Here is a 144,179-nt window from a genome sequence, read left to right as displayed (position 1 = left end):
CAAGGACCTACAACCAGGGCTACCTTACCCAGCAAGGCTATCATTTAAAATTGAAGAAGAAATAAGGAGCTTCCCAGACAAGATAAAGCTAAAGGAGTTTGTCAACACCAAAACAGTACTGCATCAAATGTTAAAGGACTTGCTTTAAGAAGAAGAAAAAGAAAAGGAGAAACAACAACAACAACAAAAAAAAACCCAGAAGAAAACAGTCTAACAATAAAATGGCACTGAATATGTATCTATCAATAATCACATTAAATGTAAATGGTTTAAATGGTCCAGCCAGAAGATATAGGGTAGCTGAATGGATAAGAAAACAAGACCCATACATATGCTGCCTCCAAGAGACCCATCTCAGATTGAAAGATACACACAGACTAAAAGTAAAGGGGTGGGAAAAGCTATATCATACAAAGAAAAAGAGGAAAAGCTGAGGTAGCAGTGTTTATATCTGATAAAATAGACTTTAAAACAAAGCATTAGTAAGAGACAAAGAAGGACACTTTGTAATGATAAAAAGGAGCAATCCAAAAAGAGGATATAACCCCAGTAAACATTTATGTACTCAACAAGGAGAACCTAAATATGTGAAGTAAATCTTGATGGACATAAAGGGAGAGATCAACAGAAATAGTCATAGTTGGGGACTTTAGCACACCATTGACTTCAATGGATAGATCTTTCAGACTGAAAAGCAACAAGGAGACAGCAGCCTTAAATGACCACTAGATCAAATGGATTTAATTGATATATTCAGAGCATTTCATCCCAAAACAACAGAATATACATACTTTTCAAGTGCACATGGAACATATTCTAAGATAGACCATATGGTAGGACACAAAACAAGTCTCAATAAATTTAAGAAGATTGAAATCATATCAAGAATCTTCTCTACCATAATATTATGAAACTAGAAATCAAAGAACACTGAAAAATACACAAAGACATGGAAGTCAAATAACATGATATTAAACTATGAATGGGTCAACAATGAGATTGAGGAAGAAATCAAAAGACACCTTGAAACACATGAAAGTGAGGACAGAACAACCCAAAATCTGTGGAACACTGGGAGAGCAATCCTAAGAGGGAAATTTATAGCATTTATAGCAAAACAAGAAAAAGCTCAAATAAACAGTCTAACTCTACACTTGAAGATACTTGTAAAAGAACAACAAGAAAGCCAAAAGCAAGTAGGAGGAAGGAAATAATAAAGGTCAGAGCAGAAATAAGTGAAATAGAGTATAATAAACGATACAAAAGATCAATGAATCCAAGAGCTGGTTCTTTGAAAAGATAAACAAGATTGACAAACCTTTAACCAGATTCATCAAGGAAAAAAAAAGAGAAAGGATCCAAATAAATAAAATCAGAAGTGAGAGGGGAGAAATAACAACTAACTGACACCAAGGAAATACAAAGGATTGTAAAAAAAATATTATGAACTATATGCCAACAAACTGGACAACCTGGATGAAAGGAATACATTTCTAGAGTCATAAAATCTTCCAAACTAAATCAGGAAGAATCAGAGAATCTGAATAGACAAATTATACCTAGTGAAATTGAAGCAGTAATAATAAAAAGACACTCCCAAGAACAAAAGCCCTGGACCAGATGGCTTCACAGGTGAATTTTACCAAACTTTCTGAGGAGAACTAAAACTTCTTTTTAATCTATTTAACAAAACTGAAAAGGAAGAAGGGCCCCTAAACTCATTCTACAAGGCCAGCATTATCCTCGTTCCCAAACCAGATAAATACATTACAAAGAAAGAAAATTATGTCAATATCCCTGATGAACATAGACACTAAAATCCTCAACAAAATATTAGCAAACTGAATACAACAATGCATGAAAAAGATCACACACCATGATCAAAGTAGGATTTATTCTGGGAATGCAAGATTGGTACAACATTTGCAAATCAATAAATGTGATTCACCACATAAACAAAATGAAGGATAAAAACCACATGATCATACCAACAGTTGCAGAAAAAGCATCTGATAAAGTCCAGTACCAACTGATGATAAAAACTGAGCAAAGTGGGAATAGAAGAAACATACTTAAATACAATAAAGGCCATATATGACAAATCCATTTTGTGTTATATCCATGCGCAAAACCTACAAGCATTCCCTTTAAGATTGGGAATATGACAGGAAGGTCCACTTTCACCTCTCTTATTCAACATAGTACTGGAAGTTCTAGCCACAGCAATCAGACAAGAACAAAAAATAAAAGACATTCAAATTGGAAAGGAAGAAGTCAAACTGTCTTTGATTGCAGATGACATGATACTAACATAGAAAACCCCAAAGATTCCATCAAGAATCAGCTAGAACTTATAAATGAATTCAGTAAAGTAGCAGGACATAAAATTAAATTAAAAAATCAGTTGCATTTTTTATGCCAAAAATGAACTAACAGAAAGGAAAAAAAAAAAACAACAACAAAGAACAAAAAGTGGTTTCACTCACAATTGCTTCAAAAAGAATACAATGTTTAGGAGTAAACCTAATGCAGGATGTAAAAGACCTGTACTCTGAAAATTATCACATGCTGAATAAAGAAATGAAGAAGATACAAATAAGTGGAAGCACATATGTGTTCATGGATAGGAAGAATTAGCATCATTAAAATGCTCATACTACCCAAAGCAATCTATAGATTCAGTGCGATTCCTTTCAAGATTTCAGTTATGTATTTCACAGAACTAGAACAAATATTTCAAAAATTTGTGTGGAACCCCAAATGGCTCCATATAGCAACAACAATCCTGAGAAAGAAGAACAAAGTGGGAGGAATGAGACTACCTAATATCAACCTATACTATAAGTTCATGGTAATCAAAATAGCATGGTACTGGCATGAAAACAGACACATAGATCAAGGGAACAGAATAGAAAGCCCAGAAATAAACCCACACATTTATAGTCAATTAATAGTCAACCGAGGAAGCAAGCACATACAATGGGTTAAAGATAGTCTATTCAACAAATGGTGTTGGGAAAATTGGACAGATAGCATGCAGAAAAATGAAACCTTCTTATACCACATACAAGAATAAATTCAAAATGCATCAAAGACTTAAATGTTGACCCAAATCATAAAAATCATAGAAGAAAATGTAGCAAAATCTTGGACATTGCTCGTAGCATTATTTTATTGGACATAACTCCCCAAGCATGGGAAATAAAAGAAAAAATAAACAAATAGGACTACATCAGACTTAAAAGTTTTTGCACAACAAAGGAATTAATCAATAAAATTAAAAGATACCCACAGGATGGGAGAACATATTGGCTGATACATCTGATAAGGGTTTAATTACCAAAATTTATGAAGAACTTATAAAACTCAACACCAAGAAAGCAAACAACCCAATTAAAGAATGAGCAAAGGACCTGAACAGACACTTCTCCAAAGAGGTCAAACAGATGGCCAATAGACATATGAAAAGATGCTCACTGTCACTAATCAGAGAAATGCAAATTAAAACCACAATGAGATACCATCTCACACCTGTCAGAATAGTGATAATCAATAAATCAACAAACAAGTGCTGGTGAGGATGAGGAGAAAGGGGAAGCCTTTTGCACTGTTGGTGGGAATGCAGATTGCTTCAGTCACTATGGAAAGCAGAATGGAGATATCTCAAAAAATTAAAAATGGATCTGACTTTTGACCCAGTGATCCCACTTCTGGGATATATCCAAAGGAACCCACAACACTAATTTGAAAGAATATAAGCACCCCTGTGTTCATTGCAGCATTATTTACAATTGCCAAGATATGGAAGCAGCCCAAGGATTTATCAATAGATGAATGGATAAAACAACTACGAGACAGTTACACTTGAAATAGAATACTACTTGGCAGTAAAAAGGAAGAAATTTTACTTTTTGCAACAGTATGGATGGACCTGGAGAACATTACACTAAGTGAAACAAGCCAGTCAGAGAAAGACAAATATCTTAAGAGTTCACTCATATGTGGAATCTAATAAACAAACTGAACTAACAAGCAAAACAGAGACAGTGTCATAAATGGAGAGCAAGATACAGCTAGTGGGGTAGGGGAATATGAGGGGGTGGAGATACTGAGCAAAAAAGAAAAAGGACTCACAAGCATGAACAATAGAGTGGTGGTTGCTAGGGGGAGGTGGGTACAAAGGGACTAAATGATGATGGAAAAAAATACAATAACAATTAAATATAAATAAATAAACAAACATAAATATTGACAACATGATTATATTGTAATTTTGCTCTACCTCTTTAATCATTACCATTGTCTGGACCCACTGCCAACAGCAATTAGAGTGGAGACTGATCAGCCTTCGGGTGCCCTGTCTGTCACATGATGTTTTATGTTCCTCAGGAGTTTGATCTTGATCAGGTTTGATGATCAAGATGTTCATGGTCCATCTGTTCTGATAGTGACTGGGATGGTGAGCCTGATCCAAGTGGAGGTCATGTGCTTACTCATCCAAGGGAAGAAAATGAACCCTCACAGGATATGTGGTCTGTGTCTCTTTTAATCACTATAGTAACCCTGTGGTGTGGGTAGTAATTGGGACTGTTTTTCAGTTGAAGACACTAGGTCTTAAAGAGAGTAAGTAATTTCTCCAAGATCCCACAGTGAGTGTAGAAACCAAGATCATTCCATGCCAATCTGACACCAAAGGCCTGTCTGCTGTGCCTCCTGACTGCATAGCAGGAACCACCAGACACTGTGCTTTTGCAAAATCCCAGTTCCAACCTTCTGAAGAGAAAAGGAGGGTCAAAGTGATTCTGTTTTGTGCTACACCTGTGATGAAATTTTGGAACCAGATCTATGGCTGCAAGGGTAAAAAGTGGTCCCAACAATTGGGCTGGGCACCAATCAGAGACATCCTACCTTCTGCAGCTGGCACATAAACAGAGGAGGGTTTTCTTGCCTCTGAGGACAGTTGATCCAGAGGGAGAGCCTTGTCTATGAGAACACTTATGGAGGCTTTCCTCGAGTTCAAATTCCTATAGACACCAACAATCCTATAAATTTTAATTGCAGATGTCTCATTTTTGAAGTTGGATAACAAGTACTCCTGCTATTACTGTTGATAGTACCACTATTTTACTGCTTTGGTTAGAGGTTTCAAAGACCAGCTCCACTGACTTAAAGAGCAGGTTTGTTACTGATTTGACATCTCTGGAGTACCTGGTGGAGCTTCAGAGGCAGGTGTGGGAATGTTGATGACAAACTTAAAATAGAAGCTTCCATTGCTTTTTGTGTTTAAAACGACAGAGTTAACAATTTAATTGGTACTGTAAATACATGGGGGGACAAAGATCTTTACATATCACTGTATTTAGTCAAAGTTGTGTATTGTACCCGCAACCTAATATATACTTAATATCAGCTTGCATTAGGACGTTCTGCTCAGTATTTGCCTCAAATTGATTTTTAAATAAAATTCATAAATTTAAAAAAATTAGCAAACATTCTTTCAGTTTATTGTGTTTGCTTTTGCTTTAGACTACAAATAAAAGCTATTTGCTGCTAAATTGAATGGTAACATGTACAAGTAATAATTGACAAAACATCCATGATTACAGTTGAGGTAAATATTCTTTGGAAATAAGATAAAACAACAGTAGGCACCAAAATAAATTGTGAAACACAGTTAAAGCTCTCAAAGGTAATGAATTGTAAGGGCTGTCACATCTAGTGTGTTATTCAATGCCTAAAATAAATGCCATCAGCTTTTTGTGGCTTAGGGATTGGTTTTAACTGAAAACAATCAGATCCATACCAAGTCATAGTAAGATGCAAATGGTACCAGACTAGGTACCTTCCCAGGATTGTAGCTAAGGCCAAAGAAGCACAGTTCCACCACTTCTTAGGGAATTATGCAATAACAAATCACTTAAGTTTAGGTGTAAGTTGTATTGGAAAAGTAAATTGTTCTGTTGGAGGTTCTTTATTTTTCATTGAAATCATAAAAGTAAGAAATATGGCTTTGCTGAATCCTTAAGAAAATGAGGAATTTGGTTATTTTGGCAATACTCAGAGGTGTGACAGTTTGTTTAAGTTGACAGAACCATTCCTATTCCTTACACAGGTTTAAAGAAGCTGTACTTTTTAAATTGCAAACTAGACCTAAAGAGTTTTTTATTTTAAGTAAAGATATTACTAGCAAACACTGGAAATAATTTAAAAGTATATCAATAAGGAAAGTGTCAAAATACAGCAATATCTCAGAGCCATATAATTAAGTAAAATAAATAAGTTGTCAAATAATATGGACAATAAATACCATAACATTTATAAAAAGAATCCTCTAGGCATGTATATTCATACACTGCACACTGTAATGAGGGCTATGTGGGAGAGGAAATGAGGTTTGAGTAGGGAGGAGATGTATACATGTGTTATTTTAAATTAAACATTAAGAAACAAACAAAACCAAATATAAATAGGCAAACATCAAACAAACAGAAACTCTGAGGACTGTATATAAATAACAGTACATATTGATTGGCTCTGGCTGCCACAAGAGAGCACCACAGACTGGGCAGCTAAAACAACAGAGATCTAGTGTTTCACAGTCTGGAGGCTGGAAGTCCAAGATCATGGTGTTAGCAGGTTCTGTTTCTCCTGAGGCCTCTCTGCTTGGCTTGCAGGTGCCACCTTCTTCCTGTGTTCTCACATGGCCTTTTCTGTGTGTGTGCACATGCCAGAGGTCTCTCTCCGTATGTTCTAACCTCTTCTTCTTATAAGGACTTCAATCATATTGTATTAGGGCCTACACCAACGATTATTTTAGTTTTCATCACCTCTTTGGAGACACTATCTCCTAATATAGTCACATTCCAGGATACTAGGGGTTCGTTCAGGCTTCTTCAACATAGGTATTGGGAGGGGGGTGTCACAATTCAACCCATAATTCAGTATTTTCATTTCATTTCATTATTTATTTTGTAGGAATTAATGCTTCTTTTATTAAACATAATACAATATTAATAAACCACATTAGGAGAACAATTTTTCATGAACATTTGTACACTGATTATAGACTTTATTCAGTAAATTTCCTAAATAATTTAAATTAGAATTATAGTCTTATCATAACTTAATATTGGAAACTTCAAGTATTTTCATTTAAAATTCTAGACCAGACTGCTTACACTCCATAGTATATTGGTTTTAACAACTATAGAGTTTTACACTGTACATAGGCTGAAGATACACTGAAGAGAACTTTGAAAATGTCAAACAAATGTCAGACTTTGAAAATGGTAAACAAAGTCTCTTATCTTTCTCAGCTTCACTGGGATGCAATTTAAAGGTTGTGCCTCTCAATTCAATACTCAAGTGTCATTTCTCTAAGGTTCCTCCCTCCAAGATTCCATGGAACTTGATTTTTATTTCCATGTCCCACTCACCAACTGTATCTCAGATTGTAGAATGCTGGATTGGGTGAGCCCACTCTGGATTGTGGTTAAATCAAGCACAGAGTGCGTATCCATGTGTGTTTCCATCTCTCAACAGCTAGCAAAGGTGTGCCACATAGTAGGTGCTATGGGTTGAATTGTGTCTCTCATAAATTCATATGTTGAAGTCCTCTCTCCCAGGACTTCAGAATGTGACCCATTTGGAAATGGGTCATTACAGATGCAATTAGAAGATGAAGTTATACTAGAGTAGGGTAGGCCCCCTAACCCAATATGCCTGGTATCCTTATAAAAAGGAAAGATTTGGACTCAGACATGCAGACATGGAGAATACCATGTGAACATGAAGACAGATATTAGGGTGATGCTTCTACAAGCCAAGGAACATTAAGGATTTCTGGAGCCGACCAGAAGTTGTTAGAGGCCTGGACCAGATTCTCCCTCACAGCCCTCAGAAGAACCAATTCTGCTGGCACCTTGATGTTGGACTTTCAGCCTCCATAACCATGAGGCAACACATTTTTGTGTTTAAGCAACCAGGATTGTGCTAATTTACTATTGCAGCTCTAGAAAATCTTTAGAGTGGGTATCAATAAATAGGAAGGAAATGTGCTCTATTAAAACTATACCCTGACAACAAGCACCACTGGAACATGTGCTTCCTCTGTTCATAAATACTTATTGAATTTTATTCTCTTTGATTTCTTGTTCCCTTCTCACTGTCTTCTCCTGACAGGCCTGCATAGGTTTGTAAGTGACAGGAATAAGACCTGTTGCTTGCTCTGTGCAGAGTGCCTTCGTCTACTTCTGATGAATCCGTTCTTTTTTTAGTGCTGCTGAGGTTGTAATTTGCTTAAAGGAATGGACACTCAAAATAAAGGTTCAGAGGAGAAGCAAGCTTAACAAGTTTGACAACTATGCACCTCAAACCTACAAGCACTAACTTATTTGCAGGTGCATATTTTTAAGCACTCAACACCCGTCGCTGGCCGGGCACAAGTGGTACAGTGACATTCGTTTCTGGCTGTCACACTTGTCATGATCTTGGGTTATTCTCAACTATTTACAACCACAGCTACATTTCTTACTGGGGAGCTGGTCTTGGGGATCCCCAGAGCAATTTCGAGAACTGAAACCAGAGAACAAATCTGCATTTGTGGCTCATGTTCCGACCCCACCCTGTCAAGCACTAGGTTCTGATCGTCCTGTTTGTTTAAATCTAGGGATACTAGCAGCTATGGGTTGGGCACCACAGAGCCCCAGTTTTAATGTTCATTTCTTCAGTGTGACTACCTGGCCTCTCATGTATCCACAAGCAAAAAGCATCCAGGGTCCATTAAAAAAAGAAAAAGGGAAGGGAATTCACATCTTTGAAGGATTACCCTGTCTAGGGTTCTGTGCAGATGCGAGCTCATTGAACCTCAGTTATTGTCTCCAAGCATATTTTATATCTCTATTTTCGCTTGGAGAAGTTCACTTACATGTCCACATTCATTTGACTAGTTTATGGGAGGCCTGGGTCTCAGAACCACATCCGTCTTGTGCTGTTTCACGTTACCAACAGTGGTAGCTGGGTAGACAATACACAGAAAAGTAGGCTAAGGACATCTGCTGCAAGTGGGTATAAAGCACAGCTGAGAGTTTCCAGGCAACGAAGGAACAGACTGCTGAGTTTTTATCTGATAAATAGGTCAAAGCAATTCATCAAGAAAAAGAAACTTTCTGAGAAATTTGCTACAAAGACCTTTTGTAATTATGGGATAGATATAATGATGTCCATAGTGTTCCACCATTCAGGAGCTGCCTTATTTCCCTGTCTTAGAAAGTGAGGGTCGAGATAGTATGGGTTCAGCTGTGGGGTGTGTCTAGGGGTGTGGGCAGTGTGGGGATGTGAGTGACAATTACTAGAAGCAGGGCACCAAGGAAATGCCAGAGTCAAAATCAACAGGTCAGCATCAGGTCTCTAAGCCATGAGTGTGTGTGTGTGTGTGTGTTTGACTGAGTGTGTATGTGTGAGTGTGTGTGTGTGTGAGTGGTATATGTCTATGAGTGTATGTGTGTATGTGTGTGTGAGAAGTGCTTGAAGAGATCAAAGTCAGATGGCAATAAGGTAAATCTGGAGCCATCTCTGACTCAAAAGCAAACTGCTTGTGTACTTTGTTTTTTAAGGCAGCACCTACAGCTTCTGGGGTCATGTGTGAGGTCATATACATTTTCCTATCAACCCTTGATTAAAGGTGAGGCCACAGTCTGGATGTAGGAAGGCCTTTCTGTGGGTGGTTCAAGCAATGGGCTTAGCTGTTAGAGGAAGAGTGGGCTAAACAGAGCAGGGGCAGACGGGTACAGAGCAGCTGTGCATCTCCCAGCACCCCTGGGCCCTGAGACTGACTCTGAGCCTGTTTCCTTCTCCGGGAGCCTGGTCTGCCTGATGCCACAGCTGCTGCAGTGTGGGAATCCGCGTGGCGGTGGCCGGTTTCTCTAAAGCAGAAGGACTGTCACACTGGCCGAGGGTATCTGCCAAGGGGTCAGTCACCCCCAGGCTCCAGGGCCAGGATTGCTTTGTCCCCTGGGCCTGGTATCGGCTTCCTTTGGGACTTGTGCTGAGAGCTGGCGTTGGCCCCTCACCCATCAGGACTTTGTTACGGCTGGGAGGTCTTGGCAGACAAGCTGGGTCATTGAACATATGCAACCTGTTTACTTTGCCCATAAAGCAGTGACCATACTGTGTTAAGGAGGACCAGTGCCTCTCGTCCCTCAGAGCCAGCTCTGCCAGCTGCACCACCTGCTTTCCAGCAATGAAAATGAACTGTCCACATGTGCTTGGTCAATTTTGGGAAGAAGGTGTCAGGAGATAAGGAGGTCCCATAGTTCAAAGTCAAATGTGTTTAAGAGCAGCTGGGCTATCTTGAATTGGGAAGTAGCTTTTCTTAGAGTCTGAACAACTTGACAATTGAAAAAGATGACAGTGCTCACGTGGTTCAATCTCCACATTTTATTGCAAAGGAGACCAAGAACTAGTTTTTCAATGATCACAGTTGGAGTGGAAGAGCTGAGACCACAAGCCACTCTGACTCAGAGCTGTGCTGCGCTCTCTGCTGAGGAGGACTAGTGAGGACTGCAGGTGTGGAAGAAACTCCAGGGGGGACACTGTGGAAGTTCCTCTGGAATTAGAGGACCCCGGGCATAGTTACATGCCAGGGGAAAGTGGGGAGGGGAGTAAGGTACAAGACGGGGATGAATAGGGTATATACTTCTGGGGTCCAAGGAGACCAGCCTGATAGGTTTGGGGGAAAGTGAGAATTAAAGCTGGGTCGTACCTTGGTCAGAGTTAATGACTGCAGAATCCAGAGGCCATGCTAACTAGTTAAAGCAGAAAGGACTTAGCAGTATGATACTCAGAAAACAGAAAAGATAGAGTCTCTAAGCTGAGCCTCTGAGAATGGCTCCTTTAACCACTCTGCAAAACTGAGCTTCCAGGACAGCTAGGCCTCTGTCATGATCAGGAAGGTGCCAGCTTAAGATGTTGCCTACAAACCAGGCAGTCACTGTTTCCAAACCAGAACCCCCTGCCCCTGCCACAATCCAGACCAGCGGCGCGCATGCTTTGTGCCCAGTCTCCCTTTTCCATACCTCAGTGTGAATCAAAATCACACCTGAGTGCAGCCTACAGGAGACACTGAAATTACAGCTGGAACTCCAGCTGCACGGGAGTCAAAAAACATGTTTTTTGTTTTTTGTTTTTGTTTTTGTCTCACTTGTGCAGCATATGAAGGAATGCTAGAAAGGATTTAGAAGAGATGTGGAACAAGCCAGTCCTCAATATTCACTACAGAGAGCTGAGGCCACAGGCTGGAGACCTAGACATGGAAGCTTGGATTTGTGGGGTCAGAAGAAACAAGTCATTGATAAGTTCTTGGCCAGAGGAGCACCTTGAAAAAAGTGATTTTTATTATTTTTTTTATTTTTATTTATTTTTATTTTTTTGTTTTTCAATTACAGTTGTCTCATTTCCCCCCCATTGCTCTCCCCCACCCAGCCCACCCCTTCTCCCACAATCATATCCCTCCCCGTTGTCCATGTCCATGAGTCATTTATACATGTTCCTTGACAAACCCTTCCCTTACTTATCCCCCTTCTTTCCCTCTGCCCTCCCCCCTGATAACTGTTATTCTGCTCTTTGTCCTATTTAGTCCATTTGTTTATGTTGTTCTTCAGTTTCCTGTATTAGGTGATATCATATGGTATTTTTCTTTCTTTGCCTGGCTTATTTCACTAAGCACAATTTTCTCTAGTTCCATTCATGTTGTCGCAAAGGGCAGGAGTTCCTTCTTTCTTTCTGCTACATGGTATTCCATTGTGTAAATGTACCACCATTTTTTGATCCACTCATCTACAGATGGGCACTTAGGCTGTTTCCAGCACTTAGCTACTGTAAACAGTGCTGCTATGAACACAGGGGTGCATAAGTTCTTTTGAATTAGTGTTTTAGGATTTTTCAGGTATAATCCTAGCAGTGGAATCACTGGTTCAATAAGCAGTTCCATTTTTAGTTTTTTGAGGTAATTCCATACTGTTTTCCATAGTGACTGCACCAGTCTGCATTCCCACCAACAGTGCAGTAGGGTTCCCGTTTCTCCGCATCCTCGCCAGCACTTGTTTGTTAATTCGTTGATGATGGCCATTCTGACTGGTGTAAACTGGTATCTCATTGTGATTTTAATTTGCATCTCCCTGATGGCTAATGATGTTGAACATTTTTTCATGTATCTATGGACCTTCTGTATGTCCTCTTCGGAGAAGTGTTTGTTCAGGTCATTTGCTCATTTTTTAATTGGGTTGTTTATTTTCTTGATGTTGAATCGTATAAGCTCTTTATATATTTTGGAGATCAGTCCCCTGCCTGTGATGTCATTGGCAAATATGTTTTTCCATATGGTTGGTTTCCTTTTCATCTTGCTGATGTTTTCTTTTGCTGAGCAGAAACTCTTTAGTTTGATGTAATCCCATTTATTTTTTTCCTTTATTTATCTTGCCTTAGCAGATGTATCCATGAAGATATTGTTATGTGGGATATATGAAATTTTCCTGCCTATTTTCCTCTAAAACTTTTATAGTGTCATGTCTTACATTTAAGTTTTTGATCCATCTTGAGTTTATTCTCGTGTGTGGTGTAAATTGGTGGTCTAGTTTCATTTTTTTGCAAGTCCCTGTCCAGTTCTCCCAGCACCATTTGTTTTTTTTTTTTTTTTAATGTTTTTTATTGATTATATTGTTACAACAGTTCCAATTTTCTCCCCCTTGCTCCCCTCCACCCAGCACCCCCCTCCCCCAGCAATCCCCCCCAAGTCCATACCCCTGGTTCGTAAAAATTAACTATCCCCCCCCCTCTCAAATATTAGGACCCTTTGTAATCTTGTAAAGGACAATGGGCGAAGGTCTCAAGCTCCTCTAGCTGCTTCAAGCTGGACATGGTCGTCGTCCTACCTACCCTTGGGTCCAGAAAACCCTAATAAGAGTGGGGGTGTGGAGGGGAGGGTGGCCTTCCCACATGGGGAAGGATCGTGCAGACTCCAGGTCAGTTGGCTGTCTCCGGTCAACGGCGTGCTTGGTTTAACAGGCTGGTGTCCTTGTTGTGTTCTGGGGGCAACAGATTTGGCGAAAAGCACCATTTGTTAAAGAGGCTCTTCTCACTCCATTTTATGTTCCTTCCTCCTTTATCAAAGATTAGTTGACCATAGAGGCCTGGGTTTATTTCTGGACTCTCTATTCTGTTCACTGATCTATATGTCTGTTCTTATGCCAGTACCAGACTGTTTTTATCACAGTGGCTTTGTAGTATTGTTTGATATCTGGTATTGTGATTCCTCCTGCTGTGTTCTTCTGTCTCAAGATTGCTTTGGCTATTCGGGGTTTTTTTGGTTCCATATGAATTTTTGGAGTATTTGTTCTAGGTCTGTGAAATATGTCATTGGTATTTTAATAGGGATTGCATTGAATCTGTAAATTGCTTTGGGTAGTATGGCCATTTTGATGATGTTGATTCTTCCCATCCAAGAACATGGTATTTGCTTCCATTTATTTGTATCTTCCTTAATTTCTTTCTTCAATGTTACGTAATTTTCAGAGTACAAGTCTTTCATCTCTTTGGTTAAGTTTACTCCTAGGTACTTTTTCTTGTTGCTATAGTAAATGGTTTTTTTTTTTTTTTGTCTCTGTCTCTGATATTTTATTGTTTGTGTACAGAAATGCCTTAGATTTCCGTATATTTATTTTGTACCCTGCTATTTTGTCAAATTCACTTATTATATTGAGTATTCTTTTAGTGGAGTTTATAGAGTTTTCTAGGTATACTATCATGTCATCTGCATATAATGATAGTTTTACTTCTTCTTTCCCAATTTGGATGCCTTTTATTTCTTTTTCTTGTCTGATTGCTGTGGCTAGGACTTCCAACACTATGTTGAATAGGAGTGGAGAGAGTGGACAGCCTTGTCTAATTCCTGATTTCACGGGGAATGCTTTAAGTTTTTGTCCATTGAGTATAATGTTGGCTTCAGGCTTCTCATATATAGCCTTAATTATGTTAAGGTATGCTCCACCTATTCCCATTTTGCTAAGTGTTTTCATCATAAATGGGTGTTCTACTTTATCAAATGCTTTTTCTGCATCTATTAATATGATCATGTGATATTTGTCTTTTATTCTGTTTAGGTGATGTATTATATTTATTGATTTGTGAATATTAAACCATCCTTGCATCCCTAGGATGAATCCCACTTGATTGTGGTGTATGATCTTTTTGATGTATTGCTGGATTTTGTTTGCCAATATTTTGTTGAGGATTTTAGCATCTATGTTCATCAGTGATATTGGCCTATAGTTTTCTTTCTTTGTTGTGTCTAGACCTGGTTTTGGGATTAGGGTAATACTGGCTTCATAGAAAGAGTTTGGGATTTTTCCCCCTTCTTGGATTTTTTGGAATAGTTTGAGGAGGGTAGGAGTTAGTTCTTCCCTAAATGTTTTGTAAAATTCATCTGTGAAGCCATCCGGTCCAGGGCTTGTGTGTGCTGGGAGATTTTTGATTACAGTTTCAATTTCCTTCTTTGTTATTGGTCTGTTGAGACTTTCTACTTCTTCTTGATTCAGTTTTGGAAGGTTATATGTTTCTAGAAGTTTGTCCATTTCTTCTAGGTTGTCAAGTTTCTTGCCATACAGTTGTTTGTAGTAATTTCTTACAATCGTTTGTTTTTCTGTGGTATCAGTCGTGATTTCTCCTCTTTCATTTCTGACTCTGTTTATTTGGGTCTTCTCTCTTTTTTTCTTGATGAGTCTGACTAGAGGCTTGTCGATTTTTAAATTTTTTTCTAAGAATCAGCTCCTAGTTTTGTTGATCTTTTGAATTGTTTATTTGGTCTCTATGTCATTTAATTCTGCTCTGATCTTGATGATTTCCTTCCTTCTTCTTGCCCTAGGCTTTGTTTGTTGTTTTTGTTCTATTTCTTGTAGCTTTAGGGTTAGGTTTTTTATTTGAGATTCTTCTATTCTTTTCAGATATGCCTGTATTGCTATGACCTTCCCTTTGCTGTGTCCCATAGGTTTGGGGCTCTTGTGTGTTCATTATCATTAGTTTCTAGAAATTTTTTGATTTCTTCTTTGATGTCATTTTTAACTCATTCATTATTTAATAACATGTTATTCATTCTCCATGAATTTGGGTGTCTTTGATTTTTTTTTTTTTTCTGACGTTGATTTTTAGTTTCAAGGCATTGTGGTCTGAAAAGATGCTTGATATGATTTAAATTTTCTTGAATTTGATGAGGCTTGTTTTGTGTCCTACCATGTGGTCTATCTTTGAAAATGTCCCATGTGCATTTGAAAAGAATGTATATTTTGCTTCTCTGGAGTGAAAAGTTATATATATCATAAGTTCATGTGGTTTAGTGTGTTGTTCAATGCCTATATATCCTTGGTGTTTGTTTGCTTCAAAGATCTGTCTATTGTTGATAATGGAGTGTTAAAGTCCCCTACTATGAGTGTGCTGTTGTTAATATCCTTCTTGTGGTCTTCTAGTATTTATGTATTTAAGTGCTCCTATGTTGGGTGCATATATGTTTATCAGTGTTATATCTTCTTGATGGATTGTTCCTTTAAGTATTATGAAATGTTCTTCTTTGTCTCTTTTTATTGCCCTTGCTTTGAAATCCATTTTGTCTGATATGAGGACTGCTACCCCAGCTTTTTTTTCAGGTCTGTTTGCTTGGAATATTTTTTTATCTCCCTTTACTTTCAGTCTATGTAAATCTTCTGTTTTGAGGTGTGTTGCCTATATATAGACAGCAAATATGTGGGTCCTGTTTTCTTATCCATTCCATTACCCTATGTCTTTTAATTGGAGCATTTAATACATTTACATTTAAGGTTATTATTGACATGTGTTTATTCATTTCCCTTTGTACCTGTGTTCCTCTCTTCTTTTTTATTAAAACATTCCCTTTAGCATCTCTTGCAATGCTCATTTGGTGGAGATGTATTCCTTTAGTCTTCCTTTGTCTGGGAAACTCTTTATTTCACCTTCCATTTTGAATGAGAGCCTTGCTGGGTAGAGTGTTCTTGGTTGTAGGCCTTTGTTTTTCATTGCTTGAAATATTTTTGACCATTCCCTTCTGGCTTGTAGTGTTTCTGTTGAGAAATCGGTTGATAGCCTTACTGGAGCTTCCTTTTATGTTATTTGCTGTTTTTCTCTTGCTGCTTTCAGGATTCTCTCTTTGTCTTTCAATGTTGCCATTTTAATTATGATGTGCCTTGGAGTGAGTTTTTTTGGGTTCCTCTTCATTGGAACTCTCTGTGCTTCCTGAACTTGCATAACTTTTTCTCTCACCAGGTTGGGAAATTTTTCTGTTACTATTTCTCCTATCAGCTTTTCTATTCCTTGTTTCTCTTCTCGTTCTTTAATTCCAATGATAGTATGTTTATATTTGCTTATTTTCATTACTTCATTATTGCACTGCATACTATACACATACTGCGCTGCATAGGCCCCACGCAGCTGCGCTACAGCTCATGGGAGCAATAGAATCGTATTTGCTACTTTGTACTTACAAAGGTTCTCCTGCAGTGCAGACTTACGATATATACAAATATGCAGGGATGTAAATTAGTTTGTGGATATGTACTTGTTTCATTTACAATTTTAAAAAGTTTTCTGTGCATATAAAGTATTCAGGTAAGTTGAATTATAATAAAATAACATTAATTCCTATTATTGAAATTATATTAAGATAAAATTAATTGCTGTTGTTATATCACACCTGGATTTTCATAGTTTATGAATAATTAATATATAAAGTAATAGTACATAATATTTTTTATTTATTTAAAAATACGGTTAACATGTATTTTTATTTTCCCTCTCTCTCTTTTTTAAGGGGCCCAATATTTTCTTCTGTGGCTGGGGTCTCAACCAACCTTAATCCACCTCTGCCTGCTGCCCACTCTTGTCACATTGAGTTACTTGTATCTCATGTCCAGTTCACCAGCTCTCATTTCTAGCCTTTTGCATTTCTGTTTGCTCTGCCTGCACCACCCTTTGCCCTCTCTTTCTGACCCTCCACCACCCATGCTCCTGTTCCTGGATAATGCCTACTCAGGTTTTTTAAATTATTATTATTATTGAGGTAAAATACATAGTAAAACATGACATTTACCATGTTAACCATTTTTTCAGTGTACAGTTCAGGGCATGAAGTACATTCTCAGTGTTGGACAACCAGCATCAGCATCCATCTGCAGCAGCGTTTTCATCTTCCCAGATTGGAACTGTCCCCATTAAAATTTAACTCCCATTTCTCCCTCTCCCCTAGCCCCAGTAGCCTCTATTTTATTCTTTGCCTGTGAATTTGCCTATTCTTTGTACTACACAGAAGTAGAATTATACAGTATCTGTCCTTTTGTGTCTGCTTATTTCACTTACAATAGTATCTTCAAGGCTCATCCTTGTAGTATGTGCCAGGAAATTCTCTCACTCCAGGAGGGTCACCCTTTTTGTTCTATTCAGGTCTTCAACAATTGGATAAGGCCCTTCACATCAGGAAGGACAATCTGCTCAATTCAGTCTACAAATTTAATATTAATCTCATCCAAAGCCACCCTTACAGAAATACCTGGAAAAATATCTGGTAACCCTGTGGTCTATTCATGTTGACATGTAATATTAACCATCATATGTAACTCATCAAGTCATATTTGTGCACAGTGTTCTGATCCAACAGTTTAAAAGGCATTATTGGGGCAATTGTGGACATTTCAATGTTAGCTGTATTTTAGCTGATGTATTTTGAATCAATGTGAAATTTCTTGAATATAAAGTGAATTTCCTGAGTATTTCTTTAAAAATATAAGAGGTGTGTCCAGAAAGTATCCAGCCACATACTATGAAAAATAGAGATATTTACTGAAGAAGATACAAGATACAAGAAACATTGTACATAGGACAATGATGCCTTGGTCCCCTTCAAAGTTCTCCCATTCGCCGTCACCTACTTCATTGTATTTTCCTCAGTCTCATTGATGGTCTAAAAATCTCTTCCTTTTCAAAGGTGATTTTAGTTTTGGGAAAAGCCAGAAGTTACAGTGCACTGTATCTAGGCTGTAGGGGGCTGAGTCATCTGGGTGATTTGATCTTTTGCCAAAAAATTGCATGAGACATGATGCATGATTAGGCGCATTTGTCATGATGAAGCTGCCAATCACTGGTTTCCTATAGCTGTGGCCATTTTAGTTGTATTATATCTCTCAATCCATGAAGAACATCAAGGTAGTACTCCTTATTAATTGTTGGCCTGGAGGGGCATACTCATGATGGACAACACCTTACCAATAAAAAAATACAGTTGACATGGTCTTGATCTTCCTGCAACTTTGCCTCATGTTCTTTGGGTGTGGAGAGCCAGACGACTTCCGTTGGACAACTGGACCTTTGTTTCTGGATCATAGCTGTAGACCCACCATTCGTCTCCTGTTATGACCTTCTTGAGGAAATCCAGTTCATTAGTAGCAGTTTGAATCAAGTCATTAGTAACTGCAGCATGATGTTGCTTCTGCTCTGGTAACAGAAGCTGAGGAATGAATTTTGCCATGACACATTTCATGCCAAGATCCTGTTACAGAACCCCTGGGCTGCTCCAATTGAAAACAAACCCACGGGCTCTTTAGTTAGGGGTCCGATTGCCCGCCGCCAGAATTACAACTCTTAATACTTCAGTTGAGTGAAAAGAAAATTGTTTATTTAGCAGTTACACATATCCTTGCCTCCCCCCTACCAAACCTAGACAGTTTTAGGAAGGTCAGAAACACCGTTTCCCTACTTCCCAAACAGTTCAGCTTTACCAGCGGCTGCCAATCATTCAATCTGATTGGGGAGGTCCTTTCTGTGCTGTGGTGCCCTTCAGCTCTCAATACAAAACCGCCGGGATTCTCAGCCTCCTTGCAAACTGTTTTCTTTCTGTAAACTGCGTGGATCTCCTCTCCTTCTCCAGAGCACCCCTGTCAACACCCGCCAGCGAGGGAGACAGCCCCAAAGCGTGTCGTCCCCCAAAGTGTTCGCAGCTGCCTATATATCCCCGACTGCGTCCTCTGACGCAGTGGGTGTTGCCAACAGTTCTGACCATTCACAGAACCCCACGTAGGCTCTGCGTGCTTTCCATACCGTCCCCTGGTTCAAAACTCCTCCCATCCACCTGAGGCCTTGGAAGCATCCAAGAAATTTTGCATAATGAAAGACACCAGTCACCAGCCTCAGGTGTGTGGAGGCATTCTGAAAGCGGCTTCCTTCTCCCCATCCCCCAGACGCAAACTCCAGGGATTTTTGGACTCCCCTGTTTCTGTAACAATCCTACATCAAAATCTCAAACACAGTAGTTTTTGGTATCCCCAAATCAGCTTCTAGTTCTCACACTGTGAGTCACCAATCTTTGTTGATTGCATCTGTATGAGTTCAACATTGTCATGTTCTGCTTGTTGCAGGCCTTCCGGAATGTGGATCACTTTCAACAGATTATCAACCACATTTGAAGCATTTGTGCCACAATTTTATTTGCACTGAGCTCATTGCATTATCCCTGAAAGACTTCTAAATCATCTGAATAGTTTCTGCAGAGAAATGCCAAATTCGATGCAGATTTGTTGCTCTACTTGTTCAGTCATTTTGAAAGCGACGGCCACACAGTACACATGCTTACTCAATGGTGTCTACCGCCCACACTGACTAGTACAGTGAAGTCATCATTGTTCACACATGCATGTTCAAGTCCACTCTCCTTGACTGCCAGGTTACATTGATGTTGCGCAAACCGTTCTTGTTTTACTAACAATGGCTGGACTTTTTCCAGACAGACTTCATTTAGAGTAAAGAGACATGAGATCTGCACTTTCAAAGGATTCAGGTCTCACCCTGAAAATCTCTATCTCTTTATATTACTTATATCTATTTCTTTCTGCATGTAGAGAACAAATGTAACAGAATGTTTACAAATGGTGAATATACGGATGAAGGACATATGAATTTTCATTAAACTACTTTTGCAACTTTTTTGTAGGCTTGGAATTTTTCAAATACAAATTTATAATTTTTATGTAGTTAAGCATTTGACATTTTTTAGGTATTTCTTTTACTGATTTATGTGTACAAATATTTAAAATAGACTAAATGTCCAAAATTATGTGAATGAGTGAAATACAGTGACTCAGAAGTGGCCTGGGCTACTGCCATTATAATACTAACAGGTAACATATTTCCTGGCACATTAAATATTTGTTTTTTTCCTTTGTTTTTCTTGAGACTAAGTTATATCCAGTAATTGCATACAATAAAATACACAAACCTGAAGTGTACAGCTTGATTTTTACATGCATATGTATACTCTCATGCAAAGTGTAACCCCCATGCAATTAAACACATAGAACATTTTCAGCACCCGAGAAGGCCCCTCTACTCAATAGCACCTCTAGTCAATAGTACCCCTCCCCACAAAAGGTGACCATTATTCTGATCCTATCCCAATAGACTAGTTTTGTCTGTTTGTGAACTTGATTTAAATGAGCTCCTAAGGTGTGTATTCTTTTATGTCTGGCCTCTTCCCGTAATATCTTTGTTGGACAATTAAAAAAAAATGTTTTATTGATTATGCTGTTACTGTTGTCCCAATTTCTTTTCCCTCTGCTCTCCTCCACCCAGTGATGACCCCTCCCTCCAGTTGTCCCCCCCTTTTAGTCCATGCCCATTGGTTGTGCATATAGTTCTTCTCAACCTCTTCCTATCTACTCCATTCCCTCCTACTATGCTTCTTAATTCCTGCACCATCTCCCTCCCTTTCCCCCTCCCCCCAGCTGACCTCCCCCCAATATGTTCCCCATACCTATAATTCTTTTCCCACTCTCGCTGCCTAGTCTTTGTTTTGATTCCCTAGCTTCTGTTGTTGGTTGTTGTGATACAGTTTTCGTTTTAATGTTCATAGTTTTGATCCTCCTTCTTCTAAACAAGTCTCTTTAACATCTCATATAACAGTGGTTTGGATCTAATGAACTCCTTCAGTTTTACTTTGTCCTGGAAGCACTTTCTCTGCCCTTCTATTCTGAATGACAGCTTCACTGGATAAAGTATTGGTGGCTGTAGGTTTTTAATTTTCCTTACTTTGAGTATTTCTTGCCAGTCGCTTCTTGACTGCAGAGTGTCCTTTGAGAAATCAGCTGATAGTCTAATTGGGACCCCTTTGTATATAATTCTTTTCTTCTCTCTTGCTGCTTTTAAGATTCTCTCTTTACCTTTAATTTTTGACATTTTGATTATAATGTGTCTTGGAGTGTTTCTCCCTGGGTCCAGTTTTTCTGGAACTCTCTGTGCTTCCTGGACCTGTAAGTCTATTTCCTTTCCCAAGTTAGGGAAGTTCTGCTTCATTATTTTTTCACATGATTTTTCAATTTCTAGTTGTTCTTCTTCACCTTCTGGCAACCCTATAATTCTAATGGTTTTTCGCTTATAGCTATTCCATAGGTTTCTGAGCCTCTCCTCATGTTCCTCCCTTTTTATTTCCTCCTTCTGCACTGGTTGACTGTTTGTTCCTTCCCTACGTTCTGATTTGTTGATTTGATCTCTGGTTTTTGTTTCCTCACCACTTGTCTCGAATGTGCTTTTGTTCATTTCAGCAGGACTAGCCTTCATTCCTTCCCCATCTTGTTCAATATCTTCTGTTAATTCTGTAAGCTGCCTTATGACTATAGCTCTGAACTGAACCTCAGAAAGATTTTCTATTTGTTCATCCGTTAATTCCTGTATTTGCTTTTTGGTTACCAGCATGATTGGTATTTCAATCATTATTGCTGCCATCCTGACCATTGTCGTTTATCTTTCCTTCTTGGGCAGGGCTGTCACACCTCCTGTGCTATCGGGTGCAGAGCCCTGAACATTCATCACAACCTGGCAACTCTTCTCACCACACTGTGGCGCTTTGTGTTGGGGTGGGGGTCCAAGATGGATTCCTGCCGTTACTCTCTGCTGAGAGACCGGGAGCCTCTTCCTCCATCCCTGCACCCTCTAGGCCTCACAGTCCGAGGCAATGGCGGTCTGCCTTCCCCAGATTAGAATCGCAAGCTGATGGGTCTTGACTGCAGCCGGGATTGCTCTCCTGGCATTTCTTGCAGTCACGCTGCTGTCGCCACTGCTGCCACCAACAGCACAGCTTGACCTTTCTGCCCCGGTTTCACCCCTCCTACCCACCCGGATGAGCACAACTGGTTTATAACTTCATACTTTGGACTTCCAAGTAGTTTTATTTTCTGGAACTTCTGGTTACTTCTGTTTTGCGGTAGTTGTGGAGGGAGACAGATTGTGTCAGTCTAAGCCTCCATCTTGGCTGGAAGTCCCATTGTTGCACAATTTTAAAGTCCATTTTACCGTTAGATGGATATTGGGTTTGCTTGTTGTTCATGAATAAAGTCACCATGAAGATTCTTACACATGTCTCTTATGAACAGACGGTTTTCTCTGTTGGACATTTATCCAGGAGAAGAATGTCTGGGTCACACGATATACATATATTTGGTTGATACTACAAAATAGTTTTATAAAACAGTTGTTCTCAGTTACATTATAACTAGGAATATATGAGTTTTTGTTGCTTTGCGTCCTTGCTAACTCTTTAAGTTGTCAATCCTTTTCACCTCAGCCATTCTAGTGAGGAGGTAGCACTGTTTCATTGAAGCTTTAACATTAAACTTCTATTCAATGCATAAATGGAAACAATATGCCTGTGAAATGAAGTATTATATAGCTATAAACAAATGTGTTGTTGTAGAAGACATTATTAGAGATATGCTTATGATATGTTAAAGATGAAAAACAACATGTACACTCTTTATGTAGTGCACTTTTTTATTTCAATGTATACATGTTAATACAGAGGACTAGAAAAACATTCACCAAGATATTAAGACCTAATTCTGAAGGAGGGATTAGTTTCTTTTTCTTCATACTTTTACATAATCATGAGATGTTCTACAATGAGCAAATATCAATTCTAAAAGCAGAAGAAAAAGAACATTTTCAAAAACAGTCTCTGCCTGAGAAAACAAACTCTATGTTCAAAAATAGGATGTACTTCTCTGGTCCTGTTTTGTCACCTAAAACAGTGCTTCTCACCATCTAAACATTCCGTAGATGATAGACTTTGAGAACATGACACCCCCATAATAGCAGGGGTAGTAGTGCCGTTGGGGAGAGTTGAGGTCAGAACAAGAGAATGAAAGAGACTCTCAGAGAAGAGGCCAAGGCCAAATGGCAGGTTTCTTTTGCTGGGCCCTGAGTTTCTGGCATGGGGGGCAGGTGAGTGGTAGGATATGGGACAGAAAGGGGATGTCCTGGGGCCACATGGGGGTCATGGTGAGGACACTGAGCAGGGACCTGGTTGTGTGGGCCTTCTGTGGTCTCAGAGCAGACAGTGATGGTGAGCCTGTGTGGACCACAGGAAGGTGAGGGTCTGGTCTCCCCCTTCACTCCTAACAATGGCACTGGGAGGCAGAAAGAAGGACGATAATTCTCGGAGAGTGCACGAGTTCTCTTAGAATCTTGAAGTGTAAGTTATCTGGGTCTGGAGATTGACCCCGCAATAGATGGCATCTTGTTCCTGTTTCCATCATCTCGCTTGATTTCCAATGCCATTTTTTTTTTAGGTGTTTATATTTTTATTATTTTTATTTTTTGGTTTTTCAATTACAGTTGTCCCATTTTTCCTCCACTTCTCTCCCCCATCCAGCCCATCCCTTCTCCCACAATCATATCCCTCCCCATTGTCCATGTCCATGAGTCATTTATACACGTTCCTTGACTAAACCCTTCCCTTACTTATCCCCCTTCTCTCCCTCCCCCCTATTGACTGCTATTCTGCTCTTTGTTCTATTTAGTTTTTTTGTTTGTGTTGTTCTTTAGTTTCCTGTATTAGGTGATATCATATGGTATTTTTCTTTCTTCGCCTTATTTCACTAAGCATAATTCTCTCTAGTTCCATCCATGTGCCATTTCCAATGCCATTTTAACTGCACGTATCCCCATCTTTCCACTGTATTCCTGATACTTGGTATTTATGTGGTTCTGTTTTTGGTCATCTGCAAAAATTAAGGCAACTGCTCCAGGCCACAGGTGATCCGCTTTAATCCAATTGATGGAAGAAGCCCAATACTAAGAAGTAAAACGTTAAAGGGGCCTGGTGGTTCCCATGCACAGCAAGATGGACCACCAGCAGTGTAGCTCCACACTGCACTTCTGTTTTGAACACAGCAAATAAGTACTTTTTACTTTCTGTCAACTCCAGCTTATTACAGACCTTTCTAACATTATTTTCATAAGTGTTTTGACATTTTCTATTTCTCCTGACTTGTAGCCATAATGATCTCTTTAGATGCCATTTTCCTTCATCATCAGGATAATTTGTGATTATACAGATTTATTTTTGGGAGATCTGAATACAGAATCACCTTCCTATCCTTCCCCATCTTTTTGAAAGCTAATTTCATAAGGTTTGAAGTATGTGTTGAAGTGTAACCCTCCCTTCTGTGAATCACTAGGAAGGCTTTTGAGTGAAGTAGAAAAAACTTTAATGTATTAGATTGCCTATCAAGAAGTCTGGAGCAGCGGGGATCATGCTGGGCAGCCCCAGCAGCCCCATGAGTCCTCAGGGTCCAGGTATTCTCTATCTTTCTATGCTGCACCTTCAGTGTGCTCTCTCTGCCCTTATACTAGCTCCTGGCAGGGTCCCATGGTGGGTGTTGCAGCTTCAATCACCATTTAGCAGTTTCCTAGTACTACTGACATTTTGGGCAAATTATTATTTGCTGTGGGGCTGTCTCATGCACTGGAAGATGTTTAGCAGCGCCCCTAGCCTCTACCCACTAGAAGCCAATAGAGGGAGATAGCCAACATACTCAAAATATTCAAATCAAGAGTTATTGATGAAATTGAAAAATATGCCTTTTATTTTATGGAAAAATGTAATTGACTTTTTGGCTAAGCCAACATATTTGTCAAGTATGGAGTACATGTTGATGCCTACTACTTTTTCCAACAGAAAGCCAGTTTGTCAAATGTGGTCTTGGGCAAATCAGCGCTCTACATATTTGTTTTAAACCAATCCTTTTTACAAAATAGGTATTATACTTATTCTATGTAAAAAAAAGAAACTTCAAAGATTAAGTAACTTGTTTAAAGTCACCCAGCTTGAAACTAGGTCTAACTTCAAAGCCCAGCTATTCTCCTGGGATTCTGAAATCTGAGGACCAAAAGAGTGTCGGTCAAAACAGACTGTTCAAACTGTCAAGATTAAAAAAAAAAAAAAAAAAAAGCTTCTGAGAAACACTGGGTGGAAAGAAAAGCGCACACAAATTAATGGAATTCAGGAAAGCAATGCCCCCTAGCAGGGTGGAGAGGGAAGCCACAGACTAGTGAGCTAAGGGGAATATGAGGGAAGCCAGGCTCCAGAGTGCTGTAGAAACTGTTGTGAAGGCAGACCACTGGGAATTGAATCAATCCCCACACTTGACCATATAAAGTATAGACTGTCTGGGTAAATGCAGCACCAACTCTAACCTGGAGGCTCTGGCCCCGCTAATGGTCAGTCACTACTTCCTTCTGGAGTGTGTTCCCTCCTCTGTTACTGAAATAGAGCAAAGTTTCTTTCACTACATTGTATACATCTCTTGCACCAAAATAAGGATCCAGAAAAGTCTGTGGAAAATAAAAACCAGATACAAAATGATGTTTGAATGTGGAACAACTACACTCTGAAACCACTGAGTCTCTGCATGAGACTGTTAAAAGCAAATCCCTTCCACAGCCATTTTAAGAAATGTGTGTGTGCTTCCCCAACTCCTTTGTATTGGTTGAACTGTAAGAGACTGACATTCTCCCCCCCTACTCCCAAGTGTTGATTTACAATATCTACTCTGTATTTCTTGAAAGTTGTCATTTTGAAAAAGAGGCAGAATATAAAAAATGGTATGAAAGGACAAATGTGATATAATTGTCAAAGACCATAAAATAGTAGGTAAAATCTGGTTTAAACTTTACTATCTTAGAATTAGATGTTTTTCCCTTAATTAACAAGCGCCTGTGTTATGGAAATGTTAGTGGAAAAACTGAAGACATGCCTGTGACAGTTACCAATAAGGATGGAATGGAGACACACTAAGTTTTGGTTGATCCATTCTCTTTCTTGAAGAATAAAGGCTGGCATACACAGTACTGAGTTGACTGCAGAATGTAAAAAAACAGAAAAAAGAGAAACAGTGAAGAGGTAAAAAGTAGGAAAATACACCAAAACTATGAATAGAAATCATTTAAAAGAAGGAAACTATTCTACAACAGATGAAGAAAGTTTTAATTTTTTTACATTAAACATTGTTTACCACAATCAGCTAATAGAAATTATTGTAACAAAGGTCAAGATGACATAAAACTAAGAATAAATGTTTGTTATGAGAAAACCTCATTTAATGTGAATGACGATGTGAGGTACTGTATTTTTAATGACAGGATAAGATATAACTTACCTAGAAAACAAATAGGTCAGGTCAAGGAGACATGCTGAGAACTTAGTAGAGAAGGAAAGCTTTGCCTTGTCCAGGACACTTAAAGTATAGGATAATATAGGTAAAAGAGGCACAGGGCAGAGTCACGGGCCCAAGGGTCAGGCTTTATTTACATTACTGGGTCTACCAAGATTCCACCTCTTGGTAAGTAAGCTGTCATTTTGGCAGAGGGACCTGCAGTGGTAGCCTTGGCTATGACTAGTCATATTTCAGCCATCAGGCAGTCCAAGGAACTATTTTAAAGAGATAATTGAGTATTTTCACGAATACACTATTAAGGCATCTAATATTTTGGTGTTTTCAGTATATAATTTTACTGTTATTTTTATTCTTTATTTTGCACAATGATATTAAATATTAAGTGACATAATTCTTTCTCTACTAATAGACAAATTTATCCATTTTGCAAACTCTATATTGAGGTCTTGTGAAAGGGAAATATATAACATGGAAACACACAGAAAAATCATTTGAAAACCAGTAGAGAATATTTTTAACCATTGTAAAAATTCAATCACAATTTGCTGATAGTCTTTAACTATGGAAAAACACAAGAGTAAGCAGAATTAAAATAGGGATTAAAAATAATTACCAGTAGTTTTTCAAAAGAATCAAGCTGTAAATGACTTCATTGCCCAAATAAGTAAATACCAGATTCTTCTTTAGTCAGCAATAACAGAACGCATGTTTGAGCTAGTCAACAAAGCATATGTTTAACACCTCTTGAATATAACATTTTAGTGATAACAAAGACTACATAATTCTATCCATTGTTTTGACTGTGCACAAATTAAACAGGTTAAATACCAAAGATACATTGTAAATAACTCCCAAAACTAACAAGAGAATGTTAAACAAATTTTTAAAGATTAAGAAATAAAAGTATAAAACAATTGTAACATGAATAAGACAGTGCTTAAACAATTATTGGCCCAATCAAGACCTTTAAAAGGACCAACAAAATGCATTATAATTCTTTTAGTTTACAGAGGAAAAAAATTTATAAGTACAAGTTGCAGAAAGAAAATGTTTAGTGCTATTTACATTCAGTTTTAAAACTCTGCTCTATACAAATTTAATTGTCAGTATGAACAATATTTTTGTAGATCTACTGCATATAAAGCCTTTTCATAAACGCATTAACAATGGATAAAATAACCTGATTACCTTTAAACAAAGCTGACCATCTGAAACCTTTCAAACAATGTTTGTAAGGGCTGTGGACACATACTTAAATACAGAACATGTCAGCCTGCAACTTTATTTTTATAAAGGCTAAAGTTATTTATATGGAATATTGTTCTATATACTACACGCCAATCTATATTTAAATTCTATAGTTAGGTATTTTATAAGTCTTTTATTAAATATAGTCTACACATATTTGTAATTTCATCCAGGAAGAATTTCTTCCCAGTGAAAAAATATAAAATCTTATATTTTTACAAGTTTAGATGAAACTAGCTCATGCTTTAGTGCTGTGCAAATTGTTTTTAGCATATCAATTTTTAAATTATTGATTTAAAACAAAAGAATTTATTTTAATTGCAAGCACTAATACCAAATGCAAACTACATAAAGAAACAAGTCAGTTATTATGGAGAAATTTTAATTTTAAGAATTCAGCTGAACTCTCTAATGAATAAGTGTGACACTGGACACAATTACAGATGAGCAAAAATTATGAAAAAATTCAGTCTACTGATATTCAAATACATAAAATTGAACAGTAAATGAGGTTTTCTAATATTTCTGCCCAATAATGAGAGTCTATGAGTGATTGGAACTCCCTACCCCTCCCACATTAAGGCTAGGAAACGCACTCACCCCTTTTGTGCTGTGTGAACAAGCACTCGGTTGCTTACGACTCAAGAGTACATGCGTTAAAGGAAAACAATTCGCTCATCAGCGCTCCTCTGAGTGCTTCAAACAACAGGCACATTTGTTTCTCCACTGCTGCAGTGAAGATTGTCACACTCAGTTTAGAATCTGTGCCAGTGCAGCCACCACAGGGACTTGGGGACAATCTACCCAACATTTTGGTTTCTTTTCCATTTTTTCCTCTCCAGTTGGCCCAGTTTATTAACTTCATAAATTGCTGAGAGTTTTCCAGTGTGGCATTGTACATGATTATTTCTATGTACCATAAACTATGCTATAAATTCTGATGAAAAAAAAAAGTCAAACTTTTTTAGTACAGACTGTATTTGGAACACTTGATTTGTTAGTCCTGGTGATAAAATTTTTGTGGCAGGAAAATGGTTTCTGCTATGAAAGGTGACTTGTTAACTTTTCCCCTGGAGATGACTGCAATCAAAAACCAATATTTTAAAACTGCTCAACATAAACAAAAATACTAGTAATAAAAATCATAGTGAAAATGTTCCTGATTCTTTTGACTTTCATGAGAGAAGATAACAGTGTTCATGTGAGCGTTCAGTTCCATGGCTTTACAGGCAGACTTTCCAAGGGTTTCTGAAGCAATGTTGCATCTCCTCTGTCCCAGCAGCATGAAAGACAAGGACGACATCACATCACACTTATCGACAGTGTTTACAGGATTACACAGCAATTACTCTCTCCAGTCTTCTCACGATTCCTCTGACCTAGGGAAAATGAAGAAAAGCCTTGTCTATAATAATGTCCCAATTAGAGGTGGGGGGAAGTGGGGCACCCAAGCTTAATAACAGTTTTTTTTTTTTAATGTTTATATATTTTCAATTAAAAAGCTCTAATAAATGCTTTTAATTTTAGTTTGTTTCCAAACTGTCTGGTTATTAGCTTAACTAGCTCTATTCATAAACTATGAAAACTTCCTTTCCCTAAAATTCTTTTCTAAGAAAAACAGCCAATTCCGAATGCTTGTCTCTGTGGCTCAAGAGAAGCCCTTCCCTAGTGCCTGGCTTACCTTGGGAGTTTGGCTCTGGCAATGTCTCTCTGGCCACCAAATGCATCACTGTTGTTTTACCAAAAGGAAGTTTTAGTGCTGTATAAAAAGTAGAAGACAATTTGTTACACATATATCTAGCTATTGAAATCACTAACCAGAACCGAAACCATTTAAAAAACTGATTGCTTTTTGTATGACTTCCTCAATAGATTGAACTGCTTCCTAGACATAGCATCTCTTACAAGATGAAATCAGGTTAATATTATTGTAAACAATTTTTACAATTCTGAAATTCAGCTCTGGCATTAACTTGACACATACACCATACCATAAAGGAAGGGGACAAGAGAAAATAATTGGTTAATATTGGAAATAACCTATAGAAGAAAAAAGAGAAGGCATTTAAAAAATTATTTCAGGGGGCAGTAACTTGGTGATCTGGAGATACGTTTGTTACAGAGATAGTGCACCAACCGCAAGGAATGATATTTTATAGACAAGCTAAACTGGCATTCAAGAGCAAGGCTCCTGGCTTCAGGTTCAAGATGGCAGAGCAGGAAGATAATGAGCTAACCTCCTCTCATTGACATCAAAACTACACCTACATATAGAACAGCTATTTCTAAGAATGGCCTGAAGAACAGGTTTTCTACGACTATGGATGTAAAGGAAAAGCCACACTGAGACAGACAGGAAGGGCAGACTCAATCTAGTCAGGACCTACACTACTCCCCACCAAGTGGGAGGGATATTGTTAACTGAAGAGGTCCCTCCCTGAAGAGTGATGGGTCTGAGCCCCAGCCTGGAGGACCTGCACCAGGAAGAGGTGCCTCCATAACATATGGCTTTGAAAACCAGCAGGGCTTATGCCTGGGAGAGCCAAAGGGCTGCAGAAAACCAGAGCAGAGGTAGCACTCGGTCATATGTGAAGGTGGACAGGGATCTGTGGAAACTTTGAATCTCCAGAGACAGAAGTACTTGTGGGTGCCATTCCTCCTAGCCCCCCTCCCCCTTTTTTTTACTCTCCTTCTACTTAGCTGATCTGATGCTGTCAGGTGCCATTTCTGAAACTCCATTAACCTTGCTAACAATGTTCATCTCACTCTGGTGTTTCTCTGAGAACCTACCCAGCTGCCTACCCCTCAAAAGGGGCTCTTGCCCTGCCACATTCAGTGGGTAGCCTCAGTTGGCAACAGCACACTACAGTGTCTGCAACAGTTGAGGCTGGGCCTTGCAGTCAGCCATACTAAAGAGCTACTCTGCACACGCACATGCCCACAACAGTTGCGGCCAGGCCTCACAGCCAGTGATGCCAGGGACCAGCCTAACCTGCCAGTGATCCAATCACAACCAGAGGCCACACTAGTCCACACAGGGAATACCTCTAGAGCAACCTGCTATGATGACAAGGGGAGATTCCACCCATGGACCACACAGGACATTTTCTCAATAAGGCCACTTTTTCAGGACCGGATATGCAGCTTATCTTCCTCATGTATAGAGACAGACAAAATGAAGAGACAAAAGAACATATTCCAAACTGAGGCGGATGTACCTCACACACCCTAGGCTCGGTTGGAAGCTGCTCTGTCCAGCAGAGTTTTCATGACCACGGCGGAACAAACTTTTACCCAGGACACTTTATTATGTCTGGGGAACAAACTTTTACCCAGGATATTTCATTATGTCTGGGGGAAGGAAGGTGGCTGCCTTTCTAGTGGAGAAAAGCAGCTAAACCTTCATCCCTCATGCCGTTTATTGAGGAGGATACACACTAGAGATACCAGGTCAAGACTCATGAATCATCAATAGTTTGGAGGCATTAGGATTACAGTTGACAGTAACAGATTACATGTACTAGTACAGAGGGCACAGTGACCAGTCTGTGTCAGGGTCTATCAAACATCTTGATGCCACACTGGCATTAGGTGCAAGGTTTCATACATTCCTTGCTAGAGATTGTTTATGTTGTATTATAAAGAAAGCAGAGCAAGTGCTAAAGCATAATAAGCATTCTTTAAATCCAATTCCCACAGGAACCTTCTGAGTGGCTTTCGGTTATGTTTCCTCTGCAGCCTTATGTTGAGACTTAAAGACAAGCACATCTGGAATGCCAGCGGCAGTCATGCTCAGGCCGGGGCTACAATTCCCTAAACTACAAGGAGTGGTTCCCTACACCAACCAAAAAATAAATTAAAAAACAAAACGAACAAAAAAACAAAACAAAACAGAAAAAGAACTAAACAAAATGGAGGTAGTTAGATAAAGAGTTCAAAGTAACAGTCATAAAGATGCTCATCAAACTCTGTGGACAAGTGAAATCAACTAAAAGATAAAAATTGTAAAAAGTACCTATCAGAACTAAAGAATATAGTAAATAAAACAAAAAATACACTAAGAGGAAATCAATAGCAGATCGGATGATGCAGAAGAATGGATGAGTGATCAGGAAGAGAGGATAGTGGAAGTCACCCAATTGGAAGATCAAAAAGAAAAAAAAAAAATAAGAGAATAGGGATAGCATAACAGACCTGTGGGACAACATCAAGCACATTAACATTTGCACATAGGGGTCTCAGAAGGAGAAGAGAGAGAAAGAGACAGAAAACCTATCTGCAGAAACAACGACTGAAAACTTTCCTAACCTGGTGAAGGAAACAGACATTCAAGTCCACAAGGCAGAGAGAGTTCCAAACAAGATGAACCCAAAGAAGCCCACACCAAGACACATCATAATTAAAAGGTTAAAAGTTAAAGATAAATAGACTTAAAAGCCACAAGAGAAAGATAGTTACCTTCAAGGGAGCTCCCATAAGACAGTCAGCAGATTTTTCAACAGAAATCTTGCTGGCCAGAAGGTAGTGTCATGATATATATTCAATGTGATGAAAGGGGAAACCTATAACCAAGAATACTCTACCAGGCAAGGTTATCATTCAGAATTGAAAGAGAGTGTTTCTCAGACAAGCAAAAGCTAAAGGAGTTTATCACCACTAAAATGGCATTACAAGAAATGTTAAAGGGAGCTCTTTAAGCTGAAAAGGCCAAAACTAGAAATAAGAAAATACATGAAATAAAAGAAAATCTCACTAGTAGAGGCAAACATAATAAAGGTAGTAAACTAACCACTTATAAAGTAAGCATGAAAACAATTAAAATTACAATAAGTACATATCTATCAGTAATTACTTTAAATGTAAACAGATTAAGTGCTCATTCATAAGGCATCAGGTGGCTGAATAAGAAAAAAGACGCATACATATGCTGCCTATAAGAGACTCACTTCAGATCTCAAGACACACACAGACTGGAAGTGTATGAAAAAAAAGATATTCCATGCAAATGGAAATGAAAAAAAAAAAGCTGGAGTAGCTTTACTTAGACTAAATAAGACTTTAAAACCAACATTGTAACAAAACACAAGGGTATGACACAATAATAGATAAATTTAATTAGAAGATATAACACTTTTAAACATCTATGAACCTAACAAAGGAGCATCTAAATACATACAGCAAATATTAACAGACATAAAGGGAGAGACTGGCAGTAATACAATAGTAGGAGGCTGAAACACCCACTTTCATCAATGGATAGATTATCCAGACAAAATCAACAAAGAAACATTGGTCTTAAGTGACACAGTAGACTAGATGGACTTAATAAGATACGAACAGAACTTTCCATCCCAAAAGAGTAGAATAGATATTCTTTTTAAGTGTATATGAATATTCTCCAAGACTGATCATATATGAGCCCACAAAACAAATCAATACATTTAAAAAGGTTGAAATCATATCAAGTGTCTTTTCTGACCACAATGATATGAAACTAGAAATTAATTATAAGAGAAAAATTGAAAAGAACACATGTGGAGGCTGAACAACATGCTACCAAACAACCAACAGATCAGTGAAGAACTCAAAGAGGAAATCAAAAAATACCTTGAGACAAATGAAAATATTACAAAATCTATGGCATGCAGCAAAAGCCATTCTAAGGGGGAAGTTTATAGGAATACATACCTATCTCAATAAACAAGAAAAGTCTCAATTTAGTCTTATACCTAAAGGAAGTAGAAAAAGAAGCAACAAAGCCTAAATTTAGAGGAAGCAAGGAATTAATAAAGACCAGAGCAGAAGTAAATGAAATTTAAGCTGGAGACCTCACTCTCTCTGATTTCAAACCATACTACAAAGCTGCAGTAATCTAAACACTATGGTACTGGCACAAAAAAAGACACACAGGTCAATGGAACAGAATAGTCTAGAAATAAACCCATGTTTACATAATCAATTAAATTTACATCAAAGGAGGCAAGAATATACAATGGGGAAAAGTGTTCAATAAACAGTGTTGAGAAAACTGGATAGCTAATACAAAAAAAAAAATTGAACTGGACTGCTTTGTTACACAACATACAAAAATAAATGCAAAACAGGTTTAAGACCTGATTTAACACCTGAAACTATAAAACTCTTGGAAGAAAACATAGGCAGTAAACTCTTTGACATCAGTGTTAGAAATATATTTTTTGGATGCATCTCCTCAGGCACAGGCAACAAAATAAAAAATAAGTAAATGGGTCTATATTAAACATATTTTGCACAACAAAGGACACCATCAACAAAACAAAAATGCAACTTACTGAATAAAGGAAGATATTTGCAAGTGATATACCTGATAAGGGGTTAATAACCAAAATATATAAAACTCAGCATCAAAAAACCCAAAATAATCCAGTTTTAAAAAAAGGGAATAAAACCCAAATGGACATTTTTCCAAAGGCATACAGATGGTAAACAGACACATGAAAAGATGTTCAACATCACTAATAACCAGGGAAATGCAAATAGAAACTACAATGAAATATTATCTCACACCTGTCAGAATGGCTATCTTCAAAAAGACAACAAACAACAAGTGCTGGCGAGAATGCAGATAAAAGGGAACCCTCATGCACTGTTGGTGGGACTGTAATTGATAAAGCCACTGTGAAAAAACAGTACGGAGGTTCAGTAAAATTAAAAATAGAACTACCATCCAATTTCATTTCTGAGTATTTTTCCAAAGAAAATGAAAACACTAATTTGAAAAAATATATGCACACTTAGGTTCACTGAAGCATTATTTACAATAGACATGAAATGGAAGCAACCTAGGTGACCATCTATATATGAATGGATAAAGAAGATATGGTACATACATACATTGTAATATTACTTAGCCATAGCAAAGAATTAAGTCTCACCATTTGCAACAACATGGATGAACCTAGAGGGAATTTATTATGCTAAGTGAAATAAGTCAGAGTAAGACAAATATGTATCATTTCACTTATATGTGGAATCTAAAAAACTAAACAAATGAGTAAACAAAACAAAACAGACTCACAGATGCAGAGAACAAACTGATAGCTGCCAGGGGGTGGGTGATGGAGGCAAAGAGGTGAAGGTGATTAAGAGGTACAAATTAATATTTATAACAAATGAGTGAGGGGATGTAATGTATAGTACAGGGAATACACTCAGTAATAAAACAATAACTTTGTATGGTTTCAGATGCTCACTAGACTTCTCATGGTGATCACTTCATAAGGTATAAAAACATGAAACACCCCTTCCCCACACAGTGCCACAACGTGGTGAAACACATGTAAAAAGATAATGAAGGAAAACTTCCCAAATTTGGTGAAGGAAATAGACATACAAGTCAGGAACCACCGAGAGTCATGGGCAAGCTGGACCCAGAGGGGACCACACTGAGACACATCATGATTGAAATGCCAAAGGTGAAGGCTAGGAGAGAATCCTTAAAGCAGCAAGAGAGCAGCAGAGAATTGCTTACAATGGGATATGACTATCAGCTGATTTCTCAAAAGAAACTTTGGAGGCAAGAATGGACTGGCAAGCAGTATTCAATGTGATGAAAGGCAATCTGCAACCAGGATTACTCTACCCAGCAAAGCTATCATTTGGAATGGAAGGGCAGATGAAGTGCTTCCCAGACAAGGGAAAGCTAAAGGAGCTCATCATTACCAAGCCATTATTATGTGAAATGTCAAAGGACTTACTTAAGAAAAGGAAGATCAAAACTATGAACACTAAAATGACAAAAAATTTACAACTATCAACAACTGAATCAAAAAAAATAAAAACAAAATCCAACTAAGCAAACCAGAATAGGAACAGAATCATAGGTATGGGGATCATCTGGAGGGTTATAAGCTGGGAGGGGGACGGGGGAGAAATGGGGATGTTGTGCAGGGACCAAGAAGCATAATTGGTTTGGTACAAAATAGACAGGGGGGAGTTAAGAATAATATAGGAAAGGGTGAAGCCAAAAAAACTTACATGCATGACCCATGGACATGAACTAAGGGGGGTAGTATTGCTGGAGGGAAGGGGGGTACTGGGCAGAGAGGAGCAAGGGGGGAAAAATTGGAACTACTGTAACAACATAATCAAAAAAATACTAAAAAAAAAGAAAATAAAAACCTGAAACTAATGTAATATTGAATGTTAACTATACTTTAAAAAAAGCTTTACATACCAGAATTTTAAAAAAATTTCTTTTAAAGACTATTTTTTTCTAGATATAGGAAAAAAATTAGATTAAGAGACATTTGTTTCTAAATCTAATTATATGTCAGTCACTTAATAAAATGTCTGCACCGAACAGGCAACTATAATGTAGAAACAGAAAAAAATTACAAACTTAATGGTAATTTTGAACATTTAATCTCAACCTTATATTCTTCGATTAGAAAATAAATTTCTTTAAAAGCTTATTTTAAAAGAATCACTGTCTTGGCATTATTAATAATCACTATTTTCTAATCCAGTCTTTAAAAGTTTTTCTTCATTTATAAATAACAAAGATTTAGAAATATGAAATATTTCAGACTTAGATTAATATAAAAAACCCATGTATCCATGAACCACTTAAGCAAACACCAACAAGTTTCATGGTAAATTCCTTTGTGTATAGAATTAGAAGATCCCACATATCTAACTTCAAGAGTTATTTCTATCGTTGTGACCTCTGAGTTCTCATATCTCCAAATACTTGCTCTTCACTAGTTACAAACTGGAGGCAGGCTTACAACCATAAATAAACAAGTGTGATTCTCCTGTTACCTGCCTTTTAAATCTTGCTCTGCTTGATGATGGTCAACATATGGATTGAAAAAAAAAAACAAAAACCTCTCCTGATTATCTTCAATATTATTAATACTTCTGTAATTAAGGTGAGTTTCCATTTTATTTAAAATCAATCACCCATTATTTGTTCTGTTCTCTTAACTTCTGAAATTCAAATGGAGCACAATGGCCCATAAACACGAAGATGGAAAAAGAGGAGGGCCTTTTCAGAGACTCTCTCAGACCAGACTTAACATTAAAATACAAATAAGACTTCATATTATTAAAAATTTCATTGAAAGTATCAGGAAATGCTGACTGAATTTAAAATGGACACGTGCCTCGCTGGGCATCACTGTCACACCATCTTGTTGACTTCAGAAAGTGAGACCTGAGTTACAAATCACATCTTTGCTACTCACCAGCTATGAAAGGAGTGGGGAGTTACTGACCTCCTCCCTGAGCCTCCGTTTCCTCCACCTACATTGGATAGTAAGTAATTCTATCACCACCTGACCCTTAACAGTTCTAGTGATTAAACGAAACGATCCAAGGAAAGTTCTCAGTTCAGGGCTTGGCACGAAGACAACATTTGGTAAATGTCAGTGTGGTCATCATTAACATCAGTGTTTTCAGACAGCAAGGAAAATGTGTGTCAGAAAACAGGCATAAAAGTGAGATGACAATTTAGACAAATGCACAGGCCTGGAAAGCTGCTGAATGGCTGGCCATTTGAAGCTAAAACTTGGATTGATGAGGACTATGATTTTCCTCTCCACGTGAATTTTAACTAGAAATAGTAGATACGAACAGCATCAAAGCAGCTGAAGGAAGAGGGTACAAGGATCTGAAATGCTTTCACTCTCCTTCACTGTGGATGCTTCTGCTTTCTGCTATGACACCTCACAACACCCAGAACAGAGGTTTTCCACCTTCACATAAAACATTACCCAGGATTTCAATTCAGTAGACTGGGAGATGGGGAGGGGAGAGGGCCTGCAGAAATTGGCCTATTAAAATGAGCATCCAAATGACTTTCATGCTCACCAACTCATCCACAGCTGGGAAACACTGACGAGGAATGTATGAACACTAAACCTGTAGCTGACCTTTATCCTCCAACTGATAAGGCTGTTATCACAACTCTTCTTTAGCAGATTAAAATTCTATGTAACTGAGATAAAAAAAGGGTATTAGGGCTGTTTTAAGAAATTTTTAATCAAAAAATTTAAACCTGAAACTTATGAAACCACAAGATCTCAAGAGTGGCAGTGAATGCCCAGGCCTCCTATTTGAACATCCACACGACTGACCTTCATCCATGGTTGTACCCCCACGTCATATTCACCTGCTGCGCAAGAGGATCTCCCTTTTCCCACAGAGGTCCATTCCTTCTTTAGGCAGCTCTATTTGTTCAAATATTCTTTCTAGTAGTTAACAGAAATGTGTCTGCCTTTGACTTCCAGCTGTTGGTCCTACCTTAATTTCGCAGGGTTATAGAGCAAGTCACAAGCCTAAGCCTTCTCCATGGGAGCCATTAGAATATTTGAAGATAGTTGCTATGAACCTATGTGTTGTCTCCTTCATTATCCACATGAAAGACCAAAGGCATTTTCAGTGAAATTATATCCTGAAACATTCTACTTAAATTATCATTTGCACTTATCTACTCCAGCCCTGACCACACAGTATTTAACAGTGGATTTTGTCTGTTTCCATGTAATACTATAGTACCTTGAAGGAGGAGATTCCATCTAGTTAACCCTGTATCTCCAATTGTTTAGCACAGTGTTAGCACATAAGGAATAAGCATATGCTGAATGAATGAATGAAACTATTCTACCTTTAAGGAAAAACAAATTAAACACTTCATGTTAGGTTTAGATTTTAAAAAGTCACACTGTGTTTAAACAAAGATATATTAAAGTAGGTCTTTCGTTTGCCTACAAATTTCTAATTACCAGAATACTTGTACTAAAAGCAAAACAAACCCTGCTGATGATAGAAAATGTACCCATAAGGGGGCACCATTGAGCTATGTTTCTCCAATCACAGGTAAAAGCAATAATAGCTAACAAGTGTATACTATGTGCCAAGCACTGTTCTAAATGCTTTGAGCGTATAAACTGCTTTAACCCTCCCCACCTTGGAGGCAGACACAGTGGCTACTCCACTTTACTATGAGGAAACTGTGACACAAAGCAGTTAGTCACTTGCCCAAGGTTACACAGCCAGTGAGCAGTGGACCTATGGTGCAACTTGGACATCTGGCTCTAAAATCTCTCTTTCAGTCACTACGCGATACCGTCTCTCTAATGTTACTCTTTATTCTTGCATGAACGGCCATCACATCAATTAAAGTCAAACTAAAAACATTCCTTCATCTATATTTGAAAACCATTTATCATAAGTTTTCCCTTGTTTGTGTACCAGGTTCTAACTTTAAATATTACATATTATATTTATTATCCAGAAGTAAAAGAAGTGGACATCAAAAAATAGGCAGAATTCATACTGAGTTTGAGGTCATAATTTTTTAGTAAAATCAGACATTAACATTAAACAAACACGGATAATGCTGCCACAAGAGACATTAAATCCCATACAAAAGTAACTATTACCTCCTAATGTGACATTTCCATGGAGAAATCGTCCTTGATAAATAAGTCGTAGAATATTTGGGCTGCTGACCTGCTCTTCTTCCCAGTCTGAAAAGAACCAGTGAACTTGTTAGGTGTGTTTCACCACAAAATTAAGGTATTACTGCACTCTTCTAAACTTCTGATCCAAATCAGATAGAGCACATCAGAGAAGACACTTGGAGCTTCCACTTATGGTAAGTAAAACAGGCATTACGCTATCACTGCAGCCTCGGTTCTTGCTAGCTCTTCTCCTTAACTAGTAAGAGCTGCAAAAAGACTAGTTTTTGCTTTTTAAGAACACTTAAATTAGAGTCCTGATGTTTAAAAATTAAATCAAATGAGCTGTGAAAAATCCAATCCTAGGAAAAGATAAATGTCATTTGAAAATTAATTTCAATTACCAGTAATTAAGAGAAAAGATTATAATATTCCAATATAATATTTGTATCTGTTAATATATATTTGAGGTTAGAAACAATATGTTTAGCAAAGATTTTAAAAATAATTAACATATTGACATAGAGAATAACAAGAAAAGTATACCCCAAAACTGGGGAGAACAAAAATTTTTTAAACAGATTAACAAAAGAATGTGTTTACTTTTTGGACAATGGTGACATTACTTTATTGTCTTTTTGAAGATATCTGGTAAACATTACAGACAACAGAACTTTAATTCACTTTACCCAAAATACTCAGAAGAAACCTTAAAACCAAAAAAATTGCATTAGAGGGTAAAATGGAAGCTAGCAAAGTGCACAAAGAAAATCAAAACACAAACTGGTGGGCAAGATGAGTAACAGAATGACAGTCTACTTTAGCATGTAGCTGATGAAACACTACTCTGTTAAAATAATGGTGTAAGAACACTGGTGTGTGTAAGTTATGGGGTTAGTAATTTTTATGAGCTGGTGGATATCGTAATTAAAGCTCTGATTTTGATAGCAATTTGAGAATTCCATTATCGTTCTCAACAATTCTAGTATGATGTGCTTGTTTCCTATAGAAGCTCCTATATCAGGAGTTAACTATCAACACAAAAACTAGTTTGAAATATCCAGAAGAGGAAGTGAAGAATAAAAAGGGGATAGATAAGTAGAGCACTTTCCTTTTGCCTATTTTTGTTGAGTGTTCAAAATGATGAATATGAATTTGATAAAACCAGTGCCTCCTACTGACTCAGCACAGCAGAAACGAGTAGTGGGGAAATAAAACTCAGTCATTTCTATTCCCCCTCTTTCCCCTCCCCCGGAGGCCCCTCCTGCCTTTTCTCAGGTCCCTCTTCCCTCCCCTGGCATGCCTTCCTTCTTTCTGACTCTAGTGTTCCCAGATCCCTCCTCTTCTAGAAGAAAAGTCAAATAAGCCTCAAACACTTTTATATGGATTACTCTGAATTCATTGCATGCAAAGTTACTGTTTAACAGAATATTTCTGGTCAAGACAGAAGTGTTTCACAGATATAAAGAAAACGACTAATTATTTCACAGAAAAATATATTCTAAAAATATTTAAAGTATTTTTTTAAGCTGCAGAAACTTGAAAACACATGTTTTATTATCTTATACAGTGTCTTGATTTCTGCATATGCCACTGGTTTAATATGCTCGCTCCCCCTCCCTCTTAGAGGATCTGAAATTTAGAGACCTGCAGAAGAACAATGCCTCATGGAGCAATTTCAGCTACCAGTAACATATATTTAGTGAATTACATTTTGAACCTCTGACCCAGTAACAGCTACGTGTGTCACTATTCTACCCATTAATATTGCACTAAACTGTGTAAGATTATACTAAGGAAAACCAATTCTTTCCAAAAATGTATTGTGCAAAGTATTCTCTTTGATTGATTTAATATTTACTACATTTTTATTATTAGCACCAATAAATATTTACATTTTCTGACCATTGGTGTATTATGTGATGTAATGTGTGATGATTAACTTATTTTATGTAAAATAAAAATTAAATGATGTATTTGTATTCCCTCCATTATCTAAAATTGCTGAGTACAGCTGGCAAATTGAGGAAAGGCAGGGTTCAAACACTTCTTTTGGGGCAATAAGTACCATGGGATTAACACAATCAATTTCCAGTGCTGGTAGATGCTCCATGCAATTGGGAAATTACTTATGGCAAAGACCTGCACTTGAGTCTCACCTTCGTTTACCATTAGTCAGGTTATTCTAAGGAATTAAACTAATTTTAATATCCAAGGCAAACAATAACGAAGGTAAAAATATTTCTTTTAAGTTATAATGTTGCCTCCAAAAAAAGTTTTTGAGAGGGATGACCCATCTATGTTTTGTGTACTCTTTTCTACAATATCCACAGCTGTCAAAAGCTATCTTTACCTTCCCTTCCCTTCCCTCCAAAATGATAAAAGTAACACTACGTCATACTTAGTAAAACATGAGTACTATATTTTTAAAATGCTTTTCGCCCTGACAGCTATGGCTCCCCCTGGCTATGAAGCAATTCCAGTATTCCAAGAGCCCCAAGTTTAGTCCACTTCAGATTTTCTGAAATTTCTTCTTACCTATAACCTTTAGTTTCAGTAGCTTTCTGATTTAGGACTAACACTGACTTCTCTCTTGGTTATCAGTGTGAAGAAAGATCTAATTATCTGAAAGTATCTGTCTAAATCAGTGTTTCTTAAATTCAGATCTATGAATACCAAAAATATGCTCTTAGGGTCTGAAAATCCTTTTTAAGAATTTTTAAATTATGCTTCATTTTAGTGGTAATCTGGAAGAGATTAGCTAGATAATTCAAATAATCCGCTTATAACAAAGTAGAGCCTTGGGATTTTAATGCCCATGTATGCATTTAAGTTCATGATTAAACTGGCACCAAAGAGGACTTCTTTAACTGTCAAGAGGCTAACAAGGAAAGGACAGAGGTGGACTAAATACATATATGATTCATTCTTGCTGAGTGAGGGCCGAATGACAATTTGGAACACAGTGTGAATGAAGGTTTTGTGGTGACTGGGTCCTCATACAGCAAGTAAGAGCACATGCATGCCAACTCAACAGTGCAAGCTGTGAGCTGCTTTTAATGAAAATACATCATTGGGCCCAATAATGTTGTTAATTTTAATATTATTGGTTTTAAGAGTTATATGTGCATTTTCTTTGTAGATCTTTTTAGTTTTATGGTTGTACATGAGTTAATAAGGATAAAGAGTTTTAACTGGGTTTGATGTTTTTACCTTTCAAAATAAATACTGTAATAAAATAATTTAAGCCAGTACTAGAGAATCTACAAGAATTTTCTTTCTCTAGAAGAGTTATATATATTATTTAATGTTAAGAGATACTTATCTAATTGATTCTTTTTTTATACACTGTGTTCTTTGTTGAAACAAGTCTTTTCCTTTAAAAGTCCAAATTGCTCTGGCTAGTTAAATTAAGTGAAATCAGCTCAAACAGTCATATTGCTATGGTACATGCCATGAAAGGGGCAAGATGACGTGGGGACATTTGAAAGGAAGAACATACGCTAAAGACTCACTGTCGGATGGCTAGACCAGAGTCTTCTCACATAGAAAAGACGCAGAGAAAGGGAGGAATGACACACACTCTTCTACAAATTTTGGTGGGGACAAATCATGGACACTGGCTTAAAAATGCTAAGTACAAAAGGGTTTTATACCTTCTTGACCTGTAGTAGTTCAGAGAACACATGGAGTGACATGAATTAGAAATCACTTTGTGTCTAACTCAATTTTAAATAGTTTATGCATAGAACTGACTAAAGAGAATATATAATTTAAGGTAGTTCTTCTCCCCTTTTAATTTGTTTAGGCTAACTAAAATGAAAGTGTGTATCTGTTAGCTGCACTGTGTTTTACTTTTAAAAAAAAATTTTCATTTACATCAAGCAGTTCTAGGTCAAAAACAGGGACTCAGCAGAGTGGCTCCTGTACCATTTTGCAGTGAGGTGGCTGAAGAGCAAAATAGGGAAGGTCATACAGTGGTCCCCTTTACCTTTGAGGCTTCTACCCTCAATTAATTGTTTCTTTATACTTTATATATTTAAGACTTTTTCAAAATGTTTGTGAAACAAGATAAAGGCATGGAGAATTAACAGTATTCATTCTCAAGAGAAAAACACCACTCACCCATTGGCCAATTGTCATACACGTGCTTTGCAATATCAGAAGCAGAATCGTTAGGAGAAAACAGGAACTCTTTTGTCTTCCCGCTTACCAAGATGAGGCGCAAATTGATCTGAAAGAAGACAAAAATGCTTTCTAATATAAACTTCAAAAATGTTAAAGTAAAATATGACTCAGTTTTTCATTTCAATCACATTCTAAATTATTACTAATATCATTTTCTCATTTTTATTTACTTAAATTCTGTAAAAAACTTTTAAAAAATTATTTATTTATTTATTTATTTTTAGAGAAAGGAAAAAGAGTAAAAGAGAACCATCAATCAGTTGCACACACTTGGACCAGGGACTGAACCAACAACCCAGGCATGTACCCTGAGTGGGAATTGAATTGGTGAACTTTTGCTTTGCAGGATGATGTTCAACCAACTGAGCCAAACTGGTGAGGGCTGTAAAATTTTTTTAGAAATTGGGGATTTGGTATATGATACTATTTCTAATATTCAGTATATATGAGGGGGAAGCAGATATATTTGCCATAATAAAAGAACCAAAGAAAACCAAAATCCATTATGTCTTTAAATTTAACTACTTCAATGATGTTCAGAATTGGACTGTAACAGGTTATCATTATTACTACAAAATGCATATATTCCATTGAAAAACTAATAAAAATGGTGACTCTGCAGATGACTTCATTAAACAGAAAAAATTTAGTTGTTAATACACTTCTTAGAAAAAAATAAAGAGAAAACAATAAATTATATAAAACTTTTTATTCTATACAATTATTCAAACCTAAGCATATAACCAGAAGCTATAATTTTAAAGAACTTTATTATGGTTAATAGCAGTATCAATGACAGCAGTTACTTTAATCCCAAATGCACGATCACATATTTTCTTGGCAAGGGAAGGAGCAGCTACGTAGGACAAAGAGCACAGACCCTGTGAAAATCTAAGGTGGATAACAGAATTAAAATTTCTGAGATCCACTGGATTTACATTTCTCACTAAACAGGTATTTGCTTATATGCCATTCTTGACACATTTTCCAAAATGTTCACTTTTTAATTTTCATCTTTACCCATAATTAATTTGATATTATTTTTCTTAAATCACAACATCCACTCATTTCCCTGTAAGTTATAGAAATACAAGCATAGCTTTTTTCTTATATTTCTGGGCCTCTGTTAAGACAGCAAAGAAGACCTTCCTAAAAGTTGGGTCTGGTCGAGAGCTGAGTCCTGGGACTAAGCCCTGCTTCTTTATATATAAAGAACAGAGAATGTCACTGTACCAGTTTGGGTTGTCCTAGATCCCAGGTTACCCAAGCTCTCATCTTCGGTTACCAATATTTTTTCTTATAAAAAATTACCAGAAAATCTGTAAGATGGTAAAGGCTACAATGATAAATCAATGCCCGATGCAGGACCATCAAGACACTAGAGCACTCACTGATCTACCACCTGCCACCACCACAGCCAATGCCACTCCCAGCGCCTCACCACTTTGAAAATGAGTTGAAAGTTACAAAACATCTCATCTAGAAAAATGCTACACACAGGCAATTCTATATTCAATGAGGTGCAACTGGATTCCATATCAGATGGAGAACTGGATTCCATATTAGAAAATGTATTCTGGGGATAAGTATGGGAAGGGTTTAGTCAAAGAACATATATAAATGACTCATGGACATGGACAACGGGGAGGGATATGATTGTGGGAGAGGGGGTGGGTTGGGTGGGGGAGAGAAATTGGGAGAAAAGGGGACAACTGTAATTGAAAAACCAAAAATAAAAAAAGAAAAAAAAGAAAATATATTCTAACAGTATTGTGCAGTCTGTCAATTAAAAAAGTTTTTTAAAAGTTAAAATAGGAATCTGTTTTCCAAGCGAAAAGCTATTTATTTATGTCCAGTAAGAATTCTTTGCTTCCTTTCTTTCTTAATTAGAATGAAATTAGACCAAAGAGCCTAATACAGGAAGCAATCTGATGAAATCGCACAGCTATGAAGAAGTGATATGATCCAGAAACTCTGTAAGTTCCACTTGAACTGAATTCAAGCAGTGGTTTGCCAAAATGATGAAACTACAAGAAATCACCACCTTATTTATTTCCTATAATAAACAAGTAATGAGTAATTTTTAAAGCAAGGAATACAATATGGACATTAGTTCTAACACATCACTGTTCATGGCTGTCCATTTATGTGCAAATATTGATACACATATTATGCTCTAAAATTACATGGAGTCTTCTAACGTCTTCAAACTACTGATAAGAGCCTTTTAGTCATTAATGCCCAAGAAATTACGACCCTCACAATGGTTTAGCCAAATATATTTGTTTAACCAGAAATGAATATAACTAAATTCAAGCTTCCTAAGAGTTACATAAATGATATGAACCTACTACTTCTTAGAATAATCTAAGTTTAAAATTAATTTCTACTGAACTTTTATTCAAATTATAATATTTAAAAATAACAAAGAAAAAAGATTTAATCTTTATAATCTGTAATGGTGACACCAAATCATATTTTAGATTTTCCCTAATATCCATCAATGGAGAAATGGAAAATATACGACCATAAATCTTTACAATGGAAAGTGGCACAGTTGTTAAATGACATGAAATACAGATGTAGATGATTTGACATAAAAAGATGTCCACAATATATTAAATAAAACAAAACACATATCACTCACCCCATAAATATGTAACACTAACTAATTTTGGGTTCATACTACAAAGTTCTCAGTATTTCCTATTTTAAAATTGGTATACATCACTGTCACCAATAAACTGATATTTCACTTTCATATCTGAAAATCAATGGTCTAAAGAATTCGTTTATCTAGATGTTCCGAATGTTGGAAACTTTTAGGCTTTAGATGTGTGTGACATAGGTTAAAAATATTTTTAAATATGTTTACAAGTAGGTACGAACTTTTCAGTTTGACACAGACCCTACTAATCCCTACTTACTTACACTGCTCTGCTTCATATACTTATGACACCTGCTTGGCCCCAGAAAACATTTGAGTTTGTAAGTCATGGCAGAGTTTGAAAGTGCTTTGGGCTACAAAATAAGAACAAAAAGCAAGGTAATATTTTAAAATCTCCTTAGAGGAAGCCTAATGACCCCTGTGGATGGGGAAGGAGGGAAATATGACAATGCAAAAGTAAGCCCATAAATACATAAATGTAAGAATTTACCAAATCTTATTGTTAAAATTACCTAAAACTGACAATAACAGATAAAGACCCCTTCATGAAATAAGCTTATGTCCAAAATTTAAAATAACAGCAATAAACACACAAACTTAAGTTGGTAAGTCAAGTACTTGCTAAAACACTTCCAGTGCCTGGAATATAGTAGATGTTTAATCAATATTTGTTGACTAATATTTCAGTTTCTTTAGTTTCAAAATGCAAGTGAAAATGTAGACTGGAAAGATCAGCATTAAGATTCAAATCTAGGTTTCAGCATTCTGGGAATTTTATCAAATGGCAAGTGCATTAGGTAGAATGGACATTGATAACAGTAATTTCTTGGTAGTGATATGGAGATGCAGATATAGTTCCAAATATGACCTAATTCCCTCTAAAGGATAATGTACCAATTATTTAAATATTTATTAATGAAAGGCCTTTTAACTTCTTTGAAGTCAAGCTAAGTCAATCTATAAAATACCTTAAAAGAACTTCAATTTGTGAGGTAGTGGGATCTTGACATAGCAACAATGAGTTAAAAATAAGACTCCTATTTACAGCTTAAAATATTATACACTGCATATACATACTTGTCTAAAAAATAAAACTATTAATCAAGACTCTGGATGACATGATATGAGCTCCTATTATGTAATAAAATTCCCAAGAGATGGCATTTTGACCATCCAAATGAATTACATATTTTATAATTATTTTTGAGGCAAAACAAATCAAAACAAGACTATTAGTGAGGTAGAACTACCATGATCATTTCCTGTAAAGCCAATGGAAACAACAAGAACTCTTTCTTCTATGCGTGTAATTTCAAGTAAAAGAAAACGTTTTCAGTCAAATTGATGTGATCAATTTGAAGAAGTCTCATCTAGAGCTTAATTCAACAGCAATTAGTTTTCGATTGGTCAGGATTTTAAAAAAGGGAGAAAGGAGAGAGAGGGAATGAAAGATGGAATTAACTGGAATGGTCTTTGGACATAAAACAATTATGGAGATGGCCCATGCCCTTTAACAGAAATATGACTGTTTTCTACCAATAGGTCATAGACATGTAGATCAGAAAATGAAATCCTAACTTCTCTGAGAGTCTCTGAACAAGAACACGAGTATTGGGGTACTCTACCTCACACGGGAGGGAAGCACCTTTGCCTTTGTAGTGCTGATTCCTACCTTTTTTGCTAAAGGCCAAGCAAGAAGCCCAGTGGGAAAGATATTAAGACTTCCTTTGCAAATCCCTTTGAAAAGCTCTCAATTTATCTCAAGGGGATTATACTGAGTAAAAAAAGCCAATCCCAAAAGATTACATATGTATGATTCCATTTATATAATATTCTTGAAGTGACAAAATTATGAAATGAAGAAAAGAATCATGGTGGCAAGGTTTGAGAAAGAGGCACAGATGCTATGTTTACAAAAGGGAAGCACAAGGAACTAAGTGGTCACATAAATCTGCACATGTGATACAACTGCAGAGAATTAAATACACACATAGACACAAATCAGTGCAAGAAAACTAGAAAATACAAATAGAGTCTGTAGATCTTATCAGCATTAATTTCCTGTTGGGATATTGTACCACAGTTCTATAAAATGTTACCATTAAGGAAAACTGGGTGAAGGGTATATGTGATTTCTCTTTACCATTTCCTACAAAGGCATGTGAGTCTATAATTATCTAAAGTATTTTGTTTTTTTTTAAAGTATTTTATTTATTTATTTTTAGAAAGAGGGGAAGGGAGAGAGAAAGAAAGGGAGAGAAACATGAATGTGTGGTTGCCTCTCACACATCCCCAATGGGGAACCCAGCCTGCCACCCAGGCATGTGCTCTGACTAGGAATCGAACCAGCGACACTTTGGTTCATAGGCCGGTACTCAATCCACTGAGCTACACCAGCCAGGGCTGTTATTGTTTTTTAAAGCAAGCATCCAACTTGCTAAAAATTTATATGGTGGTACATGTCTGTCTTCACTTACTTGCCTTACTTGCACTCGAAAATAGTTTTTTAAAGAAAGTAATATTGTATTAAAATAGCTACTTAATCTTGGAAAAAAGATATAAACAAACTTATCAGTGACTTATTTTGAGGTAATGTATGAATTTGAAAATAAGCGTATTTTCTTTCAAAATTTAATTAATTTCTAAGAAATTTTTAGAAAGGGGAAGGGAGGGAAAAGGAGAGAAACACTGCTGTGAGAGAGAAACATTGTTTGGCTGGCTGACTTTTGTATGTTCCCCAACTGGGGACGAAACCGCAGCCCAAGCATATGCCCTGACCAGGAATATAACTGGCAACCTTTCAGTTTGTGAAATGACACACAATCACCTGAGCCACACTGGCTGGGCAAGCAAATTTTCTATTTTTTTTTTAGAGTTATGGAATTGTAATGGGAATATTTTGAATTTTTGTAAAAGAAAAATGGGATGAGGGCAACAAGAAATGTGTTCATTTTTCTACATAGGGCTGATTTAAAACAAATTATCCAAGCAACTGCAGTGCTAAGATACGGTACTCACTTGTTTCATAAACTTTGTTTTAGGTGTGCATTTATTCAAACATTTTCTGAAGCAGATACTATGCTTGGTGCCCGGATTACAAAAGTTTTAATACGAAAGCCTGGATTACAAAAGATTTAATAAGAAATCTCTGAGGATTTCATAACCTTGAAGCTATGAAAGAGACATTCAAACATAAGTATGGCAGAGAGGGGTAGACAGGATATAAAATTTTAAGTGCCCAATAAATATTTGCTGAATGAATTTTAAAAGTAGCATAAGGAGAGCCTGTGAATCTAAGAATCCAGAGTTGGGTTTATATGATGAAGTGAATAAAGAAGAAAGATGCTAACAGCCTGCTACTTGTCATGTGGCTTGCTATATTTCAGGTACTGCACTTGGTTACCATTCCTCCAAGCCAGGCTCTGAAGCAGGTATTACTACTCTTCCTCCCCAACCCCTCATTTTAGAGTTGCAGGAATGAGTTTAGAGACTTCAGTATGTACAGAAGCTGAGTGAGATTTGAACCCAGGTGTGCTAATAGCACAATACCTGCTGCTTACCACTCTGCTAGCCCCTGGCTGGTTTGGCTCAGTGGATTGAGCATTGGCCTGCGAGCTAAGTGTCGCTGGTTTGATCTTCCAGTCAGGGCACATCAGAGAAGGAAAACTCTGACTCCAAAAAACCTCCGCTGCCTTGCGGCATACCTCTTCAGGGGAAAGGCTAAGGGAGTAAACCCCGACAGAAAATCCGGAGCCGGAGTCCCTAAGGCGGTTTGACGTTGTAGTCAACACCGGCAACTCCTGCGGCGCACCTGAAGCCAAGCTGTATTGACTCCGTCTTTCCCTTGGACCCTTCAGCTGCGAAGAGAGGTGGGGTCTGCTGCATGGGCAACAGCAGACCCTCCATATCACCCTGCCCAGGCTCTGTAGCTTCAGCTTCACTGGAGAGGACACTCCAGCGTCATCGCAAGATGTCGATTCAACACGGGAGGAGACAGATACCGTGTCACTCCCGAGTCGGACTGCACAGCCATTCTCGGCGGTGCAGATAGACTCTTAAGAAGCTACACCATCGTCTCTTGAGACGGACGGCTGCCGACGACCACTCTGCTAGAATGAACCAGGTGGCCACAGCAAATTCCTCACCATCATCTCCATTGTTATTTTCTATCATCATCTCAACCACTCTTGCCCTCACTATACTCCAGTCACAGGCATCTTCTTTCAATTCCTCAAGGCCTCTACACAGGTTATTCCTTCTGCTTGGAATGCTTGGTGTCCTACACTCCCTACCCCAGTCCACACACACTCTGACTGGTCTGTTTGAGAAGAGATAGTATCAGTAATACCTCCTGAGCCCAATCATCCTGGATAAAGTAATGAAACTTTTTTTTTTTTAATTGTAGGAAAAGGGTTTCAAAATAAAATTAGAGAAGTCCAGAAAGCATTCCTATTGCTCTCCGGAAGAGAGCAGCAATCCTATGTGAAGAAGTTATCATTACAAGGCATCCATGACAACAGATTTCAACCTCTAAGAAAACACACCTGAATTCTTGTCTATAAATTTACTTGTAGTATAAAGTCATAAACTAAGGTACACTGAGGTTTGCTAAATGAATTAAAACTATGAAATATTTTTCTACATTCTTTTTAGCACAGCATGAAATCATTTCTCATATATATAAAATATTAAATCTTTATAGGTAAAACCTCAGTAGGAGTCCTTATTTTTCTTTTTTTTAAACAAGTGACATGATATTTTATTTCCTTTAATATAAATATCTAATGGTACTATAAGTAAATTTCTTTTTTGAAATTTTGAATTGTTACACTTATTATTTTAAAATTTTTATTGTTATTATATTACAGTTGTCCCAATTTTTCTCCCTTTGCCCTCCTCTGCCCAGCCCACCCCTTGCTCCCACAGTCAATCCCCACACCATTGTCCATGTCCACGGGTCATTCATACATGTTCTCTAACTAGTCCCTTCCCTTTCTTTCCCCTTCCCCTCTAGTCAATGTCAGTCTGTTCCATGTTTCCAGGCCTCTGGTTCTATTTTGCTTGTTAGTTTATTTTGTTCATTAGGTTCCTTTTATAGGTGAGATCATATGGTATTTGTCTTTTATGAACTGGCTTATTTCATTAAGCATAATATTCTCCAGTTCCATCAACACTGTCGTAACAGGTAGGAGTTCCTTCTTTTTTTCTGCTGCATAGTATTCCATTGTGCAAATGCACCAGTTTTTTTTAACCATTTGTTTACTGATGGGCACTTAGGCTGCCCATAGCACTTGGCTATTGTAAATAGTGCTGCTATGAACATAGGGGTGCACAGGTTCTTTTGAATTGGGGTTTCAGGATTCTTAGGATATATTCCCAGCAGCGGAATTGCTGGTAAGTTGTGAGACCATAAAAGCCCTAGAGGAAAACACAGGCAGTAAAATTTCAGATATCCCATGTAGCAATATTTTTGTCAACATATCTTCTACGGCAAGGGAAATAAAGGAAAAAAACAAACAAATGGGACTACATCAAATTAAAAAGCTTCTGCACAGCTAAAGAAACAATCATCAAAATGAAAAGAGAACTGACCGTACTGGAGAACACATTTGCCAATAATACATCAGACAAGGGTTTAACCTCCAAAATATATAAAGAACTGATACGACTCAACACCAGGAAGACAAACAATCCAACTAAAAAACGGGTAAAGGACCTGAATAGACAGTCCCTCCAGGCAGACATACAGAGGGCCCATAGACATATGAAAGAATGCTCAACATCACTAGCCGTCAGAGAGATGCAAATTAAAACCACAATGAGACACCACCTCACACTTGTCAGAATGTCCATCAATAAAAAAATCAACAAACCGTGCTTGTTTCAGCAACACATACTAAAACTGGAATGATACAGAGAAGATTAGCATGGCCCCTGGGCAAGGATGACACGCAAATTTGTGAAGTGTTCCATATTTTTATTGGGACTACTGTAACAACATAATCAATAAAATATAGTTAAAAAAAATCAACAAACAATAAGTGCTGGTGAAGATGTGGAGAAAAGGGAACCCTAATGCACTGTAGGTGGGAATGCAGACTGGTGCAGCCACTGTGGAAATCAGTATGAAATTTCCTCAAAAGAAAAATTAAAAATGGATTGCTTGTTTTTAATTGTAGAAACACTTACCTACCCTGAAAGAGAGGAGGTCAGAGAGGTCTCTAGCTTAAGCTCCCAAGTATTTACAACATCTCGTTTTACTGGAAATGTGTATTTCTGGAACATGGAACTCATTTTAAAATGTAGGTGAAGCACTATATTCCAAAGCAATATTAAATGCTTTTTGAATTATATGAACTGTCAACTATTTATTCATTAAACTATTTTTTGAGCAATGAACATGAAGAAGCTGGTGGGCTATAAAATGAATTAACAGTCAATTAGCCTACTTGCTTTCTAAGTAGATTGATTTTTTCCCCCCTTATCAATGAAGAAATAAAGAAAACACTGGATTCTTACAAGTACAATTCAGAATAAAATAACATAGCTCAAAACTTACACAGCATTTAGTGCCTAATTAGCTATTATCACAAATTGTGTGCCACTGTCATCATCATACTCATCATCAGTTTAGCAAATCACATAATACTAACTATAATGCTCTTTAAATATTTTAATGTACATTTACTTTAAAATAAATTTGGAAAACTCATAAAATTAAAGTTCTATGAAGAGACTAAACAATATATATTTTTTCAAATTCCAAGTCCTGTAAACTGAGACAACACACTGGTTCTAAAATTAAATTATGGTTCTGTATCATATTAAAACATGACTATAGGATATCCCTTTATAAACTAGTTGCTTTAGCCAGATTTCAGTTCACAATAGTAACAGTCTAATTTCCTATACATACTATCAATTAAATAGCAAATTCAAATGAAACCAAAGCACTCTCTCTGGGACACCAGATTTCTATCTAGGGAAACATTTGTTTTGAGGAGGATTTTTAGGTTTTCTGACTCAATAAAGAACAACAGTTCAGGCCCTGGCCAAGTAGCAATGTTGGTTACAGCATTGTCCTGATAACACCAAGGTTGCAGGTTCAATCCCTGGTCAGAGCACATACAAGAATCAACCAATCAATGCATAATTAAGTGGAAAAACAAATTGATGTTTCTCTCTCACTCTCTAAAACCAACTAAAAAAAAAAAAGTCCAGTACAATTATTTGTCACCCAAGCACCTACAATATTAAATCATAGATAGGAGACAGGAAATTGGCAAAAGCAAAGCACAGAGAGAATACTGGGGAAGGGAGAGAGAGTAGCTTTTTCTATATTCATAATATATTTTCATGTATTTTATAAAGATGACAATTCTCTTTTCTTTGTCATCTCCTATTCGTAGAAATATGATGGTATGAATTTTCTGGCTAAGGAAGTTGACACTTACTGAATATCAACTATGTACCAGGAGTTTTGCTTACATATATTATCTCATATAGTATTTTTTCTTCTCTCCAATCACCTAGCTACTCCAAAAGATCCAATTAGAAGACAGGATGAAACCTTTAGATGTCCGTACTTTTCTTATTTGTCTTGGCTTTGTCATTATTTGAGGCTTCTGCCACATTATCTTTGAGCTAAGTGTTTGCCCTTTTGCTATGGGTGTCAATTCTCAGATTCTCTCCTTCCTACTTCTTCTATGCTATTACCAAATTCTCAGAACTACTTAAGATTCCATGCCTTTTACAATAGTACTCATCATTCAACTTTTAAGATTGCAAGTAGTCCCAGTTCATAGGTAGATGGGGAACAGACAAGGGAAAAGGCCCTGAGAGGCTAGTTAGTAGCAAAGTAGAACAGGAACCCAGGTTTTCTCTCTCCTAGATCACGGTTTGTTCTAGCTTACATCAATGTCTCCCCAAAACACCATCTCAATTTCCCCCTAGATCTTTCTAAATATTGAATTCATGTCTTATTAAAACAGACACTTCAGAAGGGCTTGCTTTTCTTTTAGGATTCATGAAATTTTTGAGAAAAATATTCCTTAATCTGCTACATACTAACTAAAAGGTATTCCTGCCTTTTTCTCTGAGTGACTGAACTTCTAGAGAATATAAGTAAATGTTAAGAGAAAGTCTTCTTATTTACTATAAAATAAGTTTGAAAATGACAGGTTAAAAAAGTCAAACAAGGTGTCTGCCAGAGGGAACGGGAAGTTATTGTTGAATGAGCAGAGTTTTGGTTCTGCAAGATGCAAAGAGTTCTGGAGATAGATGGTGGTGATGGTTGCAGAAGATTATGAATGCCTTTAATATCACTGAACTGTACATTTTAAAATGGTTAAGCCTGGCCAGGTGGCTCAGTTATTCAGAGCATCATCAGTGCACTCAAAAGTTGGGGGTTCGATCCCAGGTCAAGGCACATACCTAGGTTGCAGATTCAATCCCCTGTTGGGGCATGTATGGGAGACAACTGATCCATGTTTCTCTCTCACATCGATGTTTCTCTTTCCCCTTCTTTCTCTCTCTCTCTCCCTCCCCTCCTTCCTCTCTCTCTAAAAATCAATAAAAACATATCCCCAGGTGAGGATTTTAAAAAATGGTTAAGATGGTAAATATTATATTTTACTACAATCTAAATATATATATATATAATTTATCATCACCCAAGGACATTTTTTCATTGCTTTTACAGAGAGAGGAAGAGAGAGAGAAACACTGATGAAAGAGAAACACGGATTGGTTGCCTACCGTATGTGTTCAATGTCCACAACCCAGGCATGTGCTCTAACCAGGAATCGAACACCCAACCTTTTGGTTACAGGATGACATTCCAACCAACTGAGCCACACCAGCCTACTGTTACAGGATGTCCAACACCTACTGTTAGAGATGTCACAGTGACTTTCCTCTTTATAGCATAACTGTGAATTAAGTATTTATATCACTGCTATATGAAAGGACTGGCTATACCCAGAGACAGTCTTTAATATTAGACTAAAATTCATATAAGATGGACACCTTAAAAATACACAATTGATAAGGCTTATCTTTCTCATATATTTTTTAAAGAACGTGAAAACTTAAGTTGATGTGATGCTATGGCTATAGTTAGAAAATAAAGTTTCTAAAACTCCTCACCCAAGGGTATGCTTTTATTGAATTTTTTTAGAGAGGGGGAAGGGAAAAAAAAACACCAATGTAAGAAACATTGATTGGTTGCTTCCCATATGTGCCTCAACCGGGATTGAAGCCACAATCTAGGTATATGCCCTGACCAGGAATCAAACCCGCAACTTTCTGGTGTGTGGGATGACACTCCAACCAACTGACCCACCTGGCCAAGGGTAGAAAATAATTTTAATGCGTGCCTTTGCCCTATAAAAGGGAAAATAATGGTGCTCTGAAGGATTGTCCTATGTCTGTTAAAAGTCCCTTCCAGCTCTAATATAATCTAATTAGCATTTTAAAAAGCCCAGGTTATTTAAAAATATAACAATTTTATTATGCAGAATAAAAAATAAACGAGGTCTGTACGGAAAAAGTCCAGCCATTGTCAATATATTGTAATGGGAATGGTCTGTGCGGCATTGATGTAACCTGACAGCCATGGAGAGTGGACTGGAATGCACATGCATGAACAGTGATGACTTCACTGTACTAGTCAGTGGGGGTGGCAGATGCCCTTGAGTAAGCATGTGTCCTGTGTGGTTGTCGCATTCAAGATGACTGAGCAGATAGGGCAATGAATTTGCATCTAATTTTGCGTTAAGCTTGAACATTCCTCCGCGAAAACTATTTAGATGATTCAGAAGGCCGCAGCTATGAGCAACTGGAGACTGGCAGTTTCATCACGACAACGTGCCTGCTCATGCATCACGTCTCGTGCAGTGTTTTAGCAAAACAGCAAATCACCAGGTGGCTTAGCTCCCCTACAGCCCAGATTTGGTGCCCTGTGACTTCTGGCTTTTCCCAAAATTAAAATCACCTTTGAAAGGGAAGAGATTTTAGACCATCGATGAGATTCAGGAAAACACAATAGGACAGCTAATGGAGACTGGGAGAACTGCTGAGGTCCCAAGGTGCCTATTTTAAAGGGGACTGAAGTGTCACTGTCCTGTGTACAATGTTTCTTGTATCTTGTATCTTCTTCAATAAATGTCTCTTTTTCATATTACAAGGCTGGATACCTTCTGGACAGACCTCGTACACAGGGTACATAAACATTCAGTAATGACCAATTTGTTCCTACCAATAACACTTTTTATTTGAATTAATAGAGGAGGGATGATGAAAACTACTGCCTTCATTTCTTCATCACTAACTCTTATTTTTAATTCCCTATAAGCCCTGGCGAGGTAGCTCTGTTGGTCAGAGTGTTGTCCGGATATGCCAAGGTTGCAGGTTCAATCCCAGGTCAAAACACATATAAGAAACAACCAATGAAGGCATAAATAAGTGGAATAATAAATCAATTTTTCTCTCCTCCCAATCAATAAATTTAAAAAATATTAAGGAAAAAATTCCCTACAAACCAGTGCCTATTGAAGCCACACTGCTGAACTGTATTTTTAAAGGTCACATATAATCACTTAGTATTAAAAAAAAATCAAATAGCCTCCTTTCATTTCTCATCTTCTTTAGTCTCTCCGCAACATTTGACAAGTTTAATTACTTCTTTCTTGAAAAATTGTCCTTCTGAGGTTTCTGTAACTCCACAAATGTATTTTTTTGAACACTAGCCTCCATGAAGTATTTGTGGGGGGAGGGGGAGAAGCCTCAGCAGTTGAATAAATCTACAAAACATTACTTCACATATTCCCCCCCTTGGAGATTTGACATGTGTGTTAACATATTAAATACCCAGAGAATTCTTGCAGTTAACAAATTCACTTAACTTTAACAGAGTTGTAGAGTTTAACCATGGAATCAATTGCCTTTCCTATATTCCCTGTTCCTGTTACCACACCACAGATCTAGTGTTTGGTACAACATACTGTTGGAAATCCTATACCTGCTTCTTTAATCCTCTCTTTTAGTTGTTTTTTTCCCCCTCTTTTACTCCAAACATGGGCTTCCAAGGTTCCCTCATCAATCTTTTCTTTCACCAATACTCTATCCTTAAGAGAGCTTGTCCATGCCCAAGGCTTCAACTGTCACCTATTTGGAACATTCTCAGATTCATTCTCCATGGAACACCACTTTCATTCCTTCAACTGCCAATTGACCATTTCTAATTGGATAGCCTGCTCTCCCCTCAAAATTGGTATTTTTAAATTTGAACTTATTTCTTCCTAAGTAACAGTAACCTTCCTGACTTATTATTTCTGCTAAATTCTCCTGGTTTCCCAGTCACTCAGGCTTGGAAGCTCAGAGTCATCATTTACTCAGACCTTTTTTCTGATCTCCCCTTCTTCTGTTACTAAACTTTTAAAAATTCTCTCTGCTGCCTCTCTCATCCCTAATCCATCCTGCACACTGCCAAATACTTTCAACAGTTTAGAATTCTATCAGTGTGCCACAGATAGCTAACACAGTACTTTCTGTGAAGTATACAGTTAATTGTTATACAATAGGTAGTATTTCCATGTTGTCAGTGGCCAACTGGGACACTGAGGTTAAGTAACTTCTGAAGATCATGTAGTTGTTCATACCCCAAACTTCTCAGTCCAATCCAACCACTAGTATTTCCTTACCTAAATTTCCATTCCAGCTATATTCATATATTCATTATTAATCCCATCCTGGCAAGAATCACAAGAATGACTCCCTCATTGAAGTTCTAATTCCTCCTTTGAAGCCTATGTGACCACTATGGCCTACTGTGCTCATTCTTCCCTCAGAGGTGCTATCCAATCACGGGTAAGGATCTGGGTGACCCTGTGTGCCTGGGACAATTCTGATTTACATTTGTTGTCTCACTATTATGAACAGGGCCCCCTTTTATACTCAAAAGTATCTCAATCTAGACAAATTATAAGGTCATCCTACACCTATCAGTTATTAAAACTAAAGACAGTTTATGTATCTGTCTTAACTCTGCAATTAAGTCACACTCTTCGATGGTTGAAAATCAACCTTAAGACTTCTTAATAGTTCTCTTCTAACTTATTTCAACAGCACAGTCTCTTGCATGTGAGGCTAAAAAATGATTTTGTAGATGAGGTACCTTTGGCTGTGTTTTGTTTCCCAATTAAGTATTGTTTTTAGATTAAAAGAGAAAAAAAATTTTAATTAATTCATATAGTTAATCTTATATAGTTAACTATGCTTGAAAAATAATAGGTATTTAATATATTGGAAGATGAATGAATAATGTACCAGAATATTCCAGACTACAGCCAACATTCCTAAAATATTTCAATAATATAAACGTAAAAGGATACTTTAAGTACAACTAGTAAATAAATTTACCAACAATAACCAAGAAAAATGCACTATAATGTTTTACTGTTATACGGAGCTGGGTGCTGACACACTATTTTCTAACACAACTATCATGGAATTCAGGCCCTGAAACAGACCACGTGATAATGAAAATCAGCTGCCCTGAAGGAAAAAAATATTTTAAAAATCATCCTATTCTTTACAATATGTTTGTCAGTCCACTCATTATTCAAAAGTGATAGCAAGCTCTCCTATTTAAGAAGAATACCTTCTGTCTGACTATGAAGAAAACGATTGTTTCAGGCTGCCTGTGCTCTGTAGTCCTATTCAGCTAGCACAGACAATTTGCATCAACCTGTGACTAGTGATACTATTCCTTAGTGGTGTCTCAGATAGCCATGACCTCATGTGTTCTTAATATTGAAGTTCTCATTTATAAAGTAATGTCTCTGAAATACTCATGAATTCTCACTTGAATGCAACTGTGTTTTATTAACTATTATTTATTAAATCTAAAAATTATAATAAAAATTTATCAACTTACTTAGGATTAGCATGACAAATTATTCAGAGACAGAGCTCTGCCAATACTTGAATGAGACGGGCAAATGTAATAAATACATCAGCATCGGCATATAATATTAAATACAATTACCAGTAAAATATAGCATAAAATCCTGCAACTATGCAGCACATACCATTTAAGAATGTCAGTTAACATAATTATTGCTATTCATTCCAAAAAAAAAAAAAACCCTGAATGCTCATAAAAAGTGGTTACAGAATACAAATACAGCAGCATGAAAACATTCAGTATTACAATACAAAAAGCAAAACAAATGGCAGCAGATGGCTCCAAAGATCAGAAATAAAGAGAACTATTGAGTAGTACAGTACAAATTAAAACTAAAAGGAAAAATCTGACAAAGAAATAGTTAAGCAGGAAAACAGATGGACTCCTGGGAAAAAGTAAATGACTAATAAACAGCAAAAGAAGGAATATTTATAAACAGGAAAGACTATTAAGAGCAGATGAGATAATTATCTAAAGGCAAAGACATGAAAAGAGCAGAATGCATTGTCACGAGAAACAATTCAAGAACGAAAGGACCACAGCACTGAGTTAGAAAATATCACAATATACTTTTTGCAAATTTAGACTTAGGTTTCGAGTTAAAAATATAAACTGTCTCCATTTTAAAGAAACCAGAAGACAGCTAGAAATCCAAGCAAACTGATTTAGGTCAGTTATGTATGACAACCTTCTGACTTGGATTATATGCTGAACAATATGCTAATTTTTAATCAATGAACTAGCCTGCATTTATGTCTATTAACAAAACTGCAAGAATATGTGAGGAATTTCAAAGACTGCTAATTTATATCAACAATAACACAGAATAACTAACACCATAAAGCAGATAAAAAAGTTAGGTAAAAATACTTAGTGAGTTTCTGGACCTCTCATTAAAAGAATTAATTTTTATTTTCAGAATATTCATGACATTAATGTTTGAACCATATTACCAGTCCCTAAGATACTGTCCTTACTCTATCTTCAAAGTTTTAGAAAGTATGATTACAGCATTAAATACTTCCTCAGGGAATATAGTAAAATCATTTTTTTCCAGTTTCTTCCAAAGCAATGGAACAATGCTAAGAGAGAATATGTGGTAACACCAGACATGCACATGCACATACCTATATGTATGTTGACCTTCCCTGGTCTAGATTAAATAATTTAATTTAGATAATTCAATAATGATTCAAGAAGTTATAAGAAGATATGAAGAACATGAATTCTTCAACAAGAGAGGCTGCTAGTGGATACAATTTTAAATGATATTTTGATCACAACTATTTTTCCATAACTACACAGTGACTAGATTTTGTTAATGTATTTCATTCTGCATCTGTAATCAACTAATTGGTCTTCTTGGGCATTCTGTACCTCTTCTCTCATGCATCTTGTTCTAGTTAACCCTGTATACTATAACTCATCCATGCAACAAATGTTTATCAGGCACTTAGCATGAGCCTACTGTGTGAGTGCTTGAATATTTGAGACCTACCAAAGCAACAGAAATCAGCAGGTAAACTTCTATATGTGCTTCTGAGAGTATGAAATTGGTTATGCATTTGATTATGTTTTTTTACAGCAGTTGCGGGGAAGAACGGGACCACAAACACACACAAAAAAGGCAAAATTCTACTCAATGCTACTGTTATGATTATTGCCATTGTAGCCAAGACAGTCTTTTTTTTTAGCACTCTTTAGTGATAAGACTACAAAGATTCATTTAGCATTCCAATATTCATACTATTCACTCATGAATGGAGTTAGTGGTTTTGATTGCATATACATAAGCTTTTATGTGCACAGGACTTCATGCCTTCCAGGAACAATTAAACTATTAATGGCTTTAATCTAGCAAATACTGAATACTTAGGACTCTAACCAATTCTGACTTATAAGCTTTGATGTCTCAAGGCTTCACATTATTAAATCCATTGTTTGTAACCTAGATTACATTTCTATTGAAAAAAAGCTGTATGTACATGGCAGTTAGTTTCCCAGGGAATTCCTAAATCTATTTAATCTAATAATGACTAAAATATATCTAATATGCAGTGAAAAGCAGTAACATTATTAATAATCACCAACACCCTGATTCTCTTTTAGGTATTTTATATACATTGACTCATTTAATCCTCACAGCAACTGACAGGAAAATTACTATTATTATGCCCATGTTTACACAGGAGGAAACTACAGCAGAGACTAAATAACTGGTCCAAGGGCCGACAAGGTTAGAAGTACCTGAGCAGGGTCTCTATCCAGTCCTGGGTCCAGGGTCAGTGCTTTTTAGCCACCATGTTCAATTGCCTAGAACCACTAAAAAGTTTTAGGTAGTTTGGCCTGCAGAGTATCCAAATTTTTTAAAGTACATCATGGTTTTACTTCAAATGACTTACCTCATACTTTAAAGTTCTTCTGAAGTCTAAGCATTTTCTTACTTCACTCAATCACTTATTTTATGAATTGCTCACATATGTACATATAGAATTTACTTCAGTCTATATGGTCAGAGCCCCTGGATAAGCTGAAGTGTTTGGACTGCCCCATTTGTCTCCAGAATATATGCTTCCTAAATAAATAATCTGAGTGCCAGGCTTGAAAAACAAGCAACAAAAACAATAACACCAAACAAAAATCTCAATCAGAAAGTTAACTGCAAGGGCAAATATTGGCATGACTTCTACTAATCACTTAAATATCTTGAGTTAACTTATTATTTCAGTTTTTAGTGTTATATTTGTTGGGGGCAAAGTTATAGCTTGATATTTTCATCTGTTCACTTTCTGTAAATTTCCTTCCACCAGTGCTTTTGGCAATACCAATCTTGGTAGTACCATTTCCTTGCCTCAAGAAACAAAGATTCATTCAAAGAAACTATTAACAAAGGTTTGAGTAAGAAAGATTCACTGTTCTGTGTATGGGACTAGTTTTAAACTAGTTTTTCTGCGAAGACAAGGAGACTGGAGGAGTGAAGGACTGGGGGCGGCGGCGAAGAGAAAGGTCAGTGATGATTCAAACTAGACTGAAAAAGAAATGAAGAGACGTAGTCTTAGAGTAAGAGAGAAAAAAGAAAAATCTTTGACTCAAAGACCAGGTGTGAAGTATGAATTATCTGTTGACCCTATAACTTGCAGACAACTGAGGTCAACAATCCTGAATACTTGTTCGAGAGCAAGAGTGTGAAATAAAAATCTAGCCTTTGACCAAGGTGTAAGTGAACAGACCAGCTGAGGAACAGCAGTAAATACATGATCATACTACAAGAATCCTCAAATTAGGGGCAATGCCTCCTTCTCCTTTGACTTGCAGCTTGACTTTAGAATAATCATATCTGTCTAAAAACAACGTGTAATTCCTTGTGAATCATATTGGTATGCTTGAAACTGTACTCCTAAGTAAGTAACTTGTCCAATATTGCTCTAAGCCAAGGGGTTCAAGCCCAACTTCAACTAAAATTCCAAGGTCTCTGTCTACCAATGGGAAGTGACAGTACCTGAGATTTGTTTTAAAATATGCTATTAAACACAATTGAACAACATAATCAATAAAATATACTTAAAAAAAGAAAAAAAATACACTTGGTTGGGGAGGATGATAGTGAGTAGATTTAACAAGAATGGGCTCTGTTGTTAATTGTTGAAGCATGGTGATAGGTACATAAAGGTCTTTACAACTATCTTTTCAACTTTTATGAATGTTAGAAACGTTCTATAATAAAAGGTCTTTTAAATTATAAGGCTGTCATATTACTGTAAGAAATCAAACTGTCTTAACGATGAAAACTACATATACTGCCAAATATACAGATTGCTTATTTGTGCATTCTTTTTTAAAAAAACATTAATCAATTTATTTTTTAACAAAGTTACTTTACTTTAATTTAATTTAATTTTATTTATCTGTTTTTAGAGAGACGGGAAAGGAGAAAGAGAGGGAGAGAAACATCAATGTGCGGTTGCCTCTTACGCGCCCCCAACTGGGGACCTGGCATGCAATCTAGTCATGTGCCCTGACTGGGAATCAAACCAGCGACACTTCATTCGCAGGCCAACGCTCAATCCACTGAGCCACAGCAGTCAAGGCTCTATTTGTGCATTCTTTTTAAACCTAATTCAAAAGTCTTCCAGGCAGTAAAAGAAATTTGTCTAATAAAACAATTATATTATCATTAAGAATTTTAGGAAAACTTTCCCATGAAACTTTTAGGGTTTCCTCTCAGCTGCTAAGGTTTCTTTAAGACCAGAGAAGCTCTGGTAGGACAAGGATGGATTCTTGCCTGCAACCACAACTTCCATAGTGAACCTGCTTTTTATAGCTGTTATTTCAATGATTCTGTAACTTAAAGAGTCAGGTCCCTCAGAAGCCTCCCTAGAACCTAAATGATGGCTTCCAGACCTCCAAAAAAGACACTTGATTATTATCTGCCATAAAGTTGTCAAAAAGTATATACAAATCACCCATCTTTGCAGTCAACAATTATAATAAAAATTTTTAAAACGTATAAAATATTCAAAGATCCATTTTACATGAACGGTGCCTTTACCTTGGGTAGGGCAACCTGAATGACCATACGTAGATACTCTGACCCTTAGATTCAAGTTTATTATTAATGTATATATTACCTTTTTTTTTTTTTTGCCTACTCAAAGAAAGCTATAACCCTTACTCAGGTGATAACAACATTGATTAGATTTTGTACTCATTCGAAACTTAAGATGTGTAAATGTCTTCTTGGTAGAATTTTTTTTAAAGAATATGTATCTTTTCCTATCTTTCCTACATTTTTGGGCTATAATTCTTTTAGGTGATAAAATAGTGAGTGATTTAAACTTGAATCCTTCTCATGACTTGGTCTGAAGTCTGATCACAAGTGGTAAGGCCATTCCACTGAAAGGTATTATTTGCAGATTTTCCCAGCTTTTTCATTAGGTGCTGTTTTAAATTCAGCTGCTATTACCCAAGGGTTTCATAGTCTAGATTTAGAGAAATTACAGGAAGAGTTTAGAAAAAACTTGAGGATAGGCACTGCCTGTCATGTAAGAGAACATGGTTTGTTTGGTGTCTTGTTTCTTTAACCACTGACATTTCAATTATAGTGTCATGGGATAAACAGTTAATATATTTATAACTTAATTATTTACAAATTAATTAGTATAAATACCCAATGAAAACACAACCTTATCAAACAGGTTCTAAACAAAAACAATTTGTAATGTATTTTTCTTATTCTCCATATTTTAACACCTGTGTTCTTTTGGTTTTTGTCTTCCCATCAAAACAGCAATTCTTCAGGTCAGAAAAAAAGACAGAAAAGTGTTCTAGATGCTTTGCTAACTGCTGAGAAAAAACATAATGCTGATAGTAGAGAAAACAGGTTTAGCTGATGAATAAAGTATATTTGAGGAGGACAGACAGAACCTGAGAATTAAAGGAGTATAATGTCTCTATAAGATGTTTCCATCAAGTAAACAAGCCCTAATCTTCAAAGCCTCCTAACACATTTATGTCCACTGGCCAGAACAGTGCTGGAGACAGACTATTACTCTTCTAATTTTGTACTAACATTCCCCAATATATTTTCAAAACTATAATTTAATTTATATTATATATATTGCCTGCATGTAGTTGGCAGGCACTTTAGTAACTATTACTTTACCTTTCTGGCTACTGAAAAGATCAAATAAAATAAGTTTGGACATTCACTGTAAATTATAAGACCTTAAATTGCTGTAAGTCTTGTATTTATATATAAGTAGTAATTGACTTCAATCAAATGAAATGTTTATCCTTAATTTGTCTTTTTCCTAACTTTGCTCAATTATTTCCAACCTTATATATGAGGTCTGTCATACATTTAGGCCTATAAATCCTTTGATTGTTAATTAAACATTTAAGTTATATTTGCTTGAATAGATGGTAAACTGAAGGGCAGGACTCACAATGCCTTGTACTCCTGTCTTCGCTTACTTCTGCTTTCTCTCACCATTAGCCGAGTTTTCACAGTGGGTATTTATGGTAGCATCATTACACATCTTTAATGAAGCCACAGTACAAGTCCTGAACCAGCTGGTCATCCTCCCTAATGTGTCAATAAAATCATCGGGGGCCATTAGAGAGAAAGAGAAAATACCATGATTACCATGATCAACGATGCAGTCTCTAACAAGCCACAGCAACTACTGAGGAGCTGACCCTTCCTGAAAAGCAGCAGCTACAGCCCTTACCCTACACTTATGAACAACTCTTAGTCCAAAGACTCAAGGTCCTAAGAATGTCTGCAATCATTCTACATTTTTTTAAATCTGGAAGCTATTATTATTGTGGTTATATAAATCTGAATAAGGTAGCCAGAAGCATGTATCATTAGAAAATATGTAGAAAACAAAAACTACTAAGTGGTCTTATTCTGCTGTAGCACAGTTATTACACAAAGTATACGTGAATTACTGCTCAAATGGGGGAATTTAGCAAAGAAATCGAAAAACTGTAAGTCTTACAGTACTCACCAAACTATCATTCTAATAATTTTTGACATACTTGATATTACTGGTGGTGGTGATAACAATAGTAAGATTTAATTACTGCTTGCTGTGTGTCAGAAACTGTGCTATCTACAATTATATAAAACAGACACTCTTTATTTTCCAGATGAGGAAACTGAGGCTAACTGAGGTTAAACATTTAACCAAGTGAACTGGAAGCATGAATACAGATGTATTTCGGAGTCCAAGATCTTAAGCTAAGATACGGTTTCTCAACCTTAGCATGATTGATATTTCAGTCTGGATAAGATTTGGTCATAGGGCTGCTTTGTGCACTGTTGGGTATATAATATCATTCCTAGCCTCTCCCCACTACTTGTCAGTGCACCTGCCACTCCATAAATCACGGCAATAAAAAATATATCACCAGACATGGCAACATGTCTCTAGGGGGCAAAATCATCTTGGTTAAAATCATAGGACTAAGCTCTTTAACTTATTGAAACATCAAGACCATGTTCTCGGAGAAATATACTTGTGATTAATTATCCATGTCTGTCATGGGCAAAGAGTGGGGTTGGAGATTGAGTGGGTGGGCAGAGCTAAGGTACAAGGGTACCATATATTGGGTTGAGCAAAAAGTTTGTTTTTTTTCTGTAAGATGGCTCTAGTAGCACTTAGTTGTTTTTAACTTCATTCAAAACAATTTTGTTAGACTATCGTGACAGCTGTCATATCAGCGTGCATTTAAAAAATCAAAATTAGTGAATTTTTGTGCAGCCATTTTAATATTGAAGATGGAAGAAAATACACACTTTCAGCATATTATGCTTTATTATTTCTAGAAAGGTAAAATGCAACTGAAATGCAAAAAAAGGACTTGTGCAGTGTATGGACAAGGTTCTGTGACTGATCAAACGTGTCAAAAGTGGTTTGCAAAGTTTTATGCTGCAGATTTCTTGATGAACAATGAATGCTCAATGGTTGGGTAGACCAGTTAAAGTCGATAGCGATTAAATGGAGATGTTAATTGAGAATAATCAATGTTATACCATGCAGGAGATAGCTGACATACTCAAAACATCCAAATCAATAAAGTTATTGGTGAAAATAAAAAATGTGTCTTATTTTACGAAAAAAACTAAACAGACTTTTTGGCCAACCCAATATTTACTGACTCCAGTCTAATGCCTTTTAAAATTGTACCAAAATCTTTTCTTCATTGTGCATACTAAGTGAGTTGTTCTTTAGCTTAGATACAGATTGTATTAAAAACATTTTATTTCAAAATTTGCTCCCGTGTATATCACTTGGCCATTGCCTGAAAAGATATGTTGATATTGGCTTTGTCATTCTCTTTAATGCAGTGATATGTCTGCATACTCACAACTTTTGTGTGTGTGATATCTAGATATAACTTTAGAGATCATCAAATATAATTACCTCCCTAATAAGGGAACATAGATAATAAAAATGTCCTACTTTACATGTTTACAAAAAGTTTATAATGCTTTGTTAAGCAGATTGTGCATCAATGGAGCAGTTTTTAGGCCTTTTATTTTTTTTACTGTGGGAATGTATTTCCCAATTAATTCTCAATATATACCATATAATATTATTTTAATCATCAGTGGTGTAATATGTAGTATACATTAAAATGATGAAATCACAGAGAAATACTGATATCAAGAAGTAAATGGTCAGAATTTAAATTTAGGGGTTTGAATCTGAAAGTTTGTAATATTCTCATTTCTTTTCCATAGAGACTCAACTGTTAAAAAGAGAATATGGATACTACAAATTACATCTGTTTCATACTGTTGAGTTTCCAAAAATTTTTCATATATTTTAATCCACTGGATACTCACATATCACCTCATTTTCTCATTTTACAGATGGCTTACCCAAGGTCACATGCCTGGTGGCAAGACTAGGGCTTATGTACAGATAATAGCCTACCTACTCAGAATCTGTTTTGAAGCTCAAATGAGACAAAAATGCATATAAACGTATTTTATAAACTTTTTGTAAACATGTAAAGTAGGACATTTTTATTATCTATGTTCCCTTATTAGGGAGGTAATTATATTTGATGATCTCTAAAGTTATATCTAGAAGTTCAAATCAGAAGAGTTTTTAAGTTTTCTTTTGCTATTAGGGAAGTAAATTAAAAAATGTTTCCACTTTCTGAAGACTATTAACATTTTTAACACAAGGTAATCATGTTCAATAGTACATAAAATGTTCTTTCTACATGAAATCTCTCCATAGTACTAACCATGCATTCAGAAAAAAAATTAGCACCTACCACAGACATAGTGGGTATGGAAACAAACAAACAAACAAAAGACAACTTGTGGTAAAGTGCTATAAAGAATAGTAACAGATACATACCATGTTAGTTCCTTTCATTCTTTCCTAAATAACAGTATTTATCAATGTCATAATATTTAATAGAAGAAGTCTTTAGAACAACAGCAAATTCTACTGTAACAAGGAGTGGCTATGTGATCTAGTTCTGAACAATGAGGTACAAGAAAGACTGATGGGTCTCCTGGGAAATTTTATCTTTTGCTGATAGAGCTGAAGGGAAATGGTAGTTGGGCTGTCCCTGCCATGCCCTCCACTCCATCCCTTGCCCTTTACCCTTTCTGCCTTTGAATTGGTTATGATAGCCAAAACCACATAGCCATCTTGAAACCACAGGGAAACAAGCACAAGGATAAAAAGCTAGTCTCCAATAATAAAAGAAGAAAACAAAAACAAAAACAAAAACAAAACAACCTGGCTGCTTGATGAGATCATTAAGCTGCTGCACTGGACCCAGAGTGCCTTTCTCCAGATTTCTTGTTATATGAGATAAATGTTTTTACTGATAGTCACTATTATTATATTTTAAAGAGTATTTTTCCCAGCTAAAAGCATTCCTACCTTCTCTCAAATATCCAAGTGTCTTCATGTTACCCTCTGAATAAACAAAATTTCCTCCCTTACTCTTGGACTTTGCATCCCATTTCAAAATGTCTTCTCCAATATTAGTTGAAATTGTACTAGCCCCATCCTTGGAATGCTCTCCCATCTAATCTTACTAATTCTTACAGGGCCACACTCAATTCTGTGAGCCTCAAGGACCTTTCCCAAGGAGCCATAGGAATTATATCCTGATGTCCACAATTCTCTCCATTCATTTATTAACAGTCACTCACTATACTCCCCCTTCTTTATTTTATTCTCCACGTAAACCCTCACTTTTGAATTGGCACAGTATTTAGCCAATTCGAAATTAAATTCTAAGAGTTTTCAGGCTGAAAATGCAGAATACCTGCATTCACGTTCTTGCTGCCAAAACCCTTACCAAAAACCTTGTTGCTGGTCACATCACTTTTAAGTATATGCAACTCATTCTTTCCTCAGGATCAGTGATTCTTAATTGAGAGCATATATCAGAATATATCTAGGAAACTTTTCCATAATAGATATGCTGAGGAACCACCCTAGACCAACCGAATTGTTTCTAAGGGCACATATGTTCAAGGCCCCAGGTGATTTTGATGTGTACCTCAGGGTGAGATTTTTCTGCTCTACTCTTCTATAGCTGCACTGGTCAATATGGTAGTTACTGGTCATATGTGGCTACTAAGCACTTGAAATTAATTTAAATTTAAATCTGATATGAGAGATTTTCAGTTACTGGAAAACTTCACGTATATTTAGAATTTGGTTCCACTGATTTATTTTCAACTGTAAATTTTATAAAATCCTTTACAAGTATTTCTGATGAACATTTAAAATCTGAATTGACAAGTACTGTAAGCCTATTTCAAAGACTTGGTATGAAAACATTTAAAATACCATTAATTTATATTAATTACATGTTGAGATAATATAATATATAATATAATACAGTATTTAAATTTTTACCTGTTTCTTTTACTTTTTTAATGTAGCTAACAGAAAATTTTAAATTATATTTATTGTTGCATTGTATATCTATTGGACTTTGCCATTCTTTAAAGAAATTTTTTTTTTTACCCAGTTGTGACTAGAAGTTATATACCCTTCACAATCCTCTATTATATTTACTTGGAGAAAGCTACTATATTATTCAATGTCCCCTCATAATGGCCTATGCAAGAAATTTCTCTCAGACTTCAGTGTTAGGAATAATGTTTTGAAACCAACTAATTGTAAGAAATTTTTATCAGAGAAGCTGCCAGTTGTGGCTACTTAGGGAACATATCTCTTGCGATGGGCAGCGTTAAACAGTTTTAAATTCTATCTAAATTAAGAGCAACTATTCTGTTAATGCTGAATTCTGGAAATTTTCTAGGAATAAAGTCTACCAATTTGTTTACAAGAATTGGTGTGATATTTTTGCTATTTGGAGACTTATTTTCTCGATCTTGACTAAGCTCTAGGGAGCAGAGACTGCTATCCAGATAACGACAAGCTAAATTAGGGATTACTTATCCTAAATTGTATCATGTCTTGATTTAAGATATGGAACAGATGTTATCTTGGCTGCATGTACCAATCAAGATAGAGACCAAAACTGTGGCAATGTTGATGTGCTGTTTCCTCTTCATTTCGAACATGTTGGGCTGAGGACTATTCAATTCTAAGCTACACTGTTAAATGCTAAACCACTTCAATCCTGAAAATTGTGGGTAAAAGGTGAATACTTGAATTTAATTTCTTATTGGCTATATTTTACTAATTCTGGAATAAAGGAACAAAAAGCATTTTCGAGTTTAGATTTTGAATGTCAGTGTGGGGAAATGCTACTAGCTCAGTATGCTGTAATGTTTAAAATGAAAATATAAATTGCAACAACTAAATTTATTTCTCTGCTTACTTTGCCTCCTGTTTGATAGATCTGTAGAAGCAGCAGAAATCTTGAATTTTTAAAAATATGATTTGAGCCATGTATGCTTGTTCTTGTGTTTTAATCACTGCTTTAGATAGATTCTCCCCACCCTTGGGGCTTTAGGGGTACAGAATTATGATAATAAGGCTAACTGCAGTGATACAGATAAAAGAATGGTTGGGAAGGAACAGGAAAAGGGCCATAAGCAAGATAACTTCAATGTATTAGGAAGGCCAGGGTTTCTAGAGGTTTTTGATTTTTTGAATAACAATCTTGCCATCCAATTTTAAAAGCAGAAAGTAATCATAGCCCTGGCTGGTGTGGCTAAATGGATTGAGTGCCGGCCTGTAGACCGAAGGGTTACAGGTTTGATTCTTGGTCAGAGCACATGCCTGGGTTGTGAGCCAGGTCCTCAGTTGGGGGACTGAGAGAGGCAGCAGATCAATGTTTCTCTCTCTCTTTTTCTCCTTCCTTTCCCTTTTCTCTAAAAATAAATAAATATTTCTTTAAAAAAGAAAGTAATCATAGATTAAAAAAACAAAACACACAAACAAAATGAAACTCCAGTCAACATAAGATTATCAAATTCGTTTAAGTGGAAACTCAAGTGCAAATTCCCATGTACAAGCATAAAACATGTATAAACTTTTGTGTGGCCACTCCCTACTCTAATCCAAAACTGGGCCAGGGTTTTGAGAGATGGGAGAGTGGGGAGCTGAGTAAATGGCATCCTGAAATAATGAAATGCTTTTTAAGTAAGCCAAGGATTCCAAATGAAACTTGATTCAGAGAACTTTTTTAAACTTCTGCTTTTATTCACTTCAAGAGCAACAGAAAAATAACTCCTCCTAGCTTGAACTGTTGGCAAACATTTATTTTCAGTCTCTCTTTCACCCTTAATTGCAGCAAGGAGTGAAAAAATGAAGTGAAGAAGTGAAAAAAAAAAAAATCTAAAAAATAAGAAAACACATATTTTACCCCTAGTTCAGCACACTCAACAAACTTTCTAATTCATGATCAAGAAATCTAAATTTAGACTTACTAAGAAAAAAAGATACTAACATATCCTCTTTCAGTCAGGAAGAGAAAGTTAATAGTTTCTGTAGAGCCCTCAAAAGCACAGGCATTCAGAGACACTTAACATCAATTATTTAAAGAACTACTACTCTCTTACAGAGCAAAGGAAAAAGACAACAAACTTGACCAGAGGTACAGCTGCTATTTATTTTCTTCCTTTCCTTTCCAATAAAAGAGTAAGACAGCACCCTAGTGGTTTCCCAAATTAAAGCCAATCAATTTCTGAATGATACTTCTCTATTCAAAAACTATCTCTAAATCCTGACGCAACTTTTCAACCTTTCAAAAATAGTTTGTTCCTATTTTAAAAATTCTTATTTCATATAATATATATGTTACAAGTGGGCTTGTACCAACATTAGTGGTCAGTGTATAATTTGTAAATTCCGACAGCAAAGTGAAAATATTTTTTACTTCTTTTTAAAGGTAAGGTAGAAAAATAGAGAATGCTAAGGTAGGATTTAAAAGAAACTTTCCTATGCCTTCTCCACTTCTCAATATTCTTAAGACAAAACCACTTCAATGCTAAATAATTTTGAAATGTTAGTATTTTTAATGCTTTCAGCTCATATTGCTAAAAGAATAAAAGTTTGTCTTTATATGCTTTATATCTAGCTGTATACTTGATAATATTAGGTAATTATTAAGTTTGAAACTGTGATGAATACTGTGGTTGTTTTTAAAGAGTCATTACATATCTCATACATATACATCAAATACCTATATTTGGGATTGGATTCAGAATAATCCAAGAGGAGCAAGTATAGCAGGTTACAGATAAATCGTTACTGACCATTAGTTGATAACTGTCGAAGCTGGAACATAAGATACATGAGGTTTCACTATACTATTCTATCCACTTCCGTATATGTCTGAAATTTTTCATAAAACTTAAAATAAGGGCTTACAAAATTCCACCCAAGTGACTCTCAATGTTATAATCTCAAAGAGATGACTTCATGGGTAAAAAAGGTAAAGGGACTGAGAAGTACAGGTTGGTAGTTACAGAACAGTCATGGGTATGAAAAGTACAGCACAGGAAATATAGTCAATAAAATTGTAAATAATTATGTATGGTGTTAGGTGGGTACTGGAAATATCAGGTAGAACACTTTGTAAAGTATATGACTGTCTAACCATTATGTTGTACACCTGAAACTAATACAAAGTAATACTGAATGTGGACTGTGATTGAAAAAATAAGTTGAGTCCAACTGTAAAATCAGTCATTTAGCTTTGGGACAGAAAATGAGAAATATACAATGTAAGATGGAAAAGGTCAAGTAAGGTTGCTTTGTTGCAGTATCTATCCGTAACAGAAGTTAGAATAACAAATAATAGTACTACTACATATCTGGAAAACATTAATCTACCTGTTCATGGAATTATTAAGATTTAATCTAATAAAGCAGTCATATTCTCATTAACCAATTCTGGATAATTACTATTGAGTTATAATAATGAATTAAAATACTAGGGCACCAGAAATTATGCATATTTCTTTTTTATAAGCAGTTTTCTAAAGTAAAATGTGCTCATTCTTTCTATCAAAAAGTACATCATTTAACGAGGAGAGGGAGAGGGAAAAGGAGAAGTAGAGGGACAGGGTCAGGGTCAGGGTCAGGGACAGGGAGAGGGAGAAGGCAAATCATATCAGCAGTCTGGAGAGAGACAATTTTGAAAGAACCCAAAGACTCCCCCCACAAAAAGAAGTAATGAGCAACATTCATTAATGTCAAAGGCTGATTAAAAACCTAAGACCTCATTACAAGAGATAATTCAAAGATAATAATCCCCTTTACCCAACCCCCTACCCTCCAAATTTTCTACAGACAACTACAAAGATAAAATGTCAACCACTTCAGAAATGTAACAGATTCTACATATAAGCTTAAAGGAATGGTTTATGGTTTTTAGATAAGCCTAACAATGTCTCTTAACTTCCAACACATGGTATTTTGTTTCGTTTCTGGAAGAAGCTTCTCTAATGAAGACGCGAGTGATGGTTATATGTTAGTGACCCCACAAAAAAGTACCAGAGATTAGCAGAATCTGACTGAGAGGTCCTTAAACTTTTTATAGTAACATAAAATGGATTCTAGATTTAGACTACTCCCAGATTCCTTGCGGTCCTGGAGTTTATTGTACATTCATGGTTTCTATATTTGAAGTGGTATTAGACAAATCAAGGGTGTTTTTACCCCCACCTTGAGTTGTCTTCTACTCTACTTTCTTGTTCTTTCAATCTAAAGAATCAATTTATAAACACTGCTCAAATAAGCATGTTTAGGTTACGGCCACATACAAACTGCATACTAAAGATAGTAAAAGTCAACCCCTTATCTTACTAGTATTTGTTCAATGAATGCTGTCTTTTTGCTCTATAATCTTATCATATGCGTACATAAAATGAGCTGCCTCGTGTCTAATCAATATGTAGTATTTAATAATACACACAGTACACCTTCCTTTAATAATTCCAGAGATGTTACACTGTCATACAACAGGCTTTGGAAACAGAAAGCCAAGGTTTAAATCTGGTTTAAACCCTTAAAAATAATGTTGTACTACTTATTGTTTTGCGTATAGTTCATTTCACTTGGCACTGGAAGACTGTTCTTCCCAAAAGAACATGCTAACTTCTTTGGGTGACTTTCTAAAAAAATATATAAATTTTTAAAATCATACATTTAGAGATTTTTAACTTTTGACAGGACAGCAGAGTAAATAAACTATAATTGAAATTTAAAGTATAAGATTCTTTTTAAACTCAAACTCCTTCTCCTTTTGATTCTACTGAAAAAGTATTCTTATTTAGGTGAATGTTTGTTTTGCTTTACCTTTAGGGAACATACTGAAGTAAAATTAGCAAAATGTTTCTTGTCACTGGCTCATTCATATTAGACTCTATACAATCCCAGAAAGAAGACTGCATTTTAAAAAGGAAAAATGGATCCTGGTCAGGTGGCTCAATTGGCTGGAGCGTCGTCCCATTGACCATACACCAAAAGGCTGCAGGTCCGATTCCTGTTCAGGGTACACACCTACACTGCAGTTTTGATCCCCATACAAGAGGCAATGGGTCAATGTTTCTCTCTCACTCTCTGTTCCTCTCTCTCTCAAACCAATAAACATATTGCCCTGGCTGGTGTGGCTCTGGTGTGGCTCAGTGCACTGCAACCCCAAAGGTCAATGGTTCGATTCCCAGTAAGAGCACATGTCTGTGCTGTGGGCCAGGTCCCTGACTGGGGGGCATATGAGAGGCAATCAACTGATGTTTCTCTCACACATCAATGTTTCTTACCCTTTCTCCCTCCCTTCCCCTATCTTTGAAAATAAATAAAATCTTTAAAATAAATAAAGAAAGTCAATAAACATATCCTCTGGTAACAATTTTTTTTTTAAAAGGAAAAATGATACAGATAAGATGTGCTAAAAAGAAGCCTATTTTATTATTTGGAAAAACTCAAAGACTTAAAGCTTTCTTAGGAGTGAATGTTAACTGCCTTTACACAGATAAATTTAATCTTTAAGACCTCCTCAAATCTGAAAATTTCAAAATGAACCATCAACCATACAAATGCACACACAGCACAAAGTCAAGAACAAAACCTTAACAGCATTTATACTAAGTAATAAAATTTTATAAATGGTGTTTTGTTTTAAAAAATCCTTTCTATTTTACAAGTTTTACAATAATTCTACTGCTTTTCTAATCAGTTACATAATTAGAATAAAACAATAAAAAATAAGGTTTAGATTTTTAAATGCAAATAAATAAAAAATAGACTACAGCTAAGAAAGGGCAAAATAAGACAAGCCAAATAAACACTTTCCTTTATAAAACACTGGCCAAATATATCAAGAGATCACAGAAAGGATGTCACTAAATTTACTAAGGAGGATAACTTACATTTCACTTATTGCCGAGTGGCAATTACATTCACCTACTTGCTAATGCATAATTATGATAATCTTTCTTTCTAAATAGTTTTTTTTTTAAATCAGATGCTAAGATTAATAAAACAAGAATGGTCAAATTAGGAAAGTTACTCTTTAGTGGACATTAATAATAAATGGACACATATGTGACTATGTTTTCAAATAGGTAGAAGGATTACTGCTGTTCTTGCCTTTGTACTATCTGACGTACCTACTCTGGGACATCTCCGTTTTGCCCTTGTGATTATCTTTGGTGTACTTCTCAGGTAACTAAAATTTACAAAGATATTCAAGTCATCTGGGAAACAAGAAAATAATTTTTAAATTTCAGGATAGACTGCTCTCCTTTTTGTCCTAGTGGTTCTAATTAAGATATGAGATTTCAGAAATGTCTCTTGTGTTGGCATAATCTGAAAAAAAATTTAATAATAAGCTTATATCTGCACTATACACAACCTAAGAGTGAGCCCATCTCTACTTCATAATAAAAATATTTAAGAAAAATGTTTTCCCAGTTTTTTAATTTTCCTTCGCTGCCTGTCCTAAGTCCCAAAGCAGTGAGGTAGATGGTACTTTGGGCAATGAAAGAGCATTTTGCTGCTTCCTGTGCCAGCTGGAAATCTGACAACTCCTCTGAGAGGCAAGTTGTCCCAATTTTTAGTAAAACTGTCTTTCTCTGGGTATGGAGAATTTAACAAGAAATAACATAACTTCTCTTAGCAATCCTTCTGCATTGAAGCATGAACTGAATGGTTGCTACTGAATCAACAACCCTAGTAATAATAATAGAGAGATTCACTTATGCAGGATTTAAAAAGGCTCAATCTCAGAGCAAAAAGCAAGTACTATTAATACCTGACCAGATTATATACAGGAGCAAAGCAAAACATTCTGACCAATAGAAAGGGTTGAGAAAGTTAGAAATGGACACAGAAACTGAAAACAGTAATAACTTTAAAAAAAAAGTGAACATACTTAATTCTTACACGCCTAGCACTTCAATATGGAAGAAAACTGGGAATAATAACAACAACACTGTTTTGATCACACTTGATGAGTTGAGATCCATTACAGCCTTTGCCAGGTTATGCAAGATGGACTTTAGTCTGTATGTTTCACCTCCCTCCACTACCTGCTACACCCAACCGCTCTTCCCCTTGGGTTTCTCCTTGAATGGCTTTCAAGATAATCAAACTTGTTTAAAAACCCTTTCCTGTAACTCTCTTCCTTTTGTCATTTTTAAAATTCTCCTGTCTCTAAATACAGTCACTGTATTTTTAGGCTGCCCTTCTCTCTTGGTGAATTCATGTGATCTCATATTGGTATTGTTTTTTCTTCAACTGAATGCTCACACTAATTTATATTTTCAGCCCCCTTCTTTCCTGAGGGCTAATTTCACATTCTTACTGGGGTTAAAGAGAGTTCAAAAATGACTCCCAGGTTTTAAATTATTTGCATTTTTAAGAGAATTCTATAAACTTGATTATATCTTTCTATGTCATGCAGACTAAAATCTGAAAAATTAAAAAGCTGATGACAATACACATAATATAGCAAAAAAAATGGATGCTGACATTGAGAGAAAATAAAACCACAAAGTAAAACCTAAAGCTTAGCAATCTAGGACCATTTGGGATCCAAGTACCTCCCTCTGCCCCCAAAATCAGAGATCTCTTTAGTCCACTGAGAGATTTATATAAGTGTATAACTACACTGTATACAATATAGTACCTATTAGCCCCATGTAGCTATTTACATTTAAGTTAATTAAACTAAAAAATCTCAGTTCCTCAGTCACAGTAGTCACTCTCTAAATACTCAATAGCCACAGGTACTGTACTTTATTACACAGCAAAGACAAAGAACATTTTGATCATCAAGAAAGTTTTACTGGATACAGCTGCAGTGCTGATTTAATCTTCATTGAGTATTCTCTATGTGTAGGCACCATGCTAGACACAGTGATATAGAAATGAGTAAGAAAAAAACCTCTCTCTGCCCTGAAAGAACACAGATCTGCCTAGTATAGGCAACATAAAAATATTTACAAGTACTAGAGTAATGACATTTGTTAGAGTAATTGAAAAAGAGGCCCTGCTCTGAATTCCAGACTAATTAGCTAGGATTTCAATCCTTTTCCTTAGCTTTTTCTGTGGACTTGGCCATGCTCACTAGGTGTTAAAATGTGATGGCAAGTACAGCTACAACTCACCACTACCTAGAAATCTCTGGGCTGTCAGAACCAGTGATGATGAGATCTACACAAGATTTAAGTTAGTTCTGTTCCTCTGAACTAGATGCCTTACACTGCTGGCAACTCTTTAAAAAAAAGCCATTATGTCACTCTGGCTATCCTCCCTTGGTCCATCCTAGGAGAAGGCTTTGCTTCAACTGTTACTTTTGGTCTGGAGCTCCCAGCATATGCTTTACCTATAGTGGTTAAGGGCCGGCCTGACAAAGTGTGAAGGCATGACCAAGGAATTAATGCTGCAACTGAAAACAAGTCTCAAGCGCCAAATCAGCAAGAAAGGAGAGAAGAGGTATGTTCTAAGCAGAAAGAGAAGGCTTAGAAGCCAGAATGAAAGAGGTAAACATAAAAGTTAATGAAAAGAGTTGTGGGCAAGCAGAGGATTCATTACAACTCAAGCAAAGAGGACATACAAGGGGGCAACAGCAGAAGATGAAGCTGGATCTCAGCCCAACTGTTAAGAGCCTTAACGCCACCACCTAAGCCCTTGGACTGGATAGCCTATAAGTAACAATCTTTATTAAGTAAATAGTCAAATGATGAGGTTTGTGCTTTCAAAAGAAAAACCTGGGAACAGGTGAAAGTCAGATAGTTGTGGGTAAATAAAGGGGAACATATGTGGATGAAGACCTAATTGAAGGTAAAGAGGAAACTGATTTGAGAGATATTTGAGAAAACTGATGAAATGCTGACAGAATCGACCTGACATGTTGGAATCCAATAAATGTTTGTTGCACAAATTACTGAGGAAGGTAATGATCACTTAAATCACAGAGAGGAGCAGAAAACAAAAACCACAAGAAACAAAAATTTAAGGGAAGGACTGGCAGAAGAAATAGTGAGAGAAACTGAAAAGGAACGAAGAAATCAACTGAGGTAATATTCCCTCTGCCTAGAGGTAATTCCCCAAGAAGGCTTGCTCCCATCTCCTTCAGACCTCTGTACAAATGTCAGCATCTTAGTGAGCTCTTCCTGGATCATACTATTTAAAATTGAACACCACAGGCATACTCTTTTTCTCACTCTCCAACTCTTTCCTGCTTTATTTTTATCTGTAATACTGATCAACTTCTAACATACTATATATTTTACTAAGGCATTTTCTTTAGTTGCATTCACCATTGTACACCAGAACCTAAAAAGTGCTTGGCATAGAGCATGTGTTAAAAAATACTTGATTTGATTGAATGAATAATGCAAAGAAATAAAAAGAGCAGGACTATTACATATAGACTTTGGATATAAAATGATGTCTAACATAGAAATTCTACTGATTATAGAGTGCCAAAATTAAAAATCTGTATAACTAAACAGTTCTTTAAGTAAAGAAGGCTCAAAAAGTGTTCTTCAAATATATACTTTATATATAATATTCAAATATATAATTAATTATAACAGTGTATTTATAGTTACAAAGTAACGAGAGAATTTTATAGCTTGAAAAAAATAAATCACAATAGTTGATAGACACACCACAAATCTACCACTTCAAGTATTAACACTTTCTCAATTTCCATTACAAATTTCCAATTCCTTTTCTGACATTTTAGCTATTATTAAATGTTAAGCAAAGGCAAGAAGCTAAAATTGAAATAATGGAATATTAGTATAATCACAGCCATCAGCTTTAAGATACAGTGAAAAGGATATAACATAAGGGGAGTAAAGAATGACCAAAAAGTTAGAAAAGTAAAAAAAATCCAAGAACACAAAAAAGCTAGCTTCAGGAAATTTCCCAAACATGACTAAGTCTCACTTTCCTCACTGACAAAATGAAGCTATCACTAGTGCCTACCACCTGAGAGTCTTGTTCTGAGACTTTTTGGGGTTTTTAAATCCATTTTAAGTACTAAGCTTGACATAGTGCCTATCACAGTCATTTACTCTTTTAATCCACAAATATTTATGAAGAACCTCCCACACAAAAGGTGCCATTCCAGGTGCTGACTGGCTGTAGTGGCATATGAAAGACACCTACCTACTCTCAGAATCCATGGCCTACTAGAAGACAAACAAATGAACTACAAAGTGTGACAAATGCTATGTAGGAAAAGCCAATAGGGTCCTGAGAGAGAAACCAAGGGAGTAAAAAAATTCAACCTTAATGTGGTCAGTGTTTCTGAGGACAGAAAAGCTAAGAAGGCATTACCTATACGATGGTATAGAAGTATAACAAAAATTAATTCAAAGTGGGTCCTAGACCTAAATGTAAAATACTAAAGTGCGTGTGTGTGCCCGCGCACACACACCCACACCCACACACACACACACACAAAGTGGTAAGTATTTTAGGCAAAAGAACTGATGGTATGTGCAAAGGCCCAGCCCAGCTATGTGAAAAGCCTGTGGTTTTTGTGAGGAACTGAGAGGAACTCCTAAAATGGAAGCATAGTAGGCCAGCGAGGTAAGATCATAAAGACAGACAGGAGGCAGATGATGCAGGACTCTGGAAGGCCACAGTAAGGATCTGTGATCTTATGCCATCAGAATTTACTCTTCGATGGAAACCTGCTGAAGTTTCCTGTTTTTCAGAGAGAAAGATAACTCAATTTATGTCTCATAAAGGTCACTCAAACTATTTCCAGAAAATGTATTACAGGGGAATGTGACTGGAAATGGAAGTATTAGTTCCAAGACCAATATAGTCCAGGAGAGAGGTGGTGCTTGCAATAGTATGGAATAACAGAAAAGTTGATAAGATTCCAGATATGTTTTGAAATAGAGTATATTCAGGGGATGAAGGAAAGGAAGGAATCAAGGATGACTCCTACACGTCTGACTTAAGAAAACTGCTTGGCTGGTGGTACCATGGTATGCAACATAGTCAAGTATTTAATTAATTTTAGCTATTCAAAAAGAGAAGGCAATTAAGTCAGCTATGAGGGAAGAGCAATATCAGACCAAATTTCCCACTAAAACTACTATAAAAGTGAGATAAAATAAAAAACTAACAAGCAAAAAACCTTGTTATTTGAAGGCATGGAGAGAGCAACCAAGAGAGCCAGTACATAGCGGTTAGGACCCCCTAGAGAAGGGAGCACATTGAGAATACCCCTACTTTTTCCCCTTGAAGTACCTGCCAATTACCAGTACAGGGCACAGAGCCACACAGAAAGCAGCATCCTGGCCCCGGTATCAGTCCCACTGGGCTGGGAAGACAAAAATTGAAAGTAGCCAGAAATTGAGGCTCCCAGATAAAAGAATGAGCTCCACATTCTGTTCAATTTTTGCCCTCCCAGAAGGAATGTGCTGAATCAAAAATAAAAGAACAGACGGACAGGAAAACCTAGCGAGAAGATGCTTCAAAGAGGCTAAAAAGCTAAGCAGAGCTCTCACCAGCTTAAAAATACTTGGAATTCAGGGCTTGCCAAGGAAGGTACATCTTAATAAATATTCCAAAGTTCCAAGTGAAACCTCAGAAGCACTACACACTAGGAGTGAGGCTATGTGAATTTCTTGATTTCCCTGAATTCCACATCATGACATATCAGTCACTGATGAATCAAAGCAGTCCGTGTTTTACTGGCCAGATAACATTAAATCCTATCAGGAGAAAGATGACACCATTCTGATCCTCTATAATTTTTCATCACAATGTTAATAAAACATTAACCGGCATTCTACAAAAAAAAAAATCAAATGATCAAAAATCAGACAACAGAAATAGGTTTGTGAGTGACATAGGTATTAGAGTCATTAGACAGGATCATTACAACAACAATTACTATAACCAAGAAAGTAGATGAAAACGTTGTGAGATTTTGAATCTGTAAATTTTAGGACTGAAAATACAAAAAACCAAAATCAATAACTCAATAATTGGTATTCCTGGATAATGGGCAGGAAAGACACGATAAATGAACTTGAAGACAGGTCAGTAAAAATATTCAACCTGATACACAGAGGGGGGGAAATGGAAACTGTGAAATGACCTAGCATACATGTAACTGCAGTCCCAGAAGGAAAGGCAAGAATTGGGTAGAAACGATATTTAAAGACTACCAGCTAAGAAAATTGTCAAAGTAACAAAAGACAGCAAACCATGGGTTCAAGATACTGTACAAACTCCATGCAAAATTACAATAAAAGCCATGCATAAGCACACAATACAGTTGGGTGTCACTTAACTATAGGATAAATTGTGAGAAATGTGTCATCACATGATTTTATGCTTGTGTAAACATCACAGAGTGCACTTACACAAACCTGAATGGTACAGCCTACTGCACACCTAGGCCATATGGTATAGTCTACTGCTGCTCCTAGGCCACAAGCCTATACAGCACGTTACTGTACAAAATAACACAAAATTAAATCAAGCACAAGAAAGAGGAAATGATGCAATCAAGAGATGCTGTACAACAATCGTAAATATAATAGCAGCCACTAACTTAGCCTCAAAATGTATAAGGCAAAATTTGAAAGAACTGAAAGAACATAGACAAATCCTCACACAGTTGGAGATTTTAACACATTTCTCCCAACTGAGTAATTAAAAAAAAAATTTAAAAGTCAGTAAAGGCTTTAAACATGATTAATAAACTTGATTTAAATAATATTTAGCATACCACACTGAATTTTCTAAAATTAACTCTAAAGAAAGCGCCAACAAATTACTCACAATTGATATCATGGAACAAATGATCCTAAGACCACAGTAGTATTAAACTGGATATCAACAACAAAAATATAACTTAAAAAAATCCCCAAATGCTTTGCTATTATACTATATGCTATGTCTAAATAACCCAGGTATCATAGAAGAAACCACAATGGAATTTAAAAAAATATTTTGAATTGAGTGATAAATAAAAATATGATATATCAGACTTGTGAGATCCAGCTGAAATTGCATTTCTAGGGAAAGTTCATAAGACTTAAATGTATATATTTAAAAAAAGAACAGATTGATTTGTGTAACCATCTCAAAAAACTTGCAAATTAATTTTTTTTAAAAACAGAAGAAAAGAAATTAAAGGTAAAAGCAGAACCTAACAGAAAATTTTTAAAAATTTAAATCTGAAAGTTGGCTTTTAAAAAACTGAAGAGACAAAGAGAAAGCACAAATAGCCAGCAAACAGATTTTACAAAGCAGATAGCATTACAAACATCATAAAGATAATAAAATACTGTGAAAAATTTTAAGCCATGTTAAGAAAATTCAGATAAAAATGAACAAATCCCTTGAAAACCGAAATTTGTCAATACTGATTTTTTTTAAATAGAAAATATTAATAGTTATATATGTATTGAGGAAAGAGAATCAATAATCCCCCAGAAAACTCCAGATGGCTTCACCAGTGAATTCTTGCAAACATTTCTATTGAAATAATATTGATCTTCACAAACTCCTCAGAGCATAAAAAACATTTCCCAGCTTATATTATAAAATCAGCATAACCCTGATGCCTATATCAAAAACTTTACAAGAAATTAAAATTACTAGTATATCTTCCTCATGAGGAAAATTGCAAACATTGTAAATGAAATATAATCTAGCATATTAAGAGGATAATGCATAATGAAGTGAGGTTTATCCAGAAATTAGTAAATATGAATCTTCCCCATCCACCAAGTTTTTAACACATATGTAATATAGCAACTATATTCCTAAGAATTTTATTTTAAAGGAATTATCAGACAAGAATCAAAAGAAATGTTTTAAAATATGCATTATTTCATTGCTTATCATAGCTTTAAATGCCTATACATAAATATGGAATCAGCTGAACAATTTATGCACTTCTAGCAGAACCCGTTCAAAATTATATGGGTCTATACTTATGGAAGCTGTTCATGACATATATCACTAAATATAAGATGCAGGATACAAAAGCAGGAATATTTCTAAGGCAAAGCCACAAATTTTATTTGAAAGTAAAAAATAAAATAAAAAATTAAACATGTATCATGAGAGAAATTTTGTCTAGACACAATGAATTGCCACCTTAATTTAAGTTCATAGAGATATAATGCCTAACTTGGACTATTTCCTTCAGAGGAAAGAACACTTTCTTCTCAAAATCCAGCCACAGAAAATTGCCCATGTATGTATTTTACTTAAGACCATAGATTTAAATCAATAGAAAATCTGACATAACAGTAACAATATGAAGACAAGAACAGAATACTCTGAAAACACTAAAAGGTAACAAATCAATCTGCTTTACATATATAAAGCAACATAGTGGTAAATTTATTGAAAAAACATATTCTACATATAAGAGATATACTGGGTTGGCCAAAAAGTTCATTTGGTAAATGGTTCTAGTAGCACTTAGTTGTCTTTAATTTCATTTCAAACAATTTTGTTAGATTGTATTGTGACAGCTGTTATCTCAGTGTGCATTTAAAAAAACAGCTTATGGTGAATTTTGTGTAGCCATTTTAATATTGAAGATGGAAGAAAATATACAATATTTTTGGTATATTAAGCTTTATTATTTTAAGAAAGGCAAAAAGGCAACTGAAATGCAAAAATAAGATTTGTGCAGTGTGTGGATCAAACGTGTCAAAAGTGGTCTGTGAAGTTTCATGCTAGAGATTTCTCCCTGGACGATGCTGCATGGTTGTCGGGTAGACCAGTTGAAGTTGATAGTGATCAAATTAATTGAGAACAATCAATGTTATACCACACGGTAGATAGCCGACATACTCAAAATATCCAAATCAATAGTTATTGGTGAAAATGAAAATTTTTCTTTTTATTTTACAGAAAAAAACCATATGGACTTTTTGGCCAACCCAATACAGGAGAACTCAAAGCTCCAAAGACTATTAAAAAACAAAACAAAACAAAACACCTCCCTTTAATTTTAGCAATTAATTAGACAATCTGCTTTCATTAAAATCATTCCAACCCAGAGATCATATATAGTGTTTTGCAAAGATATTTAAATAAAAGTCATATTTACTGGACTATGCCAGCTCAGAGCATCTAGCAGTGACCGTGTGAAACAAGTTCTGGGAAGGAATCAGAGAAATCCTACTTAGGAGAGTGTGCCTGAGGGATTTAGCAAGATTTGCTCAGGTGTGGCAGGGGGTAAGGGATTAGTATGTTCATCACTATCGTCTTCAAACCCAAGTTCTTATCCTAGCTCCTTTACCCTTTCTGAGAAAAAGTAAAAATCATCTCTGCTGATAATCACACTGTGTTGTCTCTAAAAGTCACAGACAAGGTCAATAGAAGACCAAAGATAACAATTTCTCCCAGGGCCATGCTGCAGCTCCAAAATGACTAAAGATCTCCCCCAATCCCCTTCATTTCTCTTACCTCCTCAACAACGACAGCTAAGACCTCCCATCACTAACCTCCTTCCACTTCATGTGTGACAGCATTCCATCCAGAGCTAGCCTCCACTTTTCCTGGTCTCTGATTAGAATTATCTTGCACTGCCCAAATGTTATCAAAAACTTAATTTCCTCTTCTGAAGACTACATAGCGTTCCGTAGGCATGTACTCTACCTTGCTGCTGCAAATCAACAAACCTAACTTGTCCAGCTACAAATGCATTTCTGGTGGTCTTCACCTGGTGGGCTGTAGCAGTTTTAAATATATGCCAACTGTATCAAGGATCACTGGAAGGATTAGATTAAATGTTATCATGTAAAATGCCAAGTATCTGCCTGGTAAATAGCAAGTATAAAACAATTATTAGCGTCTCTCCCCTATGAGCTCAAATAAAGCCGTACATGTAATTTTATTTTTTAAAATCATCTACATGGTTCTTCACTATCAAGAACCTACATCTCTGCAAAACATGCTTAATACCAGAAAATAAGTCCCTCAAGTAAACAGAACTCTAAGCAACCACAACAGACATGATCAAGTCCATGAAATAAAGATCATATACTTTACCATAGGGCATCTCCTAAAAATCCAATTCAGATACCATTTGCTCATTTTTAATACACTTCATTCAAATAAACTTGAAAACCTGGTTTCTACATCCAGAGCAAATAAGAATCACAACTGTAAATAGTTAGAGAGGGATAGCTAGGCATACTGACCACAGAAAAATATAATTTCTCAACAAGGCAGGAGACAGAACAACTATAATTATCAAACACAAGAAATAAAAACATTCAGAAATCTTATTATTTTGTGCAATGCCTTCTAAAATTTTTTGACTGAAAATCCCAATTGTAAAATACTTGAGCATGTATCTCCTATATATGCATATTAACTTACAAATCAAATATTAATTATATTAACTATTTAAAATATTAATTTGTTTTAATCATGCAGTCACTAAAAATAAAATTAGTATTAGTATATTAAGTAAGGGCACTATTACTGAATATCTTCTCTATTTTTTAAATTTCTTGGTTTCCCAATTTGCAAAGTTCAATGTATTCTGACTCTTGGTTTTAAGAGCTCTCAAAGACATAACAGAAAAACCTAGCTCACAAAGATGCATACCTCCATATAAAAGAATATATCACTTATTGGTTTACTAGATCGGATCACTTTTATATTCTATCACCAAATACGCACAAATTTTTATTAAAAGTCAGTTACCTGATGTCAATGTTATTAAATGTTTTTTCCCTGATGTCAGATATTTTTGCAAACTAAGCAAAATATGTTGTTTTTTTATGTTTCAAAAAAATGGGTCCAAAGTCCACTGAAACTCTGTAAGCAAGATTTTTTGACAGACTGAAAATATCTAAACATGTTTTCAAAATGGTCTCTCCATAACATTAGTTTCTTCTGAAAAGCAGGTACTTTCTCACATAGGTTAAAATGTCAATTTTGCCTTGAAAAAACAATTTAGCATTTTAATTCTCAAAAATATCTACTAGGCTTTAAGTCACCAAATATAAGTTAAATTATGCATAGCATATCAGCATTAACAGGACAGTAATTCAAAACTGTTAGATTGGGATATTTCTAAAATAAATTTCACATATTCAGAAAATGTACTGATTAAGAATCTCTCACCCAGAGAGTCCAGTTACCATGAATTCTACAGTCAATTTTACGCACCAATGACAGGAATTCTTAAAAAGCCTATTTAAAAAGCATATACTTCAGTCTCCTAAAATACATTTACTGTTTCTATTCTGTAAGCTAGTGGAGCCATCAGTACTTTATCCACTAATTTAAATAACTTTAAGCCTTAATATTACAAATATATTTTCCATTTTCAAAGTAGTAAGTAAAAGACTTAATATTTAATACAATTATTATTAGTAGTAGTATGAAACAATATCTACTTTTTTTTTTTTCCATAAGTAACAAAGAGAGTAATGCTTAGCTCTGACTGGTGTGGCTCAGTTGGTTGGGCATCATCCGCAAAGAAAAAGGTTGCCAGTCAGGGCACATGCCTGGGTTGCAGGTTCAGTCCCCAGTCGGGCCACATATGAGAGGCGACTGATGTTTCTCTTCTCACATCAATGTTCTTCCTCCCTACCTTCCCTTCTCTATGAGCTAGGGTGAACTAAACATTGTTTTCACGGGGGAGTGGAAGGAGGATTTAGAGCTCAAAAGGAGCATTGAAAGTTGAGGGAGAGAGGACTTCCCGCCAAGATGAAGGCTTAGACTGACATGCTCAGTCTCCCTCTACAACTAAGAAGGAATTCGACTACCTCAAAACAAAAGATAACTATAAATTCCAGAAAATAAAACTACATGGAAGTCCAACATATGAAGTTATAAACCAGCGGTGCTCGTCTGGATGGGTAGGAGGGGTGAGATCAGAATCGGGACGGAAAGGTCGGGCTGAGCTGTCCAAGGTAGCAGCGGGAATAGCAGTGGGACTGCGAGAAACACCAGGGGAGCAATCCCGGCTGCAGTCGAGATCCGGCAGCTCGGGATTCCAACGCTGGGGAAGGCAGACCCCCCATTGCCTTGGACTGTGAGACTGTGGGGAAGGAGCCTCCCGGTCTCTCAGTGGAGAGTAACGGCAGGAATCCATCTTGGACTCCCGCCCCCACACAAAGCACCACAGAGTGGCGAAAAAGGTCGCTGATCGCTGCAGCCCCCCCTCCCCCCAGTGAAAATGCATGGGGCTCTGCCCCCTATAGCCTGCCCGGGAAGCAAAGCTAAACACAAATCTGTTAGAATGAAGCAGACAACAATTGAAATCCCGGTGACACAGCTCACCAGGCAGCAGATGCGAGACCTGACAGAGGAGCAAATAAAATACCTTTCGGAGGCTCAGTTCAGAGCTATAGTTATAAGGTGGCTTACAGAATTAACAAAAGATTTGAAACAAGACAGGGAAGAAAAGAAAGCCACCCATACTGAAATGAACGAAAACACATACGAGACAAGTGGTGAGGAAATAAAACCCAAAGATCAAATCAACAAACCAGAACATAGGGAAGGAACAAACAGTCAACCAGTGCAGAAAGGGGAAACAAAATGCGAGGAAAGTGAGAAGATAAAAAACCTCTGGGACAGCTTATAAGTGATCGAACATTCGGATAACAGGATTGCCAGAGGGCAAAGAAGAACTAGAAATTGAAAAATTTTGTGAAAAAATAATGAACCAGAATTTCCCTAACTAGGGGAAGGAAACAGACTTAAGGTCCAGGAAGCACAGAGAGTTCCAGAAAAACTGGACCCAGGGAGAAACACTCCAAGACACATTATAATCAAAATGTCAAAAATTAAAGGTAAAGAGAGAATCTTAAAAGCAGCAAGAGAGAAGAAAAGAATCATGTACAAAGGGGTTCCAATTAGACTATCAGCTGACTTCTCAAGGGAGACCCTGCAGGCAAGAAGGGACTGGCAAGAAATATTCAAAGTAATGAAAATCAAAAACCTACAGCCACGAATACTCTATCCAGCGAAACTGTCATTCAGAATAGAAGGGCAGAGAAAGTACCTCCAGGACAAAGTAAAACTGAAGGAGTTTATCAGATCCAAACCACTGTTATACAAGATGTTAAAGGGACTGGTTTAGAAGGAGGAGGATCAAAACTATGAACGTTAAAATGAAAACTATCACAACCAACAACAGAAGCTAGGGATTCGAAACAAAGGCAAACTAAGTAGGCAACGAGAGTGGAAAAAGAATTATAGGTATGGGGAACATATTGGGGGGAGGTCAGCACGGAGGGAAAAGGGGGGAAGGGAAGGAGATGGTACGGGAATTAAGAAGCACAGTAGGAGGGAATGGAGTAGACAGGAAGATGTTGAGAGGAACTATATGCACAACCAATGGACATGGACTAAAAGGGGGAGACAACTGGAGGGAGGGGAGCCACTGGGTGGAGGGGAGCAGAGGGAAAAGAAATTGGGACAACTGTAACAGCATAATCAATAAAACATATTTTTTTAAAAAAGAAAGTTGAGGGAAATAATTTATTTGCTTTAATAAAAACGTCTAATTCAGAACACCAAAATAAGATATAGTCAAGTAAAACAAGTTAGAGAAAGTTTCCATTAGAGATACATTATTTATATTAAGCTGTTCATCAAAGCACACACTTATACGTACTCGTATATAGAACTGGTACACTTTAGCTTCATTCATAAAACCTCCCAACTTACTCTTAAAATAAGAGCTCTAGCAAAAGAAAGAAAAAAAAAAAAAGCTGTAAGGGAATAGAAAATTTGGGGCACCAGATCTTAACGTTTTTGTCAAAGTTAAAAGATTTTCTATTCTCTGGACCTTTTTCTAGCATAGCATTGTCCCCTAGTACACTCAACACCTGTCATTTTACTTTAACTTGGAAAAGTGGTAAAAGTTCACTTTGAAAGGAAACTCATTTTAGTAATTTCCTGTCCACCAGAGGGCTCCAATATTTCTTCCACAAATGGAAGAGATATAACATTATAGTAAAAATATTCATTAAGTACTGAAAACATTCAAATTATCATTATCTCATTTAACCCCAGACTAAAAAATTTTAATCCGCTACAATTTCTACATTAATAGTTCAAAAAGATACAGGACTTTTAACTTTTATCATCTAAAATGTTTCAAATATCAAAACTGCTTTGCCATTCATTATTCTCACACTAATTGTAAATTTCTCTTGTAGGTAGGGTTTTCAATTTTATAGATAGCATCAAATAAAATTTTAAGTCCAAAAGTCTAAATAGTAGCTCAAATGTCTTATATAATACTTTTATAAATATAATTTATTTCTTCATAGCTTTCCTAATGCAGAAAATGAAATCACCACCTTATCTAACTAGCCTTAGGCTTATTACTAACAGATAAACATGATCTTTCAGAAAATCTACATTCATTAACATAATTTATGCTACAATTATAAACAATGAATATTGCCCCATCATGACCCATGATTTGGGCCCAGGAAAAAAAATACTAAAGGAAGTGAATCATTTAAATACAATGTATTATAATGATATTTGTTCAGATTATTTTCAGATTTTTTTCACAAGTAAGTTATTACACTGAAGTGGTAGTAAATCTCTTAGTTCAAACTCAATCACTCTTAGTAAAAGAAAAGCCAATCAATATTTTATGTAATTTCATTTATATTATTTATAGGACATATTTACAGACTGTTAATTGGAAAAGTATCCACTGTAAATTATTTTTTTAAAGAGTATTGCAAATTCATTCACTAGGGGTGGCACTCCCCCTCCCAAAAATCAACTTGCTAAATTTGGGTTAAAAAAAAAAGAAGACACCTTATGGTAAACACAAACATGTATTGAATGTTTAAAAATAAGTTTTCAATGTGAGTTATAGTTACAAAACAAAAAAGATGCTAAAAAGTCTATTTTAAAGTGAGTCACAATCACTGCCATAAGACTTTCCAAAAACATCAATTGATTTACCATTTACTGTAGCTCAAGAATAAATATCTCTAATGAAAACAAAACAGGGGTTGCAACTTCATTGTTCCACCTCACTGCCAAATAGGATTTTCCTATACAACTGACAAACACCATTAACATGGAAAAGAGCACATTTGTTTGTAAATAGCACATACTAGCTGTCACCACTTAGAAAGCTGAAAATTTTACTGCACCTAGCAAAAAGTGTATGTATTCATACTTTCAAAAGCACATACCCTGATCAATTTAAAGTCACACTGTAAGGGAAATGTCAGATTGTAGAAGGAGGTGGGGGTGGGAAGGCTGAGGCTTTGTAGAGTGGTAAAATTGTTCTCACTTTGTCATGAATTAAGAAACTCAATTTAATTGTCATTATTGCTATGAAGAGTTTAAAAATATGAAGCACTTGATGGACTTTTAACCAGTATTTACCATATTATACTCCAAAAGGTTGAGAATTCTAGGAGCATATCAAATGAAGGCACGTTTTAAAAACATGAATAGCAAATAAAGGTTTAATAAGCTTTAACAGAAGGGGGAAAACAAACCCTCAAGACCTTCAAGTTGAACAGCTAAAAAACAAAAAATAAGCAGAACAATCTCATCTGAGCTATACCCTAGACACACTCTGAAACAGCATTATCAGGGTATGTTTATTACATAATACTGCCGTGCCCTTGCATATCACCTTTAATGAAGGGATCTCAAAGCACCACACAATCATTAAGGCCTTAAAATACGGTTTAAAACAGAATAGTTCTACTTTATAATTGCAACTATTAATAAAACCTTGCCACTACTTCCCAATCCCGTGACCCAAACATTAGCTTCCAAACCTCTCTTACTTGGAAGCAGTACTCCCCAAATCATTTCAATTTGTGACTGATGCTATGCACATTCCAGCTTTTCTTCACCACTGGGCCTAAAGAAAGCAGTGGCACTATTTTAATGACACAAATCTATTACATTCTAATGCTGTGAAAGAATAGTGCACATCTCTTGCAGTGTGCAGGATGATATAAAATGGTGGCTTTATAGAGAATACATTTTTGCTGGAGGTGATAAGCCCAAGCACTTGCCAAACGGGAAATAGCATTTTCCAGCTCAATCCAGAGACCTCTCCAGGCAACTTCCACAGAGAGGTAGAGAAAACCCTGTCCAGCTATCTCCCAAAGCAGGCAGGAGGGCAAGGAAAAAAATAAATAAATAAATAAAAGGACAACGCGTGAGCTCTAAAACTCAGGAAGTTGCTGCGTGGCAACCCAAGAGATTGAACGCTGTGGTTCCTTTGCGTTAAAACAGCACATTAAATGGGAACTCCAACATAAGCAAAGTGTCTTTAAACCAAGGTCAAAGTACGCCATTTAAAGTCATTTAATTTTTTAAATTATTTTAAAGTCTGTAAATGTTGCTCCTATAGAAACATCTGACATTTTTAAATGTAATCAGCAAAATTCAATTTTGTTTTTTGCTGGAATACATTAACACTCAAATGTTAACTAAATGTAACTATGTTAACATCAATTCTTCCATAAACAAGATTATTCATCTTCTTAATTGCATTATGTTTGTCCCCAGGACAGCAAAGTGTAATTTCACACTCAAACAAACCTACTTCCAGCACCCTGTAAGACTACACTGTTACTACTGTTACTCAACAAATTCACAGCCTTAACATGCACAGACAAAAACAAAACCACCACTAAACAAGAATACTTTTTGTTTCGCATTTTCAACATTCAAAGATCAAGGCTCAATAATGTGTTTTATTAGCTTTTAAAAGTCCGATGATGCAATATGTACTAACAAATACTTGGTACTAGAAGTCTTGGAATAGTCATTAGAAATCCCAGTATATGATCAGTCTAGATATGTGAAAATTCACAAACATCTTAATATTTCTGTTGCCATACTTGTTCACCTAGACATTTCAAAAAGCTCACCGCAAATTCCTGTGGACTTTTTCTTGAATAGATAAGATACACGGCCCTGTTCTTGCAAAGACCCAAGTTTGCACCTACTGCATTTAATGAGCTCCTCAGTGTCAGAGGGCAAGATTCCCGTTTTCCTGTCTCCCTCTGCATCTAGTAGGGACACCGTCCTCGGCTCTGCCCACCGTCAACTGACATTTTCCGAAGCTTTTAAGATACAAATTACAAGTGTTCAGAGGCTTCAGGCAGAGAGATCTCCACTTCAAGATACATCGCTACACTTTCCCGACTTCTCCATTGCCTTTAATGATTAAAAAACAAACAAACAAACAAAAAGAACGTCCAACTTCTCCAAATCTCCCAGCGCGGTTGCTTTTCAACAGTCTCCTGCAAACCCTCGCTCCACGCCTGCATTCTTTCTGATTAAATAAGACTGGAAACCACAATTAAATCAAAGGGTGTAGTAACAGTCTTCACTCACCATATCCGCCGGGACATTGCTGGACATCTTGCCGCTTGATATATACACCCAGATGTTCACGGGGAGGGGGGCACAACTAAAAGGGGCAGAAGTCTTCACGCCACAGAAATCAACGTCAACGATCTCGATTAGCTTGCGATGTGCTTTCCAAAAACTAAGTGATTTGGGAGCCCAAGTGGCGACCTGGCCAAGGTTCTGCGCGGAGAGGATCGATCTCCAGGAGCCGTGAGGCCGGGGCGGAAGGCACTCCGGGAGCGGAGCAGCCTGTAGTCGTCGTCGTCGTCGTCAGCAGCAGCAGCCCCAGGACCGGCCGCGCCAGGTGAACCGAGCCGAGTGACACACGGGCATGGAGCGGTGGGAGGGGGTTAAATGCGGGCCGGCAGTGATTCACACTCGCGCCGGAGTCAAGTCCTCATCAAGCAGAATGCCACGACTGGAGGTACACAGATAACTATGCGGCTACACATGGACGCGTGAGCTGAGTGGCCAGCGGGGAGAAACTGCTCACCTCGCGCCGCCTGGGCCGGGCGCCGGGCCGCCCGAAGCCGCTTTAAAGGGCATTTAACTCGTTGGTAGTCAAGGCCGAAGCCCGGGGCGGCGCGCTGGGGACGCAGAGCCCGGGCCAAGGAGAGACCCACAGCCCCTCGGGGCTCAGGCCACGGGCGCCTCCGGGCCGCACCGACTCTCGGGGCGCATCGCCTCCGCTCCTCCGCGCTCCACTCCGGCCTTTCCCTCCCCTTCCCAGCCTCGCGAGCTCCCGCGACGCCGACTCCGGCCGGTCCCCGGAAGAGGCCGGTCTTCCTTCTCAGCTTGGGATCAGCTTCCTCTCAGAGCTTTGTCTCTCCTCCTTCACGTCTCAGTCCCAAACGCCGCAACCGCCTCCTGTCATCGTCCCTCAAGCCAACATGGCGGTGGCTGCGGCGGCGGCGACGGCGGCGACGGCGGCAGCTGCCGGAACGTGAGTCGGAAACACCGGGAGCTCGCCCCCACTCACTGGTAGCAGCCACCCCCGCGCTCCCCCTTGCGGACATTAAGTGCGTCACTATGAAGACCACCCTGGAGCATCACGGGAAGTGTAGTCCGCGCTTCCTTGCCCGATTTCGAAGCCACGCCCCTCCTAGTAACAGTTGCTAGGAAAGGAAAGCTCGCTTTTGCCAAGGGGCGGCCCAGGAGTTAACTGTGATCCGGCATATTATTTTGGGGGAAATAATTCTGCACAGAGAAATTCCCTCAAGTACAGTATACACACAAATTTAGAATATGATTTACTTATAAGGAGAATCATCGTTTTAATGACAGCGCGCTCTCCACATCCTGCAATCTGAAAGCATATGTAGTGATTTCCTCTAAGTCTCCTCAACATTACAGTTGGAAGATCAGAAGCTATCATTGATTTCCAATGAAGTCATACAAGTACAACAGGAACACGGATCTTATTAAGCAGGGAAAATGTTTGAACATGTGTTTCCTGAAGACCTAGGGCCATAAAGCTATTAATAGAGTTCATTGAAATTACCAAAAACTGTATTAGATCAATAGTGAATAGTGCTAAATCTACATCAGGAAATAGCTACTACGAACTACATGGGAATTCACTAGTTTACCAGGCTAGCCCCTAAATTCTAATTAAGTTAAAATGTAATTGAAAACCTGTAAACCTGCTGTGATTAGCAAATAACACAAAATAATATCATTAGAAACATGAAGAATATGTCTATCCCAGATTTAGGAACAAAATGCAGAAACCAACAATGTCTATCTGAGTCCATATTCATGTCCCTTTCCATGCTTTGGCAGAGTATTTTAGGAAGGTCAGTCTCAATAAGACAGCTGTGTAAAAATGCCTACAGTCTTAGAGTCTGAAAGCCAGATCTCATCTGTAAGACAGTCTTGATTTGTCTACCTTCCACCATTAAAGTAGAATGAGTTCATGAAGGGAAAATTGATCACTTTGAAGTAATAATGCATCATTTGGTGTGAAATGTTACTACTTGTTCATTCAGCAACTGTGCCAGGCACTGCTAGGCATCAGAAGTTTAAAAATGGGTAATCTGGGCACTGTCCACAGGGAACTCTCTGTCTGGCAGCTTGTCATTCCCTACAGCGATCTCGCCAGTCAGGTTTGTCTCATCAGGATGGAAACTCACCGGACACGTAGAGTGCATGCCTCTTGAGCAGCCTGGCAAATTCCCAGCATGGCTCAGGGCTACCCCATCCTGTGGTGAGTTAGATTGGCAACTGGAGACAATAGAGCAAATACCCAGAGAAAATAAAGAACAGAGGAAATAAAGGCCCAAGTCACACCACAATTCAGCCTCAGGACTTCGTCTAAACACTCTGAGTTTATAGCTCCATGATTTTCCACAGACTTGCTACTTGATTACTCGTTTTCCATGTTTAGAAACCGGAGACGTTCTCAGTCCCCCAGAAATAAGGGCAGTTAAAAGGGCTTCAGTTGACCAATGAGTTCAGGAGGAATATTGGAACACATTTTGAAGGCTCTTGCTCACAAAGTTAGTCCCCCAACCTACCCTCACACCAACTTTTATCCAACAACTTTCCTCGCCAATGTTCTGCTGGGCCTCCAAGCTCCTGTAAGTAGGAAGGCAAGAAGCATAAGATGGCAAGACTCACTCAAGCATCAACTCAACACCTCTTCTGCTGCTTTCTAAGGGCCATATGGCAAGTTTGTAACAATCAGCATAGCCAGCCCACGACCTTGGCATTTCCAACACCATGTTGCTCTTTGCTACCAGTTACCCCTGCACCACTGCAAATGACCACATACTTCAAGTAAAGTCACTGCGCCTAGCTGTATTTCTAATCACTCTTGTAAGAGGCTGAGACATTCTCAATAAAACTCATTGTAACTGTTCCCTCACTGAGAGAAGACTTGAGAGCATTACCGAACACCATGTAGATTCTCTTATCCTTACTCTCTGCTTCCAGACTCAGACAGGTAAGACAGGAGGCTACAGAGAGAGCCCAACTGTCCACAGCAGGGAAGGAAGGGTAGCATTTTTTGGATCCTATTAATCTATTGTCAGTATCAATCTGAAGGAAGTGAGTGACATGTCGTTTTTTTAATTAGAAAAAGTAACTTCATGAAAAATCAAAAGACCTGGCTCTGTTACAAATCAGCTATGTGACCTTTGCCAAGACTGCTTCCCTGAACCTCCATTCCTTTATCTGAGTGGGTTGACCTAATCTCTAAGGTCACTTCTAAGAGTCTCTGAGTGTCAGGTCCCAGAAGACGAGTACATGACACCCATGATCTGTTAAAAATATCTCCCCCCCCACCCCAACCAAGTGACTGCTCATGAGTATGAGGGATTTTTTCCGGGGCAAGGGGATGTGATGAACACATTCTAAAATTAGATTATGATGATGGTTGCACAACTCTATAAATATACTAAAAGCCATTGAATCAAACACTTAAATAGGTGATTTTTTTTTTTTTTGAAAATTTGGTAAAATACACATAATACAAAATTTAGTATGCTCTTGGGTGCACAATTCAATGGCATGGTCAGAAAGAGAAAACACATGGGCCAAGACTTAAACTAGAGGCTAAGGAAAAGGGTACAGGCAGGGAAAGTGGCTGAAGCTCAGAGTACTGCCTGGGAGTGGATCCAGTAGGGTAAGAAAAGGACAGAAGAAAGAAGCTGGAGGCCAGTCACCAAGGGATTTGCAATTTTCATTTTGCAAATTAGTTTGGATTTCCTCTGACAGCAAATGGGAGCCACTAAAAGGTTTTAAACTGGGGAGTGTCATGATAAAATTTGTTTTTATAGAAGGATGGAAAAAGGTCTCTGCACTCCCGTAGTATCTTTTGTCTGTATTTTGGAGGTTAGTTGTCATACGTACAACCTCTTGGACTCACATAACTTGAAAAATTTTAAGGGGTCTTGGAGACGATCAAACCTCAACTCTACATTTTACAGATCAGGAAGCCACCAGTTTAATGGGAGACCAGGCTGACTCTTAATACAGACCTTGTTCCACTATCTCCTCTCCTGCCAACAAACTTCTACAAAAACAAGGAGGACATTTAGTTACTCTGCTGCATAATATATTCAACCCGGTATGTATTTTCTCTTCTGTTTTTAAAGTAAAACATAATATTGATAGTATAGAAATTCTGGAAACTAGAAAAACTATTTTGACTTTTTGTATATTTTCTTCCAGATTTTTGGTGTACATGAGATAACATATTTATGGTATATTGAGTTGTTCTTTGGAATACTAAATCAAAATTCATTTTATAAACATTAAAAAATGTGCATGTTTAAAATGGCTACCTAATCTTCTACTCTTCCTTTTTAAAGGCTGCATACCATCCCACTGCATCAATGTCCTACAATTCATGCAATTATTTTCCATTTGGAGGCCATGAAGATCATTTGCAATGGAACACTCTTTGTGCATATAAATTTTTCTGCACTTTGAATTACTTGTTTAGGCCAGAGTCCAGAAACTGTTGTCACTGAGTCAAAGCATTTCTGTGGCTCTTGAATGGCACAGCCAAGTTATTTTCTAAAAACGGTTTCCCTGCTTAGAATGGTACCTACAAGTGAAAATACCAATTTACCATCCCCACCCCCACCCCAGCCCTTCCATGTATTTATAGCTCTGGCTACATGTTTATATTATGTACAAGCACCCTTGATACAGTAGTGGTGTACAGTAATGACTGGGGAAGGTCTGAGCCCCTCCCTGATAATCTCACCAACACTCCTCCAAGTAAAGATACAATCCAAGTAAAAACAGTGTTTGCTATGCAAGCACAGCTTCAGCAACACACCCACATCCAAAAACCCACAGGCATGTGCACACACCACCGCCCCCCTCACACACACACTTCAACTAGATTGGAAACCCCTTATGTTCAGAAATGTTGGAGCTGCCCCTGCCTGTGTATACTCATTTGTTAGTTGTTTTTTTTTGAACCTGTACTTTGTAGTTCTTTACTTTGGATTTTGAGAAATTTTATAGGATTGAGCCTTTTTCTGTGCATAAGAAATAAACATTTTTGAACAGTTGACCCTGAGCAAGTAGAACAGGTCACTCAGCATAGTAAGGTCCAGGCCAGTGTAGGACTAAACCCAGGGGGCCTGCCTGGCTTGCAGCTGGGGTGCCCCCAACCTGGGGTGGGTACATCCTGGCTCCTGCTGGTCATGGGCCTGAGATTCTGGTGGCAAGGACAGCAGCAGGCCTTCCTCATTCTCCTGCTGGTTCCCTCGGAAGGTCACTTATTTTGGAGCTTGTTCTCAGGGTCTAGATTCACTGTCCTGACCCTGGAGTTGTAAGAATCTTTGTATCCCCAGAGCTTAGCATAGTGAATCAATAACACACAGGAAACCTTGTCAACAAAGGCATCAAAGCCTTAAAATTTTTTTCCCCAGTTCTGTGATTCTGTAAAGTCAAGGGATTACCCTTTGATACTATGTTCAGCCCTAGAGGTGTGTCTCATGAACAGGAATGATATTCAAGGCTTAGCTCAGTTGTTGACTAAGAATATGCCAAAAGGAAGGAAGAGAGTTTTTGTGTGAATGCTGGCGTTCACTTTTGAAAATACAAGAGCTATCTTTTTCATGGTAACAAGTTTTAAGCAATTTTTTGCAACTATTCAACCATAGATGTTGTGCAATCTAAATTCATAGGCCACCGTGAAAGTAATACTTGTGTTTTTGTCTCTTGTTGACATCCCACAATACCTTCCTTTGTGACCTGACCCCACTTTTTCCCCACGCTGTTGAGTCAACCAGTGTTCAAGCTGGAAGAATTTTTACACATGACATCATCGCCATCTTTTTGAACAAATGAGGAAATAGAAACTTCTTGAGAAACAGCCACATTCTCTGTGTAATTTTCAAATGTACATAAGAATGCATTTCTTCTAAGGTGTTCCAAGAAACAAAAGGAATGGCTCCTGGTGGCTTTATGTAATTGTTGAATCATTACATAATTTTGTCTTAAGAAATGACAAATATCCTAAATAAATATAAAATGTATTATCAAACTGATCTCCTAAAATACAATCAGTATTGTTGATTTTCATTGTCCTCCTGTTTCAGGGGAAGCCCTACACCTCTGCTTCCAAGACTACTCTTTACCTGCCCCCAAACCACTCATTCTGTCTCCCGAACTGTGTCCCAACGAACAACCCTTCTCTTTCTTACATCTTCTGTCTCTCCCTATCCCAAAGTTCTTTTCCTTAGGTTGACTGTATAATATGTTGATTCAGCCAGGAAAAATCAAAGAAAAAGAAGCACTATAAATAATTCTTCAGGGAAGCTGGGATTACCCCAGGCAAACTTCTCCTTAACATGGAAATATGCTCAAATTGTTCCTATATTACAGAACAAACAAATAAACAGACAAAAAGACAGGCTGTCCCATTTCTCAGTGCTCTTCTCCAACTCCTACCCAGTTTTGTTCCTCCCTTAATATCAGCTTCTTTAAAGTACATGGGAGCATGTCCCATAGATGCCATTTAACCACATAGGGCTATGCTGGTTGTACACTTCACAACTCCAGACGAAGTGACTCCTGTCATCATGGAGGCAAATGGTGCCTTCTGGTGTTGTGTGATGCATAATTATCCAGACCACACATGAATAGAGGGATAAGGAAGCCTTACCCACCCTTTCTCTTACACTTCACTCAGACTCTCAAGCTAAGATTTTTAACTGTCAAATGCCATGGACACGTTTTAGACCTGGTCATCTTTGACCAATTTTCTGAGTCCTTGGTGCTACTGGCCACTCTCTTGTTTTTGGTTGGGTCTGGAGCCAGACCCCATGGGATTGGGTTCCAACTCTACCACTCATAGAACTACGAGCAAATTGACTTAATCTGTAAATTGGGAGCATCTTATCTATAAAATGTGATTAATAATAGTAACTTCTTCAAAGAGTTGTTAGGACCCAATGAAATAGTTGTAAAACACCTAGCATAATGCCTAATAGATTTGTCTCTCTAGAAACACTCACTATCATACTCTTTAAATAAATGATATGGTTTCTACAATATCATCTTTTCCAGGTTTTCCAGCTACCTCTTTGCTCCCTTTCCATCTTTTTCACTAATTTCTCTACTACATCTTATTCTTAATTGTTGATTTTAGCCCATTTCCTTAACTGGGTATACGTCTTACCTCAGGAAATGATTACAAATATTCAATAGAAAAATTATATGCAAAAGAACTTTGTAAACTCTCAATTCCTCTACAAACGTAAGGTGTTCCTACCTATAGCTCCCTCCAACAGTACTTTTCTGCCCTGACTGCTCATTAAAATTCCCTGGGGTGGGGAGGAGGTAAAAAATACCAAAACTCTTCTTCCTTTTCTCTCCCCTCCTTTCCCCTCCCCTCCCCTCTTCTCTCCACTCTGCACATCTTCTACTCCAATGGCTTCAAATTCCCTACTGAACTGATAATGTCCAATTTTGTATCTCAAGTACAGACTACTTCCCTGAGTTCCAGATCCATCTACCCCAACTGTCCCATTACACTTCTCTACTGGGATGTCCTACAGCAACTCCAAAGTTAGCACATTACAAACTAAAGCATCACCTGCTCCTCCACCAAAGCCCCTCTCCCTGCTCTATTGTGCCTCCTCCTTCCTATGATCTATCCTTGGTTTTTTCCTGTATCTCACTCCCAATTCCCAACTTCTACTGGTTCGAACCTCTTATTATTTCTTTTTTCTTTCTTTTTTAAATATGCCTTATTGATTATGCTGTTACAGTTGTCCCAATTTCTTTTCCCTCTGCTCCCCTCCACCCAGTGACCCCTCTCCCTCCAGTTGTCCCCCCCGCTTAGTCCATGACAATTGGTTGTGCATATAGTTCTTCTCAAGATCTTTCTGTCTACTCTACTCCCTCCTACTATGCTTCTTAATTTCTGTACCATCTCCCTCCCATTCCCCTGTCCCCCCCCCCGCGGACCTCCCCCCCAAATGTTCCCCATACCTATAATTCTTTTCCCACTCTCGTTGCCTACTTAGTTTGCCTTTGTTTCAATTCTCTAGCTTCTGTTGTTGGTAGTTGTGATACAGATTTCATTTTAATATTCATAGTTTTGATCCTCTTTCTCCTAAACAAGTCCCTTTTATATTTCATATAACAGTGGTTTGGATCTGATGAACTTCAGTTTTACTTTGTCCTGGAAGCACTTTCTCTGCTCTTCTATTGTGAATGACAGCTTCACTGGATAAAGTAATTTTGGTTGTAGGTTTTTGCTTTTCTTTACTTTGAATATTTCTTGCCAGTCCCTTCTTGCCTGTAGAGTTTCTTTTGAGAAATCAGCTGATCGTCTTGTTGGGACCCCTTTGTATGTAATTCTCTTCTTCTCTCTTGCTGCTTTTAAGATTCTCTCTTCATTCGATTCCCAGTCAGGGCACATGACTAGGTTGCACGTCAGGTCACCAGTTGGGGATGCGAGTGAGAGGCAACCACACAGTGATGTTTCTCTCTCTCTCATTCTCCTTTCCCTTCTCTCTAAAAATAAATAAATAAACAAACAAACAAAAAAAAACAAATAAATAAATTGTAAAAATAAAAAAATAAAAATAAAAATTCTCTCTTTATCCTTAATTTTTGACATTTTGCTTATAATGTGTCTTGGTGTGGTTCTCCCTGGGTCCAGTTTTTTTGGAGCTCTCTGTGCTTCCTGGACCTGTAAGTCTATTTCCTTCCCCAAGTTAGGGAAGTTCTGCTTCATTATTTTTTCACATAATTTTTCAATTTCTAGTTCTTCTTCACATTCTGGCAACCCTATGATTCAGATGTTGGCCCGCTTATAGCTGTCCCATAGGTTTCTGAGTTTCTCCTCATTTTCCTCACTTTTTGTTTCCTCTTTCTGCACTGGTTGACTGTTTGTTCCTTCCCTATGTTCCGATTTGTTGATTTGATCGCTGGTTTTCTTTCCGTCACCACTAGTTTAGTATGTGTTTTTGTTCATTTCAGCAGGACTAGCCTTCATTCCTTCCCCATCTTGTTTAAGATCTGCTGTTATGTCTGTAAGCATTCATATAAACAAAGCTCTGAATTGTGCCTCAGAAAGATTTCCTATCTACTGAGCCATTAGATTAGATATTTGCTGTCTGGTCAGCTGTGTCACTGGGATCTCTATCATGATCTGTGCCATCCTGACAGTTTTGTGTTTACAGTACCTTTGCTTCCTGTGCGGGGCTGTCACAGGTCCTCCACTATAGGGGGCAGAGCCCCGTGAACTTGTCACAACTGGGCAACCCTTTTCACCACACTATGGTGTTTTGTGTGAGGGCAGGGATCCAAGATTGATTCCTGCCATTCACTCTCCGCTGAGAGACTGGGAGCCTCCTCCTCCATCCCCACCCTCACCGGCCCTCACAGTCCAAGGCAATGGGGGTCTGCCTTCCCCAGCATTGGAATCGTGAACTGACAGGTTTGGTCTGCGGCCAGGGGTGCTCCCCAGGTGCTTCTTGCCTGCCCTTAAATACAGGTGTCTGTGCTTACCGTTGTACTGCTGCCATCGCTGCTGCTGCCGCTGCCAGTACAGCTTGGCCTCTCCACCCTGGCTTCACACACCCTACCCATCCAGATGAGCACCACTTCTTTATAACTTCATATGTTGGACTTCCATGTAGCTTTATTTTCTGGAAATTCGGTTTTTTTCTGGTTTTGCAGTAGTTGTATTCCTTCTTAGTTGTGGAGGGAGATGGAGCATGTCAGACTAGGCCTCCATCTTGGCTGGAAGTCCTAACCTCTTAGTATTTCTTAAATCAACACCCACATTTCTGTCCCCATTCCCACGACCTTAGCTCATCTCTTCACAAGTTCTTCTGGGAACCAACTGCCACCCAGATGGCCTCCCCACATCCGGGGTCATACCCCCTAATAAAATCTGAATATCAGTTGTTCCAACACAACCAGTGCATGATGGAACTCTCAAAGATCTGTGAAAAAATGTTTTAAATAATGTGTTGAGTTTTTCATAAAGTAATTTTTTCCCCAATTTAAATGTCATCCTTGTTTGGAGAGAATGTTCTTCCTAATTTTATGGTGTTAAAATGATTGCTTTTGAAATGGTTGATAGTAGGTCATCATCATCATTTTTTTTTTCAAATTAACATTCTATGTTGGTTTCCAAATATTCTTAAAAAATGTTTTTTTTAAAAAATCTTACTGTATACTTTAAAATGTACAGTTTATTAAGAATCAATAATACTTCCATAAAAAATTTAAAATGTTTTTCAGGTCACAAAATCTGAAAGTTCAGCCCATCTGTTTTGCACTGATTCTAGAAGGCTCTTTCTAAAATGTGTAAATCAATCACATTATCTCTGATATCATCAAAGTTAAAAGGCATTGCATACTTTCATGTATCTAGCAGAAGGCACAATAACTTTCATAACAACAAATGTGTGAGATGGGTTTTATTATTACTTCTGTTTTAGAGATGGCATAAGCAGCATAAGCAGCAGGGCACATAGCTTTTAAATTGTGGAACAGGGACTTGGGCCTGGGTTTCACTCTCTCAGAAACCATTGATTGGCCTTCACCAGTGTATTTTTTTGTCTCCTTGCTTAAAAATCTCTGAGTTACATTCCAAATATTTTAGTTTGCCTCCCTCAGTATTTGACCTGTACCTTCTCTCACTTATTTTCTTTTTTACCTGTTTTTACCCTTAGCACCTGCTTCAGTTACAGCAAAAAACTTGCAAATCTGAGAATTTAGTGAGTTCTTTCTGATATCTGTGCTTTTGCATGAGCTCTTCCTTCCACCTGGTATATGTTTTGCCGGAGTCATCACCTGGCTAGTGCTATTATTCATCTTCAGAAATTCAGTGCCCTCCCAAAGTAGACCATGATATCGCCCAAACCTCCATCGTGGTGTCAGCCTCAGAAGGACTAGGGGAAGGCACTGGGGACAGTCACTGCCTTGGTAGGTGTGTACTCTGCTGTTGACTCCACTTTCCCACTGTGTGTTAGGCACCTGGTGAGTGCACAGATAAGACAGGAGAGGCCAGCTCTCATGCAGCTTGTGTTTTAGTCGGGAAGATGGCTGATAAACTCAACAAGTAAAAAAATAAATATACCAGATCACTTTAACATCATCATAAATCTTTAAAGAAAATAAAACTAAAATGGAGTAATAAAATAAAGAGCGAAGGGGCAGGAGGCTGGAGGCAGCTCTAGAGTGAATGGTCAGAGAAGTCTTAAAAAAGAAAGCATCTGAGCTGAGACCTGAATGAAAATATGGAGCCAGGGGGCAGAAGCCTCCAGATTTTTTCTCACTTAAAGGAAGTATCATGAATAAACATCAGATTCCAGCACATAGTAGTTGCCCAATAAATGCTGAGTTGGACTGTTAAACTGAAGAAACTGGGAAGGCTCCAGAGCTGGGCTCTGCATCTTTTAGGACTCTCCTAGCATCTCTCTGTTGGGAAAATTTTTGCTTTACAATATTCCTCTGACTGTCTTAAGTTAGCCAGGAAAACAGTCAGTGGAGAGTTTCTGTGTTTCTGACTTGTAAACAAAGATGCCCCTGACTCCTGGGTATGGGCAGTTCTGATGATTCTATAGGGATGTAGGGAGGAATTTCCTACTTTGTCTCTATGGCTAGGATTTTATGAAATGTTCATCTGTATGTTTCCTACTGTTCTTTTTGTCCTCCGTCACTCCCCATCCCTGATCTTATGTGCAAGTGATGTTAATGTGGTAATACACGTGCTTCAGTGAGATCAAGATCCTGTGGAAGAGAAAGCAGCACAGTCGTCGTCGGCAGCCGTCCGTCTCGAGAGACGATGGTGTAGCTTCTTAAGAGTCTATCTGCACCGCCGAGAATGGCTGTGCAGCCCGACTCGGGAGTGACACGATATCTGTCTCCTCCCGTGTTGAATCGACATCTTACGATGACGCTGGAGTGTCCTCTCCAGTGAAGCTGAAGCTACAGAGCCTGGGCAGGGTGATATGGAGGGTCTGCTGTTGCCCATGCAGCAGACCCCCCCTCTCTTCGCAGCTGAAGGATCCAAGGGAAAGACGGAGTCAATACAGCTTGGCTTCAGGTGCGCCGCAGGAGTTGCCGGTGTTGACTACAACGTCAAACCGCCTTAGGGACTCCGGCTCCGGATTTTTCTGTCGGGGTTTACTCCCTTAGCCTTTCCCCTGAAGAGGTATGCCGCAAGGCAGCGGAGGTTTTTTGGAGTCAGAGTTTTCCTTCTCTGATGTGTCCTGACTGGAAGATCGAACCAGCGACACTTAGCTCGCAGGCCGACGCTCAATCCGCTGAGCCAAACCAGCCAGGGTTAATCTCGTTGTAATCTCGTTACAACTGGTAAAGTCCCAGAGCACATTTCACAATTCTATTTAGTGGAATGTTCATCCTGCTGTCCTTCTTTAAACAGAACTGAAACTACAAACCTCCAGATAGAGCATGAAATTGAAAGCACACATGGGTTCTAAACCAGCTTCAAAGGTGAGGAAAAAAGGTTACTTCCTACTCAAGGAAAATCTAGGACAAGAGATTTCCCCAAAATGCTTTGTTTGCCAAGTACTTCAAAACACTGAAGCAATTTTAACAAAAATGTACTTAATGTTCTCGACATGCAGGATGGTGGGTTGAATGGTGAATCCCAGCAATTTCCATTATTCATCATCTTTCCAGCAAAGTCGTCTTTTCCCTAAACCCTAGGGCATTCAGCGCACATTTCATCCCGAATACTTTGATGTGCTGCATAGTATACAAGCTAAAGATGAACAGAAAAGAAATGGAAGAGACAGAGGTAAGTACACCCAGCCATAGAGTCTGACAAAGAGTAAGTGAACAGAAAAATAGGAGTGAGGAACACAGAAGTCATGCCCTGGGCAAGAGGCAGAGGATGGCAGAAAGACTCCCTGAGGAATTTCTGTTTCTTTCTGAGGAGGAGCACAGGGCAAGTGCCCTTGACCCTCTCCATGTCCTAGCTTTCAACTCCGGCATTTGTAAATTATTCCTCAGCTGTTTAGTTAACTTGCTCAGTGGGAATTACAGCAATTACAAATCCATGGGCATGAATGAATTTGTGAAGCTCTTTCACTTGTAAGTTTTCAGACTGCATGTGGCTTTAATTAAGCAGCAGAAGGGACAAAGAATATGGACTATCCTTCCCAAGAGTCTTTCTGGACTCTATCACATATATGCTTGTTTTAAGGATATAGAAGGCGAAGAGAAGGAAAAGACAAGAGGGAAATAGTAAAAAAGGAAGGGTGGCAGAAGGGCAGCTGGATGGCATTGCCCGCTCCCAGGTGACCTTCATGTATCAGGAGTCATATGGGACTTTATATACTTTATTTTATGAAATCTTTAATCCCATGAGGTCATATCACTATGTCCCCACCCCCCACCCCCCCACTTTGTTTTCCACAGGGGAAGAAAAGAGCTCATAAGTTAGACAACTCTAAGTCATTAGGATTCATACTCAGGTCTATTTAATTCTGCGAAGGGAAGAATTAGAAAAGGTATCAGGTGATGGTTTGTACCAATTCACTAATACAGAGTTGATGTGAGACTTTAGAAGAACATAAGCTTCACTCTTCTGAGCTCATACACAAACACTTTTCTTCCAAAAACAACAAAAACAGATAAGTAACTTCAGAGACCCAGAAATTAGTTATTGGCTTAATGAAATGCTGAACTTTGAGTTTACTTTCTTTTAAAGATATAATTTATTCATCAGATTCACTCTTGGATTTGCCTTATTCCTGGAAGGGTGTTCCTACTTGCTGTGCAAATATGATTACAGGTAGCTCTACATCATGAAATAGTAAAAAAAAAAAAATCAAATTTTACCATTTATTTAAAAGCAACTCCCATCACTAACATTATTAGTATAAAGCAATGACAAATAAGCTTAAGCATATGTCCTGATGCTATGGCATGCTTGGTGGCCTCAACTGGTCTTGTGGCTTTTTACCCTTCTTTTCTTGCAAGTTCCATCCCTTTAAGGATGAAAACACATGTCCCAAAGCTCATATTTTAAAGGGCCCTAAAAATGTGCTCATCAAATTTTAAATTCAAATTTTTTTTCAGGAGACACAATGAACAAAGTGAAGGGTAATTGTGCTGGAAACTTGAATGTGTTTAACCCTCACACCCCCACCTGGCAGTTCTTTGGAGCTTATACTGTATGGTCATTAAATTAACAGACCAATTTACTCTGGATAAGATGATTATTTTGGAATATACCAAATAACAGTTATAAACTACTTGGGGGAGGATTTGTTGTCATTGGAGGTGTTTTTTTTCTTCCAAATACTGTTTTTAATCTCCAATTATACTTGAGATTGTGTATGTTCTTTTCACATGGGCATGTGCTATTTTGTCCTAGTTCTTGTGGTAAATCAAATGTGTGAATTCTCCAGTTTACAAAGAAATTGAACTAGCAATGATTCTCATGAGGCTAAGTGTGAAATTAAAATTCTTAATTATCAACCATGGGTACCTTTGTTGTCAGGGGTGTGCTGTGATTCTCAGAACAGCTGCTTGGTGAGCCCCATGCTTTAGCGGGTTGGTTTGTCTTTGACCCAGCTCTCTATTCACCCTTTATTGAAAGCTCCATGGGTATGTCTATTTTCATTCTTGTAAAAACTTTTTGCAACTGCAAGATATGACAAAGCTTTCATATCAAGGATAGGGACCTACCATTTCAAATGGATCATTCTTTATGGATGATTCACCATGGATTCTCTAGCTAAAGCAGATGGTCTTCCTTCAGCCTTTGCTTTTAGCTCAACTAACTTGACTGGCAGTGGATCTGGAATTCACCTGACCCACACAGACAAATGAAGAAAAACATGGTCCTGGATGAAGGGTAACATTTTGAGGCTTTGATTGGGTGATGTTTTGAGGACTTTATCAGCTGACATTTCCTAGTGCCTCATAGAATCAGAAAATCTTAGAGTGGCAAAATCCATAAGGGTTAACCCAGTAGGTTTCCAGCTTGGGTTTCTTCATGCCAGGGATCTGGGAAGATGGTAATGGGGCAGAGAGGAGTACGGAATCCTTGAGATACTTTCAATACTTTAAAAAGGGTAATAGAAATTGTATATTTATGACTGATGAGGCTGCTCAGGGGACTCAAATGTCAGACTTCTTGGATTTGGTCTCAAAGGTGACAGCACTAACTATCTCATGGGAGAATTTATTATACAAACTTACTGATAAAAAACTAACTAATAAATGCAGTTTAGGACATAAAAGTCTTTCAGAAAAATGGAATACATTGGGAAAAGATAATAAAAATTATGCAAAACCACTGACTGTTTATTGCTTTAGTGTAAACCCTTAGCACTTCCCATGAAACGACATGCTGGTAGGTAGCATCAGAGATGTGAGCAAGACAAATCCTGTTCTTATGATAATGAAACTCTTGTATGGGCAGACAAAAAATAAACAGGTAAGCAATCTGACTGGTGACCTTCTAAGAAGAAATTAGGACACACGGAGAGACAGTAGGGATGTGTGCGTAGTAGGAAGACCATGTGAGGAGCTTTGGAAAAAATCAAACCTGTCCATACCTCAAACTTGGACATCCAGCCTCCAGAACTGTGAAAAAAAAATTGATTTCTCTTGATGATATATGTCAGCCAAATCATTATTCTGTACACCTTAAACTTATATAGTGCTATGTGTCTATTATATCTCAATAAAACTACAAAAAATAATTTCTGTTGTTTAAACCACCCAGTCTGTGGTACCCATAAAAACTAATACAATAACTAAAATAAATATGGCCACTTCAGATTGCATTAACTACTATGAATAAACTGACACAAGCAGATGGGACAAAGTGATAAGAAGGGAGGTTTACTCAGGTAAGAAGTCCTCTCTGTGGAATAACATTTGTGCTGAGTCCTAATGGCAAGAAGGAAATCCACATAAAGAGCAGGATAAGTGAAGCCCAGAATCTGGACTTTCATAAGGTTACTAAGGAGATGTCACCAGAGAGGCCTCCTTGGGGTGGGGGCAGACAACTGTGTTCTTGCCTGGGCAAAACCCCTGATGCCCCCACCCTCGCCATGTAGTCTTGCAGACTTTGACATGATTCCAAAGCACTGGGGTCACTTTGCCTAGCAAAATGTTATCGTTCTGTATAGTATACTTGAAAACTTGTAGCTTAAAAAAGTACCTGTGATAAAATCAAACTAAAAACTCTTATGAGTTGTCCAAGCAGAGGGATTGGCAAGTACCAAGAGCCTGAGACAGAGCCAGGCTTGGTGAGTTGAAGAGACAAGGAGGAGATTGATGGAGCTTGAGCTTGGAGAGCTGGCAGAGGATGAAATCAGAGAAGCCAAATAGAAGTAGTTTGTGCAGGTTTTTGGAAGCCCAGGAAAGAGTGTGGCTTGGTGCTAATGCAGGGGGAACATGGAGAACTTAAGCAAAACAATGTCAACATTTCACTTAAGTTTTATATAAATCCCTCTGGCTGCTATATGGGAATGGGGCCTTGTGGTAAGGACCTGAAGAGAATCAGGGAGATACATATGGAGATTTTGACTGTAAACTAGATAAGAAAAATGGATGAGTTGGACCATCTGGGTGAGGGAGGGCAGAAATGGAACTGCGATTGAAGTCTGGAAATGCTTTAAGGTAGAGTAGACAGGGCCAGACAAATTGCCCCCTACAGTGACCACAGTAGTCAGTCATATAAGGGAAAGGATTACCAAAAAGACAGTGACAATATTCCAGGGACAAACATATATGTCAAAGTGTTCTAAGGAACTACGACAGTGGTGATAAGGAATGCCAGTTTAATTAGCGTTGATGCTTGCGGTGGCTATGTCCAGGAGCATGCCCTAACAGCACAGACACCTGTGGCCTTGCTTTCAGCTCCTGAAGAGCTTGAAATTCTTCCTTCTGCGTGTGGCCAAATATCTATCATCCTCCCTATACTTTCCTCCCTGGGAGGTCATCATCATGATGCCAGCAATACACACACAGGCCAGTCTTTGCACATGTAGTGATAGAATCAATTTTCCTCCAGATAATAATTGGCAAGGGTGCAATCTGTCCATGGGCAGGTGGTTAGATGTAATAAAATACAATAAATAGAGTCTGGTTTAGTACAGGTGACTCAACTCCCATGACATGTAGTTCTGTCCAGCCTCACAAGTCAGGACTGTTCTCATCTCCCACCATTCTGACTTCACGACCTAGTCTTCTTTGTTCACTTCCTTCTTTGCCCAATTCCTTCACGCCCTAGTCTTCTTTGTCCACTGGGCCAAACTGCTCCTCCTGAAGGCCAGAGCAGAGCTTCTGCCGGGCCCTCAATTCTGGTCCCAGTTTTGGCAGAGCTCCCCATTAAATTTCTGTGACCCCCTAAAGAAGTCTCTTCTGATGCTCAACTTCTAATGAAATATAAATATCAAGTCTCTCTTCTGGAACTGTCCTCAACTTTCTGCCTGTTTCCCTTTTAGGCTGTTTCCCTTTTACACCATCTGGATTTTCCTGGAGGAATAAAAGCGTATATTTTGTTTACCCACTCAAAGGTAACCCTTAATCATGAGAGCCATTTAAGAGATATACACTGTATCACATACTGCATCTGGACAGACCCTGCCTAAGTTAGCTTCTGATCCACACTCTCTGTGAAGCTGGGCCGAGACTACAGTGGTCATTTGGACTGTCTGTATATACCAGTACTTAAGGGGTTTCTTGAACTCTAACCTTTGCAAAAATAGCAAGATGATTAATTAAGAATGACTACGGCCAGAAAAGGCATAGAAATTAATTTGTCCTTTAAAACTTTGTTTTTAAAATCACAAATGCAAAAGTAGCACATCCTCATTAGAAAAATGTGAAAAAGGCATAAAGCCAGAAAATTTTCACCCATAACCCTAATCCCTAACCCCTCCCATTATTCTTGTTTTCTACATTTCTTTTAAATATCTTGACTCATATATATTATTTGGAATTTTGCTTTTGTTTTTCACAATTGTAAACACTTCAAAGTATCACAGCTCTTTGTAAATATCATGGTGAATGGCTGCATATTGATCCATCATAAGGCCATGACACAACAATATATATTTATTTTTAATATTTCTAGCTGAGCCAGAATAGTTGCCTGAATATGACTTTCATATCTTCTCTCTTACCAAACTCAACATCTTGAGAAGATCCTAAGGAACAATTGCCCAAGGTCCAGGTATAATCAGGAAGAAAAAGAAAAGGTCCATAAATTGTATAATTAACCCTTAAATAGTCAAAGTTGAATGTATATAAAAGTTTATTTACTGTTTTGCTTTTCACTCTTCAAAGCTCAACCTAGTATCCTTCAGACCCCAGGCCTTTGGATTCTTGGCAATTGGCAAAGAACAAATATATTTATGTAATTGGTGATTGATGCTTCTGGCTCCAAATTTCCTTCATGCCATCTGTCTACCTTTTTGATTAAAGTGTAGAAGTGTATATTAAGCTTCATTTAGGTTTTTTTTTCTTTTGCAGAGAGGATTTCCAATATTCTTGAAGAAGCTGGACTTGCCCTGGAATGTTACATAACTAAGGTGTTGGAACTATGATGAAAATCATGTTAATATTATGTCTTACATGAAGGGAACAACATTCCTTTGTGTTTGATGGAACAGCGTTTTGAGGAGCCAATAGGAAAAGAAATGCCATTGTTTGCCTGGCTGACTTTAAAGTCTCATTTTCATGGAATGAAGTTCATTTAAATTTCATTATGAGGCCATTTTTAGTTATTATATTCTAGAGATGGAGGAGTTTGTAATGTATTCAAAAAATAATTAAATGCTTATAAAAGTCCTCTTGTTCACAATTTCTGAAAACAGCATTCTTTTAAACTATAAAAGCTCAGAGCCCTTCTATTATCTTTGATTGATCCCCTGAAATGCCCTTGTACTCAATGTCAAGCAGAAAGGCACACTGAGGATTTGGGGAACCCTAAAAGGAAGTTCAGAGAGGTTGACTGAGCTGAGCAGTCAGAAGTGGAGGTTTCCTTCTGAAAATGCATCACCCTGAAGAACATTCAGCTGAAAATCTGGAGACAGATTTAAATAGCTAGAGGGGCAGGACATCCAGGTGGGATAGATTTTTTTTCCCGCTGATTCCTACATTGCTTGGCACAGAGTCCCTGAAAGAAGTCCTTACAGCATTAGGGTCTAGACCACCAACACATCAGTCTCTGCTACAGAGAAGGTTACTTGAAAGGTATCCTGTCTTGGTTGCAGGAAGGGAATTTTTTTTTTCTGCAAACCTGCCCCCACTCCCACCATCAGATTTCCTCTGATTTGTAAAAACTGTCTCAGCATTTTGTGAAGGTGAAAGAGCTCTGAAACAAAGGGCTGTATTTGCTTGGAAGGTCTGGCAGGAACAAAGCAAGATTCTTTTTCTCCCTGGAGGATTGGATGGCGGCCACACCAGACAGAAGCATGTGAGTGAGGGGCACAAAGGAGAAACATAAAGGACGCAGCCAGTCTTTCTTCATAGGAAGGAGGTCTTATTTTTAGTTTTCTATTCTCCAGGTTGAGAAAACATGCTTCTCCAACTCATTTTGTCCTTTTCCACCTCTGTGGTTTTGTTTTACAACATCAGCTTAGGCATTTCCTTGCTCAAGTCTACATGTCTCTTTGCGGGATCAGCCTCTTCCTCTTCCTTTGTTACCACTTAATGTATAGAATTGGTTGTGGAATATTGGGTTTTTGTTCGTTTGTTTGTTTTTGTAGGACGTAATCTTGCAAAGTGCCTGGTAAACTTAAAAAGAAAATATATGGTATTCAAACTTCAGCTCTGCTGAGGATCTTGAATTTACTGATCTGGGACAGTCCCCAAATTGCTCTTTAACCATTATTTGTCAACCCTGTCCAAACCAAAATGTGATTGGAGTAATCTGGGCTTGATTCTTTTATTTTTTTTTTGTTAAAATTAAGCCAAAAGACCAATCCTCAGAAAAGCAAATAAAGAAGGGTTACCTGTTTAAAACAAATCTGATGGATTAAATTCCAGATTTGCAAAACCCATGCATTAAGAAGTGATTATTGGCTTTGTGAAAGAATCCTTCACTTTGCAAAGGAGCAACTAGAGGATTTGTTTGAAAGCTCTATTGCATTTAAAATAATTTTATTTACCAACATTTAATTTATATTGAGAGCCAGAGATTTCCTGCATATGGCCAAAGATGCCAACCACTCACTAAAGAAAGTCGGAAAGATAGCAGCTTTTAAACCATTACAGAGATCAACTAGGCTGAGGGCAATTTCTTTCAAAATGAATGACACATAGACACTCACCACATACGCACTACAATGCCCTCACTTTGGAAAAGCAGAATGGCTTTGTCAGTCCATGAAGACCTGTTTGACTGGTGAGATAATGATAAGCTGCAAATCGAGATCCTGACTGAGATAATATGGCTACTAAAGTACATAAAAGAGAATTAGTTCTAATACAGAACCTTGAGATAAGAATTTTAGGGAGGGTCTAGTAAAATTAAAAAGTTGTACATTTTCTCATTGTGCATTTTAAACTCGTCTAAATGGAAAAATATGGGCTGAGTTAATGAAAATTTTGGAATGCTCAATAAATCTACATTACTGCAGACTACAGCTTAATTATACAATTTTGTTAAAAATAATAAATTAATACTTATTGAGTACTGTGGTCAGCCAGTATGCTGGACATTTTCTCTCTCATTTACCACAAAGTCATAAACTGATGAACACAACAATTTAAGCCATGTTTAAAGGGAAGCTTTATTTAAACCTAGAATTAGAAGCAAAATCTAATTCACTTTAGACCAAATTTTTCTTCTAATAGAAAGAATTTTACGTTAGCAAAGGACAAATTATGTTGAACTCATGGGTAATTAAATATTGACTCAGTGCATCTAAATTATTGCTCATTTTATATAAAGATGAAACATTACATATGCATAAGATCGCTTAGAAGTAAGATTAAAACCTCATTTCATTTTCACTTATTTCCCTCTAATAGCTTCTTAGTGGAAGTGTTTCTTCCCCCTTCTTCTCCTTGCACCCAAAGGGTTTTGCTGAAGAAGAAAACCGTGCACTTTTCAAGTTGGTACAGAGATTTAAGGGTCTTCCCAACGCAGTGACAGCACTGGCTTTCCCGCCCGTAAAGAAGTAAGGACCAGACACAAGAGTCCATTAAGAGTCCGTTTCCTTTTAACCAGTACTGAATGCCTCAAAACTGAAACTCTGCAAAGACCTGAATGGGATCAAGTTCTGGCCCAAACAGTTGCTTTCAGCAATTGAGAGCTCTCTCTGAAGCTGGCAAGCCTCACCTGGCCCTAACTGGACCTTTCCAATTCTTAAACCTCTCTCCCACTTAGTTCTTTATTCACCTGAGCTCTATTTTTAGGCATATCATTGTTATTTCCAGGACTGACTTCTAGCATGACATCATTGTTAATTATCTTCAGCTGGCATTATTTTCTAATTGTTTCATCCATTCTGGTTTGCCTCCCACAAGAGGACTGACTACCAGTTAATCGAGGCAGTCATGTCACCAGATGACTGATACTCCTCTGCATGCCTAGGTGAGTGTTAGTCAGTCCAGAAATGTGCTCTGTCTCTTTAAACTCTGTGTCCTGGTCTTTAATCTCCAACTTGATGAATTTAGGGGGTAAGGGCTTAAAAAAATAACAATTACATAGTAAAGGGACATTTCTTAAAGAAAATAAGAGGAGGGAGAAAGTAACAAGATTTTTATAAAAATTATGCGTAGCAGGATATTTTGATAATTAAAAAAAATTCACTTCCTGCCAGGAGGCTGTTATTGTAAATAGCAGTAGGATGAAAGAGAGAGGGAGAAGGAAGAGAATGGTAAGATAAGAGGTGCTGAAAGGAAAGATAAGAGGTTACCAGGAGGTTACTTGCCTCCCTACTTTCCAAGACCAGTATTGCATTTCAAGGCACTGCTATCTTCAAGGAAGTTGGTTTATAATTACATGTCGGTCATAAGCTGTTCCTTTGGGGCCCAGAATGCAGGCTCAGATTACTGTATTTTTAGTGGAAGTGATACCAATGGTAGCTAAGGAAAAGTGGATGTTTATTCAGACAGTATTCGATGACTCAGGTGGTCTCCTGTGTTTCCTCACTATATATTTCCCTGACTGTTAGATAGCTCTGACTTTTACAAAGTTAGAGAAAAGTCCATTAATATATAACCTACTGAAACAACAACAAATCATTACTATTTCATAAATAATTAGTAGACTTGACTTTGATCGTTTCAAGAAGAAAAAAAGAAAAAACCCATAATATTGTGTCAATCAATGGAAGCCCCATAATTTTCAAATCAAAGGGTGTTGGGATGGCTGTTTTGTTGGAAGGACCAGAGCCAGGGGATTTGTCCATAAGTGGTGTTTCCATATGGTGCACACAGTTCTTATTTAGATCATATGCTTATTGGCATGGTTGAGGGCTGGCTTCTGGAGATGAGGGGAGACAAAGACTTTCAGTACATATTGTTGTGTTGGAGATGGAGGTGTTTTTCAAACACTGTGTCCAATTACGATGGTAAGAAAATCAAAAGAATACCATTTCTGAAAGCTTGAAATGTTTTTAAAGTGTTAATGTCCATACTTCTCACCTAGCTTCCATGTGTCTTATTTTGAACACCACTGGTATGGTTTTACACAAGTGAGCAATATAAGAAGAAAGTTGTGTATCTGGGAATCCTAATTGAATCCGACATGCTATTTACATAAACTTAGAGCTGCCTGACAGTTTGCAGAACTATATATTTTTATATCAAATGTCAAAAAGTCTGCTTGCCTGAAAATACCTGCCGTAATTATCCACTAGAAGACCAATGTTAGTCATTCCTGGGGTCTAGGCACCCCAAGCCCTGTTGGAATGCTTTATTAGAATAAAAACATTTATTATTTCCCATGAATAACTTAGTATGCATTTCATTATCACAGTACCTAGTCAGTTACCTTCCATACCCCAAAGGGAGTGGGATGTAGGATTGGTATGTCTGGATAGAAGAGTGATTAGGAAAGTTGCAGGGCATAGGTACTTCAATGGAGGCCATTAGTGCTGAGGCAGACAGAAGGCATCAGAGGACAGTGAGCTCTGGGAAAAGAATCATAAAAAAGAGCCCAGAAAATGAAAAAACAATTCACCTAGTCACTATTTGACTATGGCGAGCTCTGTAATTGTAGCATATAGTTAGAATAAAATTTGGCTCTGAGTAACATGTAATAGTGACTTAAGCAAGAAGGAAGATTATTTTTCTCTTTTGTCTGTGTAAGTCTGGAGACACTTACTTCTGAGCTAGATTTTACTAGATAGTGTCAGAAGAACCCAGACTCTTTTTGTTTGATTGTTCTTGCACATATAGTTTCTATTCTCCAGGTCATCTCATGGCTTAAGATTGCTGCTGGAGCTCCAGCCATTGCATATACATTCTCACCAACAAAAAGGAGAAAGGAGAAAGGAAGACTATGATCCTTCTCTTCTCTTTTCACTTCTATCTCTTTGGCCAGAGCTTAAGCATGTGCTCTTAAATTCAACTGCAGGAGAAGCTAGAAAGTATTGCCTTTATTTTTTACTACAAAAATTATGAATTTTATTACTATGAAAAATTGGGAGAAAAAACCCTGGGAGATGAGAGTCTCTGACACTGGATTCCAGCTCCGATCTATGATGGTTCCACTGTTGGGGTTCAGTCATATGTCAGAATATCAGAATTTATATCAATTTTATAGGCAGTGCTGGCTGGAAGTCTATGATTTGTGTCAGTGAGGTCGAAGACTGGAGAGCCTGTAAGTGACCAGCAGAGCTGGCAGGGTGCTCAGGGAGCCACAGCACATATGGATATCCTCTCCTTTCACTGGACTACAGATGTGGCATTCTGTGGGGGAGGAGAGGGCAGGACACCAGAGCACCACAGCTGCCTCTTAAAATTCAACTAGGTTTTCCAGGAGCACAAAAGGACTGTCAGAAACACTTGGAGACAGAGGGGTATTTGATTTGGACCAGGATCCTGTTACAGAGCGAAATGGGATTCTTTCATGTGGCGCCTTGGTGTAAAACCCAACAACTAGTGTTGAGGAAAACAGGTCTTTATTTACAGTATTCCAACCTGGGGAGGACAGTGAGCACTTCAGCTCAGAGCCCTGTTCTTCCATTGGACCCAGCACTTCCCTTGCCCCCCACAAAAGGCTATAAGCCAAAAACATGCCCAGAAGTTCTCCATCCCTTATCTGTCAGCTGTCTCCCTCAGGATCTGGGGTACTATGTCATCAGCCTCTGTATAACAGTCCAGGAAAACATGTGCTGTGTTGCACTGGGTCACGCATGGTTCTGTTTGCCCTTTCAAAGCCGCTTGGTATCCTCTCCCTTTCAAAGCCACATGGAATTCCCCTTTTCCTTTCCAGGCTGCACGGAGTTCTCCCTTTCCTTTCCAAACTGCATGGAGTTCTCCCTTTCCTGCAAGCCATGTGGATCTCCTTTCTTCCTCTCAAAGCCACATGGAGATCTTCTCGCTAACATCTCCGTTGCCTATTTTTAAATCCCTGACTGTGTCCTGTAACGCAGTGGGCGTAGTAACCAGTTCTGACCATTCACAGAAACTTGCTCAGGCTTTGTGTGCTCTTTCCTCACTATTTCATAGTCAAATTCCCTCCCATCTCCTTGGGGCCATTTGCATAACTAAGATACTAGCTACTAGCCTTAGTCATGCAAAGGCATCTTAAAAGCTGTTCCCTTTTCCCCATCCCCCAACCCACAAGCTCTGGGGATTTTTGGAGACCCCCACTTTGTAACAATCCTACGTTAACTAATGGGGCAAAAGCAAATGAAACATTGGTTATAAACAGTTAAAACTTTCAATAAATCCCGTGTTAAAGAGAAATTTTATCCATGTGTCTTGGATATAATTTGGACAGAACTAAAAGAAGCATTTTACTTCACATGAGAAAATGCCTTTCCTCTGCTTGGGAAACATGATGGTGGTTTAATTATCCCCAATCAAATATTAGCAACAAGTGAGGCTGAGCTGGTCCATTTTTTAACTGTCTGATATTAACATCAAAGCTTCCATGGACTTTGTCACTATGAGTATTGCACATGCTAGTGTTTTCCACTCTGCTCTATTTCTTCCTTTTATGCATGAAACTACTTAAAATTTATGGTCTAAAAACTCAGGTTCTCATGGTAACATTACTTTATTTCCCCATTTTCTTTCTATGTCCTATTCTAAGATTTTGCAAGTTGGAAATTTAAAATACCATGGCCAATATGACCAATTTGATGTTTTTTTAAAAAACTTAGATGTTCTAATTTTATACCTTTGAGTACTTTATGGCCCTGTTATTGCCTCTGCAAATGTTTTGTCTTAATATATAAGAAAGGTTTTAATAGCGGTGTCTGCTGACAGCCATTTTATTCCTATTTTACAATAACAAGTAAATATGCAAAAGGTGAGATTATAACTTTGCACTATATACAACTGAAAGTAAGTTGGTCATGTAAATGGTATCATTCAAACATAATGCTTTTGTTTCTCTCATCAGAGGGTGTGGATTATTACCTTTGCATCTGTAGGCTGTACACTTCGAGTAGAACAGGGCCTTAGGCACAGTATGTGGCAGGTGGCAGAGATTGTTAGTGTCACCCTACCATCCATGACAGACTTTCCCTTTTGGATCAAAAGCTTGATGGGGAAAAGATGAAACAGCTCATTCTTTTTTGTAGTGCAGTACAGCCACAAGACTAAATTCTGCCCAGGAGGGTTAAGTGGAAGCCTCCTGAAAGTGTGAAGAGATGCTTTTTTTTCCTTCCCCTTCTTTCTGCTACCTCAGATGCAGAACTTAGATTGTGAAGTGATTAAGTAAGGTTGGCTACACCAAAATAACGGAAGATCCTGTTTTGCAGAGGAGCCGCTTATTAGTCCAGAAGGCTGACTGGTTTTTTACCTGAAAGAGAAATCAAGGTCTACCTTGTGTAAGCCACTGCTATTTAGGGTTTCCTCAGTTAGGCACCCAAGATGAATTCTAACCAACAGAGTGGGATTCAGGAATTTGACATGGAGGCTACAAATCAAAGACAGCAAGGCCAGGATTTTCTATTCTAGAAGTTGTGGGTTCCAATTGGCATTCCGTAGTTACCTCTCAAGTTTCTAGACTAAGGGGTATTATTCAACTTTGTAACCTCTGCAATGATGACAATGCAGAGTAGGCACACAAAAATAACTTTATAATGAGTAAATAATGAGTGAATAAAATGAAGGTAAGGATGTGAAAAGGATTATTTAGCTCATTAAGCCAAAAATAGAGAAGAAAATTTGCTTTGGGTCCTTACATTTTTTCAAAAAATTTTTCTATTTTTTAAGTTATTTTTTATTTTTTGATTAATGTTGACATACATTATTATATTATTGTCAGGTGTACACCCCAGTGATTCGACATTCTATAACTTAATAAGTGATCATCCTGATAAATCTCACACCCGTCTGACTATATTCCCTATGTTATACTTTACATGCTGTGACTATTCTGTAACAAACAGTTTGTACTGTACTTCTTAATCCCTCCACCTTCTTCATCCATACAACTTCCCTCTCTTCCGGCAACCATCAAAACATTCTCTATATCTATGATTGTATTTCTGTTCTGCTTATTCATTTTGTTTTTTAGATCCAGTTGTTGGTATTAGGTATTTATTGTCATTTTATTGTTCATAATTTTGATCTTCTTTTTTTTCTTTAAGAAGACCCTTTAACATTTTATATAATATGGGTTTGGCTTAGTTTAGTGGTGATGAATTCCTTTAGCTTTTTCTTGTTTGGGAAGCTCTTAATGTACTTCCATTCTAAATGACACATTCCTGGATAGAGTAATCTTGGTTGTAGGTCCTTGCTTTTCATCACGTTGAATACTTCTTGCCATTCTCTTCTGGCCTGGAAAGTTTCTTTTGAGAAATCGGTTGACAGTCACATAGGAGCTCCCTTGTAAGAAGCTAACTGCTTTTCGCTTGCTCCTTTTAAGATTTTTCTCTTTGTCTTTAACCTTCATCATTTTAATTTTGATGTGTTTTGGTGTGGGTTTCTTTGGGTCCATCTTGTTTGGGACTCTGTGTGCTTCCTGGATTTGTATGTCTATTTCCTTCACCAGGTTAGGGAAGTTTTCTGTCATTATTTTTCAAATAAGTTTTCGATTTCTTGCTCTCTCTCTTCTCCTTCCCCCATGATGTGAATGTTGGTATGCTTGAAGTTGTCCCAGAAGCCTCCTTACACTATGCTCATTTTTTAAAATTTATTTTTTCTTCTTGCTATTCTGATTGGGTGTTTTTTACTTCCTTATATTCCAAACTGCCAATTTGATTCTTGGCTTTATCCACTCTACCATTGAGTCCCTGTAACTTATTCTTTATTTAAATTAGTGTATCCTTCATTTCTGACTGGTTCTTTTTTATGCTTTTGAGGTTCTCACTAAGTTCTTTGAACGTCCTTATAACCAACAGTGTTTTGAAATTTGCATCTGGTAGTTTGCTTGTTTTCATTTGTTTAGTCCTGTTTCTAGAATTTTGTTCTGTTCTTTCGTTTGGGCCATGTTTCTTTGTCTCATTTTGGCAGCCTCACTGTTTGTTTCTATGTGTTAGGTAGAGCTGCTACATCTCCCAGACTTGAAAGAATTGTATAACGTAGTAGGTGTCCTGTAGGGCACAAGGGCACAGCCTCCTTTATCACACAAACTGGTTACTCAAGCTTCACCAAGCATGTGGGCTGTGATACCCTATTGTAGTTGAGTCTTGATTGCTGTTGGCATGTCAGTGGGAGAGATTTCCCCAGGCTGATCAGCTTCAAGGACTGCCTATGACTACTGCTCTCCAACCACTGTGGAGGATCAGCTGTGCAGAGGACCACTCTACATAGAAGGACTTACTTCACTGTGACTCCAGTGCCTGCTGAGTCCACCCTTGAGTATATCACTTGTGGAGGTGGCTGGGTGGTGGAACTTTGATGTGGTCTGAAGCTGTCCACTGGGCCTACTTGCTATGGTACCTTCCAGAAAGAGCACGACAAGGCCAGCCACTGCCTGCATTCTTCCCAGGGCCACCTGGCGTAACCTAGAAAGTGATCTCTAGATGGCTGCTACTTTTGCTGGGCTTGGAAGTGCCCAGGTGAGGCCAAGTTGTGAACCAAGGCTGGCTGCCCAGAGCCACTTAGCAAGAGGTATGGCGCTAACTATGAGATGCTGCTTGGATGAGAGAATTTAGAAAAATATGAAGCATGAGCTAAGTTAAGCCATTCATATGGAAAAGCCACTGGAAACAGCGTGGGTGGGCCCCAAAATTAGATGTGGCGGGGCCTCAGGTAATCACCAGGGTGCGGCAAACAGTGTGACCCAGGTTGATGCAGTCTCAGATATGGCACCCACCTGCTGGTTCTGTTGGGGGAAGGGTCAGCAAAGGAACAATGTCCTCTGCCAGCACTTCTGTCTGGGAGAGAGCTGCCCCTCCAGCTTTTGCCCTAATACCAAACAATTCAGTTTCCCCTCATATGTCTCTGGTGTCCTTCAAGCTGATGCCTCCCATGCTGGAGTGCAGAAGGAATGAGTGCAGTAAGTCTGTGCATGAGCTCTTTAAGAGAAAATGCCTGAAATGCCAGAAGTTTCCATTTTCCTCAGCCTCAATCCCCACTGTTTTTTACTTTTCTCCCTGGCACTGGAACTATGGGCTGAAGGGCCTGGTATGGATCTGGGACTCTGCAGTCCTTGGAAGGACCTCCATATCTGAGATATTTCTCCCAACTTTTACCCAGCACAAGGGGGTGTAAGATCAGCCTGTGCCACATCACTGCTCCTTCTACCAGTCTCAAGGTGGTTTATTCTTTAATTCCATTGTTGTAGGACTTCCATTCAGCTTGATTTCTGGCAGTTCTGTATGATGGGTGTTGTGTAGTTTGGTTGTAATTTTGATGTGGTTGTGGGAGGAGGCAAATACTGTGTTTACCTATGTCACCACCTTGACTGGAACACTTAAATTTTTTTAAAAAACTTATAATGAATAAACATGCTTTTGAGTGATTCTAATGCTACAGTGTTTTTATTTTTTCCCTACATTTGTGTATTCTTTGTTTTTAATTTTAATTTATTGTTTTTCTATTACAATTGTCCTACTTTTTCCCTCATTGCTACCCCCCCACCCAGCCCACCCCTTCTACCACAGTCAATCCCCACCCCGTTATCCATTGCCCATGGTTTATTTATACTAGTTCCTTTACTAAACCCTTCCCCTACTTACTCCCCTTCTCTCTTTCCCCCCTCCCCCCTGATAACTTGTACTCTGTTCCTTGTTCAATTTTGTTCGTTTGTTTGTGTTGTTCATTAGTCTCCAGTATCAAGTGATAGCATATGATATTTCTCTTTCATTGCCTGCCTTATTTCGCTAAGCATAATTCTCTCTAGTTCCATCCATGTTGTCACAAATGGCAGGAGTTCTTTCTTTCTTTCTGCTGCATAATATTCCATTGTGTAAACGTACCACAGTTTTTTAATCCACTCATCTACAGATGAGCACTTAGGTTGTTTCCAGCACTTGGGTATTGTAAACAGTGCTGCTATGAAAATAGGAGTGCATAGGTTCTTTTGATTTGGTGTTTCAGGATTCTTTGGGTATAATCCTAGCAGTTGAATCACTGATTCAAAAGGTAATTTCATTTTGACTTTTTTTGAGGAAATTTCCTACTTTTTTCCATAGTGGTTGCACCAGTCTGCATTCCCACTAACAGTGCACTAGGGTTCCCATTTCTCCACATCCTCGCTAGCACTTGTTGTTTGTTGATTTGTTGATAATGGCCAGTCTGTCAGGTGTAAAGTGGTATCTCATTGTGGTTTTTATTTGCATCTCTCTAACAGCTAGTGATGTTGATCATTCTTTCATATGCTAATGGACCCTCTATATATCCTCCTTGGAGAAGTGTTTGTTCAGGTCCTTTGCCCATTTTTTAATTGGGCTGTCTGTCTTCTTTGTGTTGAGACGTGTAAATTCTTTATATATTTTGGAGCTCAATCCCTTGTTTGAAGTATCATCGGCAAATATGTTTTCACATAGGGTTGGTTTCCTTGTCATCTTGCTGATGTTTTCTTTTGCTGAACAGAAACTCTTTAGTTTGATGTAGCCTCGTTTGTTTATTTTTCCCTTTATTTTCCTTGCTTTAGGAAATGTATCAGTGAAAATATTGTTACGTGGGATATCTGACATTTTCCTGCCTATGTTTTCCTCTAGGACTTTTATGGTGTCACGTCTTACATTTAAGTCTTTTTCTTTTTTTCACTTGAATATATATTTTATTTAGAATGTAACACTAATAGCACAATGATAAACTGTCGCAAATTGGTACCGAGAAGCACACAATCATTAAAATGTGCTGTGTTTCATAAGTGATTTAAGCATAGCATTATTATTTGATACTAGAGTCAAAGACAACATTTAGAGTCTTCAACTTTTGGGTATTTAGTAACTTCAAAATGACTGTCTAGTCAGGCAGAGGAAAGAAATTCAAATGCAGTTGTTTTTTCTAATGTTAGTTCCTTTGCAGTAAGCTCCATCTTCTCATGTGAGAAATCATTAATAGGCAGACCTTCAACAATCTTCCATATCTTATTCTTGATTGTAACAGGGAATGAGTAAAGTAGATAATTGGGAACACCATAGGAGTTGCCATCAGAGATAATGCCCATGGACATGAACTCTCCCTCTGGGGTTCCAAACCAGATGTCTCTGATGTGGTCACAGATGGCTTTTGCAGCAGACATTGTACTGGATAGTTTTTGAGCCTTGATGACAGCAGTGCCACGCTTCTGCACAGTTGTGATGAATTCGCCCTTGAGCCAACTGTTAAACTCTCTTGAGTTTATTCTGTTGTGTAGTGTAAGTTAGTGGTCTAGTTTCATTTTTTTGCATGTCCCTGTCCAGTTCTCCCAACACCATTTGTTGAAGAGGCTCTTCTCACTCCATTTTATGTTCCTGCCCCCTTGTCTAATATTAGTTGACCATATAGATCTCGGTTTATTTCTGGGGTCTCTATTCTGTTTCATTGACCTATATGTCTGTTCTTATGCCAGTACCAGGCTGTTTTGATTACGGTGGCCTTGTAATATAGTTTGATGTCAGGTATTGTGATTCCTCCTACTGTGTTATTCTGTCTCAAGATTGCTGTGGCTATTCGGGGTCTTTTTTTGTTCCATATAAACTTTTGAAGTATTTGTTCTAAGTCTGTGAAATATGCCACTGGTATTTTAATAGGGATTGCATTGAATTTATAAGTTGCTTTGGGTAGTTTGGACATTTTAATGATGTTGATTCTTCCCATCCATGAACATGGTATATACTTCCATTTATTTGTGTCTTCCTTAATTTCTTTCTTCAGTGTTATATAGTTTTTCAAGTACAGGTCTTTTATCTCTGGTTAAGTTTATTTCTAGGTACTTTATTTTTTTTTGTTGCTATAGTAAATGGGATTTTTCTTTCTATTTTCTATCTCTAATATTTTATTGTTAGTGTACAGAAATGCCTTTGATTTCTGAATATTGACTTTGTACCCTGCTATTTAGCCGAATTCACTTATTAGTTTTTTAGTGGAGTCTGTAGGGTTTTCTATGGACACTATTCATGTCATCTGTAAATAATGACAGTTTTACTTCATCTTTTCCAATTTAGATGCCTTGTATTTCTTTTTCTTGTCTGATTGCTATGGCTAGAACTTCCAATAGTATATTGAATAGGAGTGGAGAGATGGACATCCTTGTCTTGTTCCTGATCTCAGGGAGAATGTTTTCAGTTTTTGTCCATTGAGTATGATGTTGGCTCTGGGTTTCTCATATATGGCCTTTATTATGTTGAGGTATGCTCCCTCTATTCCCAGTCTGCTGAGTGTTTTCATCATAAATGGGTGTTGTACTTTATCAAATACCTTTTCAGCATTTATTGATATGATCATGTGGTTTTTGTCTTTCATTTTGTTTATGTGGTGTATTATGTTTATTGATTTGCAAATATTAAACCATCCTTGCATTCCTGGGATGAATTTTACTTGATCGTGATGTATGATCTTTTTAATGTGTTGCTAGATCCAGTTTGCCAATATTTTGTTGAGGATTTTAGTATCTATGTTCATCGGTGATATTGGACGGTAGTTTTCTTTCTTTGTTGTGTCTTGACCTGGCTTTGGAATTAGGGTAATACTGGCTTCATAGAAAGAATTTGGAAGTCTTCCCTCTTCTTGGATTTTTTGGAATAGTTTGAGAAGGGTAGGTGTTAGTTCTTCCCTAATGTTTTGTAAAATATGCCTGTGAAGCTATCCAGCCCAGGGCTTTGGTGTGCCAGGATTTTTTTGATTACTGTTTCAATTTCACTTTCTGTTATTGGTCCATTCAGGCTTTCTGCTTCTTGATTCAGTTTTGGAAGATATATTTTTCTAGAAATTTGTCCATTTTATCTAGGTTGTCAAGTTTCTTGCCATATAGTTTTTTATAGTAATTTCTTACAGTCCTTTGTATTTCTGTGATATTGGTTGTGATTTCTCCTCTTTCATTTATAATTTTATTTATTTGGGTCCTCTCTCTTTTTTTCTGGATGAGCCTGGCTAAAGGCTTGTCAATTTTGTTTCACTTTTCAAAGAACCTGCTTCTAGTTTTGTTGATCTTTTGAATTGTTTGTTTAGTCTCTATGTCATTTAATTCTGCTCTGATCTTGATTTCCTTTCTTCTATTAACTTTTGGCTTTGTTTGTTTTTGTTGTTCTAGTTTTTTTAGCTGTAGGGTTAGATTTTTTTATTAGAGAGTCTTCTATCCTTTTTAGGTAGACCTGTATTGCTATGAACTTTTCTCTCAGGACTGCTTTCGCTGTGTCCCATAGGCTTTGGGCTGTTTTGTGCTCATCATTTGTTTCTAGAAAACTTCTTGATTTCTTCCTTGATGTCATTGTTAACCCATTAATTATTTAATAGCATGTTATTCATTATCTATGAGTTTGAATGTTTTTGAGTTTTTTCATTGAAGTTGATTTCTATTTTCAAGGCGTTGTAATCTGAGAAGATGGTTGATATAATTTCAATTTTCTTGAATTTGTTGAGGCTTGTTTTGTGTCCTACCATGTGGTCTATCTTTGAAAATATCCCATGTGCATTAGAAAAGAATGTATATTTTGCTTCTTTGGAGCGAAAATTTCTATATATATATATCAATTAAGTCCATTTGATCTAGAGTGTTGTTCAGTGTCTCAATATCCTGTGTGTTTCTTTGCTTTGAAGATCTGTCCATTGTTGACAATGGGGTGTTAAAGTCCCCTACTATGAGTGTATTGCTGCTGACATCCTTCTTGTAGTCTTCCAAGATTTTCTATATATATTTTGGTGCACCTATGTTGGGTGCATATATGTTTATCAGTGTTATATCTTCCTGATGGATTCTTCCCTTAAATATTATTAAATGTCCTTCTTCGTCTCTTTTTATGGCCTTTGCTGTGAAATCTGTTTTTTCTGATAAAGGTATTGTTACCCCAGCTTTTTATATTGTTCATTTGCTTGGAATACCTTTTTTTCATCCCTTCACTTTCAGTCTGTGTAAATCTATTGTTTTGAGTTGTGTCTCTTGTAGACACATATATGTGGGTCATGTTTTCATATTCGTTCTACTACCCTATGTCTTTTGATTGGAGCATTTAATCCATTTACATTTAAGGTTATTATTGGCAGGTATTTATTCATTTTCTTTTGTACCTGTGTTCCTCTCCCTCTCTCTTTTTCTTCTTCTTTTATACAGCATTTTCTTTAGCATCTCTTGCAATGCTAGTTTGGTGGAGATGTATTCTTTTAGCCTTCCTTTGTCTGGGAAACTCCTTACTTCACCTTCCATTTTGAAAGAGAGTCCTTGCTGGGTAGAGTAGTCTTGGTTGTAGGCCTTTGTTTTTCATTGTTTGAAATAGTTTTTCGTCTTCCATTCTGGATTGTAGTGTTTCTGTTGAGAAATCAGTTGATAGTCTTATCGGAGCTCCCTTGTTTGTTATTTGCTGTTTTCTCTTGCTGCCTTTAGGATTCTGTCTTTGTCTTTGAATGTTGCCACTTTAATTATGATGTGCCTTAGAGTGGGCCTTTTTGGGTCATCTTCATTGGGACCCTCCGTGCTTCCTGCACTTGCATGACTTTTTCTCTCACCAAGTTACGAAAATTTTCTGTCATTACTTTTTTCAATCAGGTTTTTATCCCATGGTCCTCTTTTTAACCTTATTTTATCCCTATCATACTGATATTGTTTTGTTTCATGTTGTCCTGCAGTTCTCTTAAAACCTCTTCATTCTTTTTGTCTTTTTAATTTTGTTGCATTGTTTTGGAATTTTTTCCTCATTGTCCTCTAACTCACTGATCTGATCCTCTGCTTCATTTAGCCTGCTTTTGATTGATTCTACTGTGTTCTTCAGTTCAGAAATTGTATTCTTCATTTCTTCCTGGTTCTTATTGATAGTTTCTATGTCCTTTTTTATGCTTGTGTATTTCTCAGTAAGTTCCTTGTAGCTTCCCTGGAGTTCTTTGTAGTTTCCATGGAATTCTTTGTAGTACTCCTGGAGTTTTTTGTAGCTTTCTTTGAGATTGTCAAGTTCATTGAGCTTCCTTATTACTAGTGTTTTGAATTCCATGTCTGATAGTTTGCTTGGTTCTATTTCATCTATCCCTTCTTTTGGGAATTCATCCTTTTCTTTTGGTGGAGCATTGTTTCTGTTTGGTGGGGTGTTATTCCACTTCCCCATTTTGGGCACTGGTCTTGTTTCTGCTTTTTAGATTGATCTGCTTTTATTTTCTGCCGTTGTGATGTGATCTCGTATACAGTTGTTGAGCTGCTGCCTGCAGCTGATGCCACTTGGAGGGGACCAGTCTGCTTAAGTGATTTCTCCCATAGCACTGGGGATAGTTCTGTACTGGGACCTATTCTGCTGCTCTCCCAGCTCTTTCTTGAGAGCCAGCACCCAAAACTTATTACAGAGTGTCCCTAGGTCACTTAACCCTCCTTTAGCCTCAGCTAGGGGAGAGTGCATTCCCTCATGCAGGCCAGGGGTGGGTTGACCCATTGTGCACCAGGGCGGGTGGGTCCAAGGTGGATTGCTCGCCTGTTCCATTGAAGGGGGAGGCCTCTGTACAGCGGCCAGCGGGTTGGTTTTGCGCCTGTTGGGGTGGGCTGGCGGTGCCCAGGCACACTGGCAGGCAGGTTGGTTGCGCGCTTAGGAGGGCACACGGGCACTTCTGTGTGCGCGCTCGTGTGACCCAGTAGGAGGGTTCGGGAGTCGCTAAAGTATTCTTAAAGTCATTCTTAAAACTAAATATCTATAATAAACCCATCAGGTATGTGTTGAGCACCTAATGGGCCCAGAACTGTGCTGGGTATATAATAAGTAACATTTTAAAATGTTTGTCATGTATGATATGTGATATAGGATGAGGCATTCTGGAGCCTCATTCTTGCTCTCCCCTCTTTGGGGTTTGTTTTGAGGTAATGGTAGGTCAAGTGAGATCATTAACAATTACTCTCATTTCCCTACAAATCTGTGTCTTTCTCTCCTGTCACCAGTGTAGTCCATGTATCCTGTCCCAGTATAGAGACTAAAGAAGATACCTATGAAACCCAAAGGAATAAATTTCTAGTGGTGGAATGTTAGACACCACACCAAATAAGAAGACAAGCAGGCAGCAGACTAAATATAGTTTTATAAGAAATGCATTGTAGACCGACCTTCAGCAGGGCTATTACCACCATGTTTTCTCAGGCGGGCATCGTTGGGGTCTCGGCCTGGGCCGTGCAGCCGCAATGGATCCAGGTTCGAAATATGGCAACTTTGAAAGATATTACCAGGAGGCTGCAGTCTATCAAAAACATCCAGAAAATTACCAAGTCTATGAAAATGGTAGCAGCAGCAAAATATGCCCGAGCTGAAAGGGAGCTGAAACCAGCTCAAGTGTATGGAGTAGGATCTTTGGCTCTGTATGAAAAGGCTGATATTAAGGCGCATGAAGACAAGAAGAAGCATCTCCTTATTGGCGTATCCTCAGACAGAGGGCTCTGTGGTGCTATCCATTCCTCAGTTGCTAAACAGATGAAAAATGAGGTGGCTACTCTCACAGCAGCTGGGAAAGAAGTTAAGATTGTTGGAATTGGAGATAAAATTAGGGGTATACTTCATAGGACTCATTCTGACCAGTTTCTGGTGACATTCAAAGAAGTGGGAAGAAAACCCCCTACTTTTGGAGATGCATCAGTCATTGCCCTGGAATTACTAAATTCTGGATATGAATTTGATGAAGGATCTATCATCTTTAATTGATTCAGGTCTGTCATATCCTACAAGACAGAAGGAAAGCCCATCTTTTCTCTTAATACCACTGCAAGTGCTGAGAGCATGAGTATCTATGACGACATTGATGCTGACATGCTGCAGAATTACCAGGAATATAGTCTGGCCAACATCATCTACTACTCGCTGAAGGAATCCACCACGAGTGAGCAAAGTGCCAGGATAACAGCCATGGACAATGCGAGCAAGAATGCTTCTGAGATGATTGACAAATTGACTTTGACCTTCAACTGCACCCACCAAGCTGTCATCACAAAGGAGTTGATTGAAATCATCTCTGGTGCTGCAGCTCTGGATTAATGAAAATCAAGTTTCGTCCTCAGACAAGAGGTAAAGAAGGAAAATTCAGCCTGCTGATTTGTTTTTAGCTTACTGCTGTCCTGGTCAGAAGAAATTTTTGGTCCATTGTTTAAATTACTAAAGACAGCAAGATACTTGTAAATTATCTTACAATAAACATCTTACAGTAAAAGAAAAAAAAAGAAAGAAATGCATTGTAATAAAGGTGGTATTCTGCTGTTTCTAGAATCATCATTCCCATGCTGCTCTGAGTTCCTCAACCTAATCCTTCTTCATTGGTGATCCCACTGCCTAGTGTTTGTGACTTATGGGAGATTGAGATAGTGGTGCTACCAGCATCCTGGTGTCATCTGAAGGAATGCTGAACCACTACTAAAACTATCTCAAGAGAAGACTTATAAAATTATCTCAGACTTCAGTGACCTCTCTCTCATATTTCTTGGTTTGGGAATTAGAAGAAGATGCTAAAGTCAAGTTGGTCATTTCCTTGAGGTTAGGATGGGAGGAATAATGTCTTCAAATCACTGTAAAATAGAACTTTCTGTAATGAAGGAAATATGGCTATTGAGCACTTGAGAAGTGGTTAGTGGTGCTGAGGAATTAGCTTTTTACATTTTGTTTAATTTAAAATCATTAAAATAGCCCCATGTGGCTAGTAGCTATCATATTGGGTAGCTCAGCTCTAGAACTTTTTATTCCTTTTCATCATAAATGTGTCTGGAGAACAAGGACTTAAAATCATATCCAGAGGAGGATGCTGAGATCAGCCAGAAAAAAAGCCAAAATGGGTGGCCGTGCAGGACAGCTGATGGCAAGGAACCAAAGCTGAGTGTAGAGCACCAATTGGGGGCAGGAAAAGATGAGGCCAAACTGAGAAACTGACATTAGAGTATCCAATGGATGCATTGGCAGTTTCCCTTGACAGGTTTGGGAGCTCCTTGTCTATAGCTGCATATTAAAGAGCTCCTAAATTGTATGTGACTTCCCTGACCTTTTCAGAAGGCCCTGGCCTGATGTCCAGAGCAAAGTGAAGTTGTTTAGTAATAGAGATTTTAAGGCTGCATGTCATCACATCAGCAGACTACAGTATGTTGCCAATTGATGTGCTGATACTTAAATGCTAAAATAGATTTTTAAATAAAAATTCTTTTTTTTTTTTTTTTGCTACCCTGACTGATGTGGCTCAGTTGGTTGGGCATTGTTTTGTGAGGAGAACAATTGCTGGTTCAATTCCCAGTCAGGGCACATGCCTGGACTGCAAGTTAGTTTCTCGGAAGGGGCGCCTATGAGAGACAACTGATCTATGTTTCTTGCTCGCATTGATGTTTCTCTCCTTCTTTTTCTCCCTCTTTTCCCCTCCCTCAGAAAATAAATAAAATTCAAAAATATATTTTTTGCGAATACATTGTTTTTGGGTTTTCCATGGTATCTTTTTGCTCCTGATATGAGAATTATTTTTCTTCAAAACAAAACACCAAAAGAGAAAATTTGGCATTAAATCAAAGATGCAGTTTTGTTTTTAATTTTATGTAAATCCTTATGAATTAATTTTCCCATCTTTAAAATAACAAAGTATGTGAAACTCCATTAAAAAAAATTCACCAGAAAGTCCATCTGACTGTGACTGGCATTTTATGTTGCCCTGGAGATAGGCTCAAGACTCTGCCCTATTGTTTCCACTTAATGGGACAATATAATAGCCCAGTGTCTTCGGGATCCTGCTGTTTCATGTGTCTTTAAACTTATCACTATAGATACTGGGTACAATTAGCAACAACTTTGGAAGAAAGAATCCTGAGAGCATTTAACATGCCTGAATCATGTCTTTCTAGTTCCCCTCAATGTGAGGCTTTCTTTGGCATTGTAGAAAAAAAGTCAGAGGAAATTACTTACAGAAGGAGGTGGTCTTTGAAAATCTTGATAGTGATAGGACTCTTCCTGAAGAGTTCTGATTCCTCAGCCAAGGCCCAATACAGCTAGAAAACTGCTAGAACTTGAGGGGAGAGGGAAAATATCTCTGCTCCTTCAATCTTATGCTTTTGAGATCAGAAGTGATTCTAATCCTTCCCAAAAAGGTTCAGATTTATCCCTACTGGCCAAGCCAATGTGTAGCAAAAGAATGAAGTCTTTGGTTGGAAAATTGTGTTCCTGCGAGGAGGTTGGAGGCAGAAGAGCCAATTCTGTACATGTACATGCCATGATAGGCAAAGAATTCAACTTATCTAGGTGTAGTGGGAAAGAAGAAACACTCAGGATTTTTAGCTCATTTCTGAGTTTTGTTTCTAGATTATATGGGTAATGGGTAAATCAAAAGGATAAGGGAAAGGATGCATTAATTTATACTGGAAAGGGCTAAGAATCACTGTGAAAACCTCCACGTCTACAGATGTACTGAATCAGTGTCTGGGATTGAGGGGAAAGTGTTTTGTACTGAAATAGCTCCCCAATAATCATTACATACATTCATTCTTGGTAAAGGGCCATTGTCCTAATGATGTGGCCATAGAATAGGTCAGATTGCAAGAACAAGGTACATTTAGAAATAGGTATGGCAGTGGTTTGTACGGGAGGGGGCAATAGATTGTGCAGTCAGAAATAAATGAATGGATTTTGGTGGTCAGATAACAATAAAAAGTGGCTGTGGAATAGAAGGCCATTACTCACAGTGGGGTTGGCAGGCTGTCAGCATCAATGTCATCTGAGAGCTTCTTTAAAAATGCAGAACAGTGCACCATATCCTAGACTTGTGGGATCAGGACCTACATTTCCACAAGATGCCCTGTGTACTGGGAAAGGTGGTCTAGGACAAGCGTTCAAATTCTGCCTTCACCAGATTCTTGTTGTGGCAGAGGCATACCATGGGGTGAAGAATCAAGTCTCTGGGGCCAGACTGCTTGGTTGATAGGACAGATAGTGACATTCCATGAATGCTGAGCTCAAGGGCAAAATGCACATCTGCTCTCTGTGTCTCAGCTTCCCCTCTGTAAACTGGGGACAATAATATCTCTGGGCTGTTATGAGGATGAAATTATAAAGCCAATCAAAGCACTTATCTGGAAGATAATAAATACTTAATAAATGCTACATCCTAGGGATATTTTCTTTGGATGGTATGATGTTTGACAAGTCTCTTATCCTCCCTGGACCTTAGGTGCCACACTGAGAACATGAGGACAATGATAACGAGTCCCTGGGTTGTGCTGAGGGTTAACAGGAACATATTCTGTGGTGTATAAAGGCCTCTACATATATCAGAATGCTGTTGTCAACAGCCTGTCAGAGAAAGTTGGAGAGGTAAGGAGGTGAGGCTTCCAGCCAGTCCTGGAAAGAAGGCAAATCCTAAGGAGGGGCAGGGGACCTCCAAGGTTTTTCTGAAGCTCAATGAGAACCAGACCACCCTCAACTGTGTGATAAGGTGAAAGGTCAGTAGGCTCTTGTCATCCTGACCTTTGTCTTATTCTCTTCACCTCCACCTCCACCTCCATTGGGTCAGACCACCCATGAAGGGACATTGGCTCAGAGCTGGTTGGTAAATGCTATCTTTGTTGGATGTTGGCTGGTGTGAAGCAAGGAGCAGCTGAACATTACTGCCCAGGAGCTCTGTCCTAGAGACGTCCCTTTTTCTATTACTCCTAGAAAATCCTTGAGCAAGCTGACAACTCAGATTTCTCATGTCTCCTGATGCTTTTGGCCCCTTTTGCAATCTTGGCTTTCCTTTGAGGGTGCAACCAAGGATGTATGGGATGCCTTGCTTTATTTTCAGGACCAAGAGGTAGATAAAACCCTTTGCACTCATTCCCTGTAGCTTATAGTATTCCCTCTCTATATTGCGGTTCACTTATTGTGGCCTCACTGTATCGTGGGATTTAAAAAGATATTATATTTAATTATTTATCGCAGATTTTTTGCTATATCATGGGATTTTGCGGTACTGTATATGTATGTTGTTAAAGTTACATAGATTTAAGAGTGTAGAATATGTTTAAGAACATAAGTAGTGTTTTAAAAAGGATGGAAAAGGTTAATAAGGGACTGGGAATGGTTTATAAGTGTGTGGAAAGGGTTTATAAAGCTTTAAAATATATATAAATACTAAAATAAATGTAAGGTTCCTATTTCACGGATTTTCACCTATCATGGGTGGGGTCTAGAATGTAATAGCCATGATCAGTGAGGGAATACTGTAGTGCTTACAGGGCAGAAAAGTTGACTTGGATTTACTTCCCTCAAGGGAGAATGAAGGTTTCTGCAGGAAATCACATCTTTTCTCCCCCAAGGCTCTCCTGGAATGAAGCACTGTTGAGTCTCATCCCTCAGTGCTCTGGGACACTGTGGGCAACATGTTAATGCACTACTTGGGTCCCTGGAGGCCTCTGGAAAGGCCTGAGAATATGTCCCCTTTTAGAAGGAAAGAATCCTCACAGATTTACACTGACTGACTGGCCTGCTCTTGGTGCTCTGCCCCGTGCATTGCTGCTAGCCTTCTGCCTTCTGCGCTAAAAAGACTGATCTGCAGCACCTCTTTCTTTGTTTTCCTGCTCCTCCAAGACAGCCTTTGTGAGTGTCCCATGTCCTCTAAAACTACAGTTGCAAAATCTACAACCTAGTTCAACACTTGAAAAGTGTAAGCTCTGCCAAGCAAGTCTGCCTTTCCTTTTTAATAACTGTTGCCACATCTAGAACCATCTGTAAAACTTTGGCAGCACAATGCCCCTCCCAGAGACAGTATGACATCAGTTTAACCAGAGCTGACATGCCATTTGAACCCCTTCAGTCCTCCAATCTCCTGAAGGAAACCTCATGTTTTCCCTGCCTGGGCTGTCCCATGAAGGACTTTCTGTCTCAGGGACAATGTCAGTTACTGTTGAGAGTAACACATACTTGTGGTGCCCTAAGATATGAAATAATGACACCCTGCTTCTGCTGAGGCTCTCAGAAAGATGGAGCTCTGAAGACTGACTCACTATTTATTGCTCAATGTAGAGAGAACTGGGTGGTTTGCACAGAGAAGCAGCACTGCTGGTCTCAGTGACTGGGTGTCAGTGGGCTTCTCCCTGCTGGGCAACTGCATGCAGATCCTCCTACCTTTCAGAAAACAAATGGCAATGTTAGGAGGCTTGACCCTGAAGCAGGGCATCCATTTGTGTGTATAGTTTGGTCTCTCTTGGGCATCTTCAGAGAAGATTTCATGTCAACAGGTGAGTTCTCAGAAGGAAGGAGGGCACCTGTGATATAGTGCCTGTCGATGACCCAGAACAGGTGATTGGCCCCCATTTCAGAATCCTTCAAGGGGCATTAGTGACCTTGACTCTGGCCAGTGCCTGAGGCCCTGCAGTCCTAATCACACCAAGGCTCCTTCCCCACAGGGCAGCTCAGGCTGCTCTGGGACAGTTTTGTGCTTCAAAACAAAAGTGTGCCTTGATATAAAAGAAAATGCTGGTCCCAACTTAGTTTACTCTTTGTGGGCAACAAACCTCCTATTCACTCTGCATAGGGTCTCTTTCTCTAAGGCCTCAGAGAAGGCATCATTGTTAGAAGACCGGAAGTGGAAATGTGGGACAGGGAGGCCCCATGCTGCTAGCTCTTACAGTACTTACGTCCTTGGAAACAAGCCCTCCTTTCCTCAGAAACAGAGACTTGTTCAGGTTAGAGATTCAGAAACTTTCTCTTTTGTTATGTGGACTCTTTTGATCTACCAAGTGTGTCATTCATTTTTTTCTCAGGCCAGGTAAAAGGTGATTGATATGAAAACAAGGTTTGGCTTTCCTTATTCATGATGCACCCTGTCACCTGGACACAAACAAGTAAGTCTTCAAACCCACAAGATGTAGTTATACAGAGAACGTTCCTCAAAACAGAAAAGAAGCTGTTATTTGGATAAGAGTAAAACTTCAACTGGTCCTTTTTTTGTGGTGGAAAAAGAAGCTCTGGGTTAAGGTCTCCTTAAATCACTAGAGCAGACCATCAGGAACATTGCCCCCCCCCCCCCCCCAAGAAACCAATTTCAAAAGGAATAGAAACACTAATTTTGAACTACACTCTCTAAATCCTATTCTTTCAACTATCATCTCTCTATAGGTAACTCTAATACCTATGTCTTAATACCCCTCTCTAGAACTCCATACTTATTTCTCCAGTTACCCACTGGATTTGTCCACTGGGGTGCATCTTGTTTTCTCCCAAACTGAGTGTGTCCCAGACTGAACTCAACCTTCCCATTCAGAATGGTACATCCTCTTGACTTCCCTACTTCTGTTGATGGAATCAACTGTCATTGGTAAATGTTGTCTTTAGTGATTACGGAATTTTCCTCTCACTTATGCTTCCTCCACTAGCACTGTAGTGAAACACATTATCACTGCTTCCCATGACAATTACAATAGGCTCCTATCTTGTCTTCTTCACATCTGGCCTTTTTCCCCACTCCTATCCTTCTATACAATTCATGCTGAATTAGTTTTCCTAAAGCAAAGTTACCATCATCTCATTCCTGTAATTGACATTTGTCATCAGTGAACACCCAATATCATTGAACATTCTTGCATATTTTGGGTTGATGCCTTCCAATAGTAGAAACCTCCTCTTCCAGACTCCCCTGCAGCTAAGGTTTAAGTTTATGATTTCAGTTCTGTGAATCATGGACACCTCAGATTCCTGCAAGAGAAGTGATACCAAAAGTGAGTAACCTTTAGAGTTGGCTGTGTAGAGGGATCCAGTCTTCTGTCAAAGGCAGTGTGGAAAGTGTCTGAAGCCTCAGCAGTATTGGCGGTGACTGTTTTCCTATATCAGAGTTTGGCTGTTTGGCTCACCTAAGATTCTATAAGCTACTAATATTGTTTAATAAAGTCTCCTTCAACTTGGACTAGTGGAGTGGATTCTGTTGTTGGTAACTAATAAACAAAAAACTTAAATATAAATGATGAATATCTCCTCAGGACCTAGGGACATAAATACATGATCCTCAGCCTGGCATCCAGATTTCTCTACAGTAACATCTCAAACCAATAGACCTTTTGGATCATAAGAGTTGTGTCTGTTTTCCTACTTCTGCTGACATTGTTACATTCATTTCCTCTGATTTCATAATTTTCCTCACTTAATCTTAGTTTTTCTACATTAGCTTCTACTTTGGTTTACTAGCCTGTTTTCTAAAATAACCACCAGAAACAAACTTCTTTTTATGATGAGGACATTTAAAAATTCAGTCTGTATCTCTCTTCTTTTTGGCTTTTAGGCACAGAGATCAACAGCTCCTAAAGACCACAAGTATGCTAATAAATATCCTATATAAATATAACATCTATTAAATCTCGTTAGGAAGAAAACACTAAAACATTAAAGGGTAACTTGTTTATCATCAAAAAGAATTTTTGATGCTGTATTTTTGCACACTTTTCATTTGACTTTGTCTATACAACATCAAACACACAAATGAAAGTGGAAAAGTCAATCAAACTAGTTTTTCATGTTATGCAGATAAAACAGCTGGAATACTTAATTTCCTCTTTTCTATCATATGGTTTGCTTGTATAGACAGAGTCTGTGTCCTTTACCAAGACAATGAGTACATCTTTGTCTCAGTCTATCCTTCCTCTCACACATATTTTTAAAAATCTTACATTTTTGAGTAGCTCTTTTCCACTCTAAAAAGACAAAAACTGCAATGAAAATTTGAGAATGCCAATAGAAAGGGATGACATATTAATTGCTAATCAGTCTCTTTCCAGTGTTGCTTTAATAATGTTGAAAATTGACATCAAAATTACAACTAAACCACAGAACAACCATCATTCAAAATCACCTGAAATCTAGCTGAATGGAAGTTTTACAATGAGGGATTTAAAGAAGAAGCCACATTGAGACTGGGAGAAAGAGAGGCAGAGTTGTGGAATAGGCTGATCTCATAGCTATGTGAAGCAAATAAAAATTAGGAGGAATATCTTGGGTGTTGAGGTCTCCCCTGAGGAGCAATGGGCCCCAGACCCACAGTAGGCCCCTAGTCCAGAGTTTCATTGCCAGGAAGAGAAATCCCCATAAGTTCTGGCAATAAAAACCAGTAAGAATTGTCACTGAGTGAGATGGAGGTGGCTAGATCCCAGGTGTTTCTCTTAAAGGACCAGCATAGACTTATTCAGACTCACCTCCTCTGAGCTCCAGTGCTGGGGCAGCATCCTGAAAGGAACCAGGGAGACATATAGGGAAGAACTGAATTGTCTGACATTAGGACAAAAGCTGAAGGGAGGTTTTCTGCCAGACAAAAGTGCTGGCAGAGGCCATTGTTCTCCTTCTGAGATACAGCCTGCCCCCCGTCCACAGAGCCCCTAGGCAGGTGCCATATCTGTTTCTCTATCAACCTGACTCACACGCTCTAGTGATTCCCTGAGACCTGCCTCACTCACCCAAGCTGTTTCCAGTGGCTTTTCCATATGAATGGTTTGTATTGGCTCCTGCTTTAGACTTTTCTAAAATCTCTCAAACAAATAGTATCTAGCCTCAGCATGCTCCGTACCTCTTGCTAAGTGTCCCCAGGCTTGGCACTAGTGGCAGCTGGCCTTGGTTCATAGCTTGCCCTTGTGTGGGCATCTCCAAGCCCAGCACAAGTGGTAGTCATCTGCAGATCACTTTATAGCTCATGCCGAGTGGCACTGGGCAGAACACAGGTGGAGGCTGAACTTGGTCTGCACCTTCTGGGAGGCCTCAGAGGCAGTGTACCTGGTGGGCAGCTTCAGACCACATCAAAACACCACCCAACTACTTCCACAAGCAACACATTCATGGGGCAGACTCACCAGGTACCTTGAATTAAGTCCTATTTCTGCACAGCTGATCCTCCACAGTGGTTGGTAGTCACAGACAGTCCTTATAGCCAATCATCCTGGGGGTAAGTCCTTCAAACTGATGTGCCAACAGCAATCACGGCTCAATTACAACAGGAAGGCATACACAGCCCACACAGGGTCATAACTAGAACCCTCAGCTCGGGTTATTGGGAAGGCTATGCCACTGGACCCTACAGAACACTGACTACATAAAACCTCTCTATCCAGCCTGGGAGATGTAACAGCTCTTCCTAATACATAGAAAACAACACAAGGAGGGTGCCAATATGAGAAAACAAACACATCCTAAATGAAAGAACAGAACAAAATTCCAGAAAAAGAGCTAAACAAAATGGAGACAAATCATCTACCAGATGCAGAGTTCAAAACGTTTGCTATAAAGATGATCAATGGGACTTCCGGCCAAGATGGAGGTGTAGAGAGACATGCTGTGTTTCTCTCCACAACTTAGAAGGAATACAACTATCTCAAAACTAGAAACAACCAGAAGTTTCAGAAAATCAAACTACATGGAAGTCCAGCAAACAAAGATATAAAGAAGAAATACTTATCCAGACAGGTTGGAGGGGTGGAGCTGGGGTAGAGAGAATGCAGTGTGGTGGCAGCGTTAGTGGTGGCAGCAGTGGAGGGCCGGCGGAAAGCAGTCTCAAGTTTTAAAAAGTCTGGAGGGACACCTGGGGAGCATTCCCAGCTCCTCACTGAACCTCGCAGCACACGGTCCCAGCACTGGGGAAAATCAAGCCTCATTGCTCTGACTGTGCAGACCAGTGGGGGTTGGGGTGGAAGCAGAAACTTCCGGTCTCAGCAGAGTCTGCTTGTTTAAAGGGCCCCCATGGTCCTAGAACGTCTGCAGACCCACCCACTCTGGGAATGACAACCAGGGCAGCAGCTGGGGGGGGGGGGTGCCAGTTCGGTGTGGAAGTGGGAGACATTGCTGCAAAAGGGGCGAGTGCTGAGCTCGCAGCATTGTTCCCTCTTGGACCGCTCCCCCACATACAGCACCACAACATGGTGAAACAGGTCGCCCTATACTGACAAATCCCTAAGGCTCTGCCCCTTACAATGTAACAGGAACAACAGCTCTACTTTGAACGCGGAGGCAAACAAACACAGGATCCTGTCAGAATGAGGAGACAGAGAAGTATGGCCCAAAAGGAGAAACAGATCAAGGTTCCAGTGGGAGAACTAAGCTACAAGGAGATAGTCAACCTAACAGAGGAGAAGATAGACAACCTAACAGAGGCAGAATTTAAAAAACTGGTGATAAAGATGCTCACAGGCTTGACAGATATACTTGAGTATGGCAAACACATACGAGAAGAAGTGAAGGCTATGCTAAGTGAAACAAAGGAAAATCCACACAAAACCAATGGTGAAGGGAAGGAAACCAGGGTTCAAATCAATGATTTGGAACATAAGGAAGAAAAAAACAGTCAACCAGTGCAGAACGAGGAAGCAAGAATTGAAAAAATTGAGGAAAAACTCCCCAAATTTTGCGAAGGAGATGGACACACAGGTCCAGGAAGCACGGAGGGTCCCGGGTGAGCTGGACCCAGAGGGGACACACAAGGACACATCATGAATGAGATACCAAAGATGAAAGATAAAGACAGAGTCCTGGGGGCAGCGAGAGAGAGGCTGAGAGTTGCCTACAGGGGGCTGCCTATAGGACTATCAGCTGATTTCTCAGAGGACACTTTGCAGGCAGGAAGAGACTGGCAAGCAGTATTCAATGTGATGAAAGGCAATCTGCAACCAGGATTACTCTATCCAGCAAAGCTATCATTTGGAATGGAAGGGCAGATGAAGTGCTTCCCAGACAAGGTGAAGCTAAAGGAGTTCATCATCACCTAGTCATTATTGTATGAAATGTGAAAGGGACTTACTTAAGAAAAAGAAGATCAAAACTATGAACACTAAAATGACAACAAACTCACAACTATCAACAACTAAATCTTAAAAAATAAAAACAAAATCTAACTAAAAAAAAAAAAAAAGCCCAATGGTCTCAGTGAGGACTTCGACAAGGAGACAGGAAACAGAAAAATGTAGCTAGAAAAAATAAAGAACCAGTTGGAAATGTAGACTACATTAACTGAAGTGAAGAATACATTACAGGGAATCGATAGTGCTGCAGATGAAGCACAGAATAAAATCAGAGGTGTGAAAGATAAGGAAGCAAAAACCACCCAATGAGAACAACAACAACAACAACAAAAGCACCTAAAAAAATAAATATAGTGTAAGGAGCCTCTGGGGCAGCTTCAAACATCATGGGGTTGCAAGAAGAAAAGAGAGAGCAAGAAATTGAAAACCTATTTGAAAAAATAATAACAGGAAACATCCCTAACTTGGTGAAAAAAATAGACATACAAATCCAGGAAGCACAAAAAGTCCCAAACATGATGAACCCAAAGAAGCCCACACCAAGACACATCATAATTAAAATGTCAAAGGTTAAAGACAAAGAGAAAATCTTAAAAGGAGCTAGTGAAAAGCAGTTAGCTTCCTACAAGGGAGCTTCTATAAGACTGTCAACTGGTTTCTCAAAAGAAACTTTTCAGGCCAGACGGAAGTGGCAAGAAGTATTCAACGTGATGAAAAGCAAGGACCTACAACCAAGATTACTCTACCCAGGAAAGCTTTCATTTAGAATGGAAGGGCATATTAAGAGCTTCCCAAACAAGAAAAAGATAACGGGAGTTCAGCACCACCAAACCAGTATTACATGAAATGTTAAAGGGTCTTTTTTAAAAAGAGGGAGGAAAAAATATTTAAAAATTATGAACAATAAAATGACAATAAATGGATATCTATCAACCATTGAATCTCAAAAACAAAATAAATGAACAGGCAGGACAGAAACAGGCTCATAGATACAGAGAACATTTGGATGGTTGCCAGATGGGAGTGGGGTTGGGGATCTGGGTAAAAAAGGTGAAGGGAATAAGAAGTACAAATTGGTTGTTACAGAATAGTCATGGGGTTGTGAAGTACAGCATAAGGAATATAACCAGTAAAAAAAAAAAATTGGAAATTAGGAGAAGAATAAAAGGATATTTGGATCAGAACAGGATGCTCCTGACTTCTAAGCCCCATGAGTATGGAGGCAATTGTTCAAAACAGTCCTGGTGCCTGTGCTTAACGTGGTTTATGTGAAGCCTTCATATGGTATCACTTCATTGTCTGCTCAGATGACCTAATGTTCCCTGTGACCATGGCCTTAGACCTGGTTGTTGGCATATTGCTCAAGTTGACTCTGAACCCATACACTCTTGGTAGCAGCAACCTTTTCGGTTTCCCAACTGTTTGTAGCTACACTGTCCCATGCTGGGTTGATTTTCAACACTCTGAAGTCTATTCCCTTTCCTTGACAAAGAAAGCATTTTTCTAAGGTCTACAGTTATCATTGATGCCAAATTTGCTTAAACTCATTACCCTTCTCCTTTTTCCATTGTCGCTTTTCATGTATGCCACAAATGTCACTGAATTGACAGCATCAACAACACAATTGAAAACCTAGGTGTGCCAAAGGAAGTGTGATGAAAACCAAGAACTTATACACCATCAGGTGACAGGTTTTTGGATTACTTATTTGAAATATTTAAACTATATCAGCTTTTATATATAAATGGCAAACACCACAAAATTCTACTGTCAATATTTTGTGTGTTGTTTATGGATTGAATTTTGAAGAGAAAATGAAAACCCCTGTTTTGTTTGTTTTACTTAAATTAATTCAAGTTTTCTTTGCTCTGAAAAGATTAACTTCTATTACCATAAATAGTCCATTGGTTTTGTCTTAATGATACTATTAAAAGTTCTTGTAATAACTCACATTAAGGGTCTGTATTTTATATACTTATATAATAATAGTATATAATATATTACATATACGAGAGAGCAGTTATATGTTTAAATATTTACAAATTTACTATTATAAATTAAGTTATATTAAATTAATGAATTCAAATATAGTTTATATTTTTAAATAGAAAAATTACTTGAAGCTTACTATCTAGTGAGTATTTATCATCAAACCTTCTGAAACAACTACTTATTATGTAGGAGGGAGTAACATTTGCACTCACTCCAAACTTCATTAATCATCTGTCATGTTATCATCAATGAGCTGGATGTGGTAACTTAGGGCCTATTGGAATCAATGAAATTTTACAAAAGAGGCATTTACCATCTTTCAACATGTTTCAGGAATGGTCAGGCTTGACCACACAACCTGGACAACCAGGGTGCTGGGCACACTTAAGTTGTTACCTGGTTAGTAATCTACCTCATACCTAGTTGAACAAAGCTGGTAAATTTTGTTATCTGGTTGTCAGATGCTCTAGAGAAAATTGAGACAAAAACAGTAAAGTTTAGTTAATACTTTAATAACTTGAGCTTTATTATTTTATAAAGCTTTCTCAGATAGGGATCACACATACGATATATACACATATATATGACTTGCTTTTCAAAAATTTATTAAAATACAATTTTTTCCAATTTAAGGGACTAGAATACTAGTCAAAATGACATCTCTTGGAGTTTTATGATAGTCAACATGAATCAAGTAATTCTAAACATAACCCTTAAATATTATAAATTCTGTTGAGCTGATCCAGAAGTATCATAAGTATCAAAATATTGAGGAGTAACCTGGAGTGAACCTTATGTATATAATCACTTGCATCCTTATCATAAAGCTGAAATTTCAGTGATCGTTGTTTGGGCTGTGGGCCATGAGCAAGAGGGTACACATTGGTCACATTCTGGTGGCAATTATAAACTACACTGGAGAACACTTTTGTTGAGTTAGATCTGACACTTGTTTCTGACTAACTTTTGTCACCTTATAGGCCCTTGTGATACTTGGAATAGCACCTGGCACATGTTCAGCACTATGTTAGGTGTTACATTGGGGAACACAATTTTCATTGAGTTAGATCTGACATTATTTCTGACTAACTTTTGGCATCTGAATCCAAAAATAACTGCAGTTTCTCTCTATCATATCAACTTTTTAAGGTACAGGATATCCTTCCTTTGTCCCAAATAACATACAAAGTGTACATACAAAGAAAAATAAAGAAAAAATTACTTGAATATACTGTTTATTTAGAGTTATTTTATTCATATAAAGGCTATGTATTGTTACTGTAAGTCAAATTGTGTACAAGTACTAAAGTTCTGCTACCAAACATACATATTAAGGTATTTTACCTTTTCAAATGACAGGGTAGGAAATGCCAAAATGAGATACTTGAAACAGTCTCCTTCAGTTGGCAGACCTTTAACAAATTGCTTCGTGAGACCCAGTTTTATGTGCAGAAGTGGGAATACAACGTCGCTTCTGTCAACAAGTGGCTCATGTAGAATGTTTGGACCACCAGGTTTGAGGTCAGATCTTGGAGGCCAATTCGACTCCACCCAATGCTTCTCACGAGCTCTGCTGTCCCACGTACACAGAAAACAGGGATACTTGGTGTATCCACGTTGCTGACCAAGAAGGAAGCAGACCATTTTAAGGTCAACATAGATGATCCAGTTGTGCTTGTGATATTGCAACAGATCAATGACTCTCTTTATGTCTTCATATTCTTCACAAAAACAAACTGAATGGCCAATTGGGACTGCACCAAAGAAATTGCCATTGTGGAGAAGGACACACTGCAAGCTGCACTTTGAGCTATCGATGAACAGTCGCATTCAGTTGTGTTATAGATTGGAATTCCCAATTCCTCCATTAAAGCATGTATGTTATGGCAATACACAAAGCCACCGTCACTTTGAAAGTACTGCAGAAATGCACT

At 37.9% G+C, this 144,179-nt stretch overlaps 1 protein-coding gene, 1 non-coding gene and 1 pseudogene across 2 annotated transcripts; 2 read left to right on the top strand and 1 right to left on the bottom strand.

Moving 5' to 3' along the window:
* Positions 1 to 27,291: 27,291 nt before the first annotated feature.
* UBL3 (ubiquitin like 3) lies at positions 27,292 to 93,361 on the bottom strand. Its single transcript, XM_090273744.1, has 5 exons — positions 92,871 to 93,361; positions 43,373 to 43,481; positions 39,230 to 39,316; positions 29,485 to 29,562; positions 27,292 to 29,182 (listed from the first exon to the last, which is right to left on the bottom strand). The coding sequence occupies exons 1-5, from the start codon at positions 92,895 to 92,897 to the stop codon at positions 29,130 to 29,132; spliced, it is 354 nt and encodes a 117-aa protein (XP_090129870.1). The 5' UTR covers positions 92,898 to 93,361; the 3' UTR covers positions 27,292 to 29,129.
* Positions 51,978 to 52,082, top strand: LOC150012399 (U6 spliceosomal RNA). The gene has a single exon (XR_016510875.1). It is a non-coding gene; the product is annotated as a U6 spliceosomal RNA (small nuclear RNA).
* A 35,252-nt stretch (positions 93,362 to 128,613) lies between the features above and the next one.
* Positions 128,614 to 129,702, top strand: LOC150012397 (ATP synthase F(1) complex subunit gamma, mitochondrial pseudogene; annotated as a pseudogene).
* The last annotated feature ends 14,477 nt before the right edge of the window (positions 129,703 to 144,179 follow it).

Source organism: Furipterus horrens, unplaced genomic scaffold (genome assembly GCF_987537825.1).
Source record: "Furipterus horrens unplaced genomic scaffold, mFurHor1.1.pri manual_scaffold_4, whole genome shotgun sequence".
In the NCBI taxonomy this organism is placed as follows: Eukaryota; Metazoa; Chordata; class Mammalia; order Chiroptera; family Furipteridae; genus Furipterus; species Furipterus horrens.
Note: the sequence above shows the minus strand (reverse complement) of the source record. Positions and strands in the feature narration are given on the sequence as shown.

Excerpts from the sequence above, each read along its gene's own strand:
- UBL3 (XM_090273744.1), bottom strand. The coding sequence starts at position 92,897 with ATGTCCAGCAATGTCCCGGCGGATATG. Across the intron at positions 43,482-92,870 it reads GCAATGTCCCGGCGGATATG|ATCAATTTGCGCCTCATCTT; the intron begins GTGAGTGAAGAC and ends GTCTTCTTTCAG. Across the intron at positions 39,317-43,372 it reads GTATGACAATTGGCCAATGG|ACTGGGAAGAAGAGCAGGTC; the intron begins GTGAGTGGTGTT and ends GGTTCTTTTCAG.